Source organism: Pinus tabuliformis, chromosome 4_2, assembly GCF_031772625.1.
Source record: "Pinus tabuliformis cultivar Carrire ecotype Pingquan chromosome 4_2, CPIR1, whole genome shotgun sequence".
NCBI lineage: Eukaryota > Viridiplantae > Streptophyta > Pinopsida > Pinales > Pinaceae > Pinus > Pinus tabuliformis.
The window spans coordinates 1,086,696,828-1,086,841,006 of NC_142304.1; positions in this window are offsets into that span (position 1 = coordinate 1,086,696,828).

Sequence of the window (144,179 nt, forward strand, 5' to 3'; positions counted from 1 at the left end):
GTATACCTTCCCCTGTTCTGGCATTCTCTTTTAAAATCTTCGAGCTCTGGTTTTTCCAGCTTTGGGAGTTGCTGCCAAGCATCTTCCCAAAAAAGGGCGGTTTCCCCATTGCGGATTTCCCAGAAACTATGGTCCTGAACTAAGTTGCGATTCCTTCTAGCTAAATTCCATATTGGAGAACCCTCAGGCACTTCCTGTAACCTTATTAAGTCATGTTCGTTGCAGTCAGGAATGTATTTCTCCTTCCAGTGTCTGGCCCATGGAATATTGGATTCCTTCAACCAACACCACCACAGCTTGGCTCCACATGTCATGTTGATGGTGTAGGGATCCACTAAATTTAAGCCCCCTGATGCTTTCGATTTGCATAGTTTGTTACAGGCCACAAGTGCCCATTTCTTTTTCTCAGCATTGCCACTCCACAGAAAGGATCTTTGTATACCTCTAATTTTCTGGAAGACTCCACTAGGAGCCGACATGATGGAAAGCAGATACTGCGGAATGGCTTGCAGTATTGCTTTAGTGAGGACCAATCTTCCAACAAAATTAAGAGCCCTATGAGTCCAATGTTTACATCTCTTCTCCATTTTCGCCAATATTTTTTCCCAATGAATTTTTTGCCAAGGTTTAGTCATAAGTGGGGCTCCCAGATACTTAGAGGGCAGACTACCCCTTCGAAAGCCTAGAATATTGGATAGATTCTTCTGAATGGCTAAATGAGTATTAAAGAAGAAAATAGTAGATTTAGCATGATTAATCTCCATACCTGAAGCTTTGCTCAAGAGGTTTAAAATGTTCTTGAAAGCCCTGGCTTCTTTCACAGTTGGAGTGCCATGCAGCATTGTGTCATCTACAAACTGTTGGTGCGTTGTTGCAGGTATGGAGTGAAGTGGATGTAATCCTTTGATTTTTCCTTCATCTCTTGCTTTGTGAATGAGTCTGCTGAGCCCTTCCATAAGGATCACAAAAAGGAATGGGGAGAGAGGGTCTCCTTTTCTGATGCCTCGGGAGGGGGAGAAAGGTTCAGAGGGGGAGCCATTGACCAAGATAGAAAATTTGGTGGATTTAATCAGAGCTAGGATCCATTTGGTCCATTGTTTGTCAAAGCCAAAAGCATTCAGAATGGCTTCCAGATAATTCCAGTTGACCTTGTCGAAAGCTTTGGAGAGATCTAGCTGCATTAGCATACCTGCTAATTTTCTTGTCTGAAGGGTATGAACCATCTCCTGAGCTAAAAGGATGTTGTCCAAAATTTGTCTGCCCTCCACGTAGCCTGACTGCTCTTCCAAAATTAAGTCAGGAAGAATTGGCTTAAGTCTGTTGGCTATAACTTTAGATATGATTTTATATATCACATTACATAAAGCTATAGGTCTAAATTTTTCTGGAGAGTTGGCCTCTTCTTCCTTAGGAATTAGAGCTAGGAAGGTGGAGTTCAGCGATTTGAGAATGGAACAGGAGCGTCTGGAATCTTCTACAACTTCCCAAACCTCTGTTTTAATAGTAGGCCAGCAGGCTTTGTAGAAATTTATTGTAAAACCGTCAGGCCCAGGTGCCTTATCATTCGGCATACTCTTGACAGCTTCTTCCACTTCCTCCATCGAGACAGCTCTTAACAGAGCTGAGTTTTGCTCATTAGTTATGATGTGGGGTATAGCTTGGGTTAGTTCCTCTATGGCCTCTGTTCTTTCTTCCTGCGTTTCCTGAGCTATATGATTAAAGTGCCTAGTAAGCAAAGTTGATATTTCCTTGTGATTTTGAAGAGTTTCCCCTGCTTCATTATTGAGCCGAAGAATTTTATTTGCACCCCTGTAGTCCAGCGTGGATCTATGGAAAAACTTGGTATTCTGTTCTCCTTCCTTTAGCCATTGGATCCTTGACTTTTGTTTCCAAAGTGTTTCTTCCTGTTGACAACGGAGTTGCCATTGTTGCATCAATGCCTTCTCCTATTCCCTTGAGTCTTCACTGCTGTTCCCCGAAGCCCATTCCTTATGAATTTGATTTAACTTGCCCTCTATGATGGTTTTTTCCTGGAAGATGTTCCCAAATTTAGTTGCATTCCATTCTTTAATTCTGTTTTTGATGTGTTTTAATTTGCTTTGGAGCTTAAACATTCTGGTTCCTCTGATGTCCAATGGTTCACACCACCATTTCTCCAGCAAATGTACAAAATTGGGGTGAGTCAACCAGAACTTTTCGAATCTAAAGGGCTTGTTTCTAGGGGTCCCTAGGAAGGCTGCCTCCAAAGAGATTGGCCAGTGATCTGATCCTCCATTGGGAAGAATGTCAGAATCTACTGTTATTCCTTCAAGTAAAATGCTTTCAGAGATCAGAAATCTGTCCAAATTAGAGGCAATCAGCTTCTCTCCTCCTCTCCTATTGTTCCAAGTGAAGGAACCATTTTTGGGAAGGATGTCTACTAGTTTGGCAGAATCAATGAATTCAGCAAAGAGTTCTGCATCCTTATTGAGCCTTCTGATTCCTCCTTTCTTCTCCAGGAGAGAGGTTATCATATTAAAATCTCCTCCCATGATTATCTTCGAGGTGGGATGTCTAAGCTTTAAACTCATGAGAGAACTAAGAAAAGAAAATTTATCTTCTAAACTATGCGGTCCATAAACATTTATGCATAAGTAAGTTTCAGAATTACCTATCATTTGAACTTCTGTGGCTACGAACGATCTTGTAGCCTCCATTGAGAGGATACCTACCACTCTGGTGTCCCAAAGAGTAACTATGCCTCCTTCCCATCCCTGAATGGCTACATTTATAAATTCTATAGGTTTACCCAGCCTTTTGTTGATGTTCTCCATTTGATTAATGGCACATTTGGTTTCCTGTATGAACATAATATCCGACTTTTCTTTTCGGAACTTTCTCTTAAGAAGTCTTTGTTTCGCTTGGCTATTGAGCCCTCTTGCATTCCATGAAATGATTTTCATTTATAACTAGATATATTATTGGTAAGACGGGAAGGCATTTAGAGCCTTCATTTTGCCTGAATTTAACATTAAAATCCCTAAATCTTGTAATACCTCCCCATTTGTTCTTCGGCCTCTTTTCTTTCTTTGCTTCAGACCTGTTGGATTAAGATAAATGCTCTTTGAATGATTTCTTGTGCCTTTTGCTATACCTAATCTCCTGTTTTGCCTGTCTAATTTCGCCTTTTGTCTTGCGATGAATAGATCACTGATCTTCCTTATTTCTTCTTCCGGAATATTTTCCAGTCCTTGAGTTCTCCAATTTTTTTCCATGTCTGGTAGGTTCACCCCTTCCTTCTCTAGAACTTCATTGAGCTCCATCTCCTCACTACCCCCATGAGCCGACATTCTTCTCAAATTACTCTCCTCAATAGTATTTTATCTCTTAAATTAGCTCTTCTTCTATCAAGAATTCAAGAAGTCCTGATGATGGATCCCGGTTGGGATTTGAAACGTTGGCAGAAAAAAGTTCTTATTGTGGATTCTCCAGAAACTAAATCAAAATAATCAAATTTTATGTTTAAAATAAAAATGTACATTTGAATTGAGGATTCTGTGATCCATATCAAGTTTATGAGAAAAAATATATTTCGGCATAAATCACATGATAGTACATTTGTCAACGCGTACCAACGAGTGTGGTTCATTGTCAAGACAAGTTGAAGAATCAGATCATGGCTACATCTTAAATAGGGAGACCGGACTTTCCAACGGCTAGGTTTGACTGAAAAATGGCTATGTTAGATTGGACAGGGCAAACGACTATAATTGACACAAAAATAGCTATATTTAACTATTTAATTAAAATAATATTTTTTTTTTTCTCCATAAAACTACGCTAGGGTATTATATTATATACAAGAATAAATTACAAGCAGAGAAACAAGTTTTCTATGGCCAACTATGGCTCTGTGGGAAGCAGCTGTGAAATTCATGCTCTGAGAATTTGCTGCCCCAAAACTACCTCAAAAACAGAGTTTAACTTTGACAGTGCCCACGCAGGGGCCGAGACTGATGCAAAACACCCACGCAGGGGCCAAGACGGATGCAGAACACCCACGTAGGGGTGACATTGAGAATTGTCGAACTCCCAGACACAACTGAAAAACTTAGTGACAAACAGAGCATGACCTGTATAAAGATTACTAGACCCACGCTCAAGACTCGAACCACACAGAGAATTATAGGACATGACCATATGACCGAGACCCAAAATCATCAAAATGAACCTGGCATGTGAATGACTGGAGAAATTAGTCTGCTGGTTCCGTTTCTTCCGGCTCCATCTCCACAATCAGGTATCCCCAGCCCACCAGCTCCTCTTCCGAGTCCTCTCCAGCTTTAGACGTCGACGCATCCTGTGCTTTTGCTTGAATTGGCTCCTTTCCCTTTGCTTCCCCTGGTTGTTCCCCTGCCAAATTCTCCATATTTGCCGAAGAAGGAACTCTGCTGTTATCGTGTTCCTCTTCTGCTCTGCTGATAAAGAGAATTGAAATGTGGACATTGAGATTGCCCAGCCTGAAGATGGCTGAGCCATAAGCCGGAAGCACCAGCGGCCTTGGCAATTGCTCAGGCGGGGCATCAGAGTCCAGGAACGAAAATGCCTGCAGATGGGGAATTCCGGCTCTGCGGAAACAGTATTGACAACAACAATGGTGATGCGCTTCTGCAGCTGCAGGAGGGCGACCTGGTGCTCCACGACCCCTTCCTCTTCGGCATGGTTGCCTCTCTCTGGTTCTGGCCATGAGGATGTAGAAAACCAGAGTTTCCGCAGCCCCAAGCCAATTCCTGAACTCCAAAATCGCCAGAGGCCAGAGAGTGTTCCTACACTTCGCTTGCTGCAAATGTCGCTCCCCATACCAGTCCGCCTCCTTAAGTTCCATGGCTTGCTCTTGAACCCCGAGCGCCATGAATGCTCCTTACAGTCACCGCCTACTCGCATTAATGCGAATGAACTCCGGCGTGAAGGCTTCAGTGTTATACTCACCAACCTGCCGGACCTCCTCCCGCGTTCGGTTGACTCGTGGCAGCTAGCGATGGCCATGTGGCCTCCTCGTGCTAGCTGTACCCTCCGGCTGTTCGGATTAGACACCCGCATCCGGGGAATTAAAATAATATTATTATGTTAAAAACAATCTTATTTTAATTTTTATTTTAAGTAAAAAATTAACCAATTATGAGCCAAAAATCTAGGGAATGTGATAAAATTGTTAACTTTTATTATTAGAATAATATTAATATTATATTCACATAATAAAATTATTCTTATTATTAATGGCTAGGGTAACTATTTAATATAAATTAATTAGTAAAACACTAATAGATTAGTGTGTAAGGATTTAATATTAACTAGAATAATATTGATTATTAATATAATAATTATTAATATATTATTAGTTAAATTATTATTCCACTATTAATAGATCTAGGGATATTAGTAAATGTAAGAATTATTTTTAAGATATTTCATTAATTAGTTAACCATAGTTATTAATCCAAAATATTAGATATTAACTAAACCAATAATAATTAATGTTATATTATTCTTATAATAATGTTATATTATTAATCTTATTAATGATGGCATGTGTAACTAACTAGTATAAATTTAATATTGAGGTTATTTAATGGGAATAAGTATTACCAATTCTAGGGATATTAGTAAATAGTAAGGATTTAATAATAACTAATACAATATTAATTATTGTTATATTATATATACTAGATCATTTGGATTAGTTAAGAAAAAGTAATATTTATATTAATATTTAATATATATTATTAGTAATATTAACCAAAAATAATATTATATTCTAGTTATAGTATTATTCTAATTATTAATGGTTAGGGTACCTAATAGTTCTAGGAAAATTAGTGATAGTAAGGATTTAATGTATTATTATTATAATAGTATTATTATTAAAGGAAGGGTAACTCATTAATATGAATTTATTGGTAAAGTTGTATAAATATTAAATGTTAGATAATTTAAACTATTTAGATAGTTATGAAAATGATTATAAAGAAAAAAAGAAAAAAAAAAAAAGAGAAAAAAAAAAGGAAGACATTTTTAAGAGGATAAAAGGAAGGCTCAAGAAAACAGACTAAGGGTAACAAGGGAAAATTTTTCTAGAACAAACTATTAATAGAGGGAGGGGGGCGGGAGAGGGAAAAAACGATTAGGAAGAGAGAGCAGGAATCCAACAATTACTGATCTTCCATCCGTCGTCTCTATTGAGATTGCTAGGCCTTCTTTCAATCTCAATGGCTTCCCTAAATTTCTGGTGATGGAACTGCGCAACTCTAGCAATAACATTGGCCTCCTCAATACAAACATGATGTTTGGTCTTCTCCACATGCTCTGCTAATGTAGAAGATTTGGTTCTCCTATGTTTTAGGTCCATTGCGTGCTCATTAATCCTTTGATTAATAGAGCGTCTAGTCTCACCAATGTAAGGGGTCCCACAGGAACAAGGAATGATATAGACACCCTTCATGTCCATAAGGTCGATAGGATCCTTCACTGAGTGGAGGGATTTACGAATGGTGTTAAGGGGTCTAAAGGTCGAGGGAATATTATGCTTCCTAAGAATCTTTGCAATATTATCAGTGGTCCCTTGAACAAAAGGAAGATGGACCCCTGGGATTCGTTCTTTAGGTTCTTTTTTAACCACCGAATTTCTGGAAGCTTTAAGGAAAGCTTTCTGACCAAGGTGTCTGCTATAACCGTTCTCAACAAAGACATTAAGGAGATGGGATTTTTTTTTCTCAAAGCTCTTTTCATCAAAGATCCTTAAGGCGCGAGTAGCAAGGGTGTCGAGAATGCCCAACTTTTGAGCCGGGAAATGATGGGAACTGACATGAAGATATTACTCCGTATGTGTTTTCTTCCAAAACACTTGGTGGGAGAGGGAACCATCAATATTCTTAGAAATAAGAATATCAAGGAAAGGGAGACAACCATCGACTTCCTATTCCATGGTGAACTTAATGGCGGAGGATTGACTGTTGAGATGGTTGAAGAAAATATCTAACTCTTTTTGGCCATGAGACTAGATGACATTAGTGTCATCTACAAATCTTTTCCAAAGCTTAGGAAGGAGTCGGGCCGAGGCCAGAGCTTTGGATTCAAAATCTTCCATAAAAAGATTAGCAACAACAGGGGAAAGGGGTGAGCCCATGGCAACACCACAGGTCTGTTTAAAGAACTCGCCTTCAAAACTGAAGAAAGTGGAAGTGAGACAGATCTCAACTAACCGAGCGGTATCGGGATCACCTCCATTGCCTCTCTTATAAGGATGCAAGTGTAAAGGGAGACTACATCAAAACTAACAAGAATGTCTCCAATGTCAAGCTTACATGTCTTATAAACCTTATATATATATATATATATATATAAGAGTAAGATTTATTTTTCAAAAAAAATTATAATATAAAATTAAAATTTATTTTTCAAAAAAAATTATACTATAAAATTAAAATTTAAACAATAAAGATAAATTGAAAATTTGAAGAATTACAAAATTTATATAATAAAATTTGGTAACCGTGTTAACATTGAAAAATTGGTTAAAAAACAATTTACACATTCTCCATTCACCATCCATCAACGCTGGGTAAACTTTACATATTACTTCTTTACCTAAACCAAATATTTATATTTATACTTTTTCTTATATAAGTTTTAATAAAATATGTAACCATTAAAAAATTTAATAAAGAATTATTAATAAGCTTTATGAATATGTGCTTCAAATCAAACGACTTTTGCCAAAGATAAAACACGTGGATGTATTAATCTTACGTCTTACACCATAGATTTTTTTTATCTGAATGGTTTTTGAATTGCGTTTTCTTTATTTACCGAAGCGCGTGAATATTACAATATCCAGAAGGGTGATGGTGATCGATGGTGATCGTAGGGCTATCAATACCAAAGCAATACCATATCCCATGTACACGCTACCATTTCATGCACGGAGAGCGGTTTTCTCAATTCTGACGCGGCAACGACGATGAGAGTGAATTTCTGTATATAAAACTTAACATTCCAAATACCCACATTAATACTCGTGATATTTCTATGAAAGGGCAGAGCATAGCAACAGGAATAGAAAAGGCACAGAGTTAAATAACAGCAAACATTATATAAACAAAACGCAGAGAGCAGAGAGCTTACCTTTTCCTAACAAGCCGATCATGGAGGAGGTGGTGGATCTAGTATGGTGGAGATTTGTAGTAGTAGGGAGGGGAAATAGCGAGCTTTATAGTAGTAGGGAGGCGGTGGCGGCAGCGGCGAAGTATAGTGATAGGGATCAGGCTTGTAGCGGTAGCGAGGGGGTGACTGTGATGTATAGTAATAGTGAGCTTTATAGTAGTAGGGAGGCGGCGGCAAAGTATAGTAATAGGGATCAGGCTTGTAGTAGTAGGGAGGGGGCGACGGGGAAGTATAGTAATAGAGATGAGGTTTGTAGTATTTGGGAAGGGGTGACGGCGAATTATAGTAGTATGGAGATGGAGGCGGTGGCAGGGATTTGTAGTAGTTGGGAGAGGGCGGCAGCTAACTGTAATAATAGGGAGGAGGTGGTGGTGGCGGAGATGGAGGCGGCGAATTGTAATAGTAGGGAGGGTGTAAGGACCTGCGGTCCGAGTTCCTACCACCGTGCGAGCGAGCTGCCGCCAAACAAGCGAGCGTGCAAGGTGAAAATGCGCGTGAGGAAAGTTAGCTAGGCAAGTCACCCACGAGCCGACACGGAGAACTTGCGATGTGGGTGAGTTTAGGTGGGCGGTCCCATGTGATGGGCTGGCCGATCCAACCTTGGACGAGTTATGCGAGTTGCCATCGCCCATATACACAGGCGGTTGGATGGACGAGTTGGAGGCATCGAATCATCAAACGATCAAACAAGTCATTTTGTCACGCCCCCAATATTTTTTTTGTTAATTGGGCAACGCGCGGCACCAACGGGCGCCCACTTTTCCCAAGTGTGCGCCTATGGACTACGCCTTCCACTTAAACTTCAACTTATTATTATGCACTTAAACATTAAATCAGCATTCAACATAAACATGCCACAATAATAAATCATACAACCATATGTGGGAGGGGCAACTCCCAAAAGTCTGCCCAACCGATTTATATTATGCCAAATACCAAGAATTACAATCCGTGCGCCGGTCTAAAGTCTCGGCCGCACTATTGACAATTACAATGGACGTCGGGTACACCCGACCGTCGTTTACAGAACTCAACCCGGGCGCCTGCCCGCACGTCGTTTGCCTGCTGCACGACCGTTCACTGTTCACCCGATCTCATACCCGGCCGGTTACTCCCACACGACCGCCGCCCGGTCGTTTACTACTGCCCGCCGGTTGTCTTCGCACGACCAACCCGCGCCTTCGTTCACAGTCCGCCGGGCGTCGCTGCACGACCACCCGCGCCTTCGTTCACTGTTCGCCGGTTGCCACCGCACGACACGGCCGAGCTGGTTCACCCAACCACAGCTCGCCGGTCCGTGTGCGCCTACCCGCAACCGTGCCCGAGTCAGAACTCCACCCGACTCGTCGTTTCCCCTTACCCGGTCCTCGCCCGGTTCTGCTGTTCCGCCGTGGCAACCTTTGCCCAACACGCCGTTTACGGTTAGCCCGAATTACCACAGGCCGCGCCTATGTGTTTTGGACTGCGATGCTGCCTCTGCACGCCCGATCTGCCTAAGGCAAACTCGCCCGAGTTCTGCCTTCTACCCGATCTGCGCTCAATGGCTGTTAATTCGAACCAAGTGCTGTTACTGTTTCGACCTCCCTGTCTACTCGGCTTGGACGCCTTGCTGCTGGTGGCTAAGGCAATTCCTCCTTTTCAATCTTGTTCGGCCTCCACAATAACCCAACTCGCATTCCCTTTCAACCTCGCACTACAAGAGAGTGCGCATCCTTTGTTTCAGTCTTCTGCGTATAGAGAGAACGCCAAGACTTCGATGATCCTCCATGTCACAATGAGCTCGCCTTTTATAGTTCCTCCTTCGTCCTCTAGGAGCTTCTTCACTTTTCGGCCGACGCCCATACTTGTGTTTTAAGAAACCCCGAAATTCCTTGATGGGCGGGTCGGCCCTTGCTTTAAGGCAAGGCCGACCACGCCTTATAAATCTTCGGTCCATTACTCCTTATTCTTTGTGCCTGTGTCTTGTTGCCCGCGCTTCTGTGCCGACCTCCGCCCAGCTCGCTGCCACATTGCCATGTTCTGCCCGCTGTCGTACTTCGTCACTTGCGCCTGGGCGGGTTCGCCCTTGGGTCGCCCGCCCGTTTGGTGCGGGGCGCCCTCGGGTCGACCCGCCGGTTCATCAACCGGCTCGTCGTTTACTTCGCACGTCGACCTTGTCTCGTGCCCGTGTCCATTCACCCGGCGTGTGGGCGCTCCCTTGCCCAACTCGCCGTTTCGTTTCTGTTTGCCCGGCGGGCGGGCGCGCCTTCGCCCGGCTCGCCGCCCGACCCTCCGTTCGTTCATCCGGTGGGCGCGTCTCTGCCCGACTCGCCACCCATTTCTGTTCACCCGGTGGGCGCGCCTCTACCCGGCTCGCCGCCCAACCATCTGCACGTTCAGTTTACTTCGTCCGCTGTTTACACCCGGGCGCGCCTCTGCACGACGGTCGTCCACCCGACTCGCCGTCCACACTTGGGCGCGCCTCTGCACGACGTTCGCCTGCCCGACTCGCCGTTCACACCTGGGCGCGCCTCTGCACGACGTTCGCCTGCCCGACCCGTCGTTCACACCTGGGCGCGCCTCTGCACGACGTTCGCCTGCCCGACCCGCCGTTTACTCCTGGGCGCGCTCTTGCACGACGGTGGGCGCGCCTCTGCCCGGCTTGCCGCCCACCTGTTTTACGTTCAACCGCCCGGTCACCGTGCACGATTACTCGCCCGGTCCACCCGCGCTCCTTCCACTTCCGTGTCAACCATCGTGCACGCCCTGCCCGAGACGCTAGGGCGTCACATTCTCCCCCACCCGAAGACGTTGTCGACCCGACAACTCATCCGCGGCCAAGTTTTGTTCACCTCCTACCCGGAGTCCACTTCCACTGCATTGTGTCGTTTCGTGCCCAGGTCTATGAGAACCCTTCTCGTTTCCTGCTGCACATTCCTTCTCCTGTTCAATTTTCAAAGTGAGGGCTCATTGCCTTGAACAGCCAACAATGAGCCCGCCTCCTCTTATTCCTCAAGAGGATGCATGAGGAGAACCTGGAGGTTCCCCTTTATCAACCAGCTCCATCTCAATGTCTGGTCCTTCGCTTCTTGTGGGGTCTTTCCGTGACTCCCGATCTCCCTCTTGGATCTTTAGTTCGTTCAGCGCTCCTCCGTCATTGTCTTTCCCTTCCCCCAGCTCCCTGAGGGTGTTTGAACAATTCTCGGAGAGGGCTACAACAGCCAAGGGCTGTTCCTCAAGTTTCGGCTTCTTAGAATGCCTCCTCTTGCTTTCTTTAGGGTCCTTCTTCATCATCTCAATAGTTGGAACACTGATAGGTGTGTCCCCCTGACCATCATAGATGAAGAGTTTCTCCAAGTGTGGCGCAACTACGACCTCGTATTGTTTTAGGAACTCCATCCCCAATACGGCCTCATAGTCGTCGATCTTCACTATGGTGAAGTCTACTTTCCCCGTCCACTCACCGAGAGTGACCACCACTCCTTCGGCCATACCGAAAACATCTGCCGGAGGAGAATTGACTGTTTTTACTTGTGCTTCTATGGGTACAACCTGCAATCCCAATTTCCTTGCCGTCCTTCGACTCATGAAATTATGCGAGGCCCCGCTGTCAATCATAGCGGAAATATCTGTCATACCGAGCCTTGCCTGCGCGTATAACAGACCCCGTGTTGTGGTATCGGTTTCCTTGCTGTCTACTTCGATTCCTGCTTTGGAGGTGGCGTCCAATTCCATCTCGTTCGCAGTCTCCCCTTGAAGTTCTTCTGCAGAGGAAACCTCTATGATCGGAGTTTCTTTAGCTTTCTGAACTCCTTCTTCAAACTTTTCCTTTCGTTTTTCCTCGAGCCTTACTTCTTCTTTTAGGGTCTCGAGTCGTTTTTCGAGGATTAGGCAATCCTTTCTCCTCTTGTTCATTTCCTGTCTCAGCCTTAGTTCTTTAAGCTCTCTTTCTATCGAGAGTCCTTCTTTTGTAAGTCTGTTAGCTTCGTCCGCATTCAAGTTCGAAGCTCCCTTTCTGACTATCATCCGAAGAGCACGCTTCGTTGCTGCCAGCTTCCTGCCACAGTCCATGTACTCTCGTCGCAGTTCGTCATTCTCTTTAAGAATGTTCTTCTCAAGCTCTTCCAAGGTTTCACACCCTAGTAATTCCAGGATAGACATCTTCTTGTCTTTTAAAGCATGCAGATCCTCCTTCAGTTTTTCTTCTCAAACCAGCTCGCTGACCGAGCTCTGATACCACCTGTCACGCCCCCAATATTTTTTTTGTTAATTGGGCAGCGCGCGGCACCAACGGGCGCCCACTTTTCCCAAGTGTGCGCCTATGGACTACGCCTTCCACTTAAACTTCAACTTATTATTATGCACTTAACATTAAATCAGCATTCAACATAAACATGCCACAATAATAAATCACACAACCATATGTGGGAGGGGCAACTCCCAAAAGTCTGCCCAACCGATTTATATTATAACCAAATACCAAGAATTACAATCCGTGTGCCGGTCTTAAGTCTCGGCCACACTCTTGACAATTACAATGGACGTCGGGTAACACCCGACCGTCGTTTACAGAACCCAACCTGGGCGCCTGCCCACACGTCGTTTAGCTGCTGCACGATCGTTCACTGTTCACCCGATCTCATACCCGGCCGGTTACTCCCACACGACCGCCGCCCGGTCGTTTACTACTGCCCGCCGGTTGTCTTCGCACGACCAACCCGCGCCTTCGTTCACAGTCCGCCGGGCGTCGCTGCACGACCACCCGCGCCTTCGTTCACTGTTCGCCGGTTGCCACCGCACGACACGGCCGAGCTGGTTCACCCAACCACAGCTCGCCGGTCCGTGTGCGCCTACCCGCAACCGTGCCCGAGTCAGAACTCCACCCGACTCGTCGTTTCCCCTTACCCGGTCCTCGCCCGGTTCTGCTGTTCCGCCGTGGCAACCTTTGCCCGGCACGCCGTTTACGGTTCGCCCGAATTACCACAGGCCGCGCCTATGTGTTTTGGACTGCGGCCGAGTTAGAACTCGCCGCCCGACTGTGTAATAATGCTGCCTCTGCACGCCCGATCTGCCTAAGGCAAACTCGCCCGAGTTCTGCCTTCTACCCGATCTGCGCTCAATGGCTGTTTATTCGAACCAAGTGCTGTTACTGTTTCGACCTCCCTGTCTACTCGGCTTGGACGCCTTGCTGCTGGTGGCTAAGGCAATTCCTCCTTTTCAATCTTGTTCGGCCTCCACAATAACCCAACTCGCATTCCCTTTCAACCTCGCACTACAAGAGAGTGCGCATCCTTTGTTTCAGTCTTCTGCGTATAGAGAGAACGCCAAGACTTCGATGATCCTCCATGTCACAATGAGCTCGCCTTTTATAGTTCCTCCTTCGTCCTCTAGGAGCTTCTTCACTTTTCGGCCGACGCCCATACTTGTGTTTTAAGAAACCCCGAAATTCCTTGATGGGCGGGTCGGCCCTTGCTTTAAGGCAAGGCTGACCACGCCTTATAAATCTTCGGTCCATTACTCCTTATTCTTTGTGTCTGTGTCTTGTTGCCCGCGCTTCTGTGCCGACCTCCGCCCAGCTCGCTGCCACATTGCCATGTTCTGCCCGCTTTCGTACTTCGTCACTTGCGCCTGGGCGGGTTCGCCCTTGGGTCGCCCGCCCGTTTGGTGCGGGGCGCCCTCGGGTCGACCCGCCGGTTCATCAACCGGCTCGTCATTTACTTCGCACGTCGACCTTGTCTCGTGCCCGTGTCCATTCACCCGGCGTGTGGGCGCTCCCTTGCCCAACTCGCCGTTTCGTTTCTGTTTGCCCGGCGGGCGGGCGCGCCTTCGCCCGGCTCGCCTCCCGACCCTCCGTTCGTTCATCCGGTGGGCGCGTCTCTACCCGGCTCGCCGCCCAACCATCTGCACGTTCAGTTTACTTCGTCCGCTGTTTACACCCGGGCGCGCCTCTGCACGACGGTCGTCCACCCGACTCGCCGTCCACACTTGGGCGCGCCTCTGCACGACGTTCGCCTGCCCGACTCGCCGTTCACACCTGGGCGCGCCTCTGCACGACGTTCGCCTGCCCGACCCGTCGTTCACACCTGGGCGCGCCTCTGCACGACGTTCGCCTGCCCGACCCGCCGTTTACACCCGGGCGCGCCTGCACGACGTCCGACCCGCCGTTCACTCCTGGGCGCGCCTCTGCACGACGGTGGGCGCGCCTCTGCCCGGCTTGCCGCCCACCTATTTTACGTTCAACCGCCCGGTCACCGTGCACGATTCCTCGCCCGGTCCACCCGCGCTCCTTCCACATCCGTGTCAACCATCGTGCACGCCCTGCCCGAGACGCTAGGGCGTCACACATTTGGTGGATGAGCTCGAGCATCTTTGGAAGGTGTGAGGTGCAGGTTAGCGTGGAGGAGTAGGCGCAAGGCGCAGGTTGAACCGCAGGTTGATGTGCCCGCCCACCGGGCAGACTCGCACGAGCTGCACGAATTGGTGTACACGGGTTCGGGTAGGCAGGTCGCACGAAGGCGCACCCAACGGGTGAATGTGGAGGTGATACGGGTGAAGGGCCGCACGAAGGCGCGCCCGCCCGTCGATCGAAGGCACGGGTGGAGGGTTACATGAGGCGCCTGCCCATCGGTGAAGTGTGTGGGTGGAGGGCTGCACGAAGGCGCTCGCCCGCCGGTTGGTGACTCAGGTGGAGGGCTGCACGATGGGGCCCACCCGTCGGTTGGTGAACTCAGGTGGAGGGTGCACGAAGGCACCCGCCCGACGGTGAACTTGGGTGGAGGGCTACACGAAGGGGCCCGCCCGTGGTGAAACGAACTCGGGTGGAGGGTGAAACGAAGGCTTTCGCCCAGGTATCCCCCTTCGGACGCTATGGGCCCGTGTCTATCTGGCACCTGGTCTAGCATATACTGAGATGATTACGATATAAAGCAAGCAGTACTGTGGTTTGGTATGATGTTACTATTATTGCATATGTATTGCATAGTACCTTCATGGGATAAGATGAGTATGAAGCCTTGTATCACATTGGGACCATTGCTTCTATCTCTGATTAGCATAACTTGGAGCTTGAATCACGATAACCAATCAGTATACAAGCCGAGTGTTGAGTTACTAGCCTTGTTCCTATATATACAGTCCTTTGTTCACCCTTTATTCCATAATCTATTCCATACGGTTGATACACGTCCTGATATAAGACAAACAAGCAGTAATAGATAGTAGACCATTACACTTATGGAATTACTACTACCCCTTTATGCCTATTTTACCTAGTAGTAGGATGAGATTCACTGTGTTACAATGGTAACAAAAGGGATATCGATATCATACCTACTGTCAAGGGCATTACTAGTAACCTAATCAGTACTTATAAGGTAATAAGAGCTAGATATAAATCAGTCTAAATACCATAACAGTAATGGAACCGTAATAACCATGGAAACGTATACATTTTATTATAGTAATAAGGTACGATTGGTGGCCGGATCAAGGAATTGATAATGTATGTCTAGGTTGCTTATAGTGAAGTAACAAACTACCGAGTGTGGGAACTGGTTCCGATTGATGCCAGAGCTAGGCGGCTAAGAGAATCCACTGATGGATATCCACAACTAAGGCTTGTGGTGCCGTCCGTTGCCAGAGCTGAGCTCAGTCAGAGAGACTTTGCCTAGTCTACAGTGGTCCACAAAGAAACGGTTCATATATGATGTTGGCATAGATACGTGTTAACCTATGTGCATATCAACTAGTTGACTATTTACTATATGAACGAGCCATGGATAAGTTGAACCTGCCTAAAGTCCCCCGCTAGTTGCAGCGAGTGCTGATGCACTTGTTGGATCTACCTAGGTTGGCCATGAATAAATAGAATATGGTGCAATAAGAATAGTTTGGCCTAGTTCATGCTCTGGATGGAGATTCGCTACATACCCATTGATCAGCTAATTCAACCCAACCGTCATAGGACCTATCACATCGGACTATCTGTAGGGGCCCTTAGAAGCCCATAAGGCCCGTGTATTGCTAAATACATATTGGCATTGTATCATCTACTACATAGCCACTAGCTTCCCCAGCATAGCCTCCTGAACAATAATAACCACTCATCTAGATCTTACAGCGTAACCACCAAGGTAGCCCGTGATACTAAGGCCCATTGGGGGATTTGTAGGGTCTTGGATCAAAAGAGGTGCCGTTCCATACCCTTAGTCCTTATAGGACGCTCCATGGAGTTCAAGCAGTAAGGCCCTTCCAGGCCCCGTTCAAGAAGCTTTAAGGTAAGGGCTCCATTAAGGTAATAGCTAGAAGGTCTGGATGGAACTCCCTGAAGGAGGATCTCGGGCTGTTGTACCGTGATTTTAAAAAGAAAGAGAATCAGATGAGACATTGGAACATGACAAGTTATACGTCTATATGCCAGTATCAAATTTGAGGAGTGATTCTCCCGCTTGATCTCGCTGTAGCTCAGGGATTCCGCTTGATTGACCCGATGCGAGTATCCGACCTGATAAAAACGATTTGTTATGGCAACCTGCCATGGTTCCATTAGAAGAAGTTATCGAATCAGTGGAGTTAAAGCACTATGGACTGCCTGGCAGCCTACACGACTAGCACTAAGTACTATTAGCCTTATTAGTCTCCATGCAATTAGGACTATTAGACTGCCTAAGGTAATAGCCTTAGTCCGGTAGTCTTAGCCTGGCAGCAGCCGGTAATAGCTGACGGAAGGAACTATGGAAAGCATGGTTGCTTCTAGTAAAGTAAGGATTCCTGGGTAAGTCGCTGCCCTCAATATAAGGAACACTCTAAGGAGTATGAAAATCACTAGGGAATGGGAAACCTCTAGAGACATTGCTGCCCCTAGATAATTGAAACTTATGAATGCATTCTGGCCCCCACTAAGAGGGGAAGGTTGACTCCCTATATTCACATTCAATCCTGATGGGAACATAGTATTAGAAACCACCGGGTTACCTGGAAATCTATCAGAAGGAGGTGAAAACCCACTACTGACGGTGAAACTAGGACTTTTCCCCTGACCGAGTCTAGATGCAGGTGGTTGCGAAGATGCAACAGGTGGACTTACACTGGGTTTACTTGAGGATGGAATAGATGGGATCGACGACATTCCCCAAAGGGAGAATGTATATGTGCTAGGGGCATGGGAAGAAACACCTGTTCCACCAATAACTGGCAAAGGGGGAAGCACTGGGGCTCCTCCTGACTGACTAAGAGACGATGGGACGGGCCAATCCATAGAATAAGACTCACTAACACCTTACATAATGGGCCGATGGTGTAAAACAGATAAAGGTTCACTAATCCCAGGGGCTACCTCTATGAGAACGGGGCCGAAAGGATCAGTCAAAGGAGGGTTGGAAGGTGGGACTGTGCCCTCTTCAACCACTTCGACGTCAACATGATCACTATGGACGGAAACACTTTCTTTGTCCAAGATACAAGGTCCCTCCGTGGTGAAGGTCAACCGACGTCGACTAGGATAAGGCTCCTCCTCAATGGGAGAAATCCCATGAAGTCTACAGGACCGATGGACCTGTGATTTAGCCACGATGAATAATGAAAACACCTAACAGGGAGATCAATATCAGCACCCCTAAGGGCCATAACTTAGAGTCCGCATGGGCCCCTGGTAGCCCAATAGGATCAGGTCCAGAGGATCCGAAGGGCTACTAGAACACTATGGGGCCCCTTAGGAGCATATGGGCCCCTGGTAGCCCAATAGGATCAGGTCCGGAGGGCTTGCCCTTCTGAGGGCAAGGAGTTGTATCAGGAGCACAATGGAAAGGATGTCCTCCCGAATCAAGACATGTATTCTATTGACGAGGCAAAGTATAGAAAGATCCTGGAATCTCTAAATGATGAATCATTTAGGTTCCTCCCGTTGTACCGGGTATTCATCCCTAAACCGGAAGACCAGGACAGTTTAGACCTATTACCATTCCTAACCCCAAGGACATCCTTGTAATGGATGCATTAGGAGCGGTCTTAAGTGAACTTTATGAGGCCATCTTTCTTGACTGTTCCCACGGTTTTAGAAAGGCCAGAGGAACCAGGACATGTTATTGGGCCGTATTGGGTTGGAAAGACGTTCACTATTGCATTAACGCGGATGTCGTTAGTTGCTTTGATGTCATTCCTCACGCGCAATTGTTAGAATATCTCGGGAATGTTGTTGATGATCCTAAGCTGCTTCATCTCATCTCTTTCTTTCTCAAAACTCCCATAATGGACAAGAAAGGGATTCGTTATGATGGAGCAGACAAAGGCCTTCCCCAAGGGTGCCCTCTCTCCAGTACTGATGAACATCTACCTGCATGAGCTAGACATGAAGGTGCAGACGTTTTTAGCCGCCTCCCCTTACGTCCATTACGTCCGCTACACGGATAACATCTTTGTGGGCGTTTGCGGGGTCAAACTCATCAAGCAGGAGATAATCCTAGAAAAGCTTAAGTCCTTTGTAGCTGATATCGGATTAAGCCTTACCATCTCTATTCATGAAAAGGGAGGACCTTCCTTTCTGTTTTTGGGCATATTTATAAAACTGTATACGGACGGGCATATCACTCTATTTGCTCCATTACCCTGAATATCACAGAAAATAACGACTATAGGAGAGATGCATCAAGCATTGATTACGCCAATTACGAATCCGGACGATCTAAAGAAACACCAAAGGAGCGTCATCGAGCTCTATAGTCACAAGTTAGTGAGTTATCTTGCATTTTACTGCAAGAGCCATAATTCCCGCAAAACCAAAGAGTTACTGAGACAGAAAATGCTAACTACGTGTCTACTTCATTTGGCAAAAATATCTTCCACCCCCCTAGCCGCTATTAAGAAGAAATGGGGTCCGGCATTGGATAGAGCCCCCGTGCCCTTTATAACTCGGAAACAAACAGATTCTTCTTTGAAGAACATACTATTGAAATTTCACCGGGAGCAACACAAGTTTCTGAAAGGCCCTCACCATCGGAATAGTGAGGACTCTATCCCTAAAAGGCACAAGTAGGAAAGACCATAATATGCCATTAGTGCTTTTTTTCTTTCTCTCTCCGAGAAGCCCCCATCTGACCTTTGTTTCTATTAGCAGATCAGAGGGGGACCTCCATTAGGCATGCCTGTGATGGCGGCCTTAGCAGTCGAGCCCCTGTCGGTCCTCACCCTGCCGGCCCTCACCATCAGAATAGTGAGTGACTCCGTCCCTTGATGCTTATTGGGTGGCCCCTCTCAAATAAGTAACTAAAGGGTGGTTGAGCCATGCTTACGCATCCTCTCCTTATCAGTCGAGCGATGGCGGCCTTATTAGTCGAGCGTTCGTTCATTTTACTTATTGGGTGGGGGGGCATTGGTCGAGTCACTAACGTACCTCTCCTTATCAGTCGAGTCACTAACGTACCTCTCCCGCTGGTCGAGTCACTAACGTACCTCTCCTTATCAATCGAGTCACTAACGTACCTCTCCCGCTGGTCGAGTCACTAACGTACCTCTCCTTATCAGTCGAGCCGATGGCGGCCTTATTAGTAGAGGGGTTGGTCAAGCCCATCGCTCACCCCAACATGAGAGGCTCGGCTATGAGGGAAAGTGCCGGCTAACGAGGGGATCCATCGAGCCGGGGCTGTAGCCTTCAGACGGAGGGGCAAGGATTTCGATCCATCAAGGTGAGGACCAGGTCGGTCAAGGCTTACTCGAAAGCTTGTCCCGGAGCGCTGGAGCTCATCCGATGAGCGAAAGCGTACCTGAAAGGAGATATTTGGCCCTCAATGGTCGCTTCCGTGCCTATCAATTTCAATAATAAGATCAAAATGGAAAATTCAATTCACAGAAACCAATTTACCTGAATTCCACTCATGCCCTCGCTTCCCATACATCCCTTATCAATGAATACTGTCACGATGTTCCTCACCTCAGGTGCTTGTTCCGTGGCGATACGAAGAATAGTTCTTGTTCGATCCTCAGCAGGTCTTCAAGAGGAATAGGGTTTGATCTGATCCCTGGGGCAGCGTAAGAGGGAAGATGGGGTTTTCAATGATTCACTTATAGGGAGATGGGCTCCTCGGCAGGTGAGGTTCGTGATGCTACCCTTTCCTTCATAGGTGACTTTTCTGACCAAGTTCTCACACCCTAAGAGTCCCCTTAAGATGGGAGGTGGGGATGGTGTGGTAGTTGCTTGAGGCTGAGGGTACTGGACCAGGTATAGCAGGTGCCATAGATGTAGATAAGGAGGTGAAAGATGAAGGGGACTAGCCAGATGACAACATGGCTAATAAACTAGCAAGCAATGACTAGCTATGCTGAGGAAATGAATTAAATATGTGTTGTTAGCCCACATTCTTAGGATGGAGAGGCCCCTTTTTCTTTTATTCTTATTGTTGTTGCTCACACTAAGCCCTACGATAAGCCATAGACTACTCTATGTTGTGGTCATCAACCTAGTGGTATTCATATCATTTGTTAGGCTTAGGTCTAGTCCTACCCATACTTATCTAAGCACATCTGATCCTACTATGGAGGAGTGAAAATGTCTATAGGTGGTGGTGTTGTAGCAATGGGAGGAGCAACAATGGGTATTGGTTATGTCTAAGGCTATGAGGTTTGGTGGTTACGCTGTAAGATCTAGATGGGTGGTTATTATTGTTCAGGAGGCTATGCTGGGGAAGCCAGTGGCTATGTAGTAGATGATACAATGCCAATATGTATTTAGCAATACACGGGCCTTATGGGCTCCTTAGGGGTGGGTAGCCTCCTTAAGGGTGTTGGAGTCACGCTGCACGGAGGTGTTGCCCGACGGTTGAAAAAGTGGAAATTTGGCTAAGTGTGGATTGTAAGAGTGACCACCGTGCAAGGCGTGCACGAGGTGGACAGCTTGTGGGCAAGACACGAAGTCTTAAATTTGTCTAAGTATAAAACTTGGGGTTGCCAAGGTATACTTGTATTTTTATGAAAGATTGAAAATATAGTGAAATCGCACAGACTCTTATTTAGGGAGCTGCCCCTCCCTTTATACTGTTGTAATTGTGTTCTTTATGTGTAATTGCTATGGATAATGAATGTGTATGGGTGTTCATTAGTATAAAGACTAATAATAATAATTGGTGAAGAAAAATACACTAAGTATCGAATGTTAAGGCGTAGTCCATGAACATAAGTATTAGTGAAAAGAAAGCGTTCGGTGGTGCCACACCTCGCTATAGTTGGTTGAAAGACTACCGCAAGTGTAGGGGCGTGACAAGTGGTATTAGAGCAGATTCAGGGTGTTGAAGCTGCTGATCAGAGCATGGTTGCTTGTGACGAAGTGACAGTGGAAACAGGTACTTGCAGGTGAAGGAAGTTGGTTTCACATAAAAGTGAGACAAGAGTTGGTTCGGTTTTGTAGGGAACTGGGTGAAGCCGGTGGATGGTCTATACTAGATCACAAAGACGGAAGCTGTTGGCAGAAATGGCAGGGGAAACTCATGTTGTGTCGGGTGAATCTAGCCACAATGAAATCGAGGCTTTCATTGAAAGGATATTGGAGAGAATGGAGGAATTGGAATCTTACTGGACTGCGAAGATGGCTGTGGTCATGAAGGATTTAGAGGCTAATGCGAAGATGAGGGAAGAATTCGATGAACTCCGGACTCGGCATGAGTACATTGATCTTAAGTGTACACAACTTGAAGATGAAGTCAAGGAGATTAGAGAAGCGAGGGATCGAGGTTTGGCAGAAATCTTGAACTTGCAGAAATCTCTTGATGATGCAAATGATGAGATCGCGGTGTTGAAGAAGGCCGTGAGACATAACTCAGGTGGAGGAGTGTCTCATGTGAAGATCAAGGAACCAGAATCTTATGATGGTACAAGAAGTGCGAAGACTCTTGGTAACTTTCTTTGGGATATGGAGCAATACTTGGAACGCTTGGGTCTATCCGATGATGAGACAAAAGTGAAAGTGGCTGCTCAATTCTTGACGAAAGATGCTAAGATGTGGTGGCGAAGGAGAATGGATCAGATTTCTAGTGGCAGTGCTGGTGACATTACTTCATGGGATGACATGAAGAAAGTTTTGCAGATCCATTTTAGTCCGCAGGATGAAACTTGGGAAGCAAGGATGAAGATTAAATTCATTAAGCAAATAGGGAACCTACATACATATCAGCGGGAGTTTGCTAGTGCGGTTCTTAAACTTCCTGACATGGCGGAGAGGGACAAGGTGTTCAACTTCATTATTGGGATGAAATCTTGGGCACGCAATGAAGTGAAGAGGCAGAAGATTAAAACACTTGAGGAAGCTTTTGCTGCTGTGGATCGATTGGTGGAGCATTATGACGAAACTTCTGATGAGAAAAAGAAGAAGTTCGATAAGCCGAAAGAGAAGAAGAAAGATGATGCTTCGAAATCTGATGAGAAGTCAAAGACGAAGAAGCCATTAAAGTGTTGGATATGTGCTGAACCACATACGGTGAAGAATTGTCCTTCAAGACCGAAAGTGGCCGCTATTGCACAATCTAATACGAAGAAAGAAGAACTTTTTGTGGGGATGATGAAGATTCGTAGAGATGCTGCTGCTACGGAAGTGGTCTCTCGGAGAGATCCTAAAAGGAACAGCGTGGAGTATGTTCTGATGAATATTGGAGGTATGGATGTACTCACTATGGTAGATAGTGGAGCTACTCATAACTTCATGAGTGAGGATGTTGCGAGAAGGATTGGGCTGAAGTTTGTATCGGTGAAGGCACAAATGAAGACAGTGAATTCTCCTCCTGATTCTATACTTGGTGTAGCTGAAGGAGTGGACACAACACTAGGTGAGTGGACCAGGAAAGTCAACTTCACTATAGTGCGGATTGATGACTACGAAGCTGTGCTGGGAATTGAATTCTTGAAACAATATGACGCTATGATTGTTCCACATTTGAAGAAGCTGTACATTTACAATGGAAGGGAACATGTGCCCATTGGTGTGACCAGACCTGATTGTAAACTGGCAGTGATGAAGATGGAGGACGAGAAACGCTTAGGTGATGTGTGTAAGCGATTGTCTACCGCTGAGACAAAGCTTACCGAGCATTCATTGGTTATCAGGACACTATATGATAGTATCTTGGATTTGTCAACAAGGCTAGAAGAAGTTGAGGATGAGGATGACGAGGATGTTTATGTGAGATCGAATGTCCATGAAGAGGATTGGGTGACATATCTGCAGAGGATAGAGATAGAGGATCCTGACAGATGGATGGAGCTTATTAGTGAGGGTGAACCTTCAGGCTCTACTCCCTGTACATCTTCTTAGATGACATAGAAGATGGGGCTCATTGTTAGCTGCTTATGGCAGTGAGTCCTTAAAACAGGTTGAGTAGGTATGACAGATGGTGCAGGAATGGTTTGGCATTAGCATCATGACATGTTGCAGATGGGATGGAGTTTCCATGGACCTGAGCATGGGAGAGATTCTTGGTGAGTTTAGGATGTGGCAGAGTCTGAGAAAGACTGGTGTAGACATAAGGATGGGCATTCTTATGATTTGAGCATGACAGGTGGACTGATCAATCGACTAGTTTGAGTCATGAGGGCTAGCAGTGTACCAGAGAGATGTTGGCATTATGTTGGAGTATTTGACGACAGTTCACAGGATGGGATGACACATGGTGGAGACAGTAGTTTTCCATATGTTGTAGGGATGTTTGCAGTGTATGGACTGGTTGATATCATGGACCGAGGATGAGATAGTTATTTTGATGAGATGATGATCTTGGTGGCAGGTTGGTTACCGAGATGGTATATTGTTGAGGACGATAATGACTTCAGGTGGAGGAGGATGTAAGGACCTGCGGTCCGAGTCCCTACCACCGTGCGAAGTGTGAGCGAGCTGCGGCCAAACAAGCGAGCGTGCAAGGTGAAAATGCGCGTGAGGAAGGTTGGCTAGGCGAGTTTATACTGTGGGGACGAGCTGGGCAAGTCACCCACGAGCCGACATGGAGAACTTGCGATGTGGGCGAGTTTAGGTGGGCAGTCTCGTGTGATGGGCAGGCCGACCCCACTTTGGATGAGTTATGTGAGTTGGAGGCGAGTCGGCTGGGCGAACTAAACGAACGTTGGCTGGACGAGTTGGCCTTGCCACTGCCCATATACATAGGCGGATGGATGGACGAGTTGGAGGCATCATCAAATGATCAAACAAGTCATTTGGTGGACGAGCTCGAGCATTTTTGGAAGGTGCGAGGTGCAGGTTAGCGTGGAGGAGCAGGCATAAGGTGCAGGTCGAACCGCAGGTTGATGCGCCCACTCGCCGGGCAGACTCACACAAGCTGAACGAGTTGGTGTACATAGGTTCAGGTAGGCAGGCCGCACGAAGGCGAACCTGCCGAGTGAACGTGGAGGTGATACGGGTGAAGGGCCGCACGAAGGCGTGCCCGCCTATCGATCGAAGGCATGGGTGGAGGGTTGCACGAGGCGCTAGCTCATTGGTTAAGTGTGTGAGTTGAGGGCTGCACGAAGGCGCCCGCCCGCCAGTTGGTGACTCGGGTGGAGGGTTGCACAAAGGCGCCCGCTCGTCGGTTGGTGAACTCGGGTGGAGGGTGCACAAAGGCGCCTGCCCGACGATGAACTTGGGTGGAGAGCTGCACGAAGACGCTCGCCCGTGGTGGAACGAACTTGGGTGGAGGGTGAAACGCAGGCGCCCGCCTGCGGTTGGAGAATTGTGTGAGGCTGCACAAAGGTGTTGCCCAACAGTTGGAAAAATGGAAATTTGGCTAAGTGTGGATTGTAAGAGTGACCACCGTGCAAGGCGTGCACGAGGTGGACAACTCGTGGGCAAGACATGAAGTCTAAAATTTGTCTAAGTATAAAACTTGGGGTTGCCAAGGTATACTTGTATTTTTATGAAAGATTGAAAATATAGTGAAATCGGGAAGACTCTTATTCAGGGAGTTGCCCCTCCCTTTATACTGTTGCAATTGTGTTCTTTATGTGTAATTGCTATGGATAATGAATGTGTGTGGGTGTTCATTAGTATAAAGGCTAATAATAATACTTGGTGAAAAAAAATAAACTAAGTATCAAATGTTAAGGCGTAGTCCATGAACATAAGTATTGGTGAAAAAAAAGTGTTCGGTGGTGCCGCACCTCGCTATAGTTGGTTGAAAGACTACCGCAAGTGTAAGGGCGTGACAGAAAGGGTGGTGGAGGAGATAGAAAAAGAAGCGGCAGGGGTGAATGGGGTGAATGGTTTTAGTAGGGAGGTGGTGGTGGAGGAGATGGAGGCGGCAACGGAGGTGAATTGTAATAATAGAGAGGGGGTGGTGGAGGAGATGGAGGCGGAGATTTGTAATAATAGGGAGGTGGAGGTGGGGATTTATAGTAGTAGGGAGGCAGAGGCTGTGAATTGTAATAATAAGGAGGCGGTGGCGGTGGCAGTGGAGATTTGCAGTAATAATTGTAATAGTAGGCAGGTGGAGGTGGGGACTTATAGTAGTAGGGAGGCGGAGGCGGTGGTGAGGATTTATAATAGTAGCGAGGCGGCGGTGAGGGGGATTTATAGTAGTAGGGAGGCGGAGGTGACGAGTTATAATAGTAGGGAGGTGGTGGGGGAGGGGATTTATAGTAGTAGGGAGGTGGAGGCGGTGGCAGTGATTTATAGTAAGTAGGGAGGGGTGGAGACGAATTGTAATAGTTGGGAGTGGGAGGAGAATGACAGTCAGCTAAAACTGCAGTTGAAAAACGCAACAGGCAAAGAAAAGCGAATAACAACGCCATGATAGGCGTCCTCTGACGCCAACCAGCTGTTATCCTGAATCGATTCAAGGTTTGAGGTAGTGAATTTAGATGTAATGTTGTCTTCTACTTATAAGTGGTGGTGGTGGTGAGGAGTGGAACATTTCCACGTATATGACTGGGTCAAGTGCAATTATATCAACCGGTGAGTTTGAATGTGTGGAAGAAATTAGTATTGAGAAGCAGCGTTACGTGATATCTGCTGACAGGGGAAAAGATATATTGTACAGCGTTTGAGATCGTCATGGTTAAGTGAGGATGAACCACCAGAGGCCTCAACAGAACAGAACAGAAACCGTGTGGGGCAGACTCTGCGATGCGTTCCTCTAACCAGAGAAATGATTGCGATCCCGGGCCACTCAGGCGTTTACATTAACATCAGGAATTTTTCTTTTATATAAATGTTATATCATTTAAATGCGGTGGTGGAGAAGAGTAAAGCGTTCTATTATTGAAATAGTGTTCGAATTTGTCGAATGAATTCTTAAGCATGGCGGGATGGAAGCAGTGGGGTGACGTATGAGAGTGGGCAGACATTATAATAAAACATTTTAACACACCGACTCTGTAAGAAGATGAAGCAGTCAGGATTTTCTCTGAGCAACGACAACACTGGTGGGTCAGTGTTATTAATTAATTAAAACCTGGGGGAGAGTCCAGTACTGAATTAATGAATGAATCAAGTCCTGTTTGTCAGAAAGCGTAGTGTAAAGAGGTGTGAATTTAGTCCAGAAAATTATAGAAATTTTGGCACGATTTTAATAAAATTCTAAAGAAATTGTTTGAAATGTTTTAAAATTCTAAAGAAATTGTTTGAAATGGTTTAAATAATATCAAAATTTATCATAATTTAATTGTTAAATTATTTGCGAGATAGTTATTATTAGTTGCTATTTACCAATGCAGGTTGATTCATTATTATTATTAAAATAAAAGAAGGCCACTTAAAATTAGTTATAAGTGATTCTTAAAAGGGCAAAATTTAGTTTAACATTTATATATATTTATTTCTGAAAATTTATTAGGAATGTTTTATATTTATATAGGATATTACTATTATTAGAGTAAAACCAAGCCACTTGGAATTAGCGATGAGTGATTCTTAAACTAATATATATTTATTTATGGAAATTTATTAAAAATGTTTTATATTTATATATGATTTTAGTTGTTATTATTTTTCTGGTATGGTATTAGGTTTTGCTTTGACCAAAATTTTCTGCAATTAAATATTGAGAATTCATTTTTGTTATTTATTATTATTATTTAAATTTATTTATTTGTAAGGTGATTGGTTGAGGTTTTATTATGGGGTCTAAGTTCAATTTGTTAGTTATTCTTTTTTATTTAGATTTAGATTTAGATTTTTACTTATTTTTATTTTTATTTTTATTTCCATTTTCATGAATTATAGTTTTTCTCCATATTTTCAATTTAAGATGACTTATATATATATATATATATATATATATATATATATATCTAATCCAATTTCACAACCAAGCCAGACACCAAATTGGTGTATAAGACCCCCTTGTTTGTGGGACAAGGACCCATCTCCTCAGTGATTTCACTGAGGCATACATACATGCACACATATATAGATATATTAAAGTATATATATGTTAATATAAACATTATTAGTTAATCATATTTGTTAATTTTTTGTAATGATATTCAACAATACAATATTTTATTAGTTGTTTTATTTTTTTGTGATGAAATCTTTGTTTTTATTACTTTTTAGTTTAATTAAACTATATTTAAGCTAAGGGGCATGTACTAGCTACTATGTAGCCCTTGTTACTAGCATAGCTATACAGATTAAATGGTTGATAAACACAGCGAGGAATCAAAACCCTTATCCCATGATACATCTCACATTACCTACATTAAAAAAATTGATAAAAATTAACTAAATTATAATTTTATTTTAGATTATTACTATTATTTTTTTTTTTCTAGGTTAAGACTAAACTAAGTACCCACGGGGAATTGAACCAGTGACCTATCGCAAGGAGTGCCTTAACAGCCCACCCATTCACCGTCAATCCAAAGCCCCGTGGGCTAGATTATTACTATTATTATTAATCATAAAAATAATTAATATATAAGTGAAACAATATTATTAACCATAACCTCTTTTTTATTATGGAAAATTTTAACTTGTAAATAATTTTTGTTACAATATTATGGGCTAATGCAATAGCTTATCAATACCATATGCCCAATATAACACATGTTAATATGAAATTTTCTTTAATTAATTAATTTGAGATAAATCAATTAAAAAAATATAACTAACTTAACTTTTGATTATAAATTCTACTCGAAATATTTTGACATATTTCAATAAAGTTAAATCTTAATTAATAATTAAATTCAACTTTAACCTTAATAGTAAACTTTTTAAAAATTTATTTTAAAATAAACAAACTTATAATAATTTATAATTTATATTAATATAATATTAAGTAAAAAAACATTTAAAAACTTATTTTTATTGTAAAAAGGTTAATAATCCACTTAACGAGAAACGTATAAATAACATGAATTTTATAGTTACTTTTTCGTCACAAAATCTAGTTTGATTTTTTTCATGCTAGTGCGAGCATGCGACACATTTAAAACACTTTGAAGGGGTCACTTTAAGCGGATTGTTAATATTTTAAACATATGATTTTCCATCTTATTTTATTTTATATAATTTTCAAATAAGTTTAGGCATTTTTAATGATAAAAATGATCTGAATTAGTTTTTAATGAAATTATGAAAATTTTAAAATGCCTAAGAAGTCTTTTAAGTGAATTGTTAATATTTTTAAACTATAAATTATAATTTATTTTAGATTACAAGAAATTGTTTTGAAATTATCTAAAAAAATATTATTAAAATATTAGTTTTATTTTTTACCAATTTTTTATTTATATATAAAATAATAATTTACAATATAATGTTAAAATTTGGTTATTTATATATATATATTCTATTATTATTATTAATTTTGTGAAAAATAAAGTTTTTATTCTTTCATCCTACATTCATATCTTGAATTATTTCTTGTTTGGTTTTGATCCTCCTTTAGCGTCATGCCACAAGAATGAATAATCCACATGAAAACCTAGAGTCGAGTTTGCAATTCGTTAATTTTTGATTGGGTTTCTGATCTTGGCCATATTAGAGGTTGTAGAAACCAATATTTTTATACCATCATTCTAAATTTGCAGATGAAAACAATGTTGAGCTAGGACATCAAAGAGAAAGGCTTGCCTCAACAACATCCAATGAACTTAAAAGATCGAAGCACTCTTGTCTTGTCATCACAAGAAGAATGCAATGAAATCAAAAGCTTGCCTCAAAAACATCCAATGGCCTTAGAAAAAACCCAAGCACTCTTATCTTGTCTTATCTTGTCATCTTAGATGCTGACTGATTCACATTGAAAGGCATCTTCAAAGTGGGAGACATTCCCCACCAACTCCTACTTCTAATGACTGATGCATGCCTAGGGTCCAGTGATTTCATGTTTATGTTTCACAGCATTTGTTTGTTAGCTACAAACAATTAATTCTTAGCAAGTTTTCCAATAACTTTGGAGGACATCTATCTTGGCATAGAGCTAAACAAGTAGAGTTATTTTGATTAATTTTGATAAGTAGAAGAACATTATATGTAGAGTTATTTTGATTAATTTTGATAAGTAGAAGAACATTATATTATCTTTATTATCATTGGTTTAGTTTCATGTGTAGAAAACCATGACGGTAATATGTTATATGTTATATTTTGTATATATAAATTATGATGTAATGAAAACAAGCTAATTAAAAAATAAAAGAAAGATATTTCTAAAAAAAAATATTTTGAATATAATTAATAATTTTATAATTGGTATTTTGAATTTATATTTATTTTATTTTCATAAAATAAAATTATTTATTTTTATTTAAAATTTGTAATATAATATCTATTTCACTTAGATTTTTAGAAAATAAATTAATAGAAAGTTTTTTGGAATTTTTTTAATGGAGTTTTATTGCAATGAGGCAGCATATTCTTTACCTCTCAATCTCTCATTGTATTCCTTTCAAAATAATGTTGAAATATAGTGTGGATTAAATATTTTTCCAAATTTATGGTGGTTAAGCCGGTTTTAATTTTAAATCTTGCTCATCAACATGAAATATCACATTGTCAAATTTTTATTAGGGATTGACATTCTAGAAAATAGTACTGTTTATTAAGTTGTGATTCTATAATAATTAAAAAAATAAATTATATTTTATATTCTGAGTGTTAAAATTATATATTTCTTAAAAATATTTCAATCACAAAGAGAAAAAATAATTGCATGTTCATTATGTGTAATTCATTTAAATTTTTAATATAAAATTAAAATGTGGTATTTAAAATATTATTATTAATAATAAATTACAAATATAATATTTCAATATGACAATTAAGTAATATTAACATGTATTTAGAAACATAGTAATAAAAAAAACCATAAAATATTTCACTACCCAAGTAAAAGGTTTATATATATATATATATATATATATATAAGCAATTAAAAAAAATCCTTGAACATTTCAAATAATCTCTCTATTTTACATTTTTGCCCATTATATATATATTCCAAAAATCCAACAAAAAATTGTTGGAATTGTAAGTTAAACAATATAGATTACATAATGCAAGTATTCAAGAGGATTTTCAAGACATTAAATCCATTTATGCATTCAAAAATTCAATTTAAACAATGATAAATTTCACATTAATATATATAGAAAGAGAAATGTAGTAATGAACCAAGCACGAAGACAATTTAAATCTTTTGAGGTCAACTTTTTCTCAAGTTTTGTATAACGTTGATTTACAGCTCAAAAAATTTGATGCTCTCACACGTGCTAAATCCTAATTAAGATAAATATACATTCATTTTTATAAAATGAAATTACATCCTAATCTGAAACTTTTAATATTTTATTAATATAACTTTGTCATTATAAACTTTAATAATTTTTTATTGCGAGTAAAATCATGTGATACATTGTAATATTTTATTAATATAACTTCGTCAATATAAACTTTAATATTTTTATGTTATTGTGATTAAAATAATGAGACAAATTGTATATGTGTCTGATTTTATTAGCTTTCATAAATCGAAAAAACCATTCCATCTCACAATAATACCATTTAAGAAGGTTAAACTATTCATATTACATAATAATAATAAAAAATAATTTAAATATAAATTTTAAAATTATATAACTTATAATAATAATTTAAATTATAATTTTTGTAAGCTACGGCGTTTCCATTTCTATTATATACAGCGAAAATAAAATATACATGCAAAGGCGACCTCAACCCGCCCCGAAGGGAAACCGGGTCTGTTGGTCCCTCAAAAATATTGTCTGAAGAAGTTTACTTATCCAACATAAAACCATCGTCTATCAAAAATCCTTACAGTCTTCTATCTGCAATTTGTTCCTAGCTGTCTAGAATCAGAAACCTGACAAGCTACCTTAAACATAGGATCACTACAGTTTATAACAGCATGCAAAAAACAAAAAGAGTAACTGGGCAGACACTTCAATCTACCGTAATTTCTTGCTTAGGCTCCTCTTCTCGCTTTGCCTTTGTCAGGTCCTTCAGCATACCTCTTATTTCCTCTATTTTGATGTCCTGTTTCCGAGTCATAAACTGCAGGCTGGCCATCTCTTTCTTCATGTCCGGCACCCCTTGGGCGATCTCTGTCATCTCAACTGCAACTTGCTCCATGGCTCTGGCAAGCAGATGCTTCATCACCCAGTACATATGTAATGCTTGCTTGTACAGCGTTAATCTCCCTCTCGTGTTCCCAGGGTCCGGCAGCAGGGTATCCCACTCTTCCATTTCGGGGTCCGAAGGTTCTTCCAACACTCTGTTCTCCAACGCATCGATTATCCTCCTTACGTCTTCGTTTGTTCCCTTGCTGTAGGCTGCCTCCGCTGCCTGAGCTGCCTGCCCGATAGAACGCCGCCCTCTCTTCGGCTGATCAGATGCTGGAGTCTCCCTTTCACCATAATCATCCTGCCTCGTTCTTCCTCGTCCCCTGCGTCTCCTTCCTTTCCCTCTTTTACCCGGCCTGCCTCTGTTGTTGTTTCTGCTGCTCTGCCCGACTTCAAAGGTCACTCTCGCCCCGCCATCCTCCTTCCCTATCTCCATATCCTTCTCTCCAGAGCTGTCAGTCGCCACCGTAATATGTTCCTGCTCTCTCCAGGTGGTCTTCCCTTCGCCCTCCTTCTCCTGTCTTCCCCTTCTTCCTCCCTCCATCATAATACTTTGACAGCGCCTGAGTCTTTGTTTCACGTCTCTCTGCCAGACTAATCCTTCCCTCTCCACCTTCCCCGGCTTCCGATTGTCTGTCATTCCACCTGCATCTCTTCTTAAATGTGTTTCGCCACCTAGCATCTGTAGCTGCAGATAATCGCCGCCGGACCTTTCTCCTGCCCTTGCCATAATTTGTTCTGCTCCTTTCCTTGGTATGCGTACTGCTCCACCACCCTTCACCTCAGCTCTATTAATGATCGTCGTTCTGTATGACGCCTGCCGACCACCTCCCCATCCCATCACTGCCCTGCATTGGTCGTAGTTCTCCACCCCGATCGGGGCATGAGTGTTATCATGTTCATGGTTATATTGCTGCATTATAGTCCTGTTCAATGATTCGATCTAAGTGTACCCATCTTATCGTGGCCAGCTGGGCTGTCCATCTGATGTCCACTTTTCCACCTGTTTCGTTGCATCCCCAGTTTGCCAAATAATCTGCTGGTCTGTTGCCTTCTCTCCTTACATGGTGTATGACCTTGTATTCAATACTTTTCATAGTTTCTTCTAAGTCCTGTACTAGACCCGCCGTTCTCCAGCTCTTAGCCACCTGTTCCCAAGACTTGCCATGATTTAGTTTTTTGATTGTCTCTATAACCAAATTAGAGTCTCCTTCTATTTCTAATTTCCTGTATCCATTCCTTATGGTGATCCTGATTCCTTGGTATGCCGCCATGAATTCGGCTTCGTTGTTACTCATTATACCTCCTCTGTCTGCATAGATCCATCTGGTTTGACCTTGGCTATCTCTGAAGATTCCACCATATCCCGCCGGGCCTGGATTTCCTTTTGATGCTCCGTCGAAGTTAAGTTTGGTGAAGCCTTCTTGAGGGCGGATGAATACAGTTGGGCTTTGGTTTTTTGTAACCTGTTTCTTTTGGTGGTGCGGAAAAACCATTCCTGGTTCCAGGTTTAATTTTCTTAGAATATAAGTCTCTTCCTCCGGGGTATTCCAGTCTTCCTCAGCCCACGTTTCCGATAGAATTGTTTCCCTTATTTGGTTCTGAGTTCTTTTCCAAACATCCTCCGGTGTAGATATCTTACCTTGAAAAATCCTTCTGTTTCTCTCTTTCCAAATGTTCCATATGTTGAACCCCACTACCAGGTTCCAAGCTCTTCTGATCACCGGGCTTTGGAATTGTCCCTTCCCCCATTGGAATATAGTTTGTGTTATATCCTGGGGGTCTCTTTTTGTCTTTCCGAAGAGGCCTCTAGTTTCTTCCCATTGGTATTGAGCTACTCTGCATCCATTAAGGATGTGTTCCTGGTTTTCACCACTTTGATTACATAAGCTACACCTTGGCGGTCCTGAGAACCCTCTTTTTTGAATTTGGTCCCATGTGAGTATGCATTTTCTTCCTACCAGCCAAGCAAACATACTGACCTTTGGCCACCATCTGTTCTTCCATAGTTGTTTCCAGTCTTGATTGCGATCATCTTGAGCGCCTTTGGTTTTTATGGTATATGCCTCTTTGGTTGTGAAAGTACCTTTTGTGTTTCCTCCCCATCTGAGGATATCTGGGCCATCTCTATTTTTAATCCTTCTTGAGTCCAATTCCTTGTTTATCCAGGCTTTTAGATCTTCCTCTATGTTATTGTCCCATTCTTCCGGTAATTTAAATTATAATTTTGAATGAGATAATGATGTAAAAATTATTTACTAGACAACAAAATTGGAAACTAACTCAATCGTATGTTAAGAATGATCTCAAAGAATGATGTACATAGTGTTCATATTAATGCAATAGGTAAACTATTGATTCTTTTCTTAAGTTTCTTGGAATTCAGTAACTACTCACCATAACACACACTAACCCAAACTTAATCCCGAGGATTAGGTGTCTAAAATTCTCCCCTTAATCGGAAGGGATGTATCAAAGTCCAAGAATGAGAGCTAAAAATGCAAAAATATATCTCAGCCAAGAGTTGAATGTCTCTCATAAATAGTTTTCAAAGAATGACCACAAATAAAGGATAGCGGTTTTTAAGAGAAAAACACAAACGATACCAAAATATGGGATAACTCAAGGTCTCAACCATTGATGGTTAAAGGATGGCCACCACTCTAAAACTATCTTAGCAGTTCCTCAAACAAACCAACTTTGGAACGATTCCTAATCTACATCTTCTGCTAGTGGAAGTGCTCCTTCACAAATCTCAACATACCAAAAACATGCAATCATGCTCATAGAATATAATGCTCATGGATCATAAATGTAACACCCTCCTCCCACATCTACCCAAGTAACCGACCAATCGGGGTAAACATGTGACGAGAAGTTACTATGATATGATTTGACTCCCTATGTGTCAGTTAAGGAAGTGGAACCGACGGAACACATCACACAAACCTTCCACATCAGCAACAAAACTCCCAGGAGCCATCCCAACCACTCAGGTAACTAGCCCCTGAGACCAACTGAAGTTTTAGTGCATCAAACCCCTAGATGCTCCCTTGATATGGACCAAGGTGCGTCTAGGAGGCTCTAGACGCTCCCACAACAAGGGCAAGTGAGCGTCCGGGGACTTTTTTCCTAGTGCCGTGCCTGTGACTCCAGGATTTGAGCCACTTTTTCAGGCCTAGAGCCCAGGTGACTGCCCAAAACTTAGTGACAAATTCAAAAATGAATTTACACAACAAAACAATGATACATTTGTAAAAACATTGAAAAGGACTAGACATGACCCCTACTAGCCATGATAGGAATTTTGTCAAACATGTCACAAGTATGAAAGCTACAGGTCTTAACAATAGAATTGAGCATAAAGGTCTCATACTTATCTGAGAATCACAAAGAAGCATTGGTGCCTCAACACATTAGTTGCAATTTCATCTATTAGGCCATAGATACATTGTTCATTCATTTACAAGTAAAAACATGATGAGAGTCATACATAGCCATTGTCATAATACATGTTCATAACCAACATAATAACAATAGAAATACTAAGGAAACATCAACCATATAATCCACATATAAACCGATATAATACTCATGAATTAACAAGGAGAAATAACCTCATATTAATAATGCAAAGTCCAACTAGGTATGGGACTACCATGGTCCACCCAACCATAGACATGTCTGAGCCAAATATCTCTTCAGTCAATCACCCTCGTGCTAGATTCCAAGAATGAATGTGGGATCTCATGGAACAAACCATCAAAATCAAACTAGGGCTTCTAGAGGCCAAACCACCTCAACCCATCAAAAAGTGACTCCACCTCATGGGCGGACATCATAAACCATCACCAGATTGGTCTCTACCTAAGCCTTCCAGCGTTTCAGATCATTTTTTCCAACTAAGGCTTCCAGGACTAGTAACTCAACCCACAACTGCCGTCAGGCTTCCAGAGTGTTTGTCCAACCAAGGCTTCCAGGACTATTAACTCAACCCACCAAGGGCTTCCAGAGAATTTTTCCAAACAAGCATTCCAGGACTAGAAACTCAACCCAAGTTGTTATAGTTCCAACTAGTGCTTCTAGGAACAGTAACTCAACCCAAGCTAAAGGAACAGGAGAACAAACTAGAAAAACAAAAAAATGAACCCACAAAACCATGGCTATCCCGAAAATGGAAAGACTAGGCAAATCCACCATTAATCTAGGAAATTCTCCATGCCAATGAAAAATCATGAACAATAAACCACATGCATATGCCATGCATGCCAAAATTAGTGAGGAAAACATACATGCAACTCAGTACCTACAAGCAAAAACCGTTGTAGCTGCTGATCTCGATGTCCTCTTATGCTTTCCTGCTCTTCCTTTGCCTTCTTGCTCCAAGCATCCAAGTATGCCACACTCTCTAAGAGTGCTCCAAGAAAACTCTAAGTGTCCAAGAGTATGAGAGAGAGAGAATAGAATGAGAGCTCCAAAACTGAACTGACAAAATCTACATTGACCAAGCCTGAGCAAAAGCTTACCAACTGATCCTCAGAAGCCTTTTTATTAATGAGGCCTCTATTTTCTTCAATTTCCATTATTTTCCTTTATTTTTCTCCTCACATGCAACCTGTGACCTTTCACCTTCCTTTTCTCCTAATTTCCATTATTTTCATAAATAAATGTGCCAAAAATTCCATTTTGCCTTTCTAAAGCCTTGGCATTTCCTTTGCCAATTTCCTTAGCCATAATAAACCAATGAACACCCAAACTAAGATTTCTTGCCCAACATTCAGCTTGGAATACGTGTCCCATGACCTTGGTCTTATTTTTGCCTTTATTAATTTTTACATGGAATTTTGACCAGGGATGCTATAGAACCCCCCTCTTGGGAGAACATCGTCTTTGGTGTTCTGCTGAAAAAAAATACTACCCATAGATCTTTATAACATACCTCGTTGCAGTATTTACAATGACCATATGCTAAAACATGACAAATGCATCGTTTACTAGAGCTTTATAACAAAACTCATTACGATATTGACAATAATAATGATATATACGCACATACACATTTGCTTCACCCAACAAATAATCATACTATCTATGGAGCTTTATAAATCCAACTCGATACAATATTTACAATAATACACACATATACACATATGCACATTTTTTCAACCAAAAAATAAAAGGATACGATGCCTGCATCCGCAACAAGGTAATCCAGAGGCTCACACCTCCACCCTCAAAGTAATACCAGGATTCACCTCCTTCCCAGGAAGTCCATAATCCATTGCAAGGTCAAATTTGCATCCAACATCCAACGCTATAATGATGCACCACTTGTCCTCTTAGTGAATATTTACCATCTCATTGTTCCAAGGCACACTCTTAATGTGAATTTGATTCCATCTGGCAATGCTAATGAAAAAAACACATATATCCCCGACCTTCCCTTCTCTGCAACACAGTCCCTTAGGAAATCTGGTCATTCCCTTTTGTGCAGTCAAACACATTCCAGGTTCGGTTGGCACCCCCATCCTGGGTAGTCCATCCCTCGCATCGAAAGGTCCATGGGCAGTCCATCCCTTTATAATTTTTCCTTGAGAAAACAACCATTATTTTCTTAAGACATCAAGTACTTTGTTCACATGCATGACATGTTCATCTCTAGATTTGATGAATATGAGAATATCATCTAAGTAAACAATGACAAAGTCATCTAGAAATGGTCTCAATACATCATTCATAACTCTCATGAAAGTAGCTAGAGAATTTGTAAGACTGAAAGGCATAACAAGCCACTCAAACAATCCTTGTTTAGTTTTAAATGCGATTTTCCAAATGTCCTCTTCAGCTATTCTAACTTGATGATAACCACTTCGTAAGTCTAACTTAATGAAATACTTTGCATACCTCAATTGATCAATAAAATCATCAATTCTTGGGAGTGGATAATGATTCTTTACCATTATTTTATTCAGTGCATGGAAACCCACACACATGCACCAAGTCCCGCCCTTCTTTAGCACCAAGACAATGGGCGAACCACATGGAAAAGTAGATGGGTGTATGATACCTTTGTTCAAAAATTATTGAAATTGATTCTTGATTTCCATGCTCTACATGATCGACATGCGATACATGCCAATGTTTGGAAGTGGAACATCCTGCTGTAGCTGTATCTCATGCTAAATTCCCCTCTTTGGAGGTAACCCCTTTGGTTCCTGAAACATCTTTCCATGCTTTCTTACCACATCAAACAAGTCATATTTTAACTTATCATCACAACCTTCAAAAGATTCAAAATCAATGTCATTCTTTTTCTTGATCATGAGAAGCACAAAATTTTTACTTGCATTTACTAATATCTTCATTTTCCCTTCATTAACCAAAGAAATGTTTAACTTTTTGTGATGGGCTCTCGCAATATACTCCACTCCATCCTTGTGCAATAGATATTTGTTCTCATGGTGATAAAATACTTTTTTTCTGTCATACAAATATGGGCTTCCCAAAATGATTCCTGAGATGTCAAGTGGAACTACATCTAACTCAACTTCATCAATGAATTTTCAGTAATGGAAAACCTGAATAAGCATTTCCTTGTAACCTGTAAATTTGCATTATTGACTATCCAACCCAAGGGATATGGCTTGTGATGAGGTACAATTTCAAGGTTAAGCTTTTTGACCAAGTCTTCTGAAATTAAGTTTGATTGTGACCCACTATCAAATAATGCATCAATCTTTGTATGATTTGAAATTACCCTTACATGGAACAATTCTATCCTTGATTCTTCATTTGGAGTGTTGTTGTGACTATGTGAGGAACTAGTGCTTGCAATAGCTTCTTTTCCTTTTGTAACCATGGCTGAAATCTTGGTCTCATCACCAAAATTTGATCCAAGATCATGTTGTGTGGTAGTGGTCGTCTTTTGTTTTCCCTTATTGTTTGGTTTCTTAGGCCTTAGTTTGGGATGTAATTTCCAATAGTGGTTTTCATCATGTCCCTCTTTGGAACAACATTGGCATATAGTTTTATCCCCTTCTTTCTTCACACTTGCATTCTTCTTTCCCTTTGATTTTCCACCCTTCTCTTTCTCCTTACCCTTAAATTCCTTCTTCTTACTACCCTCTTCCTGAATGTTCTTTCCTCTTGCTTCAAGGTGTGTGGCTTGCACACATACCTCATCCAAATTGCTTGGATTGAACATAAGGATAATATGATTTAAGTAGGAATGTAAACCCCCAATATATTTCAACAGTGTATCTTGGGAATTCAAATTTACTTTTAATAACAAAGCCCTTTTCCTAAACTCCTGGGTATAGTATTGAATTGTTTGGCCCTTGAGTTGCCTAAAGTTTTGCTAACTCATAATGGTTTTTTTCATATAGGAACTGTCTTTTAATTGCAGAAACAAATTCAACCCAAGAAATGGATATCTTACCATGAATTCACATTTCCTCTTGAGTCTTTGCTTTCCACCAAACTAGTGTTGCTCCTTCTAGCCTCAATGAAGCCAACTGGATTTTTATTTCATCTTCTTGAAGGTTTTGAATTTTGCAATAAGCCTCCAATTGTCGAATCCAATTGTCTAACTTCTCTGCATTGACCTCACCATTGTACATGGGAAGTTCAAACTTAATATCCAATTTGAGTAAGGGAGTTTTTTCCTTTGTGGTTTTTGAATGAGTATGAACAATTTTTGTAGTGGAAGTGGAAGATGATGCTGTTTGAGATGATGAGGATGATGAAGATGAAGATGGTGGAGATGGAGGAGGCTTTCCTCCATTACCCTTTGAATCCTTCTTTTCATCTTTTTTTTTTTTTATCTTCTGAGCTTCCCTCTCCATGTGGGGGCTTATAAATCTCTCCAACCATTCTAGTATTCCTCTCTACATAGAGGACTCTAACCATGTCAATTAAGTCATAGAAATAATTCTTGAATGCTTCCTCTTTTGAAATACCTTTAGTCTCTCTTGCTCCAAACATGATGGTTTTGGATTCAAGTTCATCTTCTGGTACTGCTTGTACCTCCTCAATCTCAATTGAAGGTAAAACTTGAGGTGCTTCAAGTGTAGCTGGGATTGGAACTTTGGGTGGAAATTGTGGCCTTGAAGCTTTCCTTCTTCTTGACATTACCTCAGGAGTTTCAACCAATAGTTTCCCTTCTCCTCTCTGCAACTTTAACCTTATAAGCATAAAAAATTTGCAACCATTAAAACCATACTTGCACAAAATTCAAGCAATCAAGCAAATAACCTTTGCTCCAATACCAACTTGATTTGTTGTTGAATGTTAGTTTTGCTGTGATAATTTCAACTTCAGAATTAAAAACAATTGCTTATCATTTTCTTCATGTACATTTGTTTGTTGTTGTTCAACGCTTTACTTTCATGCTATTTTTCTCATGAATTTGACATATATTTACCTGTTCATTCAAAAACACCATAAAGGAAACCTATGCACATGAAGCAAATGATAAGAAGTTGTTTTTAATTCTGAAGTTGAAATTAGCACAACAAAACTAACATTCAACAAAAGATCGATAAGTGTTGCTTGAATAAAGAAGTGCATGTAGAATCTTGGTTGGTGTAGTTGGATACAACTACCAAGAGAAGAGTTCATCATTGGGTTAGATCTTATGCATTTGAGCTGAATGGTATGCCTACATCAACACATCTAAATGTGATTCCTTTGGGTTCATATAGTATTCTTTTGGGCATGGATAGGTTGCTCATTCACAGGACTAAAGTGGATTGCTATGATAAGGCTATTGAGTTCCTGGATGATGATGAGGAAAGAAGAGTCTTGCAAGGAAAGAAGAAGCCTGTATCAGTAAGAATGATTACAACTATGCAGGCAAAGCGCAATTACCAGAAATAATGTGTATTGTTTGCAGTTCATATTTATAGTGACAAAGGAAAGGATGTTGAGGATGATGACTCCTCGAAGAAGTATCCTATTTTGTAGTAGTTTTAAGATGTGTTCCTGAAAAGATTTTAGAGTTGCCTCCTCATGGAGAAGTGGACTTTTCTATTGAGTTGATGCTGGGAGAAACACTAGCATCTAAGGCACCGTACAAGATGAGCACTTCGGAGTTGGTGGAATTGAATTTGTGGCCTAAGGAAATGCTTGATAATGGATAAATAAGGCCAAGTTTATCACCTTGGGGTGCACCAATATTGTTTTAAATAAGAAGGATGGTAATCTCAAATTGTGCATTGATTACATGAAGTTGAACAAGGTGACTATCAAGAATAGGTATCTATTGCAACAGATTGATGATTTGTTTGATCATTTGAAGGGAGCATCAGTGTTTTTTAAGATTGATCCAATATTGGGATATCATCAGGTGCAGATCAGAGAAGAAGACATTTTCAAGACTGCATTTTGTACTAGGTATGGGAATTATGAGTTTGTGGTGGTTCCTTTTGGTCTTACTAATGCTACAACTACTTTCATGTGTTTGATGAACAATGTGTTGCGTCCTTATCTGGACAAGTTTATTATTGTGTTTATTGATGATATATTGATATATTCTACGAATGGGGAAGAGCATGCAGAACACCTGGCAGCATTATTGAGATTGTTGAGAGAGCATCAGTTGTATGCCAAGCTCAACAAGTGTAGTTTACTTCAGTTTGAAGTTCATTGTTTGGGACAAGTTGTTTCCAAGGAAGGGATAGTAGTGGGTCTAAAAAATATTAAAGTTATCATGGAGTGGCCAACTCTTAGGAATGTGGATGAAGTTAGATCATTCATGGGGCTAGCAGGTTATTACAAGAGGTTCATTAGGAACTTATCAAAGATTGGCTATCTTGTTACATCTTTTCCCAGGAAAGGAAATATGTTTGAATGGACTGATGAGTGTGCAACTAGTTTTGAGGAGTTGAAGTATTTTCTTACAAATGCTCCGAACTTGGGGATTGTAGATACTAATAAAGAGTTAATGGTATGTACAAATGCTTGAAAGGAAGGACTTGGTGGAGTCTTCATGGAGGAAGGATATATGGTGTGATATGAGTCAAGGAAGTTGAATGAGCATGAATGGAATTATGTGATTCATAATCTCGAGTTAGCAGCTATCATTCATGCATTAAAGATGTGGATACATTATCTTCTTGGCAGGAAGTTTATTATGGTTTGAGGTAGTTATTTCACCAACCCAATCTGAATGCCAGGCAAGCTAGATGTTTGGATACCCTTAGTGATTTTTACTTTGAGATCAGGTACATCAAGGGAAAGGAGAATAACGTTGTAGATTCTCTTAGTAGAAGAGTGCAGTTGAATCATATTTTAGTTGTGATTTCATATGGGACACATTTACAGGAGTGGATCTTACAGGAAAGGAAACATGATGAAAGGTACCAATAACTAAAACAAAGGTTGCAACAGTAGGGTGAAGGTGATAGGGATGAGGAGTATCACCCTGTGACAGATGGCTTTCTCAGATTTAAGAACAATATGTATGTGTCAGATAGCAGTGAGGGACAAGATTTATGTGCAGGATAATAGTGATCTCAAGAAACTTATATTGAGGGAGTTTCATGTCAAGTCATATTCAGGTCACCCAGGATATCAGAAGACTCTAACAACAATTAAGAAGTTTTATCATTGGATGAACTTGAAGAAAGATGTGGTTGAATTTGTTGCAAGATGTTTAGACTAGTAGTAGGTGAAAACTGAGTGTAAGCACCCAAATGGTTTTTTACAGCCTATTCTAATTCTAGAATGGAAATGGTAGGTCATTTCCATGGACTTCATTATATGTTTGTCAAGGGAATCAAAGCTTCATGATTCCATCATGTTTGTGGTTGACAGGTTGAGCAAGGTAGCTGAATTCATTGTAGTGAAGTCTACTAATTCAGCTAGTGAGGTAGATCAGGTCTTCACTAGGGAGATAGTGAGGTTGCATGGTGTTCCCAAGAAGATTATATCAGAAAAAGATGCAAAGTTCACTTCCAGCTTTTGGAAGGAGTTGTTTGCACGCTTGGGGACAGAGTTAGATTTCAATATAGTTTATCATCCACAAACATATGGAAAAATAGAGAAGGTTAACAAGATTCTTGAGGATATGTTAAGGATGTATGTCATGCATTAGCAAAGGAAGTGGGAGATATATTCCACTCGTAAAGTTTGCATTTAATAATGGGTATAGAGAATCCTTGAAGATGAGTCCATTTGAGGCTCTCTATGAGAGGAGTTGTATTACTCCTATCATCTTGAGTGATCTAGTGAACAAGGTGATGATTGGACAAAATATGTTAGCTGAGATGGAACAAGAGATGCAAGTTATCAGAAGGAAATTAAAGGCAACACAAGACAAGAAGATGAGTTATGAAGATCAACATAGAGCATTCAAGGAGTTGCAGGTTGGGAGCATGTGTACTTTCAAATTAAGTACAAGAGGAGATCCTTAAGGATTGGGTCATGTGCTAAGTTGGAACCTTGGTATTTCGGGCCTTTTGAGATCTTTAAGAGGATTAGATCAATGGTCTATAGACTTGCACTACCACCAACAATGAAAGTCCATGTTGCTTTCCATGTTTCATTTCTTAAGAGATATGTCTAGGATGTTGATCATGTGATTAATTTGTCTGTATTACAGGTGGAACCATAGGGATATTTTGAGCCAAAAACTCAGTGTATTTTGCAGCGGATGCTCTAGAACCGAGCAATTGAGCAAGTTAAAGTGTAGTTGAAGCACTTTGGGCCCGATGAAGCTACATGGGAGATGGTTGATTAGATGCGGGCTTTGTATCCTTGATTATTTTCTCGTTGAGCAGATCTGTTTGGTTTATGTGTTTTTGTGTATGTATATTCATATGTGTATTGTATATACTGCAATAAGTCATGTTATAAAGCTCAAAAAAATAGTATGTTGTAAATACTTCATCGAGCTGTGTTATAAAGCTCTAATAAGAAGTATGGTGTTCATGGTTTCAACAATTTCGTATGATATAAATGTTGCATTGAGTTTTGTTATAAATCTCCATGGGAAGTTTTGCTAGTTATAAGTGTCATTGAACACCGAGTATGGCGTTCCCCCAAGGGGGAGGTGTTTATAACAACCTTTGGTTGATTTTCCATCTAAATAAAATAAGACCAAGGTCATGGGACACATATTCCAAGCTAAATGTTGGGAAAACAATTTAGTGGGCATCACTTGTGATTAATTAATGGTTATGGAAACTGGAAAAGGAAAAGAGGAAATAATTGGAATTTAATTATGAGAAATAAGGAAAATAGGAGAAAATGGAGGTGTAGAGATGCAAATTTGCATGCAAGGGAAATTAGAGGAAAAATAAAGAAAAATGAAGAAAAAAGGGTGATCAATAATAAAAAGGCATCAAAGAAACAGTTCACAACTTTCCAGTTCAGTTTTGGCCCTCTCATTTCATTATCTCATTCTCTCGTACTCTTTCAAACTTAGAGTATTCTTAGAGCACTCTAGTATTCTCTTGGATTTGGAAGAAGATAAGAAAGGAAGAAAAGAGAAAGCAAAGGAAAACAAGGAAGAACAAGGAGATAGTTGGATCAACAACTACAACTGGATTTCTTTGCAGGTAACAAATTTCATGTTTGATTTCCTTACTGATTTTTGGATGCATGGTATATGCATGTGGTTCTTTGGTTATGTGTTGTCATTTCCATGGAGATTTGTTTATATTTACAGTGGTTTTAGTCTTACCTTACAATTTCTTGGATAGCCATGGTGTTGTGGGTTTCCCACTTATGTTTATGATTGGTGCTTAGGTTTCCTATGGCTGTGGGTTGGAACAAATGCTTTGGATCCATGGAACAACTTGGGTTGAGTTACTAGTTTTAGAGCCTGTAGGTTGGAACAAACACTCTAGATCCTTGTGGGTTGATTTACTAATCCGTGGATCCGTGGGTTGGAACAAACGTTCTGGAGCCCTGACATAGCTGTGGGTTGAGTTACTAGCTCCTGGAGCCCTGGAAAACTTGGGTAGAGACCGATCTAGTTGATGTTAGTGATTTCTGGACAATATAGGTGAGATCTGTTGGAAATACTAAGAGGGGGGGGGGGGGGAATCAATATTTCTTTTCAATTGTTATATTTACCAGTTAAATCATGTATATTTAGAACACAAAAATGAACAATATGAATAAATGCTTTTATTCATATAATATTTACAATAAATCAGATACAATATATATAAGGCTTCAATCTATTGTCAAGCACCAACTTAGTCTTTTGTGAGGCTCCAACCTCTAGGGCACTAACCCTGTCTCTTCAAGGAACCAACCTTGGATTTAGGAGCACCAACTCCAAGGACACCAATCCTTTCGATTATGAGGCGTCAACCCCAAGGGTTCCAACCCTATCTTGTCAAGGTATGTTTGGTGGTCATTCTCTGCTCCCAAAATATTCTTCACTGAATTCTGTCAATCTACAACTTCACTGTAGTCTCCATGCTATATCATCAATGACAACCTATCTTCATATGAAGGAGTCTTCACAACTCTTCGTACTGTCCACACAGAGTCTGTAATGTTACCTCATGATGATTCCAAATAGGCATCATGATCTTCAATAATGTTTCCAAGATTTGTTGAAGATTTCCAACAAGATATCTGGGCTAAGCCTCAATATATGCATATAAACAATTCTCTATTTTCAAGCCTCTGCTTTTATTGTCGCAATAACTACTTTAGAAGTGATTGTCGCAGTATCTTACTTCCAAAGAACGTACTTACAAATACTTCAACACTGGTTTTTTATACTGCTCCCTCCAACTGATGACTGATGAAATCTTACTTGACTGGTCCGAGGTCAAACAGATCTTCGTCTTCTGCTGGCCGTTCGGCTTTTTTATTTTTATGTTCTGTTGGACCTATGACATAATCTATTTCTTATAGTTCTGTCATTGTGAACCTTTCCTTGTTCTCTGTTATAGATGTCTGATACGCCCTGACCTTAGGCTTCCTTTCTCTCTTGCTTGATCATCGGCTTCCTCTGCGCTCGCTCGACCTTTTTGCTTCCTTCTTCGATCGCTTGATCTTTGGCTTCCTCTACGCTCACTCGACCTTCTTCGATTGCTTGATCTTCGGCTTCCGCTGTCTCTTCGAGTTCACCAATACTCAAAAGACAGGTTCATTTGGGAGAGAGGCCGACTTATGATATCGCATATTATAATTATATCAGAGAGGCCCTTTCATCCACAGACTTGATTGTTCATGAAAATAACATCACAAGAGTGGTTATACCCATATTTAAGATCCCATGTGCCACGTCATTCCTTTAATCGTAATATCAACTTTCGAAGGTCATTTACAAGTCGTGCCCATAACATACTCTTTCCTCTAATATCAACATCATCGATCTTCACATATCAACATAGTTAGAACCATATAATGGGTGGTCGCACCATCCACATCATCACCTTAATCACAATCGCAGCTTTTCGAAGGTTTGCACATAACACAGTGATTTCACTACTTCCCATGGAGCAGATATGATGCGATCTTAAGCAGTTGTTAATAAACCCGTCGGATCCACAACCTTATCGCAGTCGACAGTTAATCATCATTACATTTCTTCAAAACTTGTGACATGTGACGGATGCAATATTTCTTTAGGAGGTATTATAATGGTGTAGCGGGTCCGCATACATATCACAATCGACCGATTTAACATGTCATCCTTTTTGAACTTTGCGATTCAACGAATGCGATATTACCTTAGGGCTATTACTATAACCTGTTTGCGTCCGCATGTATTATTGCAATCGCAGTTTTAGTGTGACATTCCTTTAAGACTTGTGATGTGAAGGTTTCGATACACGCGGATGCGATATTACAATAGGGCGGTTTATAATGGAGCGATCGGGTCCACACCTTATATCACAGTTGGGGGATTCAATGTGACAAGCCTTTCATAACTTGCAATGCGGTATTCCAATAAGCTTCTTTTGATAACTCAACCGGGTCCACAACTTTATCACAAATGACGGTTTGCGGGACTTCGACTGGCACATGGATTAAAAACTAGCCTTAACCCCCGCAGTTGACCATGATCTAAGGGTTGACTATGAGATCGACGGTTAGGATTGAGTGCGGGACTTCACAAGTGCGGGACTTGAGTCGTACTTTCCTACCCCCACTCTTCCGATAGTTATTGCTCTTGTTGGCTCTTTCTTCGCTGTGTGTTCCTCTTTGCTCCTTCTGATGAATTCTTCCTATCGGTTCTTCTTGGGCATATATTACATGCCATGCTCCCGATATGGCTCCTCCGACGTTAACTCTTCTCATACTCTGCAATACTCTTCCGATATTTCATGCGATATCTCTGATATGGCCCTTACTCTTGAGCATATGCGATGTTTTAATAAGAATGGTTTGTAACAGACTCTTACTCATGGATTGGCTTTCCTATGGCTTCTCCTCACTCTTTCGCTCTTACACTTTGGCTTCATGATGGCCTCCGATAAACTGCTTCCGTTAAATTTTTTTGATATGCTTCTCTTGCTCCAATAGGTCTTCCTTTGACTTCTGATAGCTCTTCTTTGGTAGCTTCTGTTACTTCACAGATCTACTGCTTCCGATGAACTCTTCCGATAGCTCTTCTTTGACTGCTCCTATTCTTGACTTCCAATGGCTTCCAATGTATTTCCAATGGCTTCCCTGATGGCTTTGCTCCTTGGCTTCTTGCTCCTATTTCTTCACGGATCTGCTTTGCTTCTCCTTGGCTTCATATCATCATTTAGTATCCTAGAATATTGCCATATTGACATCAATGACAATCTAGATCAACAATCTCCCCCTTTGTCATTGATGGCAATATTCTTCTTCTCTCCCCCTTTGACATCAATGGCAAAGGAGTGCTCAGGGACTCCCCCTGTCAAACTGCTCCCCCTATCAAACTGCTTATGTTCTTTATGAATAGTATATTTTTATGGGTATGTTACTCCCCATGTCGTGGTGCTCTGATACCACTTGTTAGGAATCACGATTGCAGTTAGACCAAAACCCGCAGGTTATCTTTGTTAGCCCCCTAATTTTCTCTCTTTTTGCCATTTTCCCCTTCCTAAATCATAACCATTTACCATTGTTTTACCTCTCTTATACACCCTCATCTTGCACCAGTCCAAGCATGGTGACATATTTCGTATAAACTTTATTTTTCATATTTTTAACTTAACTTAGCATTAATTAATGATTTATTACATGATTTCTTACTTTTATTCACTCTTTGTAACTTATCAATATCTCCAGTGTTTATTTGGTAGTTATAGTACTTACTGTGACCGCTGATCCTAGTGCAAGATCAGATCTTGCACTGTTGCCAGCACAACAAATTCTTGCAGCAGATTCGAACCTCCTTGATCACCGCCTCGTTTTGAGCAGCTTCAACCACGACAACAAGATCGATCCAAAGGCAACTGAGATCGAATCGTCCCATTTTGAGCAGCTTCAACCATGACAGCAAGATTGATCCAAAGGCAACCGAGATCAAAACTGTGAAGAAAGAAAGTTGGAGATTGGCTACGGCCAGTTTTACTAACTGTCTAAGTTTAAAGGCCGAAAAGCTAAATTCTGCAGTTGGTTATGTAATCAATTGAATGATCTATTTTAGCCCTTGGCCAAAGATCTATATAATGTAGAATGTAAATAAGACTAAGGGAGTTTTTTTTGGATAGAACAAAGACACAACCAGAGAGGCAGTAACATGTTGTTGTATTTTGTTATCACCCGAATCTGGGCTAGATGATGTATTAACGTATGTAGTTGCCTCAGTGAATTGATAAAAAGGGAGCTTTGCCTCATGTTTTGTAAATCACATTTCTGTATTTGGGTTGATGAATTGATAAAAGTACTGAGCAACATTTTTATTTAAAAGGGAAATGCGCTAGTTGGGTAGGGCCTAGCCAACCCAACATGTTTTCCCTATTTCCTATTTCTTGTAATTTGTGTTTACATTGTCAAGTGTGATTTAATTTTTAAGCACATGCATTCCTGTTTAAGTGAAAGTGGATCCATGGTGTGAAGTAGCTAAATTCCCTTTCCTGCACTTGATTTCAGATTGGTTTTTCCTGCCTGGTCCAAGTAGGAGAAATAACCCTGCACCAGTACACGTTGGTGTGATATTTCCTTTTCTGCAATTCTGTTTGGTTGGTTTTCCTCGCTTGGTCCAAGCAGTAGAAATGAACCTGCACCAGTGCACGTTGGTGTGATGCAACAAGCCTTCTTAGTCAACTTCCCGTAATCTTCTTTCTCTCATTAAATGCTTATGACAGGATAAATGTATATGGATTGTTTCTTTATTCCTGCACTCTGTCAAGATCAGAAACATTCATTTTTATGTGTGCAATTTGATTTAATAGTATAATAGCACTTGCAATAACTAAGAACTCATTTTAAGAATTAAATACTAAGTGCAAGAAGCTCTGATCCGGTGCAAGAACTAGTTTCTTGCCATGGGATCTGAGTGCTTTGAACTTGGAAAAGTTCAAGCCCTTGCAGGAAGTAAAACGCCTTTAGTAAAGACACCATTTATACCTTCTGCATAAATCTTTGTTCCTGCGTTAGTGTAAGCAGACTGCGATAGTACAGGAAAAAATAGTGCAGGAAGGAAATCTCTAAAGGAGCATGTTTAAAGGCCCATCTGATGAGACTTCTAAGTGTCTCCGCTAAAGAAAAACACCACTTCGTAGTTAAAAAATAATTAGCTAGAGTGACTGCCCTTTATTTTTAATTCCCTCTTGCAAATGCATTCTTTCTTGTTCCAGTCTTAGATTATTTTGATGGTTCAAGTTGCCTTTTTCTCTTTTTATTTTGATTCTGCAATATTTCCTTTAAAGAAAGTACGGATTTATATTGGAAAGATTCATACCATCTCTGGCATTTCCTATGCTTCGTCTCTAAGTTTACGGATCCCCCAGGTTGACAAATTAAGTGTTGAGGAGTTCGCTTAAGTGTAATTCCTGCACCCAACGTTTTGGCGCCTTTGCTGGGGAGGCGATTTGATTTGGATGCCCAATCCAAGTCAAACCCATCACGCAGGAACAATCCACCTGGATTCTGGTGACAATAGCTCAGGTGTGGTTCAGCTTGTTTGGAGCAAAAAGGAAACAATGGGGGACCATGAAGATCATGTGGAAGGGACTGGTGAAAACTAGGTAAGTGGAGAACAATCCACTTTTGTGTTTCCGATTGTGGACCCTGATATTGTGGTACAAATGAAGAATATTCCACCATCAGCTCTCCCTCATTTCCATGGTAAAGTTCATGAAGATCCTGACTCTTTTTTATTCGAGTTTGATATTCTGTGTAGAAGTTATGATTATTCAATTGACACTCAGAAGTTAAGATTATTTCCTACTACTCTCAAGGACTCAACTCTGCATTGGTTTATGGGGTTAGGAGGAAACATTATAAACTCTCGGGAACAGATGAAGAGAGTGTTTTTGTCTAAATACCAAGAATATTGCAAAACTCGGGACATGCAGGATGAGATTTTTACAATCATATAGGATGATGATGAAACTCTTGAAGATTACCTAGAAATATTTCTGTATATTTTACGAAGGTCGAAACTTCAGCTTGATTCTAGTAATATTAGAACCTTGTTCTTAAGAGGACTTACATATAATGCTAGAAATAATTTAAATCTGTTAGGACAAGTTGATATTTCTCAACAAACTTTTGAACAAATTTGTGAATTATGGAGGAAATTTTCAAGAAATCATTATAGATCCAGTAGAGGAACTCAAAACAGAAATAGAAAAACCGAATCTACTGATGCTATGATTATTGAACTAGAAAATAAAATGGAAAACATAAAAATTGATATAATGAATACTGTTACCAAAAAGTTGGACTGTTTAAAATTTCAGAAAAAAATCATGAAGGAACAAGAGTCATTATGTTTTTTTTGTCCTAAATGTAGAGACAAGCATCCTCCTAAAGAATGTCCTCTTAATTTGAAAGAAACTAATTAGAGTGCTATTTGTTGATTTGAAAATCACTCTTGAGTGATCTCAGTTAATTAATTAATGAATGAAGGTATTACAGACTCATGTGCTGGTGTGTGTCTATGTTATCTTAGGCAATAGATCAATCAGATTGCAAAATACACAGACACTGGAAAATGGAAAACAGTAAGAGAAACACAGTAAGCAAATACAAGAACACAACAAATTAACAAGGAGTTCACCCAATCCTCCTGGGCTACGTCTCTGGTCTAGCTTTCAGTGGTGGCCTTTTCTTATTGTGTCTTTAAAGCAGAGTTTTTACAATGAGGAGCTCAATTTGAGTCTCCTGAAACAGATGATGCTTAGCAGGGTGGTTCTTGGATTCCCCAAGCCACTAGAGTGCACAGACTCTTCCTTACCAAGTCTTGACCTCAACTGGTCTTGAATGGGATGAGTCCAATTTGGTACCCAGTTCCCAACAGATATCCTCTCAGGGATTGCTCGAACCTCTCAAGCCTTCTGTCTGCTCGATGCTACCTTACTCTGTAGGTTAGCTCGGCTCTCTGTTTTCTGCTTCTTGCTTATTCTCTGTTTTGTCTCTCTATCTCACTGTCTCCTTCTTTCTTACAGTGCTTGCTTCGCTCTCGCTTCATGCTCCCTTTTCGTTCTCTGTCTGTTCATGGCTTAAAGCCAATATGGCTCATGACTGTTCGCTTCCTCTTCCACCCCTTCGGATCACCTGTTGTTGTTCTCTTGGAGTTCCCTGCCTCTGCGTCATCGCCACTGTGTAATGTCTCGCAGGGAAGTGGCCACTTGTCCTCTCACGAACTGTGTCAACTATTCCTCAAACGGTTCGGTACTTTGGTTACGTTGTGTAATGATTCATCCGCCAACTCAGTGGTTAAATCGGAGTTCAGACTTTTATACGCCGCAACTTAATTCTCCTTCCAGATCCATTCATTCATCGGGCGCAATCTCCGCCGTCAGATCTAGAGCCCCCATATCCTATGGTGTTCGATCTTATCGCGCGATTGACTTTCTCGACTGTTAGCCCGCGATGAGAGGTGGTTTTCTCTCTCATCCGCTAGACACGTGTCATGCAATGTGTGGAATCGCTCGTTCTCTTGCCAAGTCCGCTTACTGCACAACATGCCTCTGATATTCCGCCAGTTTTGGAGCGCGGGGCCTGCCTTTTGCTTTAGTGCTTTCCTTACGGTTTCTCGGCTTCCCATGCGACTGAGCGCTTGGGGCTTTCCTTCTCGAGGGGTTTTTCCCAGCGATGCGCATCAAAAACGACCTCCGTTTTCTGATTCGAACTTCCTAACTGCTAGTTTGCATCCTGCACGGTCTCCATGGGCCTCAGTTAGCGCGCTTTGACCGAAGTCCTCGTCATTCCGTGCTGGCTACAAACTGCCACTGTCCAGAGGTCCTTTCTGATAGCTCTTTGTTCACAAGTTTTGAAGTCTTTCATGATTTTGATATAGTCATAGCACTTTGATAATTTCCATGGATCCAATTTGGATCACAGCCTTCCCACTGAAAAAGCTTTTGGACCACCAAAAGTTGGTTTTCAAGCATCGACTAAGTGAGGGTACAATTGTCTCACTTGTCCAATCTCTATCCACTTTGCACTGCTCGACTTTGAACCCTTGAGCCCAACTCTGAGGTACTCAACATCTCCCCTGCACATCGTCCTCACCTTCCTGTCCAGAACTGTGTCTTCCTGCAATTCATTAAGATATTCAGGTAACAGGTCATCAATAGAAGGCAATTGACTCTGCTCTTCGGGATCTTCAATTAGTGAAGGTTCAAACAATCTCAAGCAATTTGCATTCACGACTGAGTAGATGTGCATGTAAGCTGGTAGATCAAGGCGAAAATCATTCTCACCAATCTTCTCAAGTATCTTGAAGGGTCCATACCTGATAGGCTTTAGCTTTTTACCTTCACCTTGCATCCTGTCCTTGTTGATATACAGCCAGACTTGGTCACCAACTTGGAAACTATGCTCCATCTGATGCTTGTCATGCCTTGCCTTGTATTTGGCTTGGCTCTTTTCTAGCTGTTCCTGTACTACCTGGTGGATCTCTTGGATCTGTTCAATGAACCTAGTTGCCATGTCCACATCACTGATCCCCTCAAATGTGGTGTCTTTACTAAAGACAAAATCCAAAGGAGACCTTGGTGTGAAACCAAAACAGGTCTCAAAATGAGATCTCTGTGTAGAATAATGTTTTGCTCTATTGTAAGCATGCTGCACATAACATAAATGTTCATCCCAAAGCTTAGGATGCTTGCTGCAATATCCCCTGAGTAACTAGATCACTGTCCTGTTAACTACTTCTATCTGGCCATCAGTTTGTGGATGAAAAGATGTGCTTTTCTTCAGTTTGGTGTCCATCAGTTCCCACAGACTTGACCAAAAATTCCCCACAAATCGGGTGTCTCAATCAGATACAATGGAAGTGGGTAATCCAAAATGAACCCATACATGTTGAAAGAATAGTTTTGCAATTTGCTCAGCTGTAATCTGTTTATTACAAGGTATCGAAATACACATTTTGCTGAACCTATCCACAACAACATACAGATAATCATGAACTTTACTAGATTTAGGTAGTCCTCCAACAAAATCCATGGAAACACTTTCCCAAGGGTGAGAAGGAACTGGTAATGGAGTGTACAAGCCTAGTTTTCTATTGCTGGGCTTGCTTTTTGCACACATAGTACACGCTCTTACATATCTAGAAACTATCTCATTCATTTTTTGCCAATAACAAAATCTTTGCAGCTGTGCAACTATTTTACTTACCCCAAAGTGACCTGATATTAGAGAAGTGTGTGCTTCTCGAATTATCTTTACTCTTTTAGTTTGTGGAATGCATAACTTCCCACAATGGTATAAGAGTCGGTCCTTTACATGATAATCCAATTCTTCTACTCGTTTTCCTTTACTTAAAGTTGCATATACATATTTAAAGTCTATATCTTGGGCATATTGTTCAATGTAACTTTCATGTAACACAGAATTATGCTTAAGTATAGTAGATGCATTTATAATGGGTCTAGATAACATATCTGCAACTTTGTTATGTATGCCCTTTTTATATCTGATGACTAAATGAAACTGTTGTAGAAAACCCATCCATCTATAGTGCCTTGATTGTTGCAACTTAGTTTGGGAGTGTAGATATTGAAGTGGTTAATGATCAGTATGTATTACCGTCTCTTTGCCCATTAAGTAATGTTTCCACTTTTTCACACTCTGTACTAATGCATACAATTCTTTATCATATGTAGGATAGTTAACTACTGCAAAATTAAATGTCTCAGAATGATAACATATGGGTTTACTGTGCTGTGTCAACACTGCTCCCATGGCATAGTCAATTGCATCCGTTTGGGTCTCAAATGGTCTTTGAAGATCAGGCAGTGCTAGTACAGGTGATGTACTAATCTTTTCTTTCAAGGTGTCGAAGGCTTTCTGTGGTTTGCCTCCCCACTAAAACACCTTGTTCAATCATGTTAAAGCATGTAAGGGAGCTGCAATTAAAGAAAAGTTAGAAATGAACTTCCTCCAATATTTTGCTACTCTTAAGAAGCTTCTAACTCCTGTAGTAGATTTGGGTTTAGGCCAGTTCACAATGACTGCCACCTTAGAGGGATCTGTCTTCAATTCACCACCCCCTACTATATGACCCAAATAATTCAAATATGTTTTGCCAAATTCACATTTTGAGAGTTTAACATAAAGTTTTTCTCTTTTCAAAACATCTAGTGTTTGCTTAACATGCTTTAAGTGTTCTTCCCACGTTTTGCTAAATATCAGAATGTCATCTAGATGCACAATAACAAAATCATCAAGAAAAGTTCTGAGTACATCATTCATTAATCTCATGAAAGTAGCAGGAGCATTAGTAAAGCCAAAAGGCATAACCAGCCACTCATACAATCCCTGCTTTTTTTTGAAAGCAGTCTTCCATGCATCTTGTTCTGCAACTCTGACCTAATGGTATCCACTATGCAGGTCTAGCTTGGAAAAATAAACAGCTTCTTTCAATTTATCTAAAAGTTCATCAATGCGAGGAAGGGGATAATGATTTTTGATTGTTATCTTATTTAGTGCTCAGTAATCAATGCACATTCTCCACGAGGCATCTTTCTTTCTCACCAAAATGATTGGTGACCCACATGGTGCTGTGCTAGGTCTAATGAATCCCTTCTCGAGCAACTCTTGCACCTGCTTCTTGATTTCTGCATTCTCTAAAGCAGACAACCTGTACATTCCAATGTTAGGCAATGGAGCATATTGCTGCAAAATAATATCATGCACTATTTCCTTTTTGGGTGGCAAACCTTTAGGTTCTTGAAACAAGATATCATGCTTTGAAACAACCTTTTCTAAATCAGCTTGCTGTTTAGCATTACAACCCTCAAATACATTGGTTTTATCAGGTTTCTTTTCCTTTGCAACCATCAGTAAGAATTGTTTGCATGAATTTATCATTCTTTTCATCTACCCTGGGTTTATGAGAGTATAATTATTCTTGAGCTTATGAGCTCTTGCAAAGTATTCGATTCCCTCTTTAACAAGTAGATACTTGTTCTCGGCTCTATAGAAAATAGCTTTTTTTCATACAAGTAAGGACTTCCTAAAACAATTCCACATATATCCAAAGGAATTATGTCTAACTCAACCTCATCTACAAATGCTGACCCAAAAGAAAACTTGAGTTTGCACTGTCTAGTCACTTGTAGTTGTGCTTTCTCATTTAACCATCCTAATGGGTATGGTTTCTTGTGAGGTGTAGTCACTAATCCCAACTTCTTTACAATTGCTTCAGAAATTAAATTTACTTGTGAGCCAGTATCAAACAAAGTATCAGTCTTTTTATGTTTGGAAATAACTCGAATATGGAAAAGCTCATGTCTTTTTCTCTCATTTTCTTCATCAATAGTAGATTGTGTAGAATTACTAGTAGATGCTTCAGAATTCTTACCTCTTATACCTGTGGCTGCAATAGTTGTTTCATCTCCTAAGTCTAACCCCAAATCTTTTTGAATAGCTGCAACAATCTTCTTCTTCTTGCCCTCGAACTTCTTAGGTCTCAGCTCCGGATGTAGAATCCAATAGTGCCCATCATCATGCCCATCCTTTTTACAGTGAGTGCATGAAGCCTTGATTTTCCTTGCAGTGTTACCCTTCCTTGCTTTCCATTTCTACTTTCTTTTCTCCTTATTCTTGCTTGTAGTGGGTTGGGATGATCCCCCAACTTCTGGACTTCCATTCTTTCCTCTAGCTTCTAGATGAGTAGCTTGAACACATACCTCATCTATACTAGTGGGATTAAATATGAGGATAGTGTGCCTCATGTAGCTGTGTAGACCACCAATGTACTTCAATAGAGTCTTAGGTGAGTCTAATGAGATTCCTAGAATCAATTCACTCTTTCTAAATTCTTGGGTGTATCCCTGTACACTTTTCCCTTTCAACTGTCGAAGAGTTTTCCAGCTCATCATGGCTTGTTACATGTAGGCCAATGGATAGAACTGTTTTTTGATTGCAGAAACAAATTCACTCCAGACAGAGATAGTCTTACCATGTCTCTTCAGGTCAGCTTGGGTCCTGCCTTCCCACCAAACCAAGGCAGTGCCTCCAAGGCATAGGCTTGCCAGCTGAATCTTGCTCTTGTCTAAATCGATATTCTGCACTCTGCAATAAACATCAATTTGTCTAATCCAATTGTCTAGCTTTTCTGCATTCAACTCTCCATCATATATAGGTAAATCAAATTTGACATCTAGTTTAATCAAAGATGCCTTCTTTTTATGTTCAGGGCTATTAGGAGGTGTGAGAAAGCTTTCTTCTTTCCCCTTGCCTTTTGAGTGGTCATGGAAGTGAGACTCATCTTCTCCTTTATCTTGTTTGGAGCCTGATGAATCTTCATCTTTGTGTTTTCTAAAGTCCCTATACATTTCCTCTACCATGGACTTTATGGCTAGGAAACTATCTATGAATTGAGGGTCTAGCCCCATAGAACCTTCCTTTGACATTGTCTTCCGAGGATAGACTCTCCCAATTTCAGGATTAGTTTCGACCAACTCTCCTTCTCCTAATTTGAGCTTTGATCTAGTTAGCATTCAATAGCTAAATCCAACACAAGCTTGTCTAACCTTAACAGCCTTGAGCTCTGATACCACTTGATTTGAAAATCACTCTTAAGTGATCTCAGTTAATTAACTAATGAATGAAGGTATTATAGACTCCTGTGCTGGTGTGTGTCTATGTTATCTTAGTCAACGGATCGATCAGATTGCAAAATACACAGACACTGGAAAATGGAAAACAGTAAGAGAAACACAATAAGCAAATACAAGAACACAACAAATTAACAAGGAGTTCACCCAATCCTCCTTGGCTATGTCTCCAGTCCAGCTTTCAGTGGTGGCCTTTTCTTATTATGTCTTTAAAGCAGAGTTTTTACAATGAGGAGCTCAATTTGAGTCTCTTGAAACAGATGATGCTTAGCAGGGTGGTTCAAGCCACTAGAGTGCATAGACTCTTCCTTACCAAGTCTTGACCTCAATTGGTCTTGAATGGGATGAGTCCAATTTGGTACCCAGTTCCCGATAGATATCCTCTCATGGATTCCTCGAACCTCTCAAGCCTTCTGTCTGCTCGATGCTACCTTACTCTGCAGGTTAGCTCAGCTCTCTGTTTTTTGCTTCTTACTTATTCTTCGTTCTGTCTCTCTGTCTCACTATCACCTTCTTTCTTACAGTGCTCGCTTCGCTCTTGCTTCATGCTCTCTTTTCATTCTTTGTCTGTTCATGGATTAAAGCCAATACGGCTCATGACTGTTCGCTTCCTCTTCCGCCCCTTCGGATCACCTGCTGTTGTTCGCTTGGAGTTCCTTGCCTCTGTGTCATCGCCACTGTGTAACGTCTCGCAGGGAAGTGGCCACTTGTCCTCTCACGAACTGCGCCAGCTCTTCCTCAAACCATTCGGTACTTCAGTTACCCTGTGTAATGATTCATCTGCCAACTCAGCAGTCAAATCGGACTTCAGACTTTTATACGCGCAACTTAATTCTCCCTCCAGATCCGGTCATTCATCGGGTGCAATCTCCGCTGTCAGATCTAGAGCCCCCAGATCCTATGGTGTTCGCTCTTATCACACGATTGACTTGCTCGACCGTTAGCCCACGATGAGAGGTGGTTTTCTCTCTCATCCACTGGACACACGTCGTGCAATGTGTGGAATCGCTCGTTCTCCTGCCAAATCCGCTTACCGCCCAACATGCCTCTGATATTCCGCCGGTTTTGGAGCGCGGGGCCCGCCTTTTGCTTTAGCACTTTCCTTACGGTTTCTCGGCTTCCATGCAACCGAGCGATCGGGGCTTTTCCTTCTCGAGGGGTTTTTCCCAGTGATGCATGATTAGCACTAAGCGTGCATCAGAAACGACCTCTGTTTTCTGATCCAGACTTCCTAACTGCTAGTTTGCATCTTGCGCGGTCTCCATGGGCCTCGGTCAGCGTGATTTGACCGAGGTCCTTGTCGTTCCGTGTTGGCTAAAAAATGCCACTGTCCAGAGGTCCTTCCTGATAGCTCTTTATTCACAAGTTTTGAAGTCTGTCATGATTTTGATATAGTCATAGCACTTTGATAATTTCCATGGATCTAATTCGGATCATTTGTGCAGAAAACCATGTCATAAAAAAATGTTCCTCTATACCAGGACTTAAAGATGTATTTGTAGGGGGACAACCTGAAGTTGAATACTTGTATGCTATGGGAGCAAGAAGAAATTGGCCTCAGGTAGGTGCAGGTATGGCTCCTAAATTTTCTCCACACTATTTTTGTTATAAATCATATACATATTCTTATCCTAACACTAATCAGCAATGGCAATATGGGAATCAATATCAGCATGGGCAACCTTCTCAACCATGGCAACAAGGTTGGAGAGGGCCAACTCATTCTCCATATTCCTACTAGCCACCCATGCAGTCATATCCATCTATGCATACACCTTATTCAACGCCTCAACTTCTGAGTCAGTCTACCCCACCGTTGTCTTTACCTCCACCTTTTCGACCTCCTCAGTTTCCTGCTCAACCTATGCCAAATCCTAACAATAATAAAGCAGTGCAAATGATCTATGTAACAAACCCACCTTTACCATTCAAGTACTAGTCTATTCTAGTTGGGGTTCATGATATTCAATTAAGATCGGGAAGGACTATAACATCAGAAAATCAGAAGCAGCCTAGAGTGATTGTTGAAGAGAAAGGAGAAGAGGAAACTCTTAACCATTCTCCGAAAGCTGTCACTAAGCAACCCTTACCCTCTGAATCCTTGCCATCTTCTTCCAACCAGCCTCCCTTCCTAGAGAGGCTAGTAATGGAAAGTGTTGGGTGTGGAGCCTGATTATCTTCTGTATTCAAATATTTCAGCTAGATGTATACCCCAGGAAGACTGTACACCCCTCCACGTGGGGGGGTGTAGGGGCCAGCGGTCCCCCGGCGGGGGTTCAGGGGTAGCACCCCCGAAGCTAAAAACAGGTGTAAAATTGCCTTGTAAAAGTCTAGTAATTTCTAGTCAATCTGGGCCATTCATTAGGAGGATGATCTAACGGTAGAAGTTATGTTTAGTTAAAGGTTTTTTGTCCTAGAAGGAAACCCCTCACTATATATGAGGGAATTGTATTGTGTCTATGTACATCTGTATTCTGAGTGAGGAAGAGAGAGGAGATTGAGAGAGAAGAGGGAGTTACAGCGGATCTGCTGTAGGTTGTATCTCTTCAGTTTGCTGGATAATATAATAAAAGAAGGACTGGCTATTTCTCCGTGGACGTAGCCCAAACTGGGTGAACCACGTATATCTATGTCTCTCTTGTTTTATGCGTTTTCTGTGTTTATATTTCTGCAATATTTTATGTGTTCCATTGCTCTGTAATATATAATTTTCTAACAACTGGTATCAGAGCCGAAGGTCTATTTGGCTGATAAAATCGCAGGAGAGAAGGGTTCTTGGTTCGAGTGGGAGCAATGGCGGAAGATGGTAGGTTTAGGGTCGAAAAATTCAACGGCCAAAACTACCAGCTGTGGAAGATGCAGATGGAAGATTATCTGTATCAGAGAGATTTGTACCTACCATTGAGTGGAAAGACAAAGAAGTCGATGAGTATGACAGACACAGAATGGGATATTCTCGATAGAAAGGCACGTGAAACAATACGGCTGTGCCTAGCAGCGTCGGTAGCATTTATTATTTCAAAGGAAACAACAACACAAGGTTTAATGTCGGCATTAGCCAAACTGTATGAAAAACCCTCGACATCAAATAAGGTATTTCTTATGAAGCGTTTATTTAATATGAAGATGTCAGAGGGTGGCTCTGTCGTTGATCATTTAAATGATTTTAATACATTTACAAGTCAACTAAGTTCTGTAGGGGTAAACTTTGATGATGAAGTTAGAGCTCTGTTATTTCTGTGCTCATTGCCAGAAAGTTGGAATGGTTTAGTTATGGCCATTAGTAACTCTGTCTTTGGATCTAGTACTTTAAAGTTTGATGATGTTGTCGGTGCAATCCTTAGCGAGGAAATGCGACGGAAAAGCTCCGGTGAGACATCAAGTAATGCTTTGACTACAGAGACTAGGGGAAGAAAAATGGAAAGAGGAAAGAGCTCTCGATATCGCAGTAAATCAAGGAAAGGCAGATCCAAGTCTAGATCGGGGATAGTTTGTTGGAAACACAGAAAGAAAGGACACCTAAAGAAAAATTGTAGATCTCAGAAGGGAAAAGAAGGAGATGCACAACAAGAAAACAATCATGAAGCAAATGTGACAGGTGAGGTGTTACAAGATGCTTTGATTCTTTCTTTTGAAAATATTACTGATTCCTGGGTGGTAGATTCAGGGGCCTCATTCCATGCCACACCTAATAAGAAATATTTTCATGACTATGTTCAAGGAGATTTTGGACAAGTCCGTTTGGGTGATGATAAACCCTGTAAAATTGTTGGAATGGGTAAGGTTCTTGCAAAACAGTAGAATGGAAACCAATGGCTCCTAAAGGAGGTAAGGCATGTTCCAGATCTGAAGAAAAAAAATCTGATTTCAACAGGGCGGTTAGGCGGTGAAGGTTGTGTAACAACTTTCACAGATAAAGCTTGGAAGGTCACCAAAGGATCCCTGGTAATAGCGAAAGGAGGAAAGGTTGGTACATTGTATTTATGCAATGGTATTTCTAATTCTGTTAATGCTTTAACCTCTACAGGAGAAGATACGGCATTGTGGCATCATAGGCTCGGGCACATGAGTGAGAAGGGGATGCAGATTCTTCACTCAAGAAATTTGTTGCTAAGTTTGAAGCATGTTGATTTAAAATAATGTGAGAATTGTATTTATAGAAAATAGAAGAGAGTCAGATTCCTTAGAGTTGGGAAAGAAAAGAAGAGCGAAAAAGTAGAGCTTGTGCATACTGATGTATGGGGACCTGCTCAAGTATCATCTCTTGGTGGCTCTTGTTATTATGTTACTTTTATTGATGATGCAACCAGAAAAACCTGGATTTATTGTATTTGAAATAAATCTGATGTATTTGATACTTTCAAGAAATGGAAAGCTTTGGTTGAAAATGAGACAGGGAAAAGGTTGAAGTGTCTCAGATCAGATAATGGAGGTGAATATTGCAGCAAAGAGTTTGATAAGTATTGTTCAGAGAATGGAATTCGTAGAGAGAAGACAGTTCCAGGAACACCACAAGAAAATGGTGTGTCAGAAAGGATGAACAGGACAATCATGGAGTGTGCAAGGTGCATGAGATTGCATGCAGGATTGCCTTTACAATTTTGGGCAAATGCTGTAGATACTGTTGTTTATCTAATAAATAGAGGGCCTTCAAGTTCCTTGGATGGTGGTATTCTAGAGGAGGCATGGATAGGTAAAAAGGTAAACTACTCATTTTTAAAGACTTTTGGTTGTGAAGCCTTTGTCCACATTAATAAAGAAAATAGAACAAAGCTTGAGGCAAAATCAAAGAAATGTACCTTTATTGGATATAGTGTTAATGATTTTAGTTATCGCTTATATGATTATGAAAATCACAAAATCATTAGGAGCAGAGATGTAATATTCAATGAAAAAGTCTTGTATAAGAATCAGTTGCAGGAAAATAAACAAGAAAAAGAAAACAGAGAATACATAGTGCTTGACGATATCACAGGAAAAGTGATGGTGCCTGAAAATCATAATGATCAACATCCAGAACAACAATCACAACAGCAACAAGCACTTCAAACACTTGAAAGTGGTGTTAGAAGATCTACCAGGATAAGTGGACCCCACAAACGATACTCTCCTTCACTATATTATGTATTGTTGACCGATTCTGGTGAACCGGAATGTTATGAAGAAGCAGTGCAGATAGAAATCAAGAAGAAGTGGGAGCAAGCCATGAAAGAAGAGATGGACTCCTTAGCACATAACTAGACTTGGGACTTAGTCAGGTTGCCTTTAGGTAAAACAACATTGCATAATAAATGGGTTTACAAGTTGAAGGAAGAAGATGGAGGTAGAAAAAGCTATAAATCTAGACTTGTGGTGAAAGGGTTTGCACAGAAAAAGGGTATAGACTTTGATGAGATATTTTCTCTTGTTGTGAAAATGACTTCAATCAGAACTATTCTAAGTCTAGTAGCTGCTGAAGGTTTACATCTTGAGTAGTTAGATGTAAAGACAACCTTTCTCCATGGGGATTTGGAGGAAGAGATATATATGCAGCAACCACAAGGATATGAGGTAAAAGGGAAGTATAAACTAGTGTGCAGGTTGAAGAAGAGCTTGTATGGCTTAAAACAGGCTCCAAGGCAGTGGTATCTAAAATTTGACAGGTTTATGTCTGAACAAGGTTATACTAGATGTCACTCTGATCATTGTGTTTATCTCAAAAGGAAAAATGATGGCAGCGATATTATATTGTTATTGTATGTAGATGACATGCTTGTTGCAGGTTCTAACATGCAGGAAATAAATATGCTCAAATGGAAATTGGCAAACTCATTTGCAATGAAGGATTTGGGTGCTGCAAAACAAATCCTTGGTATGAGAATAACTAGAGACAGGAAGAATCGCAAATTAACATTGTCTCAAAGTGAGCACATAGAAAAGGTGTTGAAAAGGTTTAATATGCAGAATGCAAAACCAGTTAGTATACCTTTGTCTAGCCATTTCAAATTGAGTAAGGAGGCGTGTCCCAAGACTCAGGAAGAAATGGCTCATATGTCTAAAGTTCCATATGCATCAGCAGTTGGAAGTTTAATGTATGCAATGGTATGCACAAGGCCTGATATTGCACCAACAGTGGGAGTTGTAAGTAGGTACATGAACAATCCAGGAAAAGAACATTGGATGGCAGTGAAGTGGATTCTCAGGTATTTGAGAGGTACCACAAATCAAGCATTATGCTTTGGTGGTTCAAACATTGCTCTACAGGGATATGTTGATGCAAATATGGCAGGTGACAAAGATAACAGGAGGAGCACTACAGGATATGTATTTACTGTAGGTGGAACAACTGTCAGTTGGGTTTCAAAAATCCAAAGTGTTGTTGCACTTTCAACAACAGAAGTAGAGTATGTTGCTACTACAGAGGCTAGTAAAGAAATGATTTGGTTACAAAGGTTTCTGGATGAATTGGGTAAGAAGCAGGAGTTGGGCAGGTTATACAGTGACAGCCAAAGTGCCATACATCTTGCAAAGAACTCTGCATTTCATTCCAAGACTAAAAATATACAACTCAAGTACCATTTCATATGGTCAGCATTGGAAGATGGACAATTGAAGCTGGAAAAGATACACACTAGCCAGAATTCTACAGATATGCTAACAAAAGTTGTAACCAGGGAGAAACTGAGAACCTGCTCAGTTTCAATTGGTCTTCAAGTACGATGAAGAAGATGAGAAATAGCCAGGTCCAAAGTGGAGTCATTGTCTAGCAAATGAAGTAGCGGTGGAGTTGCTATAATCAGTCTCTAAGTGGGAGATTATTGGGTGTGGAGCCTGATTATCTTCTGTATTCAAAGGTTTCAGCCGGATGTATACCCCAGGAAGACTGTACACCCCTCCATACGGGGGGGGAACTTGTCCCCCTTGCGGCGGTCCGGGGGCCAGCGGTCCCTCGGCGGGGGTTCGGGGGCAGCGCCTTCGAAGCTAAAAACAGATGTAAAATTGCCTTGTAAAAGTCTAGTAATTTCTAGTCAATCTGGGCCGTTCATTAGGCGGATGATCTGACGATAGAAGTTATGTTTAGTTTAGGGTTTTTTGCCTTAGAAGGAAACCCCTCACTATATATGAGGGAATTGTATTGTGTCTATGTAGATCTGTATTCTGAGTGAAGAAGAGAGAGGAGATTGAAAGAGAAGAGGGAGTTACAGCGGATCTACTGTACGTTGTATCTCTTCAGTTTGCTGGATAATATAATAAAAGAAGGACTGGCTATTTCTCCGTGGACGTAGCCCAAACTGGGTGAACCACGTATATCTGTGTCTCTATTTTTTATGCATTTTCTGTGTTTATATTTTCTGCAATATTTTATGTGTTCCATTGCTCTGTAATATATAATTTTCTAATAGAAAGAAGTGAGCCTATTTCTGAGACTAGCTTGGCATCAAAGCTTCAGAATATTTTCATTAAGATACCTTTGCTTTAAGCCATCAAAGATATCCCCATTTGTACCAAGATTATTAAGGAAATCTGTCTCAAGAAACCCAAGAGGAAGAGAATTGAACTCCAAACCATTCAATTTGTTGGTAGGGCAACATAGTTGATGACAGGATGTGTGTCTATGGAAATATACTGATCCCGGAAACCCTGTTGTCTCAGTTCAGATCGGCAATATCCTTGTCTCTAATGTTCTTATATACCTGGGGGAAGCCATTAATGTCATGACTAAGAAAACCATGGATCAACTTCGGTTATCTCATCTTCGCCCTACTCCCACTGTGCTTGAATTAGCAAATAGATCTAAAATTAATCCAGAAGGAGTATTGGATGATGTGAACATCTCATTATATTCTTTGGAATATCCTGATAATTTCATTGTGCTTCAGCCAAAGAACCCAGTAGGAGGACATCCCTTGATCTTGGGTCAACCATGGCTTGCTATAGCCAATGCATATATTGGATGTCGTTCCGGTGATATGTATATTTCTCATGGAGATTCTAGGAAGAAAGTTACCTTATACCCCCAGTCAGATCCATTCAGGACCTTCGAGATACTTTATGGTTGGATCAAAGTAGTGATGAGGAGACTCAACCCATTTCCCTTATCCATCATTATATTGGGTCTTCACAAGAAGATGAGATTCAAGATTTCCTGAATAATCTAGACACTATGCCTAATTTTGAGCTATTGAGCCAGATTTTCAGCCTAGATTTTCAAGATAATCATGATTCTCATTCTTCTGTACCACTGCATTTGACCACTCCCTTGAGTACTCCTGAGCCTGATACTACTCTTGTTGAGATTAGCCCTGGTAAATCCTTGCATATTAGTTCATATTTGGACTCATCTTAGCAGGAGCAGCTTGTGAATTTGTTGCAAAACCATCTTAGTGCCTTTGCATGGGGCTATGAAGATATGAAGGGTATTCCTCCTGAAACTTGTACACATCATATCTATATTCAGGAAGGAACCTGACCTGTCTGACAACCCCAAAGGCGAATGAATCCAACTCTAAGAGATATTGTGAAGGAAGAAGTACAGAAACTCTTGGATGTCGGTTTTATCTATCCTATTTTCGACAGTCAGTGGGTCTCTCCATTAGTGCTAGTACCTAAGAAATATAGAATATGGCGTATTTGTATTGATTATTGAGAACTAAACAAAGCCACTCTCAAAGATTATTTCCCTCTCCCTTTCATTGACTAGGTGCTTGATACCCTTGCAGGAAAGAAATATTTTTCCTTTTTGGATGGCTTCAGTGGTTATAACCAGATATAGATTGCACTCAAAGATCAGGATAAAACTACTTTTACATGTCCATGGGGTACATTTGCTTATAGAGTGCTTCCCTTTGGTTTATGTAATGCCTCGGCTACCTTTCAAAGGGCAGTCCTGGCCATTTTTGCTGATCTAGAATTTGTAGAAATTTATATGGATGACTTTACTGTGTTTGGTGATTCTTTTCAGGAAGCTCTCGAAAATTTGGAGAAAGTACTTCTTTGTTTTCAAGAAGCCCATCTCTCCTTGAGTGACAAGAAATGTAGATTAATGTGCAAAGCGGGAGTGGTACTTGGCCATTTGATTTCTCGTAAAGGTATCCAGGTTGATCTAGCAAAGATTGAAATCATTATGCATCTTCCTGCACCCAAAAATCAAAGGGAAGTAAGAGGTCTTTTAGGACATGCTGGTTACTATAGGAGATTCATTGAAATTTTTTCTAAGATAGCTACTCCTCTTTTCCGACTTCTAGCTAAGGATAGTGAATTTTCTTGGACCACAGCTTGGCAATAGTCTTTTAAAACATTGAAGGAAAAGTTAGTACATGCACCAGTTTTGAGAGGTCCTAATTGGTCCCTGCCTTTTCACATTTCCTCTGATGCTTCAGATTTTTCTATTGGTGCAACCTTAGGACAAGAGGAAAATAAACAATCCTATGCTATTTATTATATTAGTAAGAATTTGTCTTCTGCTGAATTAAATTATACAGTTACAAAGAAAGAGTTTTTAGCTGTAATTTTTGAAATTAATAAGTTCATGCACTATATTACAGGATATGAAGAATTTGTACATACTGATCATTCTGCGATTAAATATTTGATGAACAAGCCATTGACTAGCAGTAGAGTGACTAGGTGGTTACTATTGTTGATAGACCAGGAAAATCTAATGTTGTAGCAGATTTTATTTCTAGATTAGATAATCCTGGTGAAGCAACTCTTGTTAATGATGATTTCCCTGATGAACATCTTTTTTCTATGTCAACAGATTCTCCGTGGTTTATTGACATTGCTAATTACTTGGTTACTGGGAAAACACCACCCCAATTGTCTACTCGTGAAAAGCGGAATATTATTCAGAAAAGTGTTGCATACTCCTGGATTCAAGGAGATCTCTTTTACACTAGTCCAGATATGATTATTCGTAGGTGTGTAAGAGAGGAGGAAGTGTTTGACATATTGAAATATGCTCATGATGAACCTTGTGGAGGCCACTTCGCTGATAAGCAGACTGCATATAAAGTATTGTGTGCTGGTTACTTTTGGCCTTCCTTGTTTAAGGATGCCAAATAGTATGTCAGGCAATGCGATATCTGTCAGCGAATGGGCCAGCCTAATCAAACCAATGAAATGCCTTTATGCCCCCAAGTTATGATTGAGCCATTTGAAAAATGGGATATTGATTTTATAGGGCCAATAAATCCAATGTCATTAAGTAAAAAGCATATTTTGGTTTGTACAAATTTTGTTACAAAATGGGTAGAAGCTAAAGCTATTTCTTTTGCTAAAGAAAAAGTTGTTGATTTTATTTTTACTGAAATCTTTACTAGATTTGGTGTGCCTAGAGAAATTGTTTATGACAATGGTCCGCAATTTATTTCTAATCTGGTATAGGGTGTGATGGAGCAATATAAGATTTGGCATAGGAAATCCACGCCGTATCACCCGCAAGCAAATGGCCAGGTGGAATCCACAAACAAAGTGATCGATTCCATTCTTACAAAGACAGTAAATATGCATCAGAAAGACTGGGCTGAAATATTACCAGAGGTTTTGTGGGCATACAGAACCACTTAGAGAAATAGCACGGGACATACACCATATGAGCCGGTATATGACAAACAGGTTCTGTTACCAATTGAATTCTAGATCAAAACTTTCAGAACTGCAATTTAGTTAGGACTAGATCTCTATGAGGCACAACAACAACGTCTTATCCAATTAAATGAGTTAGATGAATTTTGTAGGGATGTTGTTCAACAGAACATACAAATTCAACAGCAACGCAAAAGGTGGTGTTAGAGTCGATCTTGTCAGTCCTCCGTCGGAGATCAAAACTCTTTCTGCATTTCATTTTTAGGTGTCTCGCTCCATTCACTCAACTGCATTCCGCTAGGGGCATGCCATAATCTGACGGAAGGGTCTTGTCAATCATTACCCCTCATGCTTTGTACCTGCTGGCTCAGGTCTGTTCATCAAATTTCATTAAATGACAGCCAATATTTGGTCTTTTGATGGACAAAAAATCATGTCAGTCATAAGTATAGGGTTTCATAAGTCGTGTCTTCAAAGAACCCAATAATGCCAGCAGGCCAGAGGGAGGTTCAACAAGTTTCATCTCCAGATTTTCATCATCCATAATGCTCAAGGGTGATTTTTGAAGAGGAAATCGTCAAATTAATGTTTATGATAAATATGTAAAGCTCTCCACCATGAAGTACTTCAAAAGCAGATTCTGATCATCCTTTGCCAAATTCCATGTCAGCTACCCCTGCAAAAAATTGCCAAAAATTTCATCATTTTAGTCAAAAATCCAAAAAGGAAATGTGAAATACAGAGTTGCATTAAACTGTGGAAAAAGTGCCAAAACAAAACATTGCAAAAGTGGGTTTTAAAGAAACAAAAATCAAAACCATGTCTCCATGTCTTTATACAGATTTTTTCATAAGGATCAAGGTCATTTTAAATGCCAAGGTCGAAGAGAAGCATTTCAAAGTGAATTGGGTGAGCCAGCGCATGTTTTGGGTAAAGTTGGAGGTGTCTTGACAGGCACGACGCATACAGTAGGTGGTGCGGCACATTGGGCCAACGTGGCGCATTGGGCGCGATCCTCCAGTGCAATTTTGAACGGGTGCGGTGCACCGGTAGCGCGCGGCGCATAGAACAGGCGGCACGGCGCATACAGTCTAACACCCAAAAAACGCCCGAAATTCCTCCAAATCACCATTGAATTGCTTGGACGTGCTAGGTAGGGTCGACATCTCGATGGTTCATCCATTTTTGTGTGTTGTGTGATGGTGGTTTATGGTTCCAAATGTTTGAAACAAAATTTCCAAACCCTACCTCTAAAAATCCTTATGTCAATTGCTGTTAAGGGTTGCAAATTCATCATTTTGTTACCAAGGTTCCCCTTCCATCCCATCTGTCCCTTTTTCCTTATACCATATCCCTTTGAATGTCATTGTTCCCTATCCCCTAAAATTACTAAACCCTTATCCCCAATTCCCTTTCACCCATTGCCCAATGTAAAACCCCAAACCCTACCCTATGCAAAGTTCCCAAACCCTCCTACATTGCCCTAAATAAAATCTATCCTAATACTCCTAATCCCTTCATATTTTCCCTCCCTAACAGTCCCTTGTTACATTGCTCCCTTGGTGACAGATTTCAACCATATTACAACAGTAGTCCAACACAGTCTTGCGACCAGCATTCATTTCTCCAAGCATTTTTCATAGCATCAATTATGTCATCTGATCATTCATCTGACTATGAGGTGGAAACTCAAAGTGACTCACCCACGGAAGAACATGCACCCCGGAGGCCTCATAAAAGTGGCAGACATGTTAGAGAAGAACCGACTACCCTCACAGAATTGCAGGCCTGCCCTCTTGCCGTCTCTTGTTTTCAGTTTCAGTCATGCTATGAGTTTTGTGAAAAGGTTGAAAATGTTAAATTTCACCATGAGTTGGCTCACCTATTTGTTCTAAATTTACATGGTGCTCAAGTTACTTTGGCTGGTGTTACTTTCACACTTACACCGGACTCTATCTCATTAGCTATCGACATGCCTAATATTGGAGAGCCATGGAACAAGAGACAAAAAGTTGACCGACAACATTATGAGCCATATGTTAAACCTGGTTTCTTGAGGCAGCTTAAGAGGGTGTTTCCCTTCCGATATCTTAAAGATGAATATGCCCCTCTAATGAAGTTAATTATGAAGTATTTCAGCTGTGAAGGCTGTTTCTCCCGGTTATATGCTTATCACATCAGGTTGCTCATGCATTTCACCCGGGTACGCATGATGAACATCCCATATTTCATATGCCGAAACATAGAGAGGATGACTGCCCTTGTGCAACACAAGACCCCTGAGCAACAATTCAACAACATTTGTCATTTTGCTCTCATCAAGATTTTGGTGGTGCATCAGCTTGATTTACAGGGTATCACTTGGGATGATTTCATCTCTCGTGACTTCTTCCGAGCTTCATAGGGATTATCAGAGGTTAAGCATGAGATAGGGGAACCTTCTCATCAGTATGAGCGCCATGAGACCGCTAGTGTGCCAGTATTCATCACATATCAGAGGGGCGCTAGAAATTTGTTTGCAACAGCAAAGCGAGTGTTATCTCCACCCGTGGTGGAAGGGGCCTCACTTCCAACATCAGCACTACAGGTACAGGACAGAGGTAAGGAGCCAATGCATGATGAGGGGCCATCAGGTGAACGAGAGACCGACTTCGTTCTCCTTCATGATGATGATACAGATACGGGTCCGCAAAGTGCACAGCTTAAAGAGATCATCCAGGAGCAGCAAACAGAGATCCAAGCCTTATCCCTTGACTTGGAGAGAGCTAAATGGAATATGAAATACCTGGAGCAGAGGAACAAACAACTTGAGGATCGGCAAGCTGAGATAGAGTTGCAACTGATCAAGGAAAACCGGCAACACATCATGGTAGCACAAGGTAGACCTATGGAGCAAAGAGATGAGGACCGGAGTATGTTTTAGAGAAAGTGAACATTCACTTGGAGAAGCTGTTGGAGAAGGCTAATAGGGAAAAAGAAATGCTGAGGTGCATGACTTACCATTACATGGCCCGAAACATGAGCTCCAAAGCGAGAATCAGGAGCCTAAAGGCGAAATTGAGGAAGGTGACAAAAAGACAAAAGAGGCAAAAAGAGAAAGATCGGCTACGAATCTTGGCCAAGGCCTCTTTGGCCCAGCATGACATGTGATGGAGAAGGTACAACCCAAATTTCAAGAAATTTGGAGCACATTTTTGCATTTTGAAATTTTTTGCACAAAAAACAAGGTTTTTCTCCCTGTGTGCTGCACCACCCGATGCGCGCTTTTGATAGGGAGCTCCAAATCACAAAAGTTTATATTTTTGGATTTTTCATGAAAAATCATGACTTCTGGTGCATGGCCAAGAAATTTTGGCAAGTTTTGAGTCCTCAAGAGGTCAAAAACACCCAAAAAAGGACCTCTCTGCCCCTATTTTGACACACAGGAAGCAGTCTTGGGAGATTGCAGTTTTGGAGGGGCAAATAACATCCAAATTGAAAAATTCCACTTGGGTTGGAAACCAGACAGGAAATTCTTTCCAACAAGCACACTTGGGCTCAATTTGGACTTCAGGAAGTGCCTCAAAATCATCTCCAAAGTGGCGCGACGCATACATCTTTTGGCGCGGCGCACAGAGACCCAAAGGCCAAATCACTTCCGCTCTGCGAGAATTCGATTTGTTTCAGTGCAATTTTCTCCAAGTAACTTTGTCAAAGCCTGTTCAATGATTTTTGGCTATGGTACTGTGGTTTAGAAGCGAAGACAGTTGAAAGTGAATATTGGCGCGTGGGTGAGTTAAACGAAAATTGCAGGTGGGCCCGTTCATTAACAATATATGTTTTCTCTTCATTAAAGGCGCATCTTATTTAAAAGCCATGTTATTAAAATGATAGTTGTTATTCAAATAGCCAAAAGGATGGCGAACAGTCGCCCCAGAAGATCTACGCTACAGTTTTGTTTTTTTTTTTAATTGGTTATCAGAGAAATTAAATGTAACGCTGCTCCTGTTACTGATGGTTGGCTTTTCATTTCTGTTTGTAATGATTAAACAATCCCCCAACTTTGGGTCGATCCAATTTCTCATGGCAAAGCTTATTTATTGTATTTAAAGTCATTTGTAAAAGGTTGGAGTTTCTAGGAATAGCGTGGAGAAAAACTCAGCACTTTCATTATACAGTTTTGGCTTGGAAATTAATAGAATGATGCAGCTCTGATTCATGAGATCCCTGTGGTGTGAGTTTAGCAAATGTGTTTTTCTTTCTGTGTTTCATATGTATTCTATTATGTTTACCATCCATTCATAATCATTTCTGGTTGAATTCTCTTAAGTAGAAGAGGTAGAATTCAGTTTATGCTCTACCTTGTAAAGCATTCATATTTTGTATATCTTCTTCTATCTGAAAAGGATTAATGCGTATGCCCTTTTTAGCTTTTCTCAACAATCTTTCCACTTCATTTTATTTAAATCTGATTGCTAAACCTCTCGCCTATCTTGCCTCATGAAATATCCTGTGTCTTTGATTTAATTTCCCAGCTCATGCGGTCCTTTGGTCCCACACAGCCCAGAAAATTCAGTCATTCAAAAATCGCCTTTTTCCATATCTATTTACTAGCCTCAAATCAGTATTTAGTTTAAGTCATCTCAGACCATATGGTTTATTCCTCACTGAGCGTGACCCGGAGAGAGCCCTCTCCTGTTCTGGTAGGGCTAGCTACCAGACTGAGCGTGGTTTGTGGTTACCCTAAATTTTTCCTTCTTTCAGCCTAAGGCAGATTTAGGCTCTAACAGGTGGCATGACAAGTCTATTCAGAAAAAAACAATTCCAACCAGGTGATTGGGTGCTCCTTTATGATTTTAGATTTAAAATCTTTAAATGGAAATTCCATACACGTTGGATGAGACCTTATGAAGTGATCCAAGTATTCGAGAATGGAGCAGTAGAAGTTAAAACTATTGATGGACACAATTCAGTATTCTTGGTAAATGGACATAGATTAAAGAAGTATTTTCAGCCACTTACCAGGAAAGATTTTACACAGCAAGTCCAACAGCAGTTTGGGACAGTAGTGGTGAATGGTAATACCAACCTTTTGAAAACATGAATTCTTCTTCTTCTTAAAAATGATAAAAAAAAAAAGTAAAGAAAAAAAAACATTTTCCTGTAATTATGAAAATCAATTCGTTGACATGATTGCAGAAGGATCAACCTGAAAACCAGCTTGCTGGCAGGAAGATCAAAAATTTATAATAAAAATAAAATGTTGCTTGATCTTTAGATATGCTAATGACCACCAAGTAAAAGTAGGTTCAACAAAAACAACCTTTATACAATTGGGGTAATTATCATGGATATTTTTATTCAAGTAACACTCAATTTTCGCTGCAGTTATTTTTTCTTGCACCAGTGCAGGCAGACCTTCTAAAAATTTTTCTGTCTTTCTTCATATTCCACTCTCGTAATATTCCCTCAGTTTTCTTCTTCAATCCCAGAATGATTAACCTTCCCATATTCTTCTGAATCTACCCTGTTTGTTTCGTAAAAACCCCACTTTACCCTTGAATTTTTTCCTATCCCACTTATGTTTATCCCCTCTTGTGGTACTATTCCTGGAATCCCTGTAACAGAATTCCTTCCCATTCTAAAATTTCCCTTTTCCCACTTCTTTGTTCCCTCATGAATTCATTGCAAGATCTCGCGCACAAAGAGCAAAAGGATGTGCTCTGAAGCATCAAGAAAGGGCGAAGAAAATTTCCAATATAAATTGAGGAAGCCATGTTGGAAGTCCAGTCTATATTTTACTTAAATTCCCTATTCTTTTTTAGATATTATGCTTGCACTAGTGCAAGCATGTCGTCCTATATAATAATGCAAGTAGAATGGTACCAACAGAATAGCATAGTTTAAGCGGTGCAAGTAGATCGGTGCAAGCATGCACCCTCTCAGAAACATAGTACAATTTGTTCTTTTCATAGTATACATCATAGGAAAGTGGTCATCATGGAAATTTATAAGGATTCCTTTCACTTAGTGAATGAGTACTTGTCCTATCATATTAACTAGGAGAAAATTATTTAAAATACAAGGTGTTTTTAAGTTAAGAATCATGATCATTTTTTTAGTGAATGCTAAGTTCTTTTTTTAAATTATGAAGGAATGCAGAAGTGTTTAACCGTTGCTTGGACATAATTGTCCCTTTCCTCCATAATCCTAGATGTCCTTCACTCATAATGATTACCTCTCCTAGCCATTAAAATGCCACCGCAAGTACCAATCCGGCCTGATCTCAAAGATGTCGTGCATTCACGGCTATTTCAGTGGAATGAATGGGTGATAAAATGGAAAGGATGGCGGACAGTTGGATCCTTATATATAAGAACCAATTTTCCTGGTGTTGCATGTAAAATTCTCGACTGTTCATAGCCGTTAAGCAGCGATGCCGCCTGTTCGAAGTGAATGCTCATCTCTCAGTAGGGTAGAACAAACTACCGAGTATCGCAATAGTCTTGCACTATTGTGAGACTCGGGCTTTCTTCAATTCTTGCAAAAGTTTGACGGGCACGATAGAGAAGTGGCCTTACAGTTTTCCAGAAGTTTCAAAAATGGCCGAGTAAAAATTGGGCCTCTAAAATTTGAAGTTACAGAAGAGTTTATAGCAGTAGCGATAGGCTTGGAAAATATTGGTGAGCAGTGGTTTAAAAATTAGAAACTAGAAAGAAAGCGATGGCAGCGTTTTGTCATCGACAAGAAGATGAAGGTAGATTGGAAGGAAGGAGTTTCATGCAGTGCCCTGCTAGGACAGTGGCAGGACCTCCTTTTCATCCTACAGAAATTCATAACCTGTGAGGGAAGGTACTCCCGCACTTTTGTATATCATTTTAGGATGTTGCATCATTTCGAAGCCGCCCGACACATCCGGTGGAGGATGAATTTCCCCTATTTTTTGCTTAAGAGCTTGGAAAAAATGGCCAAAGGTGTGCGGGACGGACAGGCAGACCAGGCTGACAAGAAGTTATATCACCATGGCCTGATAAAGATTTTGGTTTAGAAATAACTAGAAGTTAAAGGCATGACCTAGGAGGCGTTGTTAAAACAGCTACATAAAAAGACAGCTGCTGGAAAGGAGACAGAGGACCCCGCCAGCACAAGCAAGTGCCTGAGTAAAAATGTAAAGGGGAGTCCTTCTTGCTCTAGTGCAAAAGGGAAACAATCTGAAAAATAAAAATAAGGAAGGGCCCCATCTCCAAATAAGAATACAACTAGTGCACTTGTTGAAGAGACTCCTTCTATGCCACCAGTACAGGCACAGACCCCCGAAGAAGATAGCCTGTCAGTCCTTGTGGACGCAACAAAATTTGCAAAGGTGGAAGATGACACTCTGTTGGCAGATTTCATTAAAAAGACCTAGAGAAAGAATAAAGATTTTGGTGCAGGAAAATAACCACAGTCCCCATAGGACTTTGAATCCCCTCCTGCACCGGTACAAGAAGAAGAAGCAGAAGAAGAAGAACCGCAAGAAGAAGAAGAAGAAGAAGAAGAAGAAGAAGAAGAAGAAGAAGCAGAAGAATAACAATTTCTTGATGTAACCATGAGGGATACTGAGGTCCCTAAGGAAGACACAGCCCCTATCGAGACAGAAAAAGAAAAAGATTTGGTAACTCCTGCTGCTCGGGTAATTGAACTAGAGCTTCAAGTGTAGAACTTAGAACAACTCATAGCTAAAGCGCAGGAGGATAAAGAACAGAGTAAAGGAGAATTGACTGCGGAGATCCAGAAAAAGAAAAGAGAAGTTAGAGTTTGGAAGTACTGAGCTGTGCAATGTTTCAAGCGACTTAAAAAGGTGACAAAGAAACTAAAGAACATCAAAAAGAAGAAGTATGAAACATTGCAGGCTGATGTCAGTATGCCAGAGCGAGATTGAGCTAGAATGCTCAAAGTTTTGAAGGTTTTTTTGCAAAGGTAAAGAGTTGTGTGAGTACATACAACAGTTTAGGGATGGGAGGATGTTAGTCCCCTAATTTTCTCTCTTTTTTCCATTTTCCCCTTCCTAAATCATAACCATTTACTGTTGTTTTACCTCTCTTATACACCCTCATCTTGCACCAGTCCAAGCACGGTGACATATTTCATATAAACTTTATTTTTCATATTTTTAACTTAACTTAGCATTAATTAATCATTTATTACATGATTTCTTATTTTTAATTACTCTTTGTAACTTATCGATATCTCCAATGTTTATTTGGTAGTGATAGTACTTACCGTGACTACTGATCCTAGTGCAGGATCAAATCTTGCATCGTTGCCAGCACAACAAATCCTTGCAACAGATTCAAACCTCCTTGATCACTGCCTCGTTTTGAGCAGCTTCAACCATGACAGCAAGATCGATCCAAAAGCAGCGGAGATCAAAACTGTGAAGAACGAAAGATGGAGATTGGCTACGACCAATTTTGCTAAGTGTCTAAGTTTAAAGGCCGAAAAGCTAAATTCTACAGTTGCTTATGTAATCGGTTGAATGATCTGTTTTGGCCCTTGGACAAAGATCTATATAATGTAGAATGTAAATAGGACTAAGGGATTTTTTTTGGATAGAACAGAGACACATCCAGAGAGGCGGTAACAGGTTGTTGTATTTTATTATCGCCCGAATCTGCGTTGCACGATGTATTAACGTATGTACTTGCCTAAGTGAATTAATATAAATGGAGCTCCACCTCATGTTTTATAAATTGCATTTCTGTATTTGAGTTGATGAATTGATTAAAGTACTGAGCAAAATTTTTATTTAAAAGGGAAACACACTGGTTGGCTGGGGCCCAGCCAACCCACCACGTTTACCCTATTTCCTGTTTCTTGTAATCTGTGTTTACAATGTCAAATGTGATTTAATTTTTAAGCACATGCATTCCTGTTTGAGTGAAAGCGGATCCGTGGTGTGAAGTAGCTAAATTCCCTTTCCTACACTTGATTTCATATTGGTTTTCCCTACCTGGTCCAAGCAGGAGAAATAACCTTGCACTAGTGCACGTTGGTGTGATATTTCCTTTTCTGCAATTCTGTTTGGTTGGTTTTCCCCGGCTGGTCCAAGCAGGAGAAATGAACCTACACTAGTGCACGTTGGTTTGATGCAACGTTATCAAAAACATTCATTTTTATGTGTGCAATTTGATTTAACAGTATAATAGCACTTGCAATAACTAAGCACTCATTTTAAGAATTAAATACTAAGTGCAAGAAGCTTTGATTCAGTGCAAGAACTAGTTTCTTGCCACGAGACCTGAGTGCTTTGAACCTGGAAAAGTTCAAGCCCTTGCAGGAAGTAAAACGCCTTTAGTAAAGACACCATTTATACCTTCTACATAAATCTCTGTTCTTGCACTAGTGCAAGTAGACTGTGATAGTACAGGACAAAATAGTGCAAGAAGGAAATCTCTAAAGGAGCAGGTTTAAGGGCCCATCTGATGACACTGCTAAGTGTCTCTGCTAAAGAAAAACACACACTTAGTAGTTAAACAATAATTAGCTAGAGTGGCTGCCCTTTATTTTTAATTCCCTCTTGCAAATGCATTCTTCCTTGTTTCAGTCTTAGATTATTTTGATGGTTCAAGTTGCCTTTTTCTCTTTTTAGTTTGATTCTGCAATCTTTCCTTTAAAGAAAGTAGGGATTTATATTAGAAAGATTCATACCATCTATGGCATTGCCTGTGCTTTGTCTCTAAGTTTACGGATTCCCCCTGTTGACAAATTAAGTGTTGAGGAGTTTGCTTAAGTGTAATTCTTGCACCCAACAATCTCCACTAGCAGATTTTGATATCCCATCTGTGAATGTCTTTTAATTTTTTTTCATTGATTGGCATATTTTTTCAATGCTTCAATTTTGTTAGATGATGCCACCTACTCTTACTTCAAGCTTCATTCCCAGATGTATCTGTTTGTTTCAAGGTTGACTCTATTTGTATCCATAATTTACCTGTTCTCACAGTAAATCCCTGAGTCAAGACATAAACTTTTGTAATAACAACAACATAGTTATTTGCCCTATTTCTCTAGTATTATATGACCTTCTCTTCTGCTCCAATTTCTACTTAGTGATCAAGTGGAAGACATCTTCAAAAATAGTCCAAAGAATAGTTAAGAGATCATGTTCTTCAATGTAGTGCTCCTGAGAAATGATCTTTATCAAAGGATGATTGTTAATATAGCTCATCAAGAATTTCATAAGGACCCTTTCACGAATAGCTTCTGCAATAATGATCAAGAATAACAGGCTCCCCCTAACTGTATGCATTATCTCTTTTGGTGGAGTCTTCCCATCAAATGCTTAGATTGTTGAAGATCAGGCCAATAACATGTGTTTTTGGTTGGAGAGTTCAAGGCACTTTCAAATTGTATTTGCTTCCTTATCCATATTTGTGTAACTTTCTTATCTGGCATATTTCTAGCTTGAGAAGGTGCCAAAATCAAGTTACAATTACATGCCATATGACCAATGCTATCACACTTGAAGCATTCTATGTTGTTCATGAATAAGTATTTATGACTTCTTCTTGCAAAATTGTTCCTCGGAGATTGTTGGGGACCATAATATCTATCTTTATGATATGCCCTACAATCTTTTGCCATGTGTCCAAAGTTTGTACAAGCATAACAATAACCAAGAAATAAACTTTGGTACCTTGGAGATGGAGATTTCCTTGATGTACTTCTGAAGTCTTTCTACTTTGAGATCCTTTGATGATAACCATTGCTTCTCACATCCTTAACATCATATACATTTCTTCTTGGAGTGGGATTGCTTCCATTGTTTCCTTGAATCTTCTCCTTGCCTTTGCTGGAACTGGATGCATCAACATTTCTTTATGACTTTCTCACATCCCTTTTGTTTGAAGCATTATCATTTTTGTTTAAGGATTCACCTGCATACCCGAGACCTGATTTATCAAATGGACATATTTGATGGCTGAGCATGTCATCCAAGGCTTGAGAGCTCTTCAAGGTTTTGTCCATCCCTTCAACCTTTTTCCTGAGGGAGAAAATATCTTCTCCCAATCTTTCACAGTCATTATTCTTCTTAGCAAGTTGTTTCTCAGTTTCTTCCTTGATATGAGTAGCTTCATTTGCTTCTATTTTAAGGGAGATGATATCTGATTTCATTTTGAAGATTTCTTCATTTTCCTTTGCTAGATTGCTCTCCATTTCTTCCTTGATCCTTGTAGCTTTACATGTTTCGGCCTTGAGAAGGTTGATGCTAGATTTTAATTTGAATATTTCTCCATCCTTTTCCTTTAGTTGACATATCATGGTGTTTCTCTCCTTTTCTGCTTCATCATCCTGTCCTTCTATGATTGCCAATGCTTCCATTGTCTTCTCAGCTCCTTGAGCTAACTTTCTTGCTTCTTGTAGTTGAGATTTGACAGAGGAGACCTCTACCTTGTACTGACCAATCTCTTCTTCAAGTTTGTTCAAGCTCTTGTGCCTTTGTTCAAGTTGACTTGACAGGGTATCTTCCCGCTTCTTTTATTTATCCAATTGATTTGTCATGGATATGACTTCTTCATGATGCTTTCTTTTGCTTTGATGAAATTCCTTCTTAAGCTTGGCAAGCTCTTCAGCCCTTTCTTGTACTTGAAGCTTAACAAGGTAAACTTTCTTCCTTGTTTGGTCTTGTTCACCAGCTAGTGCTTTCTTATTAAGTTCCTCGTTTTCCTTTTTCAAATTGATAATTTCTTCCATGGCGGCCATAAGTTTAGTGAGGAGATCTTCTACATAGTCTTTTTCATTCTCTTCATCTTCTAGGTCTTCTTTAGCCTTGATGTCATCATTCTCATTTTCAGCTTCTATGATGGGTTCTGGATTTTGTTCTTGGTTTCCATCATCTTCTTGACTAGTGGTCATGGTCAATGCTCATTTTGAGTGAAGGTTATGAAGTTTGTCCCATATACCCTTTGTTGACGAAAATTTTCCTAAGTTGTTCTTTATAGAATCAGGTAGCCCATTCAATATTTCCTTCATTGCTTTTGCATTGTACTCCTTGGATTCTCCATCCATCATGCTATCAACAATCACTGATTTCCATATTTCAATGCCTTGAGTCTTTAAGAAATTCCTCATTCTTTCTTCCCATATATTAAAGTTTCCATTGAACCATGGAGCCTTCTCAAATTGATTGTCTTCTATTTCAGTGGTAGAGGGAGACACATCTTTAGGAGGATTGGAGACTTTCTTCCTTGGCTTCGCCATTTGTGTTCTAAAGATCAACCTTCAAGCTGTTAGGCTTTGAGTGAAGAAACTTGGCTCTGATACCAATTGTTGGAAATATTGAGGGGGGGGGGGGGCGTGAATCAATATTTCTTTTCAATTGTTATTTTTACCAGTTAAATCATGTCTATTTAGAACACAAAAATGAAAATTAGGAATAAATGCTTTTATTCATATAATCTTTACAATAAATCATATACAATATATATAAGGCTTCAATCTGTTGTTAAGCACCAACTTGGTCTTTTGTGAGGCTCCAACCTCTAGGGCACCAACAATGTCTTGTCAAGGAACCAACCTTGGATTTAGGAGCTCCAACTCCAAGGACACCAATCCTTCCAATTCTGAGGCACCAACCCCAAGGGTTCCAACCCTATCTTGTCAAGGTATGTTTGGTGGTCATTCTTTGCTCCCAAAATCTTCTTCACTGAATTATGTCAATCTACAGCTTCATTGTAGTCTCCATGCTACATCATCAATGACAACCTGTCTTCATATGAAGGAGTCTTCACAACTCTTCATACTGTCCACACAGAGTCTACAATGTTACCTCATGATGATTTTAAATAGGCATCATGATCTTCAATAATGTTTCGAAGATTTGTTGAAGCTTTCCAACAAGATATCCGGGCTAAGCATCAATGTATGCATAAAAAAAATTCTTTGTTTTCAAGCCTCAGTTTTTATTGTCACAATAACTGCTTTAGAAGTGATTGTCACGGTATCTTACTTCCAAATAACATACTTACAAACACTTCAATGTTGGTATTGTCTACTGCTCCCTTCAACTGATGACTGATGAAATCTTACTTGATTGGTCCGAGGTCAAATAGATCCTCGTCTTCTGTTGACCGTTTCACTTTTTTCTTTTTCTATTCAGTTGGATGTATGGCATACTCTATTTCTTCCAGTTCTCTCATTGTGAACCTTTCCTTTTTCTTTTTTATAGATGCCTAATACGCCCTGACCTTTGGCTTCCTTTTTTAGCTCACTTGATCTACGGCTTCCTCTATGCTCACTCGACCTTTCGGCTTCCTTCTTCGATCGCTTGATCTTCGGCTTCCTCTACGCTCACTCGACCTTCTTCGCTCACTTGATCTTCGGCTTCCTTTGTCTCTTCAAGTTCACCAATACTTAAAAGACACGTTCATTTGGGAGAGAGGCCGACTTATGATATCGCATATTAGAATTATATAAGAGAGGCCCTTTCACCCACATACTTGATTGTTCATGGAAATCACATCACAAAAGAGGTTATATCCATAATGGAGATCCCATGTGCCACGTCATTCCTTTAATCGCAATCGCAACTTCCGAAGGTCTTTTACAAGTCGTGCCCATAACATACTTTGTCCTCCGATATCAACATCATCGATCTTCACATATCAACATAGTTAAAACCATATAATGGGTGGTCCCACCAGCCACATCATCACCTTAATCACAATTGCATTTTTTCAAAGGTTTGCACATAGCACAGTGATTTCACTACTACCAACGGAGCAGATGCGATGCGATCTTAAGTTGTTGTTAATAAACTCGTCGGGTCCACAACCTTATCGCAATCGGTGGTTAACCATCATTACTTTTCTTCAAGACTTGTGATGGATGCAATATTTCTTTAGGAGGTATTATAATGGTGCAGCGAGTCTGCATACATGTCGCAATTGGCTGATTTAACATGTCATCCTTTTTTAACTTTGCGATGCAACAAATGCAATATTACCTTAGGGATGTTACTATAACTTGTTCAGGTCCGCATGTATTATCGCAATCATAGTTTTAGTGTGACATTCCTTTAAGACTTGCGATGTGAAGGTTCTGATACATGCGGATGCGATATTACAATAGGGCAGTTTATAATAGAGCGATCGGGTCTTCACCTTATATTGCAGTCAGGGGATTCAATGTGACAAGCCTTTCATAACTTGCGATACAGTATTCCAATACGCTTCTTTTGATAACTCAACTAGGTCCACAACTTTATCATAAACAATTGTTTGCAGGACTTCGACTGGCACATGGATTAAAAACCAGCCTTAACCCCTACAATTGACCGTGATCTAAGGGTTGACTATGAGATTGACGGTTATGATTGAGTGCGAGACTTCACGGGTGTGAGACTTGAGTCATACTTTCCTACCGCCGCTCTTCTGATAGCTGTTGCTCCTATTGGATTTTTCCTCACAGCGTGTTCCTCTTTGCTCCTTCTGATGAATTCTTCCTATCAGTTCTTCTTGGGCATATATTACATGCAATACTCCTGATATGGCTCCTCAGATGTTAAATCTTCTGATACTTTGCAATACTCCTCTGATATTTCATGTGATATCTCTGATATGGCCCTTACTCTTGAGCATATGCGATATTTTAATAAGAACAGTTTGTAACAGACTCTTACTCATGGCTTGGATTTCCTGTGGCTTCTCCTCACTCTTCCTCTCTTACACTTTGGCTTCATGATGGCTTCCGATAAACTGCTTCCGATGAAATTTTCTGATATGCTTCTCTTGCTCCAATAGGTCTTCCTTTGACTTTCGATAGCTCTTCTTTGATAGCTCTTGTTACTTCACGGATCTACTGCTTCCGATGAACTCTTCCGATAGCTCTTCTTTGACTGCTCCTATTCTTGACTTCCAATGGCTTCCAATGTCTTTCCAATGGCTTCCCTGATGGCTTTGCTCCTTGGCTTCTTGCTCCTGTTTCTTCACGGATCTACTCTGCTTCTCCTTGGCTTCATATCATCATTTAGTATCCTAGAATATTTCCATATTGACATTAATGACAATTTATATCAACAATCTCCCCCTTTGTCATTGATGGCAATATTCTTCTTCTCTCCCCCTTTGACATCAATGGCAAAGAAGTGCTTAGGGACTCCCCCTGTTGAACTGCTCCCCCTATCAAACTGCTTCTGTTCTTTATGAATAGTATATTTTTATGGGTATGTTACTCCCCTTGTCGTGGTGCTCTGATACCACTTTTTGGGAATCACGATTGCCGTTAGACCGAAACCCGCAGGTTATCTCCACTAGCAGATTTTGATACCCCATCTGTGACTGTCTTTTTATTTTTTTTCATTGATTGGCATCTTTTTGCAATGCTTCAGTTTTGTTAGATGCTGCTACCTGCTCTTGCTTCAAACTTCATTCCCAGATGTATCTGTTTGTTTGAAGGTTTCCTCTATTTGTGTTCATAATTTACCTGTTCTCACATTAAATCCCTGAGTCGAGACATAAACTTCCGTAATAACAACAACATAGTTATTTGCCATATTTCTCTAGTATTAGATTACCTTCTCTGCTGCTCCAATTTATACTTACTGATCAAGTGGAAGACATCTTCAACAACAGTCCAATGAATAGTTAAGAGATCATGTTCTTAAATGTTGTGCTCGTGAGAAATGATCTTTATCAAAGGATGATTGTTAATATAGCTCATCAAGAATTTCATAAGGACCCTTTCATGAATAGCTTCTGTAATAATGATCAAGAATCACAGGCTCCCCCTAACTGTATGCATCATCTCTTTTGGCAGAGTCTTCCCATCAAATGCTTAGATTGTCGAAGATCGGGCCAATAACATGTGTTGTTGGCTGGAGAGTTGAAGGGACTTTCGGATTGTATTTGCTTCCTTCTCCATATTTGTGTAGCTTTCTTATCTAGCATAGTTATAGCATGAGAAGGTGCCCAAATCAAGTTACAATTACGTGCCATATGACCAATGTTATGACACTTGAAGCATTCTATGTTGTTCATGAATAAGAATTTATGACTTCTTCTTGCAAAATTGTTCCTCGGAGATTGTTGGGGACCATAATATCTATCTTTATGATATGCCCTACAATCTTTTGCCATGTGTCCAAAGTTTGTACAAGCATAACAATAACCAAGAAATAAACTTTGGTACCTCAGAGATGGAGATTTCCTTGATGTACTGCTAAAGTCTTTCTGCCTTGAGATCCTTTGATGATAACCATTTCTTCTCGCATCCTTGACATCATCTACATTTCTTCTTGAAGTGGGATTTCTTCCATTGTTTCCTTGACTCTTCTCCTTGCCTTTGCTGGAATTGGACGCATCAACATTTCTTTCTGGCTTCCTCACATCCCTTTTGTTTGAAGCATTATCATTTTTGTTTGAGGATTCACCTGCATACCTAAGACCTGATTTATCAAATAGACATCTTTGATGGCTGAGCATATCATCCAAGGCTTGAGAGGTCTTCAAGATTTTGTCCATCCCTTCAACCTTTTTCATGAGGGAAACAATCTTTTCTTCCAATATTTCACAATCATTATTCTTCTTAGCAAGTTGTTTCTCAGTTTCTTCCTTGATACAAGTAGCTTCATTTGCTTCTATTTTAAGGGAGATGATATCTGATTTCATTTTGAAGATTTCTTCATTTTCCTTTACTAGATTTCTCTCCATTTCTTCCTTGATCCTTGTAGCTTTACATGTTTCAGCCTTGAGAAGGTTGAAGTTAGATTTTAATTTGAAGATTTCTCCATCCTTTTATTTTAGTTGACATATCATGGTGTTTCTCTCCTTTTCTGCTTCATCAACCTGTCCTTCTATGATTTCCAATGCTTCCATTGTCTTCTCAGCTCCTTGTGCTAACTTTCTTGCTTCTTGTAGTTGAGATTTGAGAGAGGAGACCTCTACCTTGTACTGACCAATCTCTTCTTCAAGTTTGTTCAAGCTCTTGTGCCTTTGTTCAAGTTGACCTGATAGGGTATCTTCCTGCTTCTTTGATTTATCCAATTGATCTGTCATGGTTATGACTTCTTCATGATGCTTTCTTTTGCTTTGATGAAATTCCTTCTTAAGTTTGGCAAGCTCTTCATCCCTTTCTTGTACTTGAAGCTTGACAAGGTCAACTTTCTTCCTTGTTTGGTCTTGGTCACCAGCTAGTGCTTTCTTATTATGTTCCTCGTTTTCCTTTTTCAAATTTATAATCTCTTGCATGGCAGCCATAAGTTTAGTGAGGAGATCTTCTACAAAGTCTCTTTCATTCTCTTCATCTTCTAGGTATTCTTTAGACTTGATCTCATCATTCTCATTTTTAGCTTCAATGATGGGTTCTGGATTTCGTTCTTGGTTTCCATCATCTTCTTGACTAGTGGTCATGGTCAATGCTCCTTTTGAGTGAAGGTTATGAAGTTTGTCCCATATACCCTTTGTTGACGAACATTTTCCTAAGTTGTTCTTTATAGAATTAGGTAGCCCATTCAAGATTTCCTTCATTGATTTTGCATTGTACTCCTTGGATTCTCCACCCATCATGCTATCAACAATCACTGATTTCCAGATTTTAATGCCTTGAGTCTTTAAGAAATTCCTCATTCTTGCTTCCGATATATTAAAGTTTCCATTGAACCATGGAGCCTTCTCAAATTGATTGTCTTCTATTTCAGTGGCAGAGGGAGACACATCTTTAGGATGATTGGAGACTTTCTTCCTTGGCTTTGCCATTTGTGTTCTAAGGTTCAACCTTCAAGCTGTTAGGCTTTGAGTGAAGAAACTTGGCTCCGATACCAATTGTTGGAAATACTAAGACGGGGGGGGAGGTGAATCAGTATTTCTTTTCAATTGTTATTTTTACGAGTTAAATCATGTATATTTAGAACATAAAAATGAACATTTGGAATAAATCATTTTATTTATATAATATTTACAATAAATCAGATATAATATATATAAGACTTCAATCTATTTCCAAGCGCCAAATTGGTATTTTGTGAGGCTCCAACCTCTAGGGCACCAACCTTGGATTTAGGAGCACCAACTCCAAGGACACCAATCCTTCCAATTCTGAGTCACCAACTGCAAGGGTTACAACCCTATCTTGTCAAGGTATGTTTGGTGGTCATTCTCTGCTCCCAAAATCTTCTTCACTGAATTCTGTCAATTTACAACTTCACTGTAGTCTCCATGCTACATCATCAATGACAACCTATCTTCATATGAAGGAGTCTTCACAACTCTTCATACTATCCACACAGAGTCTGCAATGTTATCTCATGATGATTTCAAATATGAATCATGATCTTGAACAATGTTTCCAAGATTTGTTGAATCTTCCCAACAAGATATTTGGTTTAAGCCTCAATGTATGCATAAAAATAATTCTCTATTTTCAAGCCTCTGTTTTTATTGTCGCAATAACTACTTTAGAAGTGATTGTCGTGATATCTTACTTCCATAGAACATACTTACACATACTTCAACACTGGTGTTGTCTACTGCTCCCTTCAACTGATGACTGGTGAAATCTTACTTGAATCATCCAAGGTCAAACAGATCCTCGTCTTCTACTGGCCGTTTGGCTTTTTTCTTTTTCTGTTCTGTTGGACCTATGACATACTCTATTTCTTCCAGTTCTCTCATTATGAACTTTTCCTTGTTCTCTGTTATAGATGCCTGATATGCCCTGACCTTTGGCTTTTTCGCTCGCTTGATCTTTGGCTTCCTCTGCGCTCACTCGACATTTTGGCTTCCTTCTTCGATCGCTTGATCTTCGGCTTCCTCTACGCTCACTTGACCTTCTTCGCTTGCTTGATCTTCGGCTTCCTCTATCTCTTCAAGTTCATCAATACTCAAAAGACATGTTCATTTGGGAGAGAGGCCGACTTATGATATCGCATATTAGAATTATATCAGAGAGGCCCTTTCATCCACGGACTTGATTGTTCACGGAAATCGCATCACGAGAGAGGTTATACCCATATTGGAGATCCCACGTGCCACGTCATTCCTTTAATTGCAATCGCAACTTCTAGAGGTCTTTTACAGGTCATGCCCATAACATACTCTGTCCTTCGATATCAACATCATTGATCTTCACATATCAACATAGTTAAAACCATATAATGGGTGGTCCCACCAACCACATCATCACCTTAATCGCAATCACAGTTTTTTGGAGGTTTGCACATAACACAGTGATTTCACTACTGTCGACAGAGCGGATGCAATGCGATCTTAAGTAGTTGTTAATAAACCCATCGGGTCCACAACCTTATCACAATTGGCGGTTAACCATCGTTACATTTCTTCAAGACTTGCGACATGTGATGGATGCGATATTTCTTTAGGAAGTATTATAATGGTGTAGCAGGTCCGCATACATATCACAATCGGCCGATTTAACATGTCATCTTTTTTGAACTTTGCGATTCAACAGACGCGATATTACCTTAGGGCTGTTATTATAACCTATTCAGGTCCGCATGTATTATCACAATCGCAGTTTTAGTGTGACATTCCTTTAAGACTTGCAATGTAAAGGTTTCGATACACGCCGATGCGATATTACAATAGGGAGGTTTATAATGGAGCGATCGGGTCCGTACCTTATATCGCAGTCAGGGGATTCAATGTGACAAGCCTTTCATAACTTGTGATGCGGTATTCCAATACACTTCTTTTGATAACTCAACCATGTCCACAACTTTATCACAAATGACGGTTTGTGGGACTTCTACTAGCACATGGATTAAAAACCAGCCTTAACCCCCACAGTTGACCGTGATCTAAGAGTTGACTATGAGATCAACAATTAGGATTAAGTGCAGGACTTCACGAGTGCGGGACTTGAGTCGCACTTTCCTACCCCCGCTCTTCTGATAGATTTTGCTCCTATTGTCTCTTTCCTTACTGCGTGTTCCTCTTTCCTCCTTCTGATGAATTCTTCCTATCGATTCTTCTTGGGCATACATTACATGCGATACTCTTGATATGGCTCCTTCGATGTTAACTCTTATGATACTCTGTTATACTCCTCCGATATTTCATGCGATATCTCTGATATGGCCCTTACTCTTGAGTATATGCGACATTTTAATAAGAATATTTTGTAACAGACTCTTACTCATGGCTTGGCTTTCCTGTGGCTTCTCCTCACTCTTCTACTCTTACACTTTGGCTTCATGATGGCTTCTAATAAACTGCTTCCGATGAACTTTTCTGATATGCTTCTCTTGCTCCAATAAGTCTTCCTTTGACTTCTGATAGCTCTTCTTTGATAGCTCCTATTACTTCATGGATCTACTGCTTCTGATGAACTCTTCCGATAGCTCTTCTTTGACTGCTCTTGTTCTTGACTTCCAATGGCTTTCCTGATGGATTTGTTCCTTGGATTTTTTCTCTTGTTTCTTTATGGATCTTCTTTGCTTCTCTTTGGCTTCATATCATCATTTAGTATCCTCGAATATTGCCATATTGACATCAATAACAATCTAGATCAACACTCTGATTGAGGGTTGAGTTGGTTTGGCCTTTGGAATCTGGTTGGTTTTGTTTTGTTTTAACCCACGAGATCCCACATTCATGCTTAGAATATGGCGCAAGGGTGATTGGATGAAAGAGAGACTTGGTTCAACCCAATCTATGGTCGCGTGGTACATGGAAGTACCTGATTTAGTTAGCATTTCATATGCTAATATGAGATATTTTCCCATTGTGATCTATTAGATGTCTTAGGTTCTAATGCCTCCTTCCTTCTCCTATTGTGTCATATTTTTAAATCCTTCAATCCTATCCCAAGTTTTTCTTAAGGGGGGATGTTAGGATATTCCGACACATAGGAAATAGTTAAGTATAACTTGGTCTATTATAGAGTTGAGTAAAGTGTGTTTCTTTACTATGTACTTTTGTAACTTACAATCTGACAGTCACGATATGTTCTAGACATGAAGTGATCCAACGATTCATTCTTTCCTTGGTATTACTGACACTTGATCCGTGGCTTAACACCCGATTGGTCAATGATCTCTATTTAAAGAGCATGGAGGGTCATTTGTAGGGTAATTGTTCATGAGAGAATCTTATGTAAATTTTATTTCTTTTATTAGTAAATTTCCTGAAGTGGTTGTGTTGGCTCAGGTCATGGACTATTTCCCTCTTTGAGGGTTTTAACCACGTCAACAATACTGGTGTATTGATCTGTGATCTGTTTGTGAGCAGTGTCCTTTGGTGTTCTATCTGAGGAACTTACCTTGTAAATTCCTACATGGTATCATAGCTATTTGAGGGCCACATCCGTTGGTGATCCAAATCCGAAGCCGATACAACTGCATCTGACTATCGTTTCCTAGATCTACTATTTCTAACGACTTCCAGGTCGAGAGGATTGCTCTATTGTGTTAGGAGCATCTATTCCAGTGAGTAACCCCTTTCGTTTCACACGAAAACGTTTCTGGTCACCCTAGCTACGTCATTTTTAAGATCTGGAGGTATACAGTCTTTATTTGCAGTTTTAGTTATTCATCTCTCTATTTATTTCGGTTTATTTAGCTCTTCGTTTTTTACTACCGGATCTATACCTTTCATTTTTGCGTATGCTCTTTGCCCCGCAACTCTGTGTGATCTAGGAAAATCAGAAACAAAAAGGAAGGATTTTTCTCACGCGTATGCTCTTTTCCGCCATGCCTTAGTGTGATCTCAGAAAATCAGAAACATTGAAGAAAATATTTAGTTTCCGGCGAAAGCTAACTTCAAACCATAAGGTTTGGTTGTTTTTACATGTTTGTGTTGGGTTGTGTGATTTTTTGTTTTGTAGGCAAAAATAGTTTTTTCAAGTAAGCACGCACTCCAAAGCTTCAGTGACAAAAAAAAACCATCATCTTTTCCAAAAATTACTAACCTTTTAAACTAGCTCACTTGGTCCAAAGTTACTTTATGAGAATAGAGCTCTTGGGTTCAAGTCTTTCTTTTTGTTGAGTTACTTTTTCAAAAAGCGCTTGTAACTTATGTTTTAAAGTTACTTTATGTAAAAGTGTTCTCACCCATTATAAAAAGTGAGTCACTTATAATTCTAAAGTCTCTTTATCTTTTATTTAAGTTACAATTTAGTAAGTAGCTCATAAAGTACCATTGTAAAAGTGACTTTCACTTATTTATAAAAGTGGTTCACATAAAATCTTTTTTAAAGTGAGCTAATTAGATTAATTTTGGAGAGGGGGGAAGGGGGATTTTTTTTAAAACAAAACATTATCATTCACTTCCGCACATTCATGCACTTCATCAACATCTTCAACAATGTTTCTTCAAAAAACCATAACTTCTTCATCCGGAAGCCGTTTTCAGAGCCATTTTTTTTAATCGGCCTAATTTTTCAACATATTTCCATTGGAACATTTAGTTTCAACATCTACAACTTAATTTTCTATTAAAATGGAAATTCCATACCAAGTTATTCTTGATAACACCAACTACTTCCAATGGTGGTCCTACATTGTGGATTTACTTAGAAGTAAAGGTCTTAATAGAATAGCCTCAGGCTAAGAAACTAAAACTAAAGATGAAGAATTGACAGCCAAATGGGAAAATAGGCAAGATCAAGCATGTGGGTTAATAGGGATGTCTATTTCTTCAGACCTTAGATTCCATATCGCAGAACTTGATACCCCTAATGAAGCAATGAAACAACTCACTAAAGTTTTTGGAATTAAAAATGAAATTAGAGCCCATTAACTCAAAAATGAGTTTCTTACGTTGGACACCAATAATTTTTCTTCCATTGAATATTTTTTGTTCAAGTTCAAGACCCTTAGACTTCTCTTGGAAGGTGTTAAGGTTAAGAAAGAAGATGATAGCCTTATCTATTCCATTCTTACTAAGTTGGGACCAACCTACTCTATGTTTGTTTATGTTTGTTTCCACCTTCCATTCTACTAGAGAAGCCTTCATTTCTCAAGGACAAGACTACAATTGATGGCTTTTGTGATTATTTAATAAGAGAACAAGAAAAACTCTTACATCTTGGTCTTCTTAATCTTGGAAACTCTTCTAAGAAAGCCTTAGCCGCCCAACAACAACCAAATTCAAAGAATCCTAAGAAGCATTATCCTAAAAAGAATGGTCCTAAACCAAACAAAGGTCCTAAGCAATTTCAGTCTCAAAATGAAAAATCAATTCAACAAAATGATAAGGCAAATAAAAACATAGGGAAGAAGACTGATAGACATTGCAACTTTTTAATCAATATGGCCACTTAGAATCCAATGCTTTAAGAAGATGGAAACCTTGGAAGCCGCAATGAAAAAGCATAACATCCATTTGGAGCATTCTTCAACTTCAACTTCATCTTTAGGAATAACACTTTCTGCATGTGGTTGTCAAGCATCTCAGTCTGGTTATGCACTAAATGTATCTTCTTCTTATCATTCTAATGAGTGGCTCATTGATTCTAGAGCTTCTTATCACATGGCCAAAAACACAGCCATGTTTTCTTCTTTAAATGATTGCAACACCAAAAATATATATGTTGGTGATGATAGATCTCTTAGTGTTGTGGGGACTGGAACTATTCATTTAGACAATGTCAATTTAATGATGTATTATGTGTTCCAAACTTATCCTACAACCTTCTATATGTATATCAGATAACTCATTCAGGTGAAGGTAAAATCGTTGAATTTTCACCTCATGATGTTTTAATTAAGGACCTAAGATATCCTAGACAAATTTTAGCTACTGGCATTGCTGATGATTCTACAAGGTTGTATAAGTTTAACAACATTGGGTCATCAACTCTTCCCTCGGTATTTTTTGCTCATAATGATGAAGTGAGCAAACTTTGGCATGAGCAATTTGGTCACTTAAACTATTGCTCCCTTCAAAATCTATGTAAAGAAAATATGGTGATAGGTCTTCCTATGGTATCTTGCAGAGATGGTGTTTGTTCCGGATGCGTACTCAGAAAACATCATTGTGATAGTTTTGAAAAACGCGCCTCTTGGCATGCATAAGCCCCTTTACAACTTGTGCATGGTGATTTGTGTGGTCCACTTCTAATTTTTTAATTCCCTGGCTACAAGTATTTCTTAACTTTCATTAATGATTTATCCAGACGCACTTGGGTGTACTTCTTAAAACTCAAGAGTGAAGTATTTAACATGTACTTGGCCTTTAAGGCCTTTGTTGAGAAACAATCTAGACATCAATTTCTTGAGCTAAGATCTGATAATGACGGAGAATATGTTAACAACAAATTCATCAACTTTTGCATTGAGCATGGAATTCAAATGCAACATGGTGTTCCATATACTCCACAAAAAAATGGTGTAGCTGAAAGGAAGAATCGCACCATAAAGGAAATGGCTAATTGTATGCTTCAATCTAAAGGACTTAGTCTTAATTTTTTGGTAGAAGCAATTAAATGTGAAAATTACATGGTAAATCGCACTCCTAGTAGTAACTAAGGTTTTAAAGAATATTACTCCAGAAGAAGCAAGGTGTTCAATTAAACCAGATGTAAGTCACTTTCGTGTTTTTGGAAGTGAAGCATGGGCCCATATTCCCGATGAGAAACATAAAGCCTCGGAACCTAAGAGTGAAAAATGTATTTTTGTTGGATATTCTGAAGATGTCAAAGGATATAGACTTATTCCACTTAAGTCCAAAAATGTTATCATTAGAAGAGATGTAAATTTTGCTAAAAATATATCGGCTTACGAGCCTAGTTTGGTGGAAGTGCCACCTCTCTCTATCCCTTCTACTTCTGAAATATTTCTTCTTCAGATGAAGACAGCGAGGATGACAATCATCCCCCACCTTCTGAGGATCCTCCTTCAGCTCCTTAGCTTCCAAAATGGGTCCATGCTACTCAGGATGCAGCAGGCGGTCCTACAGATCAGCGACGTACACGTTCTCAGTTCGATAGAGCATCTTCTTTACTGGCTCAAGCTTCAGCGAATTATGATCCTAGCACCTTTGCAAAACCTTCAGGCCATCCAGATTGGGATGCAACTATGAATGAATAATATCGTTCATTATTGGTAAATAATACATGGGATCTTGTTCCTCTTCTAAAGGGACGAAAACTTGTTAGATGCAAATGGGTTTACAGAACCAAGTATGGACCAGATGGAAAAGTTGATAAACATAAAGCTCGTCTTGTTGTTAAGGGTTTTTCGCAAGTTGAAGGCATTGACTATACTGAAACCTTCTCCCCTGTTGCCAAAATGAACTCTATCCGCCTTGTTCTTTCCCTTCCTGCCTCTTTTAAATGTGAAGTCCATTAGATGGATGTTAAATCTGCCTTTTTGCATGGGGACTTGCATGAAGAAATTTATATGGAACAACCTCCTGGCTTTATATAAACAGACTCCAACCTTTTATGTCAGCTGAAGAAATCCCTTTATGGTCTGAAGCATGCCCCTAGGGCTTGGTATGCAAAAATGGATGCCTTTCTTTTAGATACTGGATTTTCTAGGTGTCATTCTGAAAATACTGTCTACACCAAGAAAGTGGGTAAGTCTCTTATCATTCTTGTTCTTTATGTTGATGATATTATCCTTATTGTAGTGATGCCAACCTTATAAACCATGTGAAGTCTAGCCTTAAAAATCTGTTTGAAATGAGAGACTTCAGACACTTGCATTATTTTCTTGGTCTTCAATTGTTGCAATCCATGGAAGGTATTTCCATTTCTCAGTCCAAGTATGCCTGTGATCTTCTACGCCACTTTCACATGGAAGACTATAAGCCAGCCCCTTCTCCCTTTCAGTCTGGAGCCAAACTTTCAGTCACCTGTACTTCCCCTGAAGTTGATGCTACCTTATACCATCATCTTGTAGGAAAATTTTGTATCTGACCCATACCCGTCTCGACCTTTCCTTTGTTGTTGGCCTTATTTCTTAGTTTATGCAAAACCCACATGAAATTCATTGGAAAGGAACTAAAAGAATACTTCATTATAATCGAGGTACATTTCAGTTTGGGATTCATTACAGTGCAGAAGCATCTCCTCTATTGGTTGGTTTCACTGATTCTGATTGGGCTTGTGACCCTGATGATCAGAAGTCTACTGTAGGTTATATCTTTGCTCTTGGTTATGGACCTATTACATGGGCTTGCAAGAAACAAAGTTCCATTTCTCTTTCTTCGGTAGAAGCAAAGTATCGTGGCACCGTAGAAGCTAGTAAGGAAGCCCTGTGGCTTCGTTAAATCCTGTCAGAGTTTGGTTTTCAGCAGCAGCATCCGACTACACTTTGGTGTGATAATCAAAGTGCCATTCAACGATGAAAAAACCAGTCCAACATCAACGCAGAAAACACATTGAACTACACATGCACTTCATCAGAAAGCTCATCCATGATCATGTTCTTGAAGTGAAATATTGTTCAACCGATGATCAAGTTGCAGACATCTTTACAAAGGCTCTTAAAGAGGCGAAGTTTACTGAACTTCGATTTATGGTTGGAGTTCAGGAAGTTGTCACTAAGGAGGGATAGGTTCTAATGCCTCCTTCCTTCTCCTATTGTATCATATTTGCACATCCTTCAACCCTATCCCAAGTTTTTCTTAAGGGGGGATGTTAGGATATTCCGAGACATAGGAAATAGTTAAGTATAACTTGGTTTAGTATAGAGTTAGGTAAAGTGTGTTCCTTTACTATTTACTTTTGTAAATTACAATCCAACGGTCACGATATTTTTTAGACATGAAGTGATCCAACAGTTCATTCTCTCCTTGGTATTACTGACACTTGATCCATGGCTTAACACCCGATTGGTCCATGATCTCTATTTAAGGAGCATGGTGGGTCATTTGTAGGGTGACCGTTCATGAGAGAAGGTTATGTAAATTTTATTTCTTTTATTAATAAATTGCTTGAAGTGGCTGCTTGGCTCAGGCCGTGGGCTGTTTCCCTCTTTGAGGGTTTTAACCACGTCAAGAATTATATTGGTGTATTGATCTGTGATCTATTTGTGAGCGGTGTCCTTTGGTGTTATATCTGAGGATCTTACCCTATAAATTCCTACAGTCATTATGATGGCGATTTTATGGCTGATTTTCCATTGTTTCCATTATGTTTATATGCTGGTTATATGATGTATTCTATCTATGTCTCTTGAGATGTTTTTATAAGTTATTGAACGGTTAATCAATGCACGGTATAACAAGTGCTATTGAAACTAGATAGAGAGGGATTGGAGCCTTCTTAGCAATTCTCAGATGAAATTCAGAGGTTTATGATCAGACATGTATTCATAGCTGTAGCTTATACGTTTACCATATGTTTGACGAAATGTAAATAATGGATTAGGCATGTCTAAATCAAGTTCTTGCTTGAGTTTTGATTGGTTTTCCTTGTCATCATCTTGTTTATGTTTCTTGGAAGTTATAGGTATTTCTAGGCAACGATCTGGAGGCTAGCATGGAAAAATGACTCAGATCTCAGAACTGCTGGCATAGAACTAGAGTTTATGGCTCATAACCGCATGGAGGTGTTGTGCTGTACAACAAACCCCCCATTTCATATAAATTTTTATACAAAATCATAATAAGAAATGGGTCCCTTTTAAAATAAACTTAGATGTGTGAATAAATTGGTATTAACCCATCATAAGAAAAACCCTTATCAAAAGGATTAATGTAAATGAAGTACTTTAAAAGCCTTTTGAATAGGAATAAAGTGGGTCTTTAAAAAATTATAAAGTTCTTCGTTATTGCGATAAAGCGATCGCAAGATCACATATCGCAATAACAAGGGAAACATATATAAAGACACATTCATTCACTTCGATCCGAAAAGGTAATCGCAATCGGATATCAGGAAAAGCAAATCACAAAGCACAATGAAATAGCCCCCTTGATGTCTCCGATGCGATAAAGTGTATCGCCATCGGCGATCGGCAATAACAAGTCAACACATGATTGAAGGCACTTGAATCCTCCGATGCGATAAGGCACATCGCAATCGGCGATCGACGAAATCACATTGACACGGTAATAAAACCCGAACCCATTCCCCGATTGCGATGCATTAATAAGGCGCATATCTCGAGAACATACTTAAAAGATTTGCATGCATTATATCACCTTTCGGTGATTGGAAATGTTTAAAACGAATATTAAAGCCTTTCCTTTCACGCTACTGAATGCCAATTTGCGGTTCACTTCTGATTATCCTTCAAAGAATCTAAGCCACACTTGAATGAATCATTCATCATATAAATGACATGATGGACATTTAAAACCTCCTTTACCATGATTGACAGGTTAAGTGGCTAATCAATGAAGCAGTTAAGAGTAGATCTTTTCATTTTTATCCGATGCAATTTCACTATAATCCATTATCACCTGATGATCGACGTAATTCTTTCATATTGGTCTATAGAAGCATTTCCCTGTATCACATTTTTCTCATCACTTGTGCATAACTCCGCTCAAATAAGAAATTTGAAACAAATGGGGAAGAAATCAAAGAAATCTGCAGCCGCAGCTCCTACAGCAGTAGTGCAGCCAACCAAGGATCCAGGGCCAAGCAAAAAAGGGTTAATCTCAGACACTACATGCCTCGGCCTTGGAAATACTAGTTGGGAGAGCATTTACAATTTAATTGAAGCAGAGGAGCCTGAGGAAGTATCGGAAGAAGCTACAACCGACTCAACTAACAAATTGGAAGCATCCCTCAAAGATTTAGCTTGTTCATATTTGCACAGAATAGCAGCACGAGAAAAGATTCTTCCATACACTGACGTAGTGAGATGGGTGGTAGAGGAAATTCCAGTTTCAAACAGAACGTTTTGCACAATTGATGGGAGGATTTTTGGCTTGTTCCAGCCTGATGATCTAAGGAAAATGTATCACTTGCCTGAACCTGAAAAGCGGTACAACAAAGCCTTCTTGGAAAAATTTGCAAATGAAAATGAAACAGAATCAGCCCTGATTAAGCAATGGAGACATAATCCCGAGAAGCACAAACACGAATCATCAGGTAAGTACTCGGTGGACTCATTGGCTTCTCCTTACTGTTATGCCAAGGCTATGATGTGTAGAATGTGGGGGATACATGATTCTTCTAAATTCACCATTGAAATGGTCCCTTTAATGGAAGCAACAGTCAATAGTTATGTGATGGATTGGGTAAACATTTTGTCCGACAAATTAGCCTCAGCAATTCTCGAATTCAGATCAAATACACGCAAAACTACCAGGACCATTCCCCCTTTTTATTATAGTGCTTATATTATGGATACTCTCTGTTTTAACTCTGAATATCCAGTACTGGGATGGAGATGGACTCCCCAGGACCCCAAGCCAATCCATATTTATCATCAAATGTTATGGAAAGCTCACTACAAAGATCATTTGTATAGAATTTGTAATGGTTTTATGTTACCTATCTACTATGTCATTTTTTATAAACCTGCCCCTAGGATTTCCAAGGAAGCAGGGATAGACTTGACTGCAGTTGGTAATTGGTTCCGAGAAGACAAGTTCACTTATATAAGGCTTTTTGGTAGCCTTACAAAACCCCACGTCCTTCCTCTGTATGTACCCGATAAGCTGTTAGCTCGAGAATTGGCCTACCAAATAACAACAGAAGGGACATCCAAAACTCTTAGAAACTCTAAGAAACAGGTATGGCCTACATTTCCTCTAAGATGCGGCGTCTACACTCTTCATGATTACAAACATGCAGAAAAGGAGGCAGAAAAAATACAAATGCTCAATCTTGCAACCATCCCCAATAGACAATATGATCCTAGAAAAGTTGCCTATAATGTTCTTGAACAAGCTAAACTTGCAAAGTTCGATCATGAAAATGATGAATTTGATGACCTGTTTTCCTCAGCAGAATCATTATTTCAGGTAAAAACATTGGCCAGGATCAGATATAAAGATGAAGGGCTGGAAGTGTTCAATAGGCTCAGAGAACAGAGATTGCAAACTCTGCCTCTGGACTTATTAGCTACCACCCCAGCAATCCAGTCAAGTGAGCCTGAACAACAAAAACCTCCTGCTGTGGAGAAAATTCCCGAGAAAGGAAAAGAGCCAGAATAGGAGAAAGAATAGGAAAAGGGCAGTGAACACATGGATATAGATACTCAGATTGATCCCAAGCTCCTTAAAGAATGGCAACAATTTGATTCCATTATAAGCAATCCTGAAAGTTCACAGGGTTTCAACACACCTGAAGTGATAGTTGGTCACAAGACAACAACAAGTACGGTTCTAATTGAAGGAACCAGCGGCCTACCCACCAGCAAAGATGTAGAAATAATTCCTAAGGATCCATCGGATGAAATTGTTTTGCAGATAGAAGAAATACCACCATTATATGTCTTTTACAGTCCTAAACATAACGTTGTAGTAAAAAGACAAAGGAAAAGGAGAAGGATTGATCAATCTTCCCTTTTACCTGCACAGACAGAGATGGCTAACATGGTATGGAAAGAAGAATTCAATCCCTCCGAAGACCTCACAAAACTCTCTCAATATGCTGGGGCCTATTCGACAACTACTATGGATAAAGCATCAGAGGTTAGCAATTTATTAAAAGAAAAATATCAGACAATTGTTTCATTGGAGGCACAGGTATCTGAAAAACAGTAGAGAATAGATCAATTGGAACAGCAGTTAGCAGCTCAGCAGCAAGTAAACAACCAACTAAATGAGCAATTGCTCAAGGAGAAGCAGAGGATAGACCAAAGCACAGTGTAGAAACAAAAGGAATTATCCACAGCATTGGCCAAGCTGAAGACAATGAATGAACAGATGAGTAAAACAAAAGATGAGCAAATCGCTCAATTATCACAACAGATAGAAAAGTTCAAAAGTCTTCCTCAACTAGCAGAGTTCAGGTCCGAGGCTCTCCAGATCAATAAAGCATTGATTAAGCAGCTAAATTTACTATGTCATAATATTTCCCTTGCTGAGCCCCTCTGTGAGATTGCTTCATCAATGATTGACAAATCAGTCAACGCCAGGCAGAATTTGGAACAAGTCGATGAGACTTTAACCAACTTTCTTGCTTGGCAAGAAACCAGTGAAGGGCAAGCCGCAAATCTGCCTAAAATTCTAGAATCACACAAGGAGATCCTTTTCCTAGAATGGAAGTCGCAATTGATGAAGGCAGAAAGGGAAACTTCAAGATGCAGATTAGCAACCAGTAATTTGATTGAGTTAATCAATGATACTATTTATCTGTCTAATTTGATTTCACAGTGCACTCTAGGTAAATTTCCGTTAGCCAAAGCATTGGAATAGACATGCAATCAAGAATTGGAAAAGAAGGAAAGATTAATCGCCGACATCCAAAGTTTAACTTGGGATACCTTTTGGTTCTTCCTAGTTAAACCATACAGTCAAAAAACAACACTCAAATGTTTAACCGATGCAATCAGTTACATGATTCCCGAAATTCATGATGCTACATATTCAGCCCAACTGCATTCTTGTCTGAGTCACCCTCCAGAATTGCAACCAATGCTTGCTATCTGCCAGCTCAAGCCAAAGGATGATCGGCCGAAATAGTGAATCATGCTACCGACTGCAAACAGACCTATTTCAAAGAGATCTTCATGATTTGGTTATACCACCTAATAGCATTTTTATTTCATAATTAGTTAGCTTAGATAGTATTTATAGACCCTTTCATGTCTTTAGAAAGGGTCCTAAATTTTTGTATAAAACTTGGATCGGGAAGTCACACTATTGTGCTTCTGATATATATTTTTTATGAAGACTGGGCCTATATTCTGAATTTTAATGAAGAATGCTTTGATGAGATATGCACTATTGTTTTTTGTGAGAGTATTTCTAAGTTAGAAGACGGAATCTAAATGCGATTGATATCGGGAAGGATCCAAATTACATATGGTACTATTATCTATGTCTTTGCTCTTTTCTTTTATATGAATCAGCATTTATTCAATCTTGCTATCGTTGGATATATGTATGTGTTTTGACAGTAGTCCTTATACTTTTCACTATTGAATGTTTAAGGAGTGTTATTCTTTCAATCATATTTATGTCAATGATATATGAAGAATAGTGTAATAATGTTTTAATGATTACTTTGTTCAACTACTTGAACAAAGTAATTATCATATGAATGAATGTCTTTGTTTACCAATAGAGTCATCTATATCCCTGTTTGTAGATAAAGATCATCAAAATTTACACTAAAGCAGAAATTTCCCGGGATAGATTAGTTGTTTATGATTTTACTTTTTAGATTAAATCATCCATTCATTATCGTTAGATAATAGAAAATCAACCACTTATCCATCCTATTTACAAACCATTGGGAAACTGGTCCCATTATATCCAGTCGGAGCCACCACATCAAACGGAAAAGGAGCTGCCTTTAAGGTCCGGACCGGGTGGTTTTCCCCGATGTTGATGCAACGATTTTCGAGGCATCAACATTTTTGGTGCTAGAAGGAGGGCATGAACTATGAATGGTGAGAAAACCCAAACCTACAACCCATTCTGAGAGTAAATCTCCCTCCACTTCACCTCCAACCTCTCCTTTGAAGGCTGGAACCCCAGTCTTCAAACAAGAAGAAAAGGAGACTACTACCACTGCTCAACCCCAACATACCCCAGAATGGTTAACTCCTGAGTCTCCTGAAGTACAGTCTCTTATCCAGAAACTTCAAGGCTTTTCAATATCACCAAAGAAATTTGAGGTATCTCAAGGCAGTGAGACTTCAGAATTCATTCCACCTCATCACCTTACCAAACTTCAGAATGGAAAGCTTGGTATTGAACATACTGAGTTGCCTTTACCAAAAAAGGAAAGGGTAAGAAAAACACCTGAAGGATCTGGTAGTGAGACTTTCTCATCATCATCCTCCATTTCATCTTCTCTAGTGCGAAGTCAGCCATCCACTCCTCCATTACACATTGTTGTCCAACAGGGATCTGGAACTTCAACATCCCAACCACCTCAAACCTCAATATCATCTCCTTCCCAAACATCTGGAATTTCATCGGCAATATCATCTACTATTAGTTCTACAATGGCTCATAATCCGTGAAATAATCCTGGTGCAGTCACGATGTCTGCACCATTACATCCATTGCCAACACATCCTGAAAAATGGTTGCCAAAATTTAATATCGATGCAAGAATACAAGCCGATGAGCACATTAACAATTTCATGTTGGCAGTTAATTTAAAAGGAGTGACAGAGGAAGATGTTGTTGTTAGGCTTTCCCTTATACTTTACAAGGATCAACTGGGTCTTGGTATTTTTCCTTGCCCTCAGGATTCATTACAAGTTGGAACATTTTTCAAGAACAGTTCTTGACTAAATATGGTGATGATAGATCTCTAACAACATTAATTAATGATCTCTCGAATCTTAGGATAGAATCTAAAGAACCTATAAAGGAGTTCAACTCACGGTTCAATAAACTCTTTAATAAGATTCCAACTGCCTCTAAACCAAGTGAGCAAATCAGAAGTGAATGGTATATAATGGCTTTACCTTCAAATATAGCTATTTTTGTAGATAGAGCCGCAAAACCAACTCTAGCTGAAAACATGAAAGAAGCACTTTCTGTAAAGAAACGCATTATTGCTTTAGAAAAGAAAGCTGCTCTTGAAGATAGAAAATCCAAAAAAGTCTCTTTCAAAGATGATTCAAAAAATAAAATGCCTAAAGATCCATATGATATGGAGGGTCTCCAAAAAGTTCTCAAGACAATGTCAAATGAAATGGTAGAAATCAAGAAGCAAGTAGCTGAGACTTTAACAAAAAGGCCATTTAGAAACTTTAAGAAACCTGAATCAAAACCACCAAATACTATATCCAATGCAGATTCAGATCCTGAAGAGGAAGAAGAGGAAGAAACAATCTTGTCATCCGAAGAACCTGAAGAAGAGGAGACTGTAGAGTGCCATGGGATGTGGGACTTTATTTTGCCTAATTCTGATACAAAAAATGAACAGGAAGCTTTCCCCGTGACTACCAGGAGTAAGGGTACTCCTAAACCTATTCAAACAACTTAGAAGAAAAGGAATGCAGGTACCACTACTACCAAAGAAAAGGTTCCCACAAAGAAATCTATAGCGATACCATCCCAAAATCAACCATCAGCTTCAAATCCACCTTCAACATCTAGGACATTAGTAGTTACAGATTCTATGGACTACAACATTATTGAAGACATGAAGAAAACAAAGGCAAATATCACTATGTTTGAGCTTAGTAAACTCAAACATCAACAAAAATTGCTGCTTAAAGAGTTAGATGTTGTACCTTATTCTCCTCTTCCCAATGCCGTATTGTCCAAAGCTGCTAATGAGTCAGGTAAACCACCTCCTGGTAGAGTAGAAGCTACTGATGCTGTTTTAATCGGGGATAGGTCCAATTCCCATACTCCTCCTTTTCTCTTAACCTACGAGATCTATAATAGAAATCTACACAACTGTTTGATTGACTCTGGGGCTTCTTCTAATATAATGCCAGCTTCAGTTTGTTCTAAACTGAACATTGAACCCCAAAAGTCCGCAATTCATATTGTACAGTTGGATAGAACTAAGGTCCAGGTTTTAGGAGAAATCAACTCAGTTACTATTAGGTTATCAGCTGATCCAAGAGTGGTTCAAAGAATTGATATTTTAATTGCTGATATACCTGAATTCTATGGTTTGATTTTGAGTAGAGACTGGTCTAAGAAACTCCATGGTTATATTTCCACCGATTGGTCTCATATGTGGCTACCTCATAAAGGAAAGCCAAATCAGATCAAGATTGATCGGGAGAAACACATGACCCATACTGTTATTGAATTTGAACAAGAAAATCAACTAATAGGATTCAATAACAATATTTTGGGGAATTACTCATCTGAATCATTCTTTGGAAATTTTACTGCTCAACCATCCCATTTCTCAGTTAATAATTTCACATCTCAAATTGAAATTTTTTCACAAACAGATACATCAAGATGTGTTAAAATTACTGAGGAAACTGTAATTAAAACTGTAGATAAACCTTTGTTTTGGTCATTATATTTTGATGGGTCTAAATCTAGTGAAGGTGCAGGAGCAGGATGTATTTTAGTTAGTCCTGAGGGGGAAAAGCCCATGTTATCATGCAGACTGGAATTTGAATGCACAAACAATACAACTGAATATGAAGCCTTGATTCAAGGACTCTATAAAGCAATCGATCTTAGAGTTCAATATTTGAAAGTGTTCGATGATTCAGAAATTGTTATAAAACAAGTCAGAAATACAATTCATTTCCTTTCTAGTCACCTTAAACACTATCAATCTTCGGTACAGGATCTTATATCTCAATTTATAGCATTCAGTATTTCTCCCATCCCTAGGTCCCAGAATGTAGCAGCAGATTCACTAGCTAATGTTGCTTCCAAACTCCTTCCATCTGAAGATTACAACCCAGACAGATTTTTAGTAGAGTTAATTTTTAGACCATCAATTCCTGACAATGTCACTAATTGGCGAGTGTTTAATCACGATGAAGACATTTTAAATTTCTTAACTTCTGATAAGACCTATGATGATCAAATTATTGATGAAAGCGATTATGACCTTCAAATGAAGGAAAATCAAGAAGAAAACTCAATACCTAAACCAATGATCAAGCTTGAAGATCTTTATGACATCAAAGACAGGTTTAAACAGGTGACTAATTCAAAACTCCAGAGTTCTACTTTGAGATTTGAATTGATAAACCTAGGTACTGAGGATAATCCTCAAAACATTAATTTGGAATAGGACTTTCTTTAGAAGAAAAAATTGCATTCATTAGATTATTGCGTAAATATAAAAATGTCTTCACTTGGAAGTATGATGATCTGAAAACATACGATACATCTATCATTCAACATACTATTCCAATGATTTTTGAACAAAAACCAGTACAACAAAAGTTAAGGAAGATTCATCCTAACTTAGAGATTCAAATAAAGGTTGAACTAAACAAACTCTTGAAGGCTAAGATAATTTTTCCTATTAGACATTCAAACTAGGAGTCCAATATGGTGCCAGTTAGGAAGAAAAATGGCGACATTAGGATTTGTATCGATTTCAGAAATCTTAACAAAGCAAGCCAAAAGGATAACTTCCCTTTACCTACCATGGAGCAAACACTCCATTTAGTAGCTGGTTCTGAACTGATGTCCTTTTTAGATCGTTTTTCGGGGTATAACCAAATTTTGGTACACCCTAATGACAGACTCAAAACTACTTTCAGAACCAAGTGGGGAACTTATGCCTACCAAAAAATGCCTTTTGGACTTATCAATGCTGGAGCTACATTTCAAAGAGCAATGGACATAGCATTCAAAGGACTAATCAATAGGTCAGTAGTTGTCTATTTGGATGATATTACTGTATTTTCCAAGGAAAGATCAAATCACTTACATGATCTGAAACAAATCTTTGAATGTTGTAGAAGGTATGGTATCTCACTCAATCCAAAGAAGTCCTTTTTTGCCCTTAATCAAGGTAAGCTATTAGGCTTTATTGTTTCAAAGGATGGCATTTATATTGATCCAGATAGAATCAAAGAGATTTCTGATATTCCATTCCCTCATAATAAAAAGTCCATGTAGTCATTTTTAGGTCAAATTAACTTTGTAAAAAGATTTGTTCCAGATTTCTCTCAAATTGTCTTGCCATTACAAACCATGATCAAGAAAAATTCGGTGTTTAAATGGGGGCTTGCAGAAAAAGAAGCATTTGATTCCATCAAACAATCAATCATAAATTCCCCTGCTTTGAGCACTCCTAATTTTTCAAATCATTTCATACTATATACCTTGCATCTGATTCATATTATGCAGTAGTGTTGACACAAATTAACGATCAAAACTTGGAAGCACCAATATCATTTTATAGCTCAAACCTTCAAGGTGTTGAACTTAATTACTCCGAAGTTGAAAAACAAGCCTTTGCCATATACAAAGCCATTAAACATTATAGACCCTTTCTCTTAAAAGCTCACACAAAAGTTATAGTTCCTTTTTCAACAGTAAGACAGTTACTAGTTCAAAGGGAACTAGGAGAAAAGAGAGCAAATTGGGTCACAGCGTTACAAGAATATGACTTGGAAATCAAACTAGAAAAGATTTTCAAAGGTCAAGGTTTTTGTAGGTTGTTAGCAGGAGCATCCAATATTCAGGAACCTGAAGGTACCAAAGATACTGAAGAAATCAATCAGATAAGTATCACTAATCCTGAATCTCAATACGCAAATCTGATTTTCTATTTGAAAAATGGATATGCTCCTTCTAATATTTCCTATAAAAACAAACGTGCCATAATATTGAAAGCAAAAAACTTCATAATTGTAGATGATGTATTATTTAGACGAAATTATGCTTCAATTTTGTTAAGATGCTTAGAAAAACCTGAAGTGCAAAAGGTCTTGCAGGAGCTACATGACGGACCAGCAGGAGGAAATTTTGGAGCTGATACAACAGCTCACAAAATCATTCATGCTGGATATTATTGGCCCACCTTTTTTTAGAGATACTCATGAATATGTAAGGAAATGCCAAAGTTGTCAAATCACTAGCGAAAGACAAAGGAAGCCAGCTTTCCCTTTGCAACCAATCAACATTGAACAACCTTTTGAACAATGGGGATTGGATATCATTGGGGAAATCACTCCACATTCATCCAAACAGCATAGGTACATCCTTACAGCTCCCAATTACTTTACTAAGTGGGTTGAAGCAATTCCTTTGAAGACAACAAACTCTGAAGCAATTATTGAATTCATAGATCAGTTCATTATTACCAGGTTTGGTGTCCCAAACGCTCTTATTTTTTTATAATGCATCTTACTTCTTTGGAAATTCTATATTTGAGTTTGCTATCAAAAGGGGATTTAAATTGAAGTATTCTGTGAACTACTACCCTCAGGGTAACGGTTTAGCAGAATCCACCAATAATTTTTTTATCAAAATCATTAAGAGGACTATTGAGAAGAATCATAAAAAATGGCATAAATATTTGATATTTTCACTATGGGCTGACCGAATAACACAAAAAGTCTCCATAGGCACTTCTCCATTTAACCTAGTGTATGGAAAGGAAGCTATCATACCAGCAAACTTGGTACTTCCATCACTAGCTTTAGTGCAGTTTATTGAAGAAATCCCCTCATCTTCTATTTAACTTAGACATGATCAAATTTTGAAACTAGAAGAAGAAAGGGAGAAATCCTGAATTATACATGCAAAACATCAGCAGATTATCAAGTCATCTTTCAATGCAACTTCAACCGATTCAAAACACTTACAAGTTGGTGATCTAGTTTTGAAATGGGACAAAGCCCATGAGGATAAAGGAAAAAATACTAAGTTCCAGAAAATGTGGCTTGGACCATTCCAAATCAACAAGAAGATAGGCCCTTCTACATTCATATTGCAAGATCTGTCAGGAAAGAGAGATTCTCTTCATGTTAACGGCCTTATCTTGAAAAAATTCTTCAATTAAGGAGGTAACCCCTTTTCCCTTTGTAAATATTCAATTTTCAGCAGAATTTGTGTGCATAACTTATTTTGTTTAGAATCTTAGGAAAATAAAGTTGTAAAAATCCTCCCATTGGTCTTTGCTATATTGAAAAAGTTACTCAAAAGAAATAGTTTTGATATTTACTTTTAAGAAATGGAAGCCTTAAAGAAAAAGAAATTTCTAGGAAATTAGGTATAATTAGATTCTGAAAATCCCATTTTATTTTTGTGAAATGTTCTTAAAACTTAGAAATACTATAAATCATTTTAAGGTTTTCAAAAAGCCTGAAAACGGTTATCAATACAAGATAGAAACTGATTCAATATTAGCATCTTCAACTCTCACCCTGTCATCTATATTCTCTTAAGGAGAAAATTGTTTATCCCATCATCAAAGTTTATAATTACTCAGAGTGTAATTCTAACATATATTTGATATAAAAGGTAAGAGGTCTTATTATAAGTCTGCTTACCATGATCATAGGGGAATAGTTCAACAGACATTACCAATACTGCATACCAAAACAGGGTAATGGCTTATAATTATAAGACAAAGGGTCTCATCATGAGCCAGCTTGTTCAGTTAAATTACAACCAGTGAATGGAATTGTCAACAGCTGGCCACCAAACCAGGAAAATGGCTTTTTTTCTTAAAAAAAAAAAAAAAAAGTAATACAAAAAATATGGAAACATATCTTTTGGATTCATTCTTTTTAATTATACTCTGAAATGGATGGAATAATGAATAGTCAAATGGTTAAAAGGTATCCCTGTCGAGACTATAGACATTTGCTGGCAGTAGAGGCTCTACCTATGACAAATGAGTCATTACAAAGCTAAGTTGGAAATTTCTTTTGTTTTATCATTATCAACCAATTAAGGCTGATTTAAAACTTAGAATGTATTTAATTTTAGAAAAGAGAAGAAAATAGCAAAATAGTTATCATTATATTCAGAATTTATGAATACTTAGTTATATTAGATTTTCTCTATCAGATAACATTTCCAGATTAAGAAAGTTTAAGTATTTTAATTAATTTCTCAGAGATAGTTGTTTCTCCCAGTGAATCGCCAATTGTTGTGCTGTACAACAAACCCCCCATTTCATATAAATTTTTATACAAAATCATAATAAGAAATGGGTCCCTTTTAAAATAAACTTAAATGTGTGAATAAATTGGTAATAACCCATCATAAGGAAAACCCTTATCAAAAGGATTAATGTAAATGAAGTACTTAAAAAGCCTTTTGAATAGGAATAAAGTGGGTCTTTCAAAAATTATAAAGTTCTTCGTTATTGCGATAAAGCGATCGCAAGATCGCATATTGCAACAACAAGGGAAACATATATAAAGACACATTCATTCACTTCGATCCGAAAAGTTAATCGCAATCGGATATCAGGAAAACAAATCAAAAAACACAATGAAATAGCCCCCTTGATGTCTCCGATGCGATAAAGCGTATCGCCATCGGCGATCGACAATAACAAGTCAACACATGATTGAAGGCACTTGAATCCTCTAATGCGATAAGGCACATCGCAATCGGCGATCGGCAAAATCACATTGACACAGTAATAAAACCTGAACCCATTCCCTGATTACGATGCATTAATAAGCCGCATATCTCGAGAACATACTTAAAATATTTGCATGCATTATATCACCTTTCGGTGATCAGAAATGTTTAAAACGAATATTAAAGCCTTTCCTTTCATGCTACCGATCGCCGATTTGCGGTTTACTTCTGATTATCCGTCAAAGAATCTAAGCCACGCTTGAATGAATCATTTGTCATATAAACGACATGATGGACATTTAAAACCTCCTTTACCACGATTGACAGGTTAAGTGGCTAATCAATGAAGCAGTTAAGAGTAGATCTTTTCATTAGATTTTATCCGCTGCAATTTCACTATAATCCATTATCACCTGCTGATCGACGTAATTCTTTCATATTGGTCTATAGAAGCATTTCTCTGTATCACGTTTTTCTCATCGCTTGTGCAGAACTCCGCTCAAATAAGAAATTTGAAACAAATGGGGAAGAAATCAAAGAAATCTGCAACCGCAGCTCCTACAACAGTAGTGCAGCCAGCCAAGGATCCAAGGCCAAGCAAAAAAGGGTTAATCTCAGACACTACATGCCTTGGCATTGGAAATACTAGTTGGGAGATCATTTACAATTTAATTGAAGCAGGGGAGCCTGAGGAAGTATCGAAAGAAGCTACAACCAACTCAACTAACAAATCGGAAGCATCCCTCAAAGATTTAGCTTGTTCATATTTGCATAGAATAGTAGCACAAGAAAAGATTCTTCCATACACTGATGTAGTGAGATGGGTGGTAGAGGAAATTCCAGTTTCAAATAGAACATTTTGCACAATTGACGGGAGGATTTTTGGCTCGTTCCAGCCTGATGATCTAAGGAAAATGTATCACTTGCCTGAACCTGAAAAGTGGTACAACAAAGCCTTCTTGGAAAAATTTGTGAATGAAAATGAAACAGAATCGGCCCTGATTAAGCAATGGAGACATAATCCCGAGAAGCACAAACACGAATCATCAGGTAAGTACTCGATGGACTCATTAGCTTCTCCTTACTGTTATGCCGGGGCTATGATGTGTAGAATGCGGGGGATACATGATTCTTCTAAATTCACCGTTGAAATGGTCACTTTAATGGAAGCAGCAGTCAATAGTTATGTGATGGATTGGGTAAACATTTTTCCGACAAATTAGCCTCAACAATTCTCAAATTCAGATCAAATACACGCAAAACTACCAAGACCATTCCCCCTTTTTATTATAGTGCTTATATTGTGGATACTCTCTGTTTTAACTCTGAATATCCAGTACTGGGATGGAGATGGACTCCCCAGGACCCCAAGCCAATCCATATTTATCATCAAATGTTATGGAAAGTTTGCTACAAAGATCATTTGTACAGAATTTGCAATGGTTTTATGTTACCTATCTACTATGCTATTTTTGATAAACCTGCCCCTAGGATTTCCGAGGAAGCAGGGATAGACTTGACTGCAGTTGGGAATTGGTTCAGAGAAGACAAGTTCACTTATATAAGGCTTTTTGGTAGCCTTACAAAACCCCACGTCCTTCCTCTGTATGTACCCGATAAGTTGTTAGCTCGAGAATTGGCCTACCAAATAACAACAGAAGGGACATCCAAAACTCTTAGAAACTCTAAGAAATAGGTATGGCCTACATTTCCTCTAAGATGCAGTGTCTACTCTCTTCATCATTACAAACACACAGAAAAGGAGGCAAAAAAAATACAAATGCTCAAACTTGCAACCATCCCCAATAGACAACATGATCCTAGAAAAGTTGCCTATAATGTTCCTGAACAAGCTAAACTTGCAAAGTTCGATCATGAAAAGGATGAATTTGATGACCTGTTTTCCTTAGCATAATCAATATTTTAGGTAAAAACATTGGCCAGGATCAGATATAAAGATGAAGGACTGGAAGTGTTCAATAGGCTTAGAGAACGGAGATTGCAAACTCTGCCTCTGGACTTATTAGCTACCACCCCAGCAATCCAGTCAAGCGAGCCTAAACAGCAAAAACCTCCTGTTGTGGAGAAAATTACTGAGAAAGGAAAAGAGCTAGAACAGGAGAAAGAACAGGAAAAGGGTAGTGAACACATGGATATAGATACTCAGATTGATCCCAAGCTCCTTAAATAATGGCAACAATTTGATTCCATTATAAGCAATCCTGAAAGTTCACAGGGTTTCAGCACACCTGAAGTGACAGTTGGTCACAAGACAACAACAAGTACGGTTCCAATTGAAGGAACCAGCGGCCTACCCACCAGCAAAGATGTAGAAATAATTCCTAAGGATCCATCGGATGAAATTGTTTTGCAGATAGAAGAAATACCACCATTAGATGTCTTTTACAGTCCTAAACATAGGGCTGTAGTAAAAAGACAAAGGAAAAGGAGAAGGCTTGATCAATCTTCCCTTTTACCTGCACATATAGAGATGGCTAATGTGGTATGGAAAGAAGAATTCAATCCCTTTGAAGACCTCACAAAACTCTCTCAATATGCTGGGGCCTATTCAGTAGCTACTATGGATAAAGCATCAGAGGTTAGCAATTTATTAAAAGAAAAAGATCAGACAATTGTTTCATTGGAGGCACAGGTATCTGAAAAACAACAGAGAATAGATCAATTGGAACAGCAGTTAGCAGCTCAGCAGGAAGTAAACAACCAACTAAATAAGCAATTTCTCAAGGAGAAGCAAAGGATAGAACAAAGTGCAGTGCAGAAACAAAAGGAATTTGTTATGAAACCAGCTCAAGAAAAGATAGAAAAGATAGATCAACGCCTTAGAATTCAGCCTCTTCGAGGGGGCAACCTCCTTTACATTACATAAATGAACAATTCTTGGATGATTCAAATGAAAAAACCTCCTTTCTATATATAGGAGTCTAAGGAGTCACAATATAATCCAGCCGACCTAACAATAATAATATAAAGCCACAAAAATAACAATAGAGGGATTCTATGGGGCACAGAAATAACAATATGGGGGTAATAGGGGCACAACAATATAAATAAGGGGTATAACTACAATAGTAATGGGGTAATCACTAGTATTATAGGGACCCAACATGCCCCTCTCCTTCAAAAAAGTGTTGTCCTCAACGCTTGAGTAGTTCTGGATACTTCTGCATAAAATTCTCATCCTCCCATGTGGAATCTTCAGCGGATAAGTTCTTCCACTTGATAAGATACTCTGAAATTGATCGATTTCGTAGCTGTCGAGTTCTTGTTTCTGTGACTGCTTCCGGTTCCAATATAATTTTTCCTTCCTCGTCAAGTTCTGGCAATATTGTTTGAATTGGGAGCTTGTCGCCTATAACCTTCTTTAAACATGAAACATGGAAAACTGGGTGCAATCGAGAAGCTGCAGGAAGCTCCAATTTGTATGCCATAGTACCAATCTTTTGCAACACCTTGTACGGACCATAATACTTTGGTGATAATTTATTATCCTTCTTAGCTTGCTTTAGGGACATTTGCTTATATGGTTGTAGCCGTAGGAATACCCAATCACCTACATCAAAACTTCTTTCACTGCGATGTTGATCTGCCTGTTGTTTCATTCTATTTTGTGCCAACACGAGGTTATCCTTTAAGAGTTGGAGGACTTGTTGTTGATGTTCGATGTGATGTTCCACTGCCTGAACCTTAGAATTTTCTCTTAAATATGATGTGATGGATGGTGGTTGATACCCATAAAGTGCCATAAATGGGGTCATTTTTGTTGCTGTATGGAAGGAAGTGTTATACCACCATTCAGCCAGAGGCAACCATTTGACCCATTGTGTCTGTTTATCAGATACAAAGCAACGAAGATATCCTTCCAAACATTTGTTTACTATCTCAGTTTGCCCATCAGATTGAGGATGATAAGATGAGCTATGAGCTAACTGAGTACCAAGACAAGAAAATAATTCTGTCCAAAAATTTCCAGTGAAAATGGGATCTCTGTCACTTACAATAATCTTTGGGTTTCCATGTAGCTTTTGAACTGTTTCCATAAATGCAGTAGAAACTGTACTGGCTTTAAATGGATGTGATAATGCACAAAAGTGTGCATACTTGGTAAGTCTGTCAACTACCACCATGATGACACTCTTTCCCTCAGACTTGGGTAAACCTGTGATAAAATCCATTGAAACCTCCTCCCAACGTTGGCTTGGAATGGATAAAGGTTGTAATAGACCCGGTGTCTTAATTGTTTCAACTTTATTTTGTTGGCAAACCAAACATTCCGCCACAAACTTTTGAATATCTGATTTAAGGCCATCCCAAAAAAATTCCTTCTTAACCCTGTGGTAAGTTTTTAAAAATCCTGAGTGCCCTCCTAAGGGAGAAGTGTGCAATTCCATAAGAATCTTTTGTTTTAGCTGGGAATTCTTACAGAGGTATAAGCGATCTTTGTACCATAACGAATCATTTTGCCAGCTAAATGTATCAGAAGTACTGGAATCTTGTTGTAGCTTTCGAATAAGTGCCCACACTTCTTCGTCATTCTTCCATTCCTCCCTTGCTTCGTTTATCCAATCTGGTTGGATAATAGAAATGGCACACAACAATGCTTCCACATCCTCATCCTTTCTTGAGAGTGCATCTGCCACCACATTTTGCTTCCCTTTTTTGTAGATGATTTCAAAGTCATAACCCAACATCTTTGTGACCCACTTTTGTTGCTCTTCAGAGGATAATCTTTGTTCTAAAAAGTATTTAAGGCTATCATGATCCGTTTTTACCTTGAAGTGTCTTCCCATTAGGTAGGGTCGCCATTTCTTAAGTGCATGGAGTATTGCCAACATTTCCTTCTCATAAATAGCTTTGCTTAAAAACTTTCCCTTGATTGGACGACTTTCAAAAGCAATGGGTCTTTCATCTTGCATTAGAACAACACCAATTCCATTTCCTGAAGCATCACATTCCACAATAAAGGTTTTTGTGAAGTCCGGTGTAGCTAAGACCGGTGCTTGGCACATTGCCTCTTTAAGATGTTCAAAGGCCTTTGTTGCTTCCGGAGTCCATGAAAATGAATCTTTCTTCAATAATGTTGTTAGAGGTGCTGCTATTCTCCCATAATTCTTAACAAACTTGCGATAATACCCTGTCAACCCAAGAAATCCTCGCAGATGCTTTATGGATGTGGGGATTTTCCATTCCTTAATGGCTTTAATTTTGCTAGGGTCTACCTTAACTCCTTCATGAGATACAATATGACCCAAATATTCCACCTCCTGGACTCCAAAGAAACATTTGGATCTTTTTGCATATAATTGTTTCTCCTCCAATAGTTGTAGCACCCTGTCAACATGTTCAACATGATCCTTCCAAGACTTGCTGTAGATTAGTATATCATCAAAAAATACTAACACAAATTTTCTAAGGAATGGTTTGAAAATTGAATTCATCAAACCTTGAAATGTTGAAGGTGCATTGGTAAGGCCAAAAGGCATGACCAAAAATTCATAATGACCCTCATGAGTTCTAAATGCCGTTTTCGGAATGTCTTCAATCTTCATTCTGATTTGATGATATCCCGAACGAAGATCCAACTTGGTGAAGTAAATTGATCCATGCAATTCATCCAGTAATTCATCAATGACAGGAATGGGGAACTTATCTTTAATAGTGAGCTTGTTGAGCTCCCTATAATCCGGACACATGCGCCATGATCCATCCTTCTTGTGCACCAATACTACTGGAGCTGAGAAAGAACTTTGACTCGGTTGAATTATACCAGCCTCTAGCATTTCTGCAACCATACGTTCAATTTCACTTTTTTGGACATAGGGATATCTGTACGGCCTGATGTTTGGAGGAACACTTCCTGGAATCAGATGAATAGCATGATCATGATCACGCATAGGTGGGAGACCTTTGGGAGTCTCAAATACCTTGGAATGATTGTCCAGGACTTTTTGGAGATCTGGAGAAATAGATGATTCCAATGTGGAAACATCTAGCGAACATAATTGTGCAATTACACCTCTTTGCTCCTTTTTTAGAAGCTTTGTCATGCCATTAGAGCTGATTATCTTTCCTGGTTTCCCTGCAATACCCCTTAATTCAACTTCCTTTCCTTCCGTAGAAAATTTGATGAAAAGTTCTTGAAAATTAAAAGCTATTGTACCCAAGGATTGTAGCCATTGGACTCCTAGTACAACATCAGCACCTCCCATTGGAATGGAAAGCATTGGGCTAGTCAATACATATTCTCCCATGGATAGCTTGATATTATGGCACTTTCCAGAGCAATTTATTGTTCCTCCATTTGCAATCATCACTTGACACTCTGGTGCTGGATATAGGAAGCAATTCAATTCTTTTGCTACCCTACAATGAATAAAATTGTGGGTGCTTCCTGAATCAATCAACACTATTACCTTTTTCTTCTTGATTTGTCCTTCTATCTTGATGGTTTGAGGAGTGGTAATTCCCGCCAATGCATTACAAGATATGGTCGGATTTATTTGTTCTTCATCTAGGCTTTGTTCCTGGAATATATCCTCTTCTTTTGACCTTTCTTGCTCCTTTTCTTCTTCCTCTTCACAATCTATGTAGAATAATTTCTTCTCAGCACACTTATGACCTTTTGTGTATTTGCTATCACAATTGTAACAAAGCCCTTTTGCTCTTTTTTCTTCCAATTGTTGTGGTGTCAACCTTGTAGGTTGTGGAAGACTAGGGGCAACAACACTTCCGTCTTTATAGTTGTGAGTGGTATGCTTCCTAGTTGCCATAATTTTGCTTTCCATTTTTCTTGCTAACCTGAATGCCTTCTCTAATGAATCAGGTTCCCAAAGGCGAACATCATGTTGGATATTATCCTTTAAAGACCCTATGAACACATCAATCCTATGCTCCTCTGGAATATCTTTTACCCTTATGTTCAATTTTTGGAACTCCTCAATGTGCTCCATTATTGAACCCTTTTGTTTGAGACTTATCAATTGGCTAAAAAAAGTGTTGCTTTTTGTATCCTCATAATGTGCTATCAATTCTTCCGTAAAAATTGCCCAAGTGATAAATTGTTTACGAGAACAAAGCCATTGATACCATACAAACTGATTTGGTTCCAAATATAAAGTTGCCATACGTACCTTTTGTGTGTTTTGCACATTATTGAGATCGAAGAATTGCTCCATCTGTAATATCCATGTGGCGGGATCCTTGCCATCAAACTTCCTCATATCGATTTTTGGAATATGGTGATTCTTCGATCCAACATTAGCGTCTATGGAATCATGATTAACATTTCTTTTGTTCTCATCATGAGTTTCCTTTACTACCTTTTCACCATTAGTAAGTATTTCTTGTAGAAAATTTGTCAAATCTGTCTTCAAATCTGCCATGCCTGTCTTCAAATTTGTGTTCAAATCTATCTTCAAATTGTCCATCTTAGCTTCCACGCCATTTATCTTAGCTTCCACGCCATTTATCTTAGCATCTGTTAGCTTTTGTGAGCGTGACATTTGTTGCACTTGTTCTTGTAATTTTGATATATCATGTAGCATTTCTTCCTCTTCTTCATGAGTCATGCTAGAGCTTTCAGGTTCCTTACTAGGTGTTTGCATTTTCTTTCCTCGGGGCATCAGTTACCGATAATAATGCTCTACTATGCCCTTTGAATTCCTTCAAAATAAATTTTCAAACCAAGCTTAAGCAAAAATTTAAAAAAATCTACACACCTTTTTTCACTTTGTAGGAGCTCGATATTGCCTCTGATGTATCTCTGTACTTTCCAATCATCTAGTTCTGAATTTGTGACCTGTAGTAGCCTCTGTGTCCTCTTTCCAATGCCACCAGTCTGATCCAAATTGGATTCTCCAAGAAAGAGTTATGCACAATCTCCCAAGATGACCTGATTATAGACCTTTCCAGAAGAGCGAACTTGTATGAAGTGCCACGTGTACAATTTTTGATATTTGGTTCTGAAAAAGATATAAAAGAAACTACAGTCCGTCCTCTTTCTGTACCTTCTTACGAAATTTCAATCTGATTCCCAGAGAGAAAGTTATGACGATTTTCCCCAGGTCACCTGTTTTGAATGTAATTCAGGAGTCTGCAAAAAGACCAACTTCCTCAGATCATATCTCCGAAAATATCACGCGAAAAGCTCTGAAATTTGGACCCAAGGTTCAGCGTGATTTCTTCTCAAATGGGTTTTTTTTGCGACTTCTGAAACGTCACAGAAAAAAATTTATAGCGAAAATGCCACGATGACCTGTTTGGAGCAGCGAAACCCTAGAATCCAAAGCTCTGATACCAAATGTTATGAAACCAGCTCAAGAAAAGATAGAAAAGATAGATCAACGCCTTAGAATTCAGCCTCTTCGAGGGGGAAACCTCCTTTACATTACATAAATGAACAATTCTTGGATGATTCAAATGAAAAAACCTCCTTTCTATATATAGGAGTCTAAGGAGTCACAATATAATCCAGCCGACCTAACAATAATAATATAAAGCCACAAAAATAACAATAGAGGGATTCTATGGGGCACAGAAATAAAAATATGGGGGTAATAGGGGCACAAAAATATAAATAAGGGGTATAACTACAATAGTAATGGGGTAATCACTAGTATTATAGGGACCCAACAGAATTATCCACAGCATTGGCCAAGCTGAAGACAATGAATGAACAGATGAGTAAAACAAAAGATGAGCAAATCACTCAATTATCACAACAGATAGAAAAGTTTAAAAGTATTCCTCAACCAGCAGATTTTAGGTCCGAGACTCTCCAGATCAATAAATCATTGATTAAGCAGCTAAATTTACTATGTCATAATATTTCCCTTGCTGAGCCCCTCTGTGAGATTGCTTCATCAATGATTGAAAAATCAGTCGACGCCAGGTAGAATTTGGAACAGGCCGATGAGACTTTAACCAACTTTCTTGCTTGGCAAGAAACCATTGAAGGGCAAGCTGCAAATCTGCCTAAAATTCTAGAATCACACAAGGATATCCTTTTCCTAGAATGACAGTCGCAATTGATGAAGGTAGAAAGGGAAACTTCAAGATGCAGAGCAACAACTAGTAATTTGATTGAGTTAATCAATGATACTCTTTATCTGTCTAATTTGATTTCACAGTGCACTCTAGGTATATTGTTGTCAGCCAAAGCATTGGAACAGACATGCAATCAAGAATTGGAAAAGAAGGAAAGATTAATCGCCGACATCCAAAGTTTAACTTGGGATACCTTTTGGTTCTTTCTAGTTAAACCATACAGTCAAAAAACAGCACTCAAATGTTTAACCAATGCAATCGGTTACATGATTCCCAAAATTCATGATGCTACATATTCAACCTAACTGCATTCTCGTCTGAGTCACCCTCCAGAATTGCAACCAATGCTTGCTATCTGCCAGCTCAAGCCAAAGGATGATCGGCCGAAACAGTGAATCATGCTACCAACTGCAAACAGACCTATTTCAAGGAGATCTTCATGATTTGGTTATACCACCTAATAGCATTTTTATTTCATAATTAGTTAGCTTAGATAGTATTTATAGACCCTTTCATGTCTTTAGAAAGGGTCCTAAATTTTTGTATAAAACTTGGATCGGGAAGTCACACTATTGTGCTTCTGATATATATTTTTTATGAAGACTGGGCCTATATTTTGAATTTTAATGAAGAATGATTTGATGAGATATGCACTATTGTTTTTTGTGAGAGTATTTCTAAGTTAGAAGACGGAATCTGAATGCGATTGGTATCGGGAAGGATCCAAATTACATATGGGACTATTATCTATGTCTTTGCTCTTTTCTTTTATATGAATCGACATCTATTCAATCTCGCTATCGTTGGATATATGTATGTGTTTTGACAGCAGTCCTTATACTTTTCACTATTGAATGTTTAAGGAGTGTTATTCTTTCAATCATATTTATGTCAATGATATATGAAGAATAGTGTAATAATGTTTTAATGATTACTTTGTTCAACTACTTGAACAAAGTTATTATCATATGAATGAATGTCTTTGTTTACCAATAGAGTCATATATATGCCTGTTTGTAGATAAAGATCATCAAAAGTTACACTAAAACAGAAATTTCCTGGGATAGATTAGTTGTTTATAATTTTAATTTTTAGATGAAATCATCCATCCATTATCGTTAGATAATAGAAAATCAACCACTTATCCATCCTATTTACAAACCATTGGGAAAATGGTCCCATTATATCCAGTTGGAGCCACCACATCAAACGGAAAAGGAGTTGCCTTTAAGGTCTAGACCGGGTGGTTTTCCCCAATGTTGATGCAGCGATTTTCGAGGCATCAACAGGAGGAAGGCCTATGCATGCGGTTGGGACCTCATAACTGCACTGATGTTGTGTTGTGTGTGTAGTTGGGGAGTTTTCCTTCTGAAAAGAACTCCAACTTAGGGATTGATCACCTGGGTGATTATCAGGCTCCTGAGTGGTCTGTAGTCCCTAAGGGATGTCTTTTTGTTGTTAGTGTATCATCCTCAAGCTTATGTATTTGGGTAGATGTGGGAGGAGGTAGTTACAACCTACATCCCATCACTTGAGCGAGATATTAGTTACCATAAATGGTAAGGATGACACCCTATCTCAAGTAACCTCAACCCATTGGCAAGATGGGGAGGAACAATCCCAACAACCCTAGCTCGTGGGTAGGAAGCCTACTTGGGTATACTTTGCTAATTACCATACTTGATGGTCAATGGATATACCCACTTTTAATAAATGACAAGCATCACACACATGCCTTATAGTGGCAATAGGTGAGATACACTTACCCTAAGGGATAAGGATCACACCCTATCCTATTGTCTAGGGTTCCCTCAACCCTAAGATCTATTTGGCTCAATTCCTCTCCCTATGAGCTCAAACAGGGGGGAAGAGCATAACTCAATGTCCTTGATCAACTATGACCTCTTCATCTCATTAGTGCCTTCACTAGGCTTACGACTGTTAGTCCTAGCCATAGTGCATGAAACCTAGAGAATATTGGGTCAAACATAAGCTTACATGCTACAACACAATGATCCAATTACCTGCCTGCTTGATAATCAAATTGTGATGGAGTCTCATTGTTCCTTTTTGCACCATATATTAGATATAGTGATATCAGATCTCAATGTGTTAAAGCCTATCATGGAACACAAGATTCTCCATAATATGTCACAGTGTATCAGAGTCGTTTCCAACAAATACTCAAATATACATTTGAAAAGCTTTCTCAACCATACTGGCTTGCAACCAACCATGCTAGCAACAATTTTCTATGTCAGGAAATCATCCAATAAATGAGGGCAGACTTAAGGAAACACTCATATGTTCTAACAATATTCTTAGCATCAATATATCAGGGATCTGACAATGCGTCTTTGGTTCATGAATGGTTACATGGTCTAGGTATTCCAATACTAGCTTTGCAACATTCTAATATAGATATCCAAGCTCTATATGGCTCAAAGAACATACTACAAATCAAGAGTCCATCTAGCTGTTGGCTCATCATGGGAATCCATCATAATTGCATTTGAAGAGGAGGCTCTCTCAACTTCTTAGAGTAAATCATCATGCCAAGTCTTTGACAAGGAAGTACTCATCATCTCTCTGTTATACTTCTAATCTCAAGACGTGGATCATCTTGGTTTCAAGAGTCAACTCCCTCTAGCACTAAATGTTGAGATGATCTTGACATTGTTAGAAATAAATTGTCATCATATAAAATCAAATATCAAAGACATAACTTTAATATTGAAGAGATATCATAGATCGTATCATATATCCATCATTTTAAGCATGCCAAGCCCAACTAGAGTCCATATGAATCTTTGTTCATTTTGTAATCACGTGTCTACTACTCATGCTACTCAAGGTTTTGAGATAACTGCAAATATGCTTCTTCCTTAAATACGCCATAGAGGAAGCTCACTTCACATATATCTAATAATAATGGTTTTTGTCAACAAAATCTAAGATCTTCATAACCTTCCTTCACTAAGATCATATTTATTATCATAGTTTGAATCATATCACAGAAGCATCAGACACCGCTACATCTCAGTCATCTAGAATGGTCCTTGCATGAAGGACATATCACTCATGTTGTATTCCATATTCTCCCTCTAAATAGAAAGCCTCTTCAATCAACCAGTGAAACTATAATCCTTCCTTTGAAATTTTTAGTTCTTGTCCATTTCATAAGTCATGGGATGACTCTACATCATCCTCAATCTTAGATGTAGAGGGCTTAATCCCCACATTCATTAGATGTACCTGTGATCCCAGAACAAGAGAAATAACAATAATAAATAATCATAATGAAAGTGTACCTGGTGATGAAGTAGGAATATCATCCTTCTCTAGATGTAAGAGTGGCTCCTACATTATTCTTCTCCATCTCCCTTTGAAGTTTCCTACACCATCTCCCTCTAGGAGCTTTATCTTCTTGCACTACTCTGCATCTTGATGATCCTCACGATGGATCATATCCTCATACAAGAAGTTAGTAAAATACTCATGTAGGAAGAATCACCAATAATTGAAAAGAATAAATTAACAATAATAGTGACACAAAGGGATGGCATAAGTATAGAAAGTACTTAACTTTAATATAGATTACAAGAGGCTCTCATCTCCCTCTAAGTGTTAACTCTTCATGCAGTGCTCCACATCATGATGATGTTTAAGAAGGACCAAATTTTATTATCCAATATGTTAGTAAAAGAAGTATTCAAATATTCATGCACGAGGAATAAACAATAGTCCAAAAATGAAAAATCTAAACAAGAGCAATGTCATAACATAAGCCTTAAAAATAATTATCTTCAATGAGGTTTGAGGTTTGAAGGAAGTTGTTAGCTTGCACTTGTTCCGACCTCCACGAGTCATCACTTTCCATCAACCATATGCCATTGGCATAAGAAATACATGTTCTTAGACACCATTAATATCCTTTATCTTCTTTCATCGGTAGCCAAAACCAATCATCAATGTATACGATAATCACTAAAACTACAACATACCCTTTTCTTGGGGTTTTTCTGAACCTATCATGGGCTTCTCACCGATCATGTCACTCTAAGGTTTCTCTGATTTTGAATAACTGAATAGCATATCATAACAAGAATATTTTTGAATCATATTGGGGTTTCAAATCTATAGACCCCAAGCCATATCCAAGGCCACTTCAAGGGTTTCTCCCAAACCCTAACCTTCTCTTGTAAGAACAAAGCTTCCCTAGGGTTTCCTTCAAACCATAACATTGTTTTGGGTCTCTACCATATTTTTCTCTTTCACTCTACTTTTTCCATAGGTGTCTTCACGGGAGGTGATCTTCAATGACTTTTATTTAGCCTAGCTCTGATACCATGTTAATTTTTCTTAGGGCTAGATTGTTCTTTACTATAGATAATTTGATTTACAAAATTTTCATAATTTACATATTGCATTCACCCCGTAACATCATAACATGATTAGCATGTAGAAGGAACAATAACAGCAACAATGCAACAAAATAGTAAGGTACAACAAACAAAAAACATACACAATAGAGATACCATGATCTAGGTTAGAGACCAGGGGAAAACCCCACAAGGGGTAAAACCCAACCAAATTATCCCTTAGATATTCATCAATTGTTCAATAGAGATACAAAGTAAATCCATAATGAGATACATCATTCATATCAAGCCTTCAAGGCCAAACCAAGTCAATTCATAACTTCGTTTGTGAACTGAAAGATAGAGAGTTGTTGCAATATCAATATTGACTAGAATCATACATGAGAGATACATTTTCTGTTTCTTCCATATGGCAATATTTTTGCCATCAAGGTCACTTCCATCACATAAGAGCAAGGTCATGGACACATGAATCACATCATGATTACTATCACATGTATCATGGGATGCCTTTGTCATATATACTGTAGAAGAATATGATTAAATGTATCATTGCAGATCGCTGTCATATGTACCATGAAGATCACTGCAATATGTATCAAAGTCTCTTTTCACATGTAAGTGTCAGTATAATTATGAGCAGGGTCACTGAATCCTATGAATCATGTAATATAAGCAAGATCACTGAATAAGGACTGGACACTACCATCATGCAACACATATACAGGTCACTATCTCATGTTACATGTTTGTATTACTATCATCATATGATCAAGGCCTATACATCATGTCTCATAGCCATTAAGAGATTAAGGTCACTGATGAAACACTGTCATATGTAATATAGAATAAAGATTATTGGCGTATGTGTCATAGGAAACCACTGTCACAAGTGTCATATAAGACCTATGTTATATTCCATCATAAGAGCAAGGCTTATTGTTGTCATGGTTACTAAGCATCATAATCAATGGGGTTGTCGTAACAAATATCATATATATGAATTGTTGAAATCGTATCACTAACATATAGAAGTGCGAGCTTCTTGTAAATCACTGAGATAAGATGGAAGTACCACTGAGTATATATTAGAGTAAAAATATAGTGCCATATAAACTCATCTAGACCACAGTGATTGTTTGCCATATAAATTCATCGAAACTGCAATAGGTAAGTGTCATATAGTATGTGTCCAAATCATAGAGATGAAAGGATATGAACTCGTCAAGTTCACAAGAAAATAAAACCATACATACCTTATAGATTTGCACAAGAGTTATGAGTATACAAACTTAATTATTAAATATTGCAAACAAAAACATATGATCTTGTATTTGCATATACAATCTTGCATCTGAGGTATACAAAGTTGCAAGGTATATGAAGTTTAAAGATATATAATATATGAAGTTGTAGGATATATAAGATACAAAGTTGTAGACCATTTGCAAGACATGCGAAGTCGTAGACCATAAGACATGTGAAGTGAAAACCATAAGACATGCGAAGTTGCAGACCATAAGACATGCGAAGCTGCAGAATGAAATCCAAATTTTTCATTTCAAAAGTTACTAACTTGATTGCACTACTACATGTAGGGGGGTTTTAAGACAATATTTGAGTCAATTGTCTTAACTTAAGACAAAAAGAAACTTGTGTATTGTCTTAAATATTGTCTCTAAGCGGGTGTCTCAAAATATAATGTCTCAAAAATTTGTCTCTATAAAGACAATATAGAACACATATTATTATTGTCTCTATAAAGACAAGAATTATTGTCTATTAAGAGACAATTTGATTTGTCTCTCTAGAGACAATTTCATTTGTCTCTCTAGAGACAACTTCATTTGTGTCTCTTTAGAGACAATTACATTTTTGTCTTTTTAGAGACAATTCCATAATTCAAACTATTGTCTCTCTAGAGACAATATAAAAAATTATTTAAAAAAAAATAAATGTCCATAATTCAAACTATTGTCTCTCTAGAGACAATAAAAAAAAAATTATTTAAAAAAAAATAAATGTCCATAATTCAAACTATTGTCTCTCTAGAGACAATATAAAAAATTATTTTAAAAAAAAATCTCCATAATTCAAACTATTGTCTCTCTAGAGACAATATAAAAAATTATTTAAAAAAAAATAAATGTCCATAATTCAAACTATTGTCTCTCTAGAGACAATATAAAAAATTATTTAAAAATAAAAAAATAAAATCATTTTGAATGTCTGCTGGTCATGCCTTCCATTATGTCTATCGATCCGAATAATTTTCTTAGCCTGAATAGAAGATTCTTCAACCACGCTTCTGTATTCTGCTCTATAACCACGAGGCCTCTTGTTTTGGCCCCATTGTAGGAGAAGATCTCCTCGTTCTGCAACGCAATGCCTTGAGGGCTGGTTTTCTTGGCTAGTCTTTCTATCTTCACTCTTCTCACGGAACGGTTCCGGAATGGAGTTTACGTATTCGAGAGCTTTTTGGTGGTTCCCGTTGCTGCTTGTCGATGACCCTCCTTTCGTCCTTACTGTCTTTCCTTCCAAAAGGGTACTGGGATGGATCCCATTTAAAATCCTTCCATTCTCGAGGTTTTCTTCCTTCTTGCATAGTTTCACGTGTGTCTTTTTTGCATTACTCATCGGCATAGAATCCGCGCTAGCCCCTTGATATCTGCACAGAGGAATCACGGGCGTAACATAAATTTTTGGCCACAGATTTAGTTTGCAGGTTGAACAGGACAAAATATATGCAACAAAGCTTCATTTTAGAACATATAGGCCACCTTCAATTAGACTCCAAAAGTAAATCTGGTGCACATATTCATCAGTTGTTGGAACTGCAATTGTCTTTAGCAGATAACTTGGCAGGGCTTAAAAAAGCAACATAGCCAAAAAATGGATCTGAATACTTCTTATGAAAAACTCTCAGCTTATTTCCTCCCTTATTTAGGTGAAAATCAACCATGAAATACGGACATTCCCTAGAACAATGCACATAAATGTTATTACCTCAATGTACAGAGTTAACAAAATGTGCGTACACCTCCAGACACTTAGTATGCGCGTTAGTATTAGATAAAGATTCAATTCAGACAGGGTGTTAGTAGCTGAGTTCCAACATATAGTTGATCAAGACACAATGTTCTGGCCATAGCTGATCAACAATGCCTGCCTGTAATTGATGAAGAAATCTAAAATGTCCAGGAGTAGGATTTCTTTAGAAGGGTAAAATCACTAAAAGCATGATGCTTTAAAAATTTTAAGGCTTACTTCAGGTCTGCTTCAGAGTAGCCTGTATGAAGGGTAAGTGTTTTGTTCCAACATGGATCCTTCCTCAAAGTGCATCGAGCAGTGTAGACAGCAGCAGCAGCAAGCATTGATGGACTGTACTTGCTCATTATGTACTGAAGCAAACACAGTTCAACCAAGAAGAATGCCAGATTTTCCATCTGAATAATAGATAGTACGACTTGTCAGTATAGCAGGGTATTATTAGGAATACAATGAAGAAAAGTAATTTAAAACATGAATGCTAGATTTTATGAGGCATTTTCGAAAGTAGATTTGATCAATGCCACACAGGCTGCTTTCAACAATATAAAAAGTGGTGTCATTCAAAACTTTACCACTTTGTTGGAATCAACTGCCTTTAGAAACCTGAGGAGGAATACATATGGAGTGGGAACTGTAAGCTTGAAGTTCAGTTGCTTTAATATCGTAGACTCCTGCGAAGAGTTATTATCAATTGATCAGTCAATCTAAATGTTTGGAGACTATGTTGCAATCAATGACAAAGAATTATTAGTTAGAGCTAATTACCATGGCCACTATCTGTTCTGACATGCATTCATTTGGGAAGATGCAGATGAAGTCATTGACCTGTAGCCAAGTATAAACCAGCTCTTATCAATATTGTGTTATCTATTATAATATAATTTTTGTGATGATTCCAGCGTAAAGCGTAATCTTCTGTAGGAGTATATATTGCTAGTGTATGTACTTTTATACAGCCAACAGAGTGTTCTTTTAATTAGATATATACACATCCTTTCTTATAGATGTCAGCAAGTCATCCTACCTATGGAGGACAGGCTTCTTCATATTTGCTAGCTATAAACATTGCAGGGATAGCAAGTAATGGCAAATTCTTCCTTGCAATACTATGAGTAGAAAGGTATCTGTCAATGATGTTCACAGTGAGATACAACGTCTCTAGCATTAATTCCAATTCCAGATGCACCTGAAAATTTTAAGATTTTGATGTCAAGCCTAAGAGAAAGACCATATAAATCTCTTTTAGATCTAAGTTTGACAACAAATGGAAGTTGGAACTAGCATAGGAACAAAGTTGTACCTCCACCAACCAATCAATCACGACTGCCCTCATCTTTGCATTGATTTTAACCCGGTTTCTCATATAATCTGGAGGTATGAAACTCACGTCCTGGGCATACATGAATGCCAAATTTTAGTTAAGGAAAATAAAACTTTACCTTCACCCTAAAAAGAAACTGCAATCATTGACAGAGAAACATACCTCAATTGTCCTGTAGAATTTGTATATATCTTCAACGTATTCAACAACTGCCAATTGGTTTTCAATGTTTCCATCATCAATGGTAGGAAGCACCTGATGGGAATCCATGAATACATCTTGAAATACATTCATCAAGATTATTAATCATTTTCAGCCGACTTACATCATAAATAAACACAACACTAACTTGAGGCTATCAAGATAACTAATCATTTTCATCCAACTTACAACATGACTAAACACAAAGCTATCTTAAGGTTATAAAACTTGCTAGTAATTTGGAGTGGAAGGGGTTGGGCCACAGCTGCTACAAGTTCTGCCTCGTACCTGACAACATAAAAGATTGTAAGCCAAAGTTTCAATCTTTTAGAAATGGAACAAATTATTTCAATAAAAGTTAACAAAAAATAATAAGAAAATAACATTCTACTTACTGCACTAGTTGACAGGACAACTCAAATATTATGGCAGTGGTTTCGGAAGTGATATTAGAAGATTCTACAAAAAAATTGAAATAAAGGCAAACTTTTGAAGATAATTATCACCATGTCTTCTTCAATTACCGCTCGTCCATATCAGGTCCATAATGTCTTTCAATTTCACCAATTGATCTGAAATCAATTCCCTTCCCTTCATTTGCATTAAAAACATCCTTTCAAGGCAATAAGCCCAAACTTCTCAGAAGTTTTATGCATCCGTTGTACCCTTGTCCATACTGAGATGCATCTTGCACTACAGAAGCATCTGACAATGATCGACATCTTAATAACCACTACTGTGTCTTGAACTTTGTAGTGAAATTCTTCCCGCTCAATGAGGATATTGAATTTAGGTACTAAAAATTCATTTAGATCCAATTGCCTAAAGGCTTTCCTATTTGATTTTATATTGCTTCTATGTGCTGAAATTATGTCCAATAAACTTTTAATTGAACTCCATGAAATTACTAAGGGTACTTATTTATGCCATTTTTTCATGGTTGTTAACTCTCTATAGATGCCTTTTACAACATCCTTGAAGCCCTTTTCCAACACTGATACAGCCTACTACAGCCTACCCAACCTCTGTTTCTCACTGTTATTTCCTATTACAAATCACCCAGCCTCTGTTTCTCATTGGTTAAGGTCTGTTACAAACTGCTCAACCTTTCTTTCTCCCTACCTGAGACTGTTCTAGGTTATCTGTCTGACTTCTATTTATTGCTAATCAAGGTCGATGACAAACTTCTCAAGCTTGTCATTGAAGAGCCTGAATGCATAGTACATACCCACGTTGCTTGAGTGTTTGCAATTAACACCAGGGGCCTGTGGTCCTGTACAACCCTACTCACGCTTGTTGAGAGTTTCCTATTGTTGCCCAAGGCCTGTACAGTCCTTCCGACACCTCTAAAAGAGTTCCTAGACATTTTTTTCCTTATCTGTGAAATGTATGCAATTATTTTTCTTGTATATGACTTGTTACAGCCCTACCCACAACTTTGTATCACTGCCACAACTTTGTATCACTGCAATGAACAACTACCTCAAGAAGCCTGCATGTTGTTAATGTGATGTACACAAGCCCGAGGAAGTGTGTTTATTGTAGTACCTAAGCCCTGGTGCTGTGATTGGTGTTGTTGTGGCAATTCTATAGCTCTTACTACACTTCTATAGTGATTTGTGGCTGAATAAATACTAATTTTTCCTAGAAAAATAGTAATAGTAATTTTATGTTGACCCATCAAATATTAAATCACAGCATTAACTGACAAATAAAAATTCAAAACTAACTACAAACCAACTTCGGGATGTGATGTCTTCATCTTAGTGTTTGCTTGACTCTTCATTGTTGTACACATGCCAACCAATCCTTTGGTCATGCTACCCTTTCTCCAATATGTTGTAAATGCATAAAACAATCACAGAAAACTAAAAGCACCAACAATGAAACATGGAATACCTAAAGACGAGACATATTACCATTTTAAAAAATCATTATATTTGTCCAAATCAAAGTGACTCTTCATATTGCCAAGTGACACTTCACATTCCACTAACCTAAGCCTAATCAAAAGCAACTTAAACTAATCTAACTCATTACATAACAACAAAGTTAAGTCACATGGTTTGGGTTCAAGTATGGGTTTGGCAATGATTAGATTCAGTTCGAATTCGAATTTTTTGATGAGGTTCGGATGAGGTTCGCAATTAGATTCATATATATATATATATTAAGTTTAAAATGAAATATAGGATAAAATACTAAGATATCAACATCAATAAACATACAAAATGCTCTCACGAACATGGAAATTGCAAGGATAGATTACAAGCTTGAGTTGTGACATGACGTTATGAGTTTTAATCTATGGACTTGGTCAATGATCATGAGGTTCGATGAGGTTCGCCAAACCTCAAAAAAAAATTAAAGTTTGCCAAACCTCAAAAAAATTAAGGTTCGCCAAAATTCAAACCCCAAGGTTGAAGTTCAACGAATCTTGTGACATAGCAGCAAAGTACCATTGTGGTACCACGTACTTTATAAATGTGCGTGACTAAAGTACACCCTAAAGGCTATATGACCATCACACAAACTTTATCATCTGTACTGAAAACAATTAGTCTAACCTTTCTTGGTCCACAAAATTCTTTCACCTTAAGGTTAATATAATTATAATTTCACACAACCCTAGTTGATTTATGCACGCCATTATGTAAAAAATGCAACAAGTTTGATTTCTCCTAAAGGTGTTAACCAAAATCATGCTAATAAATGTGAATAGACAGCTTTGTAAAAGTTAAAATGGCACTATAGGTAAGGCCATGTTCTTGTGCACAAGAAGTTGAAAGTTAGAATATGTATGCTTCAAGTAGCACACTTCATTAGAAAATTCCCAAAGAAATGAGTGGTAGCATGACTTTTGTTGAGCAGAGCATCACAAGGAACTTTATATCCAATATACTAGCCAGAAAAATATTGATATGCAAATCAATAGATGGTTGGTTCAGTTCTATTCATGATCATTGTGAATCGTGATTGCTAAGGCTGGTCATCTAAGCATTCTAATTAGTATCATGAAGATGACATACGGGACTCTGAATTTGCTTTGAGGATGGGGAGAAATGTTCCAAGGGCCTTTCTAATATATACCCTTTAATTTTGTGGTATAATTGTCAAATCATCATCGGATTATTCATTTGACGGGTGCAATCATGCAATGACCAGTAAAGTTTTCAAATTAGCATAAATTGTTGAAAGAGGGAGAAATATGATGGATTCTTTGTGCGTAGTGCCTATCCTTTTGCATCCTTCTCTGGCTCGGATTTGCTCCTGCCAATCTATCTGTGTATCCATCTCTATCTATCTATCCATCCATCCATCCATTCAACTATATGCATGTCTGGATATACATATGTAAGCCTGTAGATCTATGTTTTATAGTGTGTGCTCTCCTAGAATTTGGGATATGCGTGCACATTGCGTTTATAGGGTGTGCCTTGGGAAGTATATATCCATTTTGACTTTTTCTCCATCTCATTTGCAAGGAGAAAAGATATATCGAACTGGTTAACATTAAATAACAAGGACTTGACAATTACTGTACAATAAATAAACCATGCTCATCCTGATTCAGGGACCAAATAAATTCCCCGGTCCATTAAATCAGAGAAACATACACCAGAGAAAATTCAGGAAAACAAAAATATTCGATAATACAAAAAATTACAAGCTACACAAGCAACATCCTCAAAACTGCCAGCGCTCTAGTTGCACCTCTGCTTCAGTTAGGTCTTTCTGAGCTTTCTTCCTACGATAAAATATTGGGTAGTCACGATTGCAATAAGGATAGGACATCAATGTAAGTATAAAAGAGATAGTAATTGTAAAAAAAAAAAAAAAAACATCCTATTAATTAAAAACAAATACATGATCACACAAATGTTACAAAATACATCCATAATGTAAATTTAAATCATGTTATGAAAATGTAATACTTGAAATATAGCATTCAAAAACCTTGTGCAAAGAACATCTTGGTGCAGAGAGCCTTGGCATCGCTGACATTGTGTCCATAGTTTACCAAAGAGCATTTCTAATTCCCTCACTGACATTGATCAAATATTAGTGTCATATGGTAGAAAATCTAGGTGAGAACAATAGACACAAGGCCTACTTTAAATTTTCCAAATAAAGAGTAATGGTATTAGAATACCAGCTTACCATTTGCAACTGTTTTTTGATATAATTCTGCTTCTCTTCCTTTGCAATGTGAACAAAGTGTCTGATCTTCTTTGCTGCAATGGCAACATGAAATAAGGTAACATCATGAATTTCAGTATGAAGCAACCTAACCAGACATTCTTATTATAAGAAAGCTAGACAGTTTCTTACAAGGAGAGCAGGCATGGAATCATGCAACCTCATAGATTTTTCCACATCAAAAAGATGAACCCTAGTAGCTTTCTAAAGCGCCAAACTGAAATAATGGTTACTCTCAATTGTGCACTACTATAAGCAAGGAAACCACATGCAGGACACCCTCTACTTGTATTAACTAAATACCTGATAGGTGTTTTACAACCAATACAACTGTATGTTTCTTGGCAAATTTCATAATTCCACTATTTGAAGGAGTTGATATGGAAATTGCTCGTGTGTGACTACCATGAAGAAGCTCCTTGCTTGCATTCTTCAAAATGGGCTCAAATATTCTCAACAGCGGCTATAGAGCAAAAACAGGCACTAATAAAAAACACTTAGCTGGAAAGAATTACTATCTATCAAGATATATTTGAAACACTGGTGAAATTTTCAAAAAGAGCATAAACTGCAAGTGATGATGCTTTGGTCTTTCACCTTGCTCAGTTGATTCTCCATAATATTGTGGATCAATAGGGATGTTATTCTCCAGTACGTAAATTGGATAGTAAACACATTAGTCATTATATCCATAATCCCTCTGTAAATTATGCCTCCAAATAAAACATAACAAAATAATTAAAATAACCATTTTTTAGTGCAATATCGAGACTTATTCTAAGCACAGAAGGGGTTAATTATTACCTTGGCACCTTTTGCAACCTATATGATGACATATGGAACACAATCACCCACAGTTGGAGCAGTTTCAGCATCCCTCTGTAAACCAGGGGCAACTTGGCTTTAAAACATGACATCAATTTAACAAATCCAACAATGGACTCATTGTCAATAAAAAGCAAAATATTACAAGAGTCTTTAGATGCAGTGCAGTAATAAAAATATAGAGATAGGATTGAAATGGAACCAGAAGGCATTGCACCATTCATTATACTTGTTCTGAGAAGTTATTTCCAGTATTTACCTTCCGCATGCGCTCAGCTAGTTCCACGTGTGCTGCCTTGACTGCGTAGTCATCTCCAGTCTTTGTCAGACCCTGACTCAGCAAAGAGATTGTTAGCACAGGCAAAAAACAATTCCCTTAAGAATATGCTGATAGTCTTGATAAAGGATATGACCTGCAAACATCTGTTTCTGCCACAGTTAAACAGTAATCAATTTTTCTCAAGATGAGATTAGAAATGCAAATATATTATATATTGTCATGTTTTGATTCTCTTCAATTGTATAAGAGCCTCCCTTGACACTTCTTCCTCCCACTGCTAGCAGTAAATATTGATTGAATCCCTTCCAAGTACAGAATGTAGGGAGAAGAAACATGACAGACTTAAAAAGGAAATTTCCATGGCCTGCCCCAACTAGGTATATAGTATATACTTCTAACACTTGAAACCAGGAATATGTAATAAGTGACTTGTTCGCAATGTAAATTTCCTCTTCCCCCTATCATATTTTCTCCATTTCAAAAGTAACAAATGGTCAAACAAATTTGGTCATAAACATGCAGAAGGATTCATTGTTCTCACCTTAGTTATCACCAAAAGTGACAAATCCATTCTGTTCATTAACAAGTCAGAAATAGTGTTCTTGACATACTGCACTGCACCAGGTATGTCACGATCAATGAGTATTTTGTGAAGGCACTCTGTAACCAAGTTCTTCACCAGCAGGAAATTGTCCCTTCACACTGTTCCAATGCCTGTTGATATGGAATATTTAAAAGATCAAGAATATTTAATAATTAAGAAGGCATCAAATAAATTATTTTTCTAAGAGCATTTTGAGCCTTCACAAACACTAAGGCCTGTATTTGAAACAAAAAGATCAGTTTGTCACCTTTAGTATCCATTTTGTCATAAGCATCTGGCTTTGTCCACAACAACCCATCATATATTTTCTTGCTAATCAACAAGTATGGGTAGTATATTTTTTCAAATTCTAGTTTAATAGGCTGCATAAAAGCATATGCTAAATAATGCACTGATTAGATGCCAAAGATGCACCAAATAGATGCAGATAAGCCACAGAAAATCATAACTGATCATCTTGTCCTGTGCATATTTACAAATATCTCATGGAAGTGGAATGTCAAAAGAAGATTAGTTTTAAAAAGAAAGGTGATATTAAAACATTCATCCCTACAAAAACATCATTAACAACTCTAGAGGCTTCACGGATATTTAAAATTCTTGACACTGTACCTTTTTAAATGTACCACTAATATAATCTGAGGCTTCCCTCCCTAGCGTCATGGCCTCTTCTATATTTGGTACACCAAACTGTATCATAATTGAATCTGTATCCCCATATACAACCTAGATTCAAATTTAAAAATATAATATCAAGCTTTACAGTGGAAATCTTGGTTAGGATTAGATCACCCATTATGATTTCAAGAACTTGGACTATCACCAATACAACAAGTGTACTTCCTGTCATTATTGATCCAGTTCAAAGGTTACAAATGCCTTTAGTTGCTAAATAATAGCCTACCTCAGCATTGTATTGGTAACCACCAACTATTGTGAACCTTTCTTCAACTAGCCTCTTTGTATGCTCTATCATTTGATGGCCTGACAGGTGGAAAAAAAATGAGATGATTAATGATATGAAATTTAAAACAATACGTAAAATCGATATCTCAAGATAGGCTATAACATCAACATATCACATGGTTTCTATGTTGATGATGTGCTCATTATGGGTATGTTGCATTGTCTTTCTTGGTTATGCCTTTTTCACATATTCATAAAGTTTTCTAATGCTTCTGGTATTTATATGAATGCACAAAAATCTATTTTATATCATGAAGACTGTGATTTGGATACCATTGTATACATAAAAAACCTGTTTGGTATTGATGCCAAGTTGATGGGCCCGAGTATGAAATATTTGGGATACCATATTAAACCATGTAATTATAGGAATGTTGATTGGATCTAGCTAGTTGATAGGTTTTTTAGGAAAATCTCTGGTTGGGAATATCAGAATCTATCCCTGGGCAGGTGTGTCATCCTTTCCCAAGCTTTGTTAAACCATCTAGGGGTATACTGGGCCCATCTTTTCCACATTCCTGCCGCTATCATCCTCTCTCTCAATCAGGTTATGGTTAATTTTATCCGAGGGGGAAGTCATGTGCAAAAGAAATTTCACCTTACTAAAATATCCAAGATTACTCTACCGAAGGTCATGGGGGGATGGGGAATTCTAGATCTTCGTCGTTTTGGATAGGAATTACTTATCAAGTCTCTTTGGAGAGGTATCTTTGAAACTGGAACCTGGAGTTTGGTCATCAGAAAAAAATACTTAAAGAATTATGATTTTATATAATGGTTTTGGAAAGGTTCCATTGGTGCCACAAAAGGATCTGCCATCTGGCTTAGTTTCCAAAAGGTCACCAAGATCTTTCTACAACACCTAGTTTGGAATATTGGCTCAGGCCACAACATTCTCACTGGCTCTGATCGTGTCCTGGGTTATGGTGATGTTGACAATATCCTGGAACAACTTATAGATGCCCTTAATATAAGATGCATTTTCTTCTGGAGTCAAGCCATTTCTACTTGGAGGGGTCCTTACCCTATCACGAAGTGTGCTCAGGAACTGGATTTATTTGGTCAGTGGGACTTGGTATGGGAACGTATAATTGCTGGGATGAAACAACTAGGGATTTGTTGAGCTGGAAGACATGAAAAATTAATCTCGTCAAGGAATATGAAGAAAGAAAACATAAATGTGGCAGATATATACCTCTCTCTCTATTCCATGGATACAAATCTGACTGAGAAACACATTTTATTTGTTTTTTGGAAATCCAAAATCCAAATCAAAATTATACTCTTTATCTGGCTGGTTTTCCATAACAAAAATCTAACATAGGAAAATTTTCAAAAGAGGCAATGGCATGGACCTGACATATGTCCTATTTGTAAAGAGGAATCTAAAAACAACAACCATATCTTTCTCACTTGTCCTCTCACTACTCAGGTCTGGAAAGGACTCTCTTCTCATTTTGGATTTCCATATATCCAACATGTTTGCATTGAGGACTATCTACAATGGAAGAGATCACAAAAGGATGACTAGAGGAACATTCCACCTATACTTTTTTGGGAAATTTGGAAGTGGAGAAACAACCACATCTTCCAGAATTGCACTGAGAATTTCTACAAGGTTATTGAAAATATTATCATCTATTACACTCTATATTCCATGAATGACATTTGCCACAAGTCCCATAGACACAAGAGGACTGAAGTTCAACTGATATACCCTATGGGATTTTTTGATGGGGCTACACAACAACACATATGTGGTTGTGGTTTTTGGTTTGCCATCTTGAAGGAATTGATTTTCATAGCTTACTAGCAAGGAGGTAGGGGCACTAACACTAAAATTGAGGTAATGGCCTTATGGAGCCTTCTACAATTCACAACTTTATTGGGTATTCCTCTCATTCACATCCATGGAGATTCAAAAGTTATAATCGATCATATTATGGGATCAGTAAAAATCACAAATCCTTTAGTACTTGGATGGCTGACGAGGATTGAATTGTTATGGATGGAACTCAACAATTACACTATTAGGCATGTTGACAGGGAATAGAACACAGATGCAGATGAATTATCGAAGAGGGGCTTAATTGGCACCACTGGAAAAATGCACTTAACTATTTTCCTGGGACAGTAGGACATTGATGTTGAGGACTTCCCCTTCCCTAGCTAAGTTTCCACCACCCTCCTTTTATTTTTTCAAAATTTTTGATACTCTTCTTGTCTTTTAACTTTTTTATCTGCTTCTTAACATCTGCTAGTGAAGAAATGTTGCTTATTCGCACTGTATAGGCAGTTTTGATGGAGGGATTATGTTTTGAGGGTATCTTTTGTTTTTCCTTGTATAACTCTTAATGCATAACTTTCGAGGAGCTATGGGACAATCTTGAGGAGGTCGAGTGCCTAGAATTGGATTGGGATGAAAAAATCCATAAGTGGTGTAAGAACATCGATTCCTTAGGCTTTGTACCTTAGTTGGTTGTGGAGGGATTTGGGTCAGCGTTGTGATATGTCGGGCATCATTGAGTACTAGACAAAATGCCTGCCTTGGGGAAAATTAGGTCTAAGCCCTGAGGTGAGTCTTGGGGTCATGGTATAAGTTGTAACCTTAGGAGACAACCCCTGATTGTGTAGAGGCTAGTGCCTAAGACATTTATTTAGAAAGATAACAAGCTTTATTTGTTGTCCCATTGTGAAAATTTAGAAGTATTTTTACAGGTAATAATTATGAAATCTTCTTGGGATAAGAACACCTTTCAAATTCGCCTCTCTAACAATGAATTTTATTTTAAGTTGTAGTAAAGTGATGAAAGAGATGATTGAAAGTTTTGAATAAAAGGCTACTTATTGCATAATCTCTTGCTTCAAACTTTAGCAGAAATATGGAATACGGAGGAAAGAAAATATATAAAAGAGGAGTGCATATTAAGGTTACTTAAATTTAATTTACAAATACTGTGAATTTAGTAAAAATGTATCATTAAAAACCAACAGCTTTATTACTCTTTCCCATAGAGGAAAAATATCAAATGATTCACAAAGAAGTAAGAAACATATCACATTCAAAGATATGTTTGGAATCACCTTGAAAAGCTTTATTTAAATCTTGAAGAAGATGAAAAAAACATTACACAAAAAAATACTTTGCATTCTGAAGTCAAAATTCAGAACCCTCCATGGATCTCCAAAATTTCTTTTGTATGATCATTACAATAATGACAGTTATGAAACAGTTAACTGTCAAAAAACTACTAACTACTTGAACTACTTTGGTCTATTCGGTCCTTTGAAGGATTTTATCTATGATAAAATAATGACAAAATTATATTATTATTACAAGTACAATTTTGAAAAATCTCATGAAAATAACAAGTGGCCATTTTTCATTGAGTAACTTGTGATTCATGTGCAGGGTTGTTTGTAGAGGGTCCAACTTCTGTTGTTGCTACTGTAGGAGACATCCAATCTATGTATTTCTTCCACAATGTCAAATCTAAGCTTTGACTCCTTACAAATCTTGTGTGAGCCATTATTAAATTAGTAATTTGGTTGTAAGTTGGCTTCTCAGTAAAAAGAGTCTTAATAAACCATAACAACTGAAAATATTTGTGAAGATAATTAACAATTGTTGCCCCTTTCAGAACTATTGTTTTTTCATTGGAAGTGCCAATATTACTCTTTGCCTCTACCAACAGGGTTTCATAAGTTTCCCAGAGAAGAAGATTTCCCTGTTGATCCCAACACGAGTGCAATCATGCCCTTGTTCTTTTATCAAAGTTGGTGTTGAATTTTAGAACAACTTCTTTAATTTCTCCTAGCTTTGTCTTAGTTGTTTTTCTATATAAATTCTTCAACGCCATTTTATTAACCTCTAGCACTAACTTTGTTCTGTATTCAATTTGCATATCTCTTAATTCCCGTGATGTCTTGGAATTAAGAAAATCAATTATCTTCTTAGCTAGGTTTGCACGTTGCTAGATTTTCTATTTACTGGAAGAAATGATGCCCTCCAAGTCTCTGATAATAACCTTTTCCTCTGCTACAATCAACATGAATTCCAAAATATTTCTCATAGTGTGAATAATATGATTCCAGATAATCTCCCTATCTTGTATGAGGGACATATTCCCCTTTACTTTTTCCTTCAATTCTTTAATTTCATTGCAAGCAGTGTGGTAGTCATTATGGTATTTTGATCAGTAACCTTGGCCATGGTCAAATCTCTTTCTGTTACCTTTAGAATCCCCTTTGTATCATCTAGGTTCTTTTGCATTTTCTTCATTTTCATTGACTAGATGGCTGCTTTACTACTTAGAGAAGCTCCCCATAAAACCTTGATGACTTCATTATGTCATTGATTTAACAAGTTGCTCTTCTTTCTTCCTCTTCCACACTTTATTAGGTTTCTTTCTATTGTAAGCATTTCTTTTTTATTCAAAGTTCAGTATGCTTTGATTGGCTTCCATCATCTATCTAGTGTTCTTTAGGGTATATGGAAGTTTGCATTCTTTGGCTTTGTGCCCAAGGTTATCACACACATAATATCTTGTGTGTCCATGAAATGGAGAAAATGGTGTATTTCTTCGTGATTTAATGTTCTTCTTTGCATACATTTTGCATTCAACAACTTTATGACCAAATTAATTGCACAAATAACAGTAGCCATAGAAATTATTTGTGTACTTGGTAGGAAGTTGTCTTCTCTATTTGGTTGCTTGAGGGAGCCCTCTTGTTTGTGTCTTCTCATAATTTATTTTGATTTTATTTCTCTTACAATCTATTGCCACATGGTGCTCGACGATTGGTCCTTCTCACCTAAAAACATAGTCCACATGGATGCATCTAGAGGGTGACATGTGGCACCTCTTGGATGGTGCCACATGGCCTCTTTTGGTGATTTCATGTGGCACTATCAGTTCCCTTTTTTTTGCCCATTTCTATGAAACTTCAGAAGCCATATATTCCTCATACAAAATCCTTTTAAGGTGTCATTCACACCATAGGAAATCTCTCGCCAAGATCTACAACTTGGTGCCATTTTTACTGATATTTGAGGACTTTTAATTTTGAAACTTTTTGGATCCTCCTATATCAATCCTTCCAACTAAAGGAATTTTGGACTCCAAAAGTTTACATATAGAGATGAGACATGTATCTTTGATTTACAACATAACCTATACCCTTTTTTATCCAAAAAAGGCAAAAAATTATCACTATGTTGCATACTTAGTTGATGTTATACATTTCACCACTTTTACAAAAAAAATCTCCCATTTGTGAGGGATTCGAAATAAACATGTTATTTACAATGGTGGCCATACTCAAATACTTAAAAAGGCTACCCATATCTTACCTAACCAGGCTAATGGGCTCTCTTTCCATAGTTTTCTTTCTTCCTATGTGGTTTCTTGAAGGGTTACAATGTGCTCCACTTTCTCATCTATTGGTTATTGCAAAAGGGATGCTTTTTTCATAGGTGCTTTCATAAGCTTTTGGACCTTATTTCGACGTACCTCTAGATAGATCTTCCAACATGAGTCTTTTTGATGTCCACCCTTGTTTTAATGGTTTCAATGGTTTTTCTTCATCCAAGCTTTCTTTCCCTTCTTTTTCTCCTATTATGGAGAAGGGTCTTCATGTCTTGGCTTCTTCCTAGTGGACAAAACTTTCCTTAAATGGTTGTCTTTGGTTCAACTCTTGTGAGGATAATTTTCCTTAGCTCATCCTATAAAATTGTCACCTCCCTTTGGAGACGACCTGCAATCACAATTGTTGGAATGGTGTGATGTGCTCTTAGCCTGCACTAATTCAGACTCATTGCTAGAAGACTCTCTTGGTTTTATGGCTTTGGAGTTGCTTTCGTTCATGGTCTTGAAACATGCTCCATATTCTTCTTTTATATATCCTAATCCTTCTTATCGAGGTGATTCTACCACTTGGATGTGATTCACAATGCCTCGGCCATTAACTCTGAGACATTTTCCTTCATATCCCATTTTCTTCATTAACTTCAAGACAATGTTTGTGGTGTGATTTTCAAAAGAACCAAATTTATCATCATAATGAGGAGGACATAAAATTTAAAAGTAATTGAGATTGTTTACCTCAATTGTCAATTTTGGATCAGGTGAGGATGCCTTTGCTAAGCCTTCATTACACTACAACTTTACTAAGGAATCTTCTTGGGCTTGTAACTAAAGTTGCAATCTCTCTCCTCTTCTTCTTCTTGTAGAAATCTCCTAAACTAAGAATTTGTTGCTTGAATGATTTGGTTGATTTCTTCAAGTTCTTGGAGCCATGCATTCTTTGATGCTTTTCCCATATTTTTTATCCCGATAGTTGTGATCTTCATCTCATCACCTGAATCAGTATCCAAGTCTTGTTACACTATAGAAATAGTGTTCTTCTTCCTTTTTCTACCAAATCCCTTAGGCTTTTACTTAGGATGTAGTTTCAATTGAGAAATGCTCCTTATCATTTCCATGTTTCTTGCAATGAGTGCAAGAGGAATTTCTTTCCTTTTTATTTGTTGTCATTATCTTCTTTGTATGGTTATATTTTTCATGGTTTCCCCTATTTTCAAGATGAATTGCTTTCACACATGCTTCATCTATATTAGTGGGATCAAATAATAATAATGAGTGACGAAGATAACTATGTAAAGCGCCAACATATTTCATCAAAGCTTTTGGTGAGTCTAAAGGAACATTAAATGCCAACGCATTCTTCCTAAACTCTTCTGTGAAAATTTGCACACTCCACAGGGGTTTCACTAGGAGAGAAATACCATACCTCATGCATTCATATTGGGGGATAAAAATTGAGGAAAAAATGACATAATATATTGGGGGATATATAGGGGCTAAAGGGATTTTATATTGGCAGGTATAAAAAATGGAGCTCAAAGTTAATGAAAAAATATAAATGGGTATAAAAAATGTTAATGCAAAAATGGATACCAACAATATCTAGTGAAAATAGAGGTTTTTTAAATTGGGAAGATGCATTGCATTCATATTGGTAGGGGGTTAAATAATTTGATTTTTAGAGGTATTTTCCAATATCTTGTCAAATTAAGGCTATTGTTTAATATGCCACGAATGCACGTGATATGTCATAGGTTCATTGAGTGAAGCCCCCATGACACACTCTAACCTATACCCTATCTCAAATGTTGCCATTCCATCATGTATTTTTCTGTGTAGCCCAATGGGTAAAAAAATTATCTTGATGAAGATGTAAATTCAAACCATGACGAAAGGAGTTTACCATTATTCTTGGCACCTTTTTGAATTTTTCTCTCCCACCATACAAGGGTTATGCCTTCCAGCCAAAGAGATGTTATCTAGATATTTCTAATCCAATTGTTCAACTTTCCTGCATTAGCCTCTCCATTAAACATGGGAAAATCAAATTTTACATCTAACTTTAACAATGCCTTTTTAGAAGCATCTTTCTGATGACGATTTTAATGATGAGAATGAAAGGAAGAAGAAGAGCTTAAACTTGGAGATCGAGATGGATGTTCAGGAGGGTCCCCTCCATATCCATGGTTCACTGAAGCATTATCCTCTACTTTGGATTTCTTCTTTTCCTTCTTTACCACTCTTTTATGATAATCTGCAAATAATTTGTCCACCATGTTTGACATCCGGTAAAAATCCTTGTGGAGTGCATCTTCATTCTCTACATAAACATCTTCATTCTCCATTTTCTTTCTTCAAGTTGAACGTCTAATCTCATGGTTGAAAGTCTTAATTTTCCCTTCACCCTCTTTGAGCTTATGGAGTGCCTCTTCATTCTCTTCACAAACATCTTCATTTTCCATTTCATTTCTTCAAGTTGCACGTCTAATCTCATGATTGAAAGTCTTAATTTTCCCTTCATCCTCTTTGATCTTGGCTCTGTTAAGCATCCGCCATCACAATTCACGTCAAAGAAGACCACTCTGATACCAACATGATCCAGGATCTTTACTTCAATGACTTTAAAGTGAATTGCATAAAGAGCATGAAATAACCATAAGTTCAACACACATGAGGAAGAAACACATGAAGAAATGAAAATATAGACAAATGAATCAGAAGTTAATAACAGAGTTCACCCACAATGTGTGAGTTATATCTTTGGGCTCCGCTCAACTGCATAGACGCTTCATTAGATGCTCTTTGATAAGGCTTTTCTTTGTCGATACAAGGATTGAACTCTCACTCATGTAGCAATGTCTCTCCTACATAGAGACATTCTCCTTCAACAATACAAAAGGAATGAATTCTAAAAAATAAGTGGTAAAAATTGTTCTCCATTTCTCCAAGTTAAAGGGGCTAAACTCTCACATAAAGTGGAAAAATTCCTCTTTGAATCGTATGCTTAGACCCAAGCATATATGAAAATACATGTTCTCCCTTTTACAAATCTTGAAAGGGGAAATCAGCAACAAATGAGACTTACATTGGTTTCCATGCCAAAATGCTCAATCAACTACTTAAAACTTGGAAAACACAACACTAGCAAGTCCATCTCATCATTTTATAACTTTTGACTATAAATACGACCAACTTCTAAAAAGTGCATCTTTGTCTCAAACTTCATGCCAAGCATTAATGGCACATGTGGGCTTCATCCATGAGCCCCTAGAACTACTACTCAGATCTATATTTTATCTGCACCAGTGTACTGATCTCAAAAAATTGTGAAAAATGACTATAAACTTCATATGGTTCTGAAACCATTAGCTTAAGACACTTTTGAGAATCTCTACCTCGTAGACTGTACCATAACAACTAATAATATTCTTAGAATATTCCCTTGGAATATTTCCTTAAAATCATGCCCAAACTTGGCATAGGTCCCCTTGGCTCATATTGCCATGACGATATGTCAGTTCCTTGATTCAATGCTCTCATGGCTCTATTCCTCTTCACGGTTGGACCGCGGGTTCTCACCCTTCAATGATTAAATGGCGGATTTATATAACAATACACGACTTTTACACCAACGAACCTGTTGTCATAGTTGGTTGGCAGTCTTATAATAAGACTATTGGTTGGTGGGGGGATCCCGAGGTTAAACCTGCATACCCCCCATTCTTGGTGCTATGACATAAACCATTGTTTAAATATTCCATGCCACATTTAACAAACCTGAGCTCCAATTGTAATGTAACAATGGATTATCAGCCTATTTCCGTCGAGGTCAGGGGTTCAACCCCCATATTTAATTGGTAAAATATTGTGGCCAATCGGAGGGGGCCACATGGCACTCGAGAGTTGGTCCATCTCACTTGCAAGTACTGGCCACATATTTGGAGGGTGACATGTGGCGCCTCTTGGATGTTTCACCTGGCCTCTTCTAGTGATTCCATGTGGCATTGTTAGTGCCCCTTTTATTTCCTGTTTTTGTGAAACTTCAAAAGGTCATATTTCCTCATACAAAAGCATTTCAACGTGTCATTCACGTCGTTGGAAAGCTCTCACTAAGCTCTATGACTTGATTCCATTTTTGCTAAAATTTGAGGACTTTTAATTTTGAGCCATTTTATATCCTCCTGGATCAAATAAATACACTAATCCTTTTGTATAATCTCGGGAACCAACCAAGCGATATAATGAGGAAACCAATCCTCTTGACTCAGGCCAAGCTCCAACCAATCAATAAAGAGAGGAAAGCAATCCTCTACAAGCACCAACCTATCCAAAATTGCTGCAAAATAGGCCTAAAAATAGGCTCCAAAACTACTCCTAAAAAAGCTCCAAGATAGGCTCTAAAATAGGCCAAGATAGAGTCAACTACAGGGCCAAAAATAGAGGTTTACTATGGCTGTAACAGTGATGAAAAATGAGGCAATCATAGGCTGAAAATAGAGCTGCAATAGGGGCTGAATTTGAGGTTCAAATAGGTAGAATTTAGGGTTGCAATAGGGGCCGAATCTGAGGCTTACATAGGCTGAAATTAGGGTTGCAAAAAGGATTGAATCTGAGGCTTGCACAGGTCCAAAATTAGGGTTACAACAAGGTTTGAGTCTGATGCTTACATATTCCCAAAATTAGGGCTAAAACAAGGGTTGAATCTAAGGCCTATATAGGCCAAAATTAGGGATGCATCAGGGGCCAAATCTGAGGGTTACACATGCCAAAATTAGGGTTGCAATAAGGGTAAAATATAAGGCTTTAGACATGCCCAAAATCAGGGTTGTAACAGGGGAGGGATTTAAGGCTTACATAGGCTGAAATTATGGCTACAATAGGGGCTGAATTAAAGTGGAACTCAGAGATCTGAATTAGGTCAAATGAGGGTTGAATATTTGTCCCACAACTTCTCTAAAATGCGCTCCCGAGACTATTTAAAATAGCTTCAAAGATCCCCCAATAAAAAATAGCTTCAAAGATCCCCTAATAAAAAATAGAGAAACATAATAAAATAACCCTTCAATATTGCTTCACAACTCCTTGTTCTTGAGGCATGAATCTCTTCAAATGATCCTTAACAAGTTTGAATTCTTCTCTTGATATCCATCGAGTTACTTTGCCAAATTGAGGGAGGAGACAAGCTATTTATAATTATCTTGACCCCTCAAATTAGGGTTGACTTGACACTGGTTGAGCCAACTTGCGTTTTGGCAAGGAAATCAATATATGCATTTCGAAAATTCATGTCCTCAACTGTGAGGAGTTAGGAGGCATGCCACCTACCATTGGAAAGGTATCGATGAGAACTATGAGATGGTGTAAACCATTCTTGTGTTTGCATTGATTGTTTCACCAAAATATTGATTTACATTAGGGTTTGATTCTGACTTCAAGGCCACCCTTAACCATTGTTTTGACATCAGTGACAATACCTCAACAATATGGTTGTACTAGTATTATGTTCATAAATTAAAGATCTTGACATATTCTCGTTTTGTCATCTAAATCAATGAACGGAATTTTAAATATTAACTAGGTTGCATCTCTAAATCTATGTTTATACAATTATGGAATTACCATGCAAATTGTGAAATAACAAATGGCGGCATGTGAGTACATGTTCACATTTTCACATTTACCTAATACAATTAAAATGAATAATTGTGCTAGTTATTAAACATTATGACACAAAAACTAAAATGCACTTTTAAAAATATTTTAAAACTAAAATGATTTTGAAATTTTTAATTTAATTTATGAACTGTCCAGATTTTTTAATTTATTTTAAGTGCTTTATTTTACATGTAAACTGTGCCTTATTTTACATTTAAACGTCATTGACTGACTTTAAATAAGAGTTTCTGGTTTTAGTCATGAGCAATGAGATTTTTTTAACTAATTTTATATATTTTTTTTTAGCTTATTTATCACAATTTTGAGATTTTTTTTTTTTAGCGAAGCGAGACTCTTGTTAGTGATATTGTTTTTGATTAATTTTATGTTTATACGGTCTTCTGCAACCAATACTTTGTGATTACTTTTATTAAAATTCGTTTTTGTTTTTTTAATAATAAAAAAATCTGACAACTGTCTCGTTTATTCAAACTTGAAACTTCGAACAAGTGTTTACCATCATTCTCCATCATTTTTTATAAATCTGACAACGGTATTGTTTATTCAAATTTTAAACAGAAAACAATGTGTTCGGATTTAATTAATGTGAGTGTGCTCTTTTTTTCGGAAAGAAGCAGTCTAACAAGGTAGAAGAATTGCTCGATTTCTGTCACCGGCCGGAAAAACATCTGGCTCTTCTTTTCGGAAAGAAGTAATCTAACAAGTAGAAGAATTGCTCGAAAAACATCCGGCTCCAGCCGCCAGCAATTCCTCCAC